The 144179-nt window shown below is 35.2% G+C and overlaps 6 protein-coding genes and 2 long non-coding RNA genes across 9 annotated transcripts; 3 read left to right on the top strand and 5 right to left on the bottom strand.

The window, feature by feature from the left end:
• Window positions 1-1008: 1008 nt before the first annotated feature.
• LOC141700703 (lysine-specific demethylase JMJ27-like) lies at window positions 1009-16572 on the bottom strand. 2 transcript variants are annotated; one of them, XM_074504405.1, is made up of 15 exons: window positions 15715-16572; window positions 15462-15574; window positions 15172-15271; window positions 14944-15091; window positions 12863-12926; window positions 11998-12775; window positions 9467-9796; window positions 8808-9167; window positions 7919-7991; window positions 7403-7488; window positions 5193-5312; window positions 5048-5109; window positions 4434-4574; window positions 3268-3496; window positions 1009-2023 (listed from the first exon to the last, which is right to left on the bottom strand). In XM_074504405.1, exons 1-15 carry the CDS (start codon window positions 16471-16473, stop codon window positions 1265-1267), a joined length of 4122 nt encoding a protein of 1373 aa, XP_074360506.1. In that variant the 5' UTR covers window positions 16474-16572; the 3' UTR covers window positions 1009-1264. The 2 variants fall into 2 exon arrangements, with proteins under 2 accessions (XP_074360506.1, XP_074360507.1); XM_074504406.1 differs by lacking the exon at window positions 5193-5312.
• A 30312-nt stretch (window positions 16573-46884) lies between these two features.
• On the top strand, window positions 46885-47567 carry LOC141700704 (uncharacterized). The gene is made up of 3 exons (XR_012566465.1): window positions 46885-47021; window positions 47267-47326; window positions 47409-47567. It is a non-coding gene; the product is annotated as an uncharacterized LOC141700704 (long non-coding RNA).
• A 7176-nt stretch (window positions 47568-54743) lies between these two features.
• LOC141700708 (uncharacterized) lies at window positions 54744-57125 on the bottom strand. The gene is made up of 3 exons (XM_074504409.1): window positions 56322-57125; window positions 55820-56186; window positions 54744-55444 (listed from the first exon to the last, which is right to left on the bottom strand). Exons 1-3 carry the CDS (start codon window positions 57123-57125, stop codon window positions 54744-54746), a joined length of 1872 nt encoding a protein of 623 aa, XP_074360510.1.
• Window positions 57126-62246: 5121 nt separating this feature from the next.
• Window positions 62247-63288, bottom strand: LOC141700705 (uncharacterized). The gene is made up of 3 exons (XR_012566466.1): window positions 63180-63288; window positions 63000-63099; window positions 62247-62434 (listed from the first exon to the last, which is right to left on the bottom strand). It is a non-coding gene; the product is annotated as an uncharacterized LOC141700705 (long non-coding RNA).
• A 2041-nt stretch (window positions 63289-65329) lies between these two features.
• LOC141700706 (26S proteasome regulatory subunit 6B homolog) lies at window positions 65330-69764 on the top strand. Its single transcript, XM_074504407.1, has 6 exons — window positions 65330-65904; window positions 67043-67273; window positions 68103-68261; window positions 68412-68564; window positions 69088-69171; window positions 69385-69764. Exons 1-6 carry the CDS (start codon window positions 65446-65448, stop codon window positions 69517-69519), a joined length of 1221 nt encoding a protein of 406 aa, XP_074360508.1. The 5' UTR covers window positions 65330-65445; the 3' UTR covers window positions 69520-69764.
• A 478-nt stretch (window positions 69765-70242) lies between these two features.
• Window positions 70243-73844, top strand: LOC141700709 (putative serine/threonine-protein kinase PIX13). The gene is made up of 6 exons (XM_074504410.1): window positions 70243-70576; window positions 70857-71188; window positions 72365-72500; window positions 72605-72747; window positions 73074-73197; window positions 73282-73844. The coding sequence occupies exons 1-6, from the start codon at window positions 70498-70500 to the stop codon at window positions 73707-73709; spliced, it is 1242 nt and encodes a 413-aa protein (XP_074360511.1). The 5' UTR covers window positions 70243-70497; the 3' UTR covers window positions 73710-73844.
• A 12264-nt stretch (window positions 73845-86108) lies between these two features.
• On the bottom strand, window positions 86109-86558 carry LOC141700707 (uncharacterized). Its single transcript, XM_074504408.1, has one exon. The coding sequence runs from the start codon at window positions 86556-86558 to the stop codon at window positions 86109-86111; it is 450 nt and encodes a 149-aa protein (XP_074360509.1).
• Window positions 86559-91108: 4550 nt separating this feature from the next.
• Window positions 91109-101875, bottom strand: LOC141700712 (putative aspartyl aminopeptidase). Its single transcript, XM_074504412.1, has 10 exons — window positions 101635-101875; window positions 101456-101531; window positions 100168-100303; window positions 99530-99802; window positions 99158-99305; window positions 98308-98547; window positions 95924-96056; window positions 94375-94556; window positions 93328-93440; window positions 91109-91328 (listed from the first exon to the last, which is right to left on the bottom strand). The coding sequence occupies exons 1-10, from the start codon at window positions 101779-101781 to the stop codon at window positions 91220-91222; spliced, it is 1557 nt and encodes a 518-aa protein (XP_074360513.1). The 5' UTR covers window positions 101782-101875; the 3' UTR covers window positions 91109-91219.
• Between the last annotated feature and the right edge of the window lie 42304 nt (window positions 101876-144179).

Here is a 144179-nt window from a genome sequence, read left to right as displayed (position 1 = left end):
CGGGGATTCTTTTTGGCCACTATAATCACTATATATATCACTTTGATAAATTTTGGAAACAAAATGACCTAAAATTTAATGAACCGTTGATGGATTTGTTAGAATAATTAATAAAAAGAAGCATAATGTTACTTTTTGTAGTTCATGTGGGTCACACATCATTTACCTATTACGATTTCGTTAATTTTCATATAATTTTTTTTCAAGATTTAACCGCGTGATATATATTTTGATTTTAGTGGTCAAAACGAGTCTCCGTAAAGATTGGGTAGCCAATTGATAGTTTTTGACAAGTACAGTGGGCACTTTGAAATAAAACCCCCGAGAGTTGAGAGTAAAGAGGTTTCACCAAGGATTCATGTGCAGTTTCAATTTTTCACTTGTCTATGTGCAACATTCTCAGTACCATCCGCTCCTATGTCCCCATGTTTGTAGGGCCTGGAGCCCTACGTACTTTTCAACAGAAATTATATTGTTTTTGGGCACGTTTTCCACCCCCTCCTAAAAAAGTCACAAAATTAACTTAACTTGCAAAATTAAGGTAATTTAACTCACCCCTCAACATCATTCTTGGCAGTATCATTCTGCATGTGGTAAATTTATATCTGCTACTCCTATCATGGTCTTTGTACAATCTATGTACTCCCTAAGATGGTTTATCATGGTTGTAGTTGGTACTATCTCCTAACTCTGTAGGAAGAACCCAGCCAACATGATACTACATAAATTAGACTGGCTATTTCTACTGCACTATCACATGAATGTAGTCGCTTTGTATTTTTGTTATTGTTAATTCAATTAATTATGTTGTTCATACAGACCCCTGGGTCCTGACAATCATAACCTTCCCTGTAAGATTTTGGGGCAAATTATGTTTGGACCATACTACTTTCCCTGTTTGCACACATGCCAAGTTACTCCCTTCCCTTGAATTAACTACTCCAGTGTCATTAAATTAATCATACCAAATTACACCTGTGAATATAGTCGGAACCGATAAAAGACCCATAGCTAGAAATGTGTTTCACTTGTTTCAAAGTTTCATAATAACAAATTTTTCTATTTTACCAAGGCCAGATGGTGGATGTGTGCTTGTGACAAAGTTGGGAGCTGAGGATGTACTTGCAGCTGCTACTACATAGAATGCTAAGAATGATAAGTTACAGACTTACACTGAGAACTTCAGCAACACATGAGGAACTTCAGCAGATACTAGATTCCTATCAGATCAAAAGTTTAACATTCAGCAGATACTAGATTCCTATCAGAAGTTCAACATATCAACACGTTTTCTCCACTCATTCTCCATATTAATCAGCTCGTCGAGTGAACGCTCGAGAGTGGACTCATCTAGTGCTCCTGCAACATCAAGGTTGGCTATTTTTAGGCTTTGAGTGGCAGAAGCCTTTTGCAAGGCATCAGCCTCCGCAGTGTATGTGGCAATTTCGGAGTCGATGACTTGATTCCTGGCCTTTAGCCTACCTATCTCTGACACATTGTGTTCTTTTTCTTGCTCCAACTTTAGCAACTGTTCCTCACATTTACGATATTTATGGAGGCAGCTTTCCAGTTCCTTCATTGTGGACCTATTATTCCTCTGCAACATGCCTTGGGTTATTTCACTGTTAAGCTTCAAGACTCTACTAGCTAAGCTTGGCAAGTCTCGGCGTAGAGATAAAAAACCATGATGTAAATTTGAAGGAATCCTTCGACAAGCCAATAAACCAGTCAAGGCTTCACTAAACTCCTGATATGTTGAATCTTTGAAAAGACCTTTAAGGTTTCCAGACAATCCCGTCTTCAGCAACCGCTCGTAGTCACAGATGGTCTGTTCATCTAGCTGAATTTGAGGAGGAAGAGCCCAATCAGATGTATTGCCTTGAAGCAAGTCCTCCAACTGTTTAAAGAACCCAACCGTCTTAATAGGGATTGATAAACGAGTTTGGTGAGAGATGATTGGAGAATCATGCAAGGTGGAAGGAGGATAGACCGGCTGACCCGAGCTCCTAGTATTAGGAACGACCTGCAGCTCATTAAAATACTTGTAAAGATCAGTGAAAAACAAAAAGGGTAAAGAATGATGCTTAATTATAACTTGACCCTTAAGATATGACACATACACATGAACCCTTAAAGAAAAAAATCGTACATTTTAACCGTTCAACTATGAGATTTGTTCACTTAACCCTTTTGTTAAAAATTTCTTTCATTTTTTGCCTAAAGGGTTATTATATCCGCAATTATATACTTCAAGGGCAACATTGTTCGTTAATAATTTTCTTTTCATTTTTTATTTATCAAATAATATGAATATAAGAAATATGTATAATATAATAGTTAACTACGTATAATTATATTATTTTACTTTCGGTGAATCTTATTTGAATTATTAAATTTACTTACGATAAAATCTTGCAAAAATTATAAAATACTATTAATATCTCAAGATATGAGAAAAGTTCTATGGAGACCGCATTTTTAATGGAGACCTCGGAGACCACCTATGTTCTGCAATCAAAACACTATGAAATATATTATTTTGTGAAGTATGTTTTACGAATATCACTATTTTATTAAAATTGTTCAAGATCATTTAAGTTTAATAAATATAATGTGTATGTTATGCAATTTGAACAAATATTCTGCAAACTAAACATGTTTCGTAGAATAAAACATTTTGTAATGTTCTACATGCCGTACATGTATGATATTCAAGATTTTGAATAAAATAATGATCTTTGTAGAACATAATTCACAAAATAATACATTTTGCAATATTTTTATACAAGATTTTAGCTGCAGAACATAAATGGTCTCCGACTCTCCGTGGTCTCCAACACTCCGTGGTCTCCAACAAATACGTGGTCTCCATAGAACTTGACTCGATATGAGCAATTATAACCGATATAATTTATGTAAACTTACTTAAATTGTACAAACTACTTAATAAATGAAAATAATATTATTAAAAAAGTTAGATATTAAGTAAATTTTAATAATTTATTATAAGAATCAAAACAAGCATTTCAAAAAAATGATTAAAGGGTTAAAATGTACAAAAATCAAAGTTAAGGGGTAAAAGTATACAACCCTTAAGGGCAATATTGGAAAAAAATGAGTAGAAGGGTTGAAGTGTACAAAACTTATAGTTAAGGGGCAAAAATTTACAACTTTTTTGTTTAAGGGTTCATCATGTGTACATCACATCAGACTATACTTTTTAGGGGATAAATTGTAATTAAGCCAAGAATGATACATCTACATTACCTCGACAAGTTGTTTTACAGAGTCAATTTTGGATGTAGTAGGATCATCATCGCTAGTAGGAACCTCTTTCGCACCCTTTTCACGAGGCACATTTTCAACTGCTAAAGATCCCTGCCCACAATCCTTCACCACCTTGTCACTTGTGGAAGGCACAGATTTTGTATCAGATTCCAATGATTTACCAGCCAACTTTGACGAAGAATAATATGATGACTGAAAGCTGTCTTTGCTGCAAAGCGAAGGCACACAATTACAAGATCTCAGTCTTGAAAATATGAAGTGCTCACACAAAAGCTTTAATTTTCTTTACTAATTGGAGTTGGGCTTGCGCAAATACTAATGAGCTATATAACAAACTATGTTACAGATGAGTCATTGTGCATAAACTCGAACCTGAAAATGTTATGTTTTCGTGCTACCTATTTTGAAGTCAGAAGATGAGTAGATTTAAAGTAAGAGCATCCTCTACTTCTAAATAATCAAAAAAGGACCCACAACTTGTTCATTAAAGAAAAGGCCACCTTTTGGGCAATAATGACCTAACCACCAACATAACTTTTGATAAGGTCAGCATTTTAACCAACATGCATAAACTCGCTCCAAAGTTTCTAACTGTTTCCCTATCCTCTTAAACGAATCCCAAGGATTGCTACGTCACACACATACGACCTACTTCTGCAATGTGTCAATCGTATAATGAAGCAATACCTAACATAGGGGGTTAAATATCGAGGTAAACACTTATTTTGTCAAAATATATCACTTAGTAAACATCCAAGTGAGCTCACTATATATCATGCCGTCAAATCCCAAAAATAATTTTTTTATAGTAAAATGTAATTGAAGGTCAGTCAGCAACTGACGGATCACTATCACCCCATGGATAGGAAATACTGATTTGTTTAATCCATGTAAATTGAGGAAAACTCCAAATAAACATTGTCAATTCAGAATAACAACAAAAAATGGAACCTTGATAGTTGATAGGAATAGTGTCACCATGAAAAAGGTAAAGCTGAAAGTACATATGTATATAAATGAACAAGCGAAAAACCCTCTTTTCTTCTCAGTAAATATCTTCCCAAAACCATAAAGCAGGTATGTCACTTTAATAAATGCAGTAGCTATAAAAACTAGAAATGTTAAGGAAACGGCTGAATGCATACAGGTGTTTAGGATGAAGTGCAACCACTGCATTGTCATCTTTGATGGCCACTGCATTGTCATCATTGACAGTCTCGTCGACAACTAAGCCATCCGCTGCCTTCTTCCTTGTGTAAATTGCAGTGAGGTCCCTCATACTTTTGCTGCATATACCGTAGTATAAAAAATCATGATTAAGGGAAAACTTGCAATCAACTATAGATTAATTCCATTACTTCACATCCAAGAGGACATAATACAATTCATCAAAATTCCATATCCCAAAAACGTAAATTACATATCTTGTAAAAAAACTAAAACTAAAAACAAATGAAATTGACTTTATAAGCAAGTAGGAAAATTAGTGCAGAACCAAACTTACAAAACCCTCACGGAGAACCCCCAATTCTCTTTGAAATATCGGAGTGTGTGTATAACTGTATGTATACATACATATGTATATGATATATCGACGCACAAGACATAAATTGACAGAAAAAATTTGTCCCCGCAAATTTTACTTGCAGCGAGAAAAGAATAATGTAAGAAAACAGTATAGTACCCAACAAAGACATAAAAATTCAGCAGTGCAGACAATTAAATTAGGTAAATAGAACCAGCAATATTTCTCTCTTACGCAGGTAACTTCTCCAAATCCCGAACGGCTTGTGCAATTGCATAGAGAATCAATTTTTTAATCTGTTGTAAGATAAGAAAAAGAAATTTAAACAAGAGATGACAATGTAAAATTATGCAAGTTGTATATTTAGGCAATTTTAGACCTCTAAATTGTCAACTTTGGCACTGTGATTTTGCGGAAGGACGCGAATTTCTTCTGCAAGACGAATGCTCTCAGAAACATTTTCAGGCGAGACAAATCCCATTGAGACCTTTATACATGACTGTCAGAATACAAATATCAGTGCGAGCTATCAGGGGCTGGGCACTGACTGAGCACAAAATGTGCCAAAACAGAATGCTGACTGTACTATTATTTACTCTAAATTATATATTGAATCAAACCCCAATGAAGAAAGTAGAAAGGTGGACTGGATAAGAGTTTTAAAAGAAACAAAATCCATTGGCCCGCTCACAAACTACTAACTTAAATACTTTTACTTGTAGTAAACAATTGGTGATGGAATCATAGAACAAATACGGGAAAAATCATATGTTAATCTCAAGAGAGACGTGCATGCCATGAAAAAAACGATATGCTAAATCATATGTGAACCAGGACCTCTGTAATTAAACTAGCTGTTTTGGAGATTTTGGTTTCCATTTATATTACGTATGTTGCTTTCTAATCTAATAAATTCTGAAATTCGCCCATTTATCTTTTAAGGGGTCCATAGGATCTGTATTCATGAACACAAAAAGAAGGCCAATACCAAAAAGGTGCCTCAGTCACGCTATAATGGAGCTGCTTGAAAAATGCAAAAAGGAATTGTACCTTTCTTTGCACATCTCATTACCAAGAAAAAGCCCAAGTAATGCAGTAACAAATCCGCGTGTGTATGTATCTTTCTTTGATTATCCTCAATCATATTAGGACCGATTCATTATTTGCAAGTTACTTTCTTTATTAAATATCACAGTTCTATTTCGCTTGCTACATCATCTAAATCGTGTAACTTTTACATAATTGTCAATAATTCGTGAAAATATTTACAAGTAAATAGGTCATGTTTTAGAGAGAACGTTATTTTTACAAGACGTGTAACAACAAATCTCGTTTATTCAAATAGGGTACCCCTATAGATCTCGTGACTACAATCAAAGACTATTTATAAAAAAACAAAAAACAATTGTAGGTTGTGTAAAGAACTTACAAGATCCATCACAAACTGAAATTATCACTTAAGAATGTTATGTAATAAAGTAACTAAGATCTGACAGAATTCACAAACCAACATTCATCTGATCAAGCTTCGGTTAAGTTAAACATAACTCAATATGTAAGACTAAGTATTTAGTTTCACCAATCTCACAATAAGGTGGGGGTGATTCTCAATCATACCTTACGACAACAACTCTAAGAGATAAAATAATATGCTTATACTGAAAGAAATTACTGATACGTCAATTATTTCAAGCCTATCAATTATATATAAGAGGGAAATTATTGTAAAGGTTCTACATATGTCAAAATCACTGAATTGTTACTCTGAAATTGTGAAGATCAATTAAGCAAGTGTATGCTAAAATAAATACCTAAATAATACTACCAAATTACAAAACTCGTTACTTTCAAAATTTTAGGATTACATAATACCATTTAAAATTTTATAACTCAAACTAGTACAATAATTAAGATAAATAAATGAGATTGTGGTCAAAAAATGACATTAAACTAGTTAACACTTAGACATTACTACCCATCACTTGTTCATACTAGCTGCTTAAGATGAAACTATTGAACTCAACCCCTCACTATCAACGCTACTGTTTTTAAATAACACTATCAACTCTATTTAATAATACCAAAACAACAAAAATACATTAAGTAATTATGATATACTAGAATATATGTATGTTAGAATACTTAATATTAGAACCTGGATCTGATACCATGTTAAGGAACTCTAAAACCTTAAGGTGTTACAGGAAAGCCCTTTCCAGGAGAGAAAAAAAACCTCAACGTGTTAGAGGAAAGGCACTTTCCAGGATCTAATATTAATATTTTAACACTGTAGTTAGAATTAGGGCACTCTTGAAATTATATCTAAATATACTTCATTTATTACTGTGTATATTATGTCCATTTCCTAAATCTATGTTACTCTGTAATTTAATGATGTGTATATAATTCTTCATACATATAAGTTTTACATAGATGGTAAAAAGATTAAATTAGGGCGATATGGTTAAACCAAGTTCATAATCACAGGGCTTAAGTCTGCGGAGTAGTCATTTATTGAACAGCTCATATGAGAAGGTAGCACTTGTATTCTGTCAAACAAAAAAGAGACAACATCATTAATTAAATTACCTTTATATTTCTAACTTGATTGGGACATCCAGCTGGTATATATACTGCATCTCCGCGTTTTTGCACAAATGTCCATGGTTCTATTCCTAAATAAAATAAACATAATTTGTAATCAAAATATGTGATACAATAGGGAAAAGGGACCATGCAAGAAGCCTTAGCTAAGCTCTGCTCAAGACAAGATCACCTTCATTCATAACTTCACCAAGATTTTTTGTGACAAATGGCAATATATACAGTTTCAAGTTTAATGTGAAATGATGTAGCTTTCATCATCTAGATTATCGGTAAAATTTAGAGGGTGAGAGCATCTAATTTGCTTGACTTGCTACTTTAAGAGATATTCATAATATATTTTTTACAGAAATCTGAAGTGCACAATATCTATGTAGAAGGTTGGATCGCCAAGGGATCTGCAAAAAGAATACTTTGAGTGATATATACACCAAGCTCGGCTAAGGCTAGCCACCCCCCCCCCCACCAAACACACACGCTTCAAATTTATGTCAATCTTACCATATTCCTCCTTGAGCCTTCTTTTATGGTCCAAAGTCAAGTAAAATGTCCGGTCATGAATCGGGTGAACAGCCTATACGATCAAAAACATTAAGCACAAAACTTTGGAAATATACAAATAAACAGGCTACATGAAATCAGTTCTTCTCATCACAAAATACAACAATTTTTTAAAAACATGTCGACTGTGATTCGTGACCAAAAGTACACTGACTTAATAAGACCGTGTTAATGATATTGAATAAGAGCAACTAATAGTCATAAAATCAAAATAAGGTTTTCAATTAATCAGGATAACAAATGACGGGCAAGAAGATGCTTTTACAACAATAAACTTTGTATTTCCTCCCTGTGATCCACAATCAGCACTATATGGCTCCCCTATGTACCAGCTCTAAAGCAATTAAGAAACTAGAGTAAACTACTTGGCATGATTATATTTCCTATTAAAATCTGTGGAAGCAAATATGATTATCTAATTTCTTAACCTTTTCTTTTCGACAATCTTAACCATTGTCTGTGACATAAACACAGTCCATACTTTCACTTCCTTATGAAATGGTCTATACAGAAAGATGCAAATCCAGTGATACCCTGGAAAATTTAAAAATCAGTTTCAAAAACTAATTCCAATTACCACTGGAGAGAGGCCTCAAAAAACCATATCACGTGTATTCTTTACATGAAAAGAAACAGACAATATCACTTTAGTCCTTAATGTATAGACTCTCTAATTTAATATAATCAGAAATTACGTCAAGTGTTAGAAAATTGCAGCACCTAGAAATTTAATAATGTACAACTGATCAACAGTCCTGGTCTCCTAGATTGCGATAACATATTGCGAATTTGCAATACATGAAAAGGAATATCAATAAAATGCTTTTACCTGGTCTAAAGGACGACAATTTATGTGCCTAAATTCTCTGAAATTTTTCTTTAAATATTCTTCCAATTTAGGAGAATCTTGCCTTCTAAAAATATCCCATAAAGCACCTCCCCCTGGGTGCTCAATACCCTCTACATTGTTATCCCACGTTCCAACATCAATATTTCCTGCATGTTCATCCAATTCTGTTCTCTTTTTCTCATTCACATCTTGCTGTTTCTCGACCTTATTGTTCACTATCTGTTCACTTCCAAAAATTTCCCTTTTATCCTGGGCAATGTGCCTTTGTTTCAACTTATCTATCTTAGCCTGCTGAGCAGATGTAAAAGTTACTTCTTGAATATGTGTAAGCACATTTACCTGTACCATCAACATCACATGTTACGTTCCAGTTAGATTAAAAACTACTAATAAATATTATATTCAGTTAGATGAAAAACTACTAATAAAAGTCTAAGAGCAGTTTTGCCAGATAATGACAGAAAAAAAAGAGGATATTTAGCAACAAAAAAATAAAAAGAATATTTTTGAACTCTTCAGCATAGTAAAGCTTCATTGTCCAAACATGTTAGTTCATGCAACCTTAAACAATGACATTGATAATTATACAATAAGTTCATAGCTAACTATAATTAAATATCCTAAAAACACAAGCATACCACATCCGTCATGTCAGAGTGGAGCTTCGTGACAGAATCACCACGGCCAAGCTCCTGAGCGTTTCCATAAGCTATACACATCTTGGGCCCTGTATCTGGATGATTTGATTTTTCTGGCAACTTGACAACAAGATTTAAATAGCCACCACGTGGATTTGTATATTCCTTAAACGACAAACTACTAAGAAACTCAGCATTATGACGTGGCAACAGCTCCTCAAATGTAATGGATGGAGGCCAGTCTTCTAACTTCAATATTTGAGGCCATCCGTAATTATCAAATTTCCCTTCCAGATAACCATTGAAAAACTGGCGTGAATTAACATCCACCTGCAGTCCATAAAAAAGATGACCACATTATTCAACAAATTTCAGACAATTGTGCCTTACAATTAGTAATAATAGACCCAAAAGTTACAAAATAGCTATAGAAAGATAACAGAAAAAGTATTAAGAGGAACCAACAGCAAGACCTTAATATCATAAGAAATTCACGGTGTAATGGCTGATATAGCTCACCCTATCTACATCCTTCATAGCAATAAAATGGGGCATAGTCTAATGACGGGAACCATAGGTATCGGACAAGGAAATAAATTGCATGTATGCTTGGAGTAAAATTTACTTTGCATAATCGGTTTGTGGTTTACTTTCAGTAACCCCAATTTAACTTAAGTTATAAAGTGTATTTATATAATAAGTAAAAAGTTTTTTAAAGTTTAGAAAACAGCTCAAGTCAAAAGTTGATAGGAATCTGGAGGTACTTTTATGAATAATTTACAATCGTTTTGTAATTTGTTTGATAAATCTTAATAACATTATCCACATTTACAACCTTATACAATCTGTTTTTGTTTTTAAACTTTTGATAACTCACATGTTACAAATAAACAAAAAAAATTATCCGAAAATATAAACAGTTTTTAAGTTAAACATCTCCTTTTAAGCATATTCAAGTCGCAAGTAACTTTTATTATGGTTACCTGATCGACAATACTTATCTTACATTCTAACTGACTATAAGTTTATTCAGAGATTGCGAAAAAAATGTTGCTCATTACAATTTGAGTAGATGGGAAAGTGGTATAAAGTTAATTCAGTTTCCTCTTTTGATAAGTTACTACTTACTACAAACATAAATTCATTATAAGAACCAAAGAGACTGAAGGCTTAATGCATAACTTATAGAAGGTAAATCGTGTGGCCTGATGTCAAATAACGCAAGCTGCAATAACTCAGTATTTATCTCCAAACATTTATAGAAGGCTATACGCCTTATTCTAAAATTGTGGAACTCAAGTCAACATCACCTCAAAGCTTATAAATATGTTACCTTTTATAAATAAAAGAAGGCAAGAAACAGAGTTTCATAGGGAATGTCAATAACAATTACTTATACACAAACTCAACAAAAAAGTCAATTTATTTATTAAAAAAATTACATAGGGGCACATAAACCAAAGCCATAACCAAGAATTAGATATGTACAGAAGTGAGCATAAAAGGATATAACAAATCACTACAAAGGACATCAAGACAAAACGTTTGCAACTTTCTTTTTCTAAAGAAAAAGTTTGCAATTTGCTATACAAGACATCAGATCCGGCTCTCTCTTTCCATCCTTGTGTCCCTACAATAGTCAATTCCATCATTCCAAAAAAAAAGACGCAATCTATAAACATTTTTAATAGAACACATATTGGTGTTTATTATATGCTTTGTAATTTTAAACTGTGAAAATATCTCCAGCTATAGTTCGAACAAATGAAGAAAATCAGTACTAACATTGTGGTTGTTTAGCCTTCCGTAAATTTCACTTAAAGTGGTCAAATGCTCGTTTTGAAATCATGCTGCCTGTTTGGGTGATCTGGCTAACGCTCTTATTTGTCATCTGATATTAGATAAGCAGAAAGCGGAGGAGGGGTACTTTCTCATTTAGTTTCTCATTCGCTCTTGCTTCTTTTTGTTGTTTGAAAAAGGCCAACAGTGCCGACTATATGCCTCTTCTTTTCTTTATTGTATTTTGATCAGGGTGTAGATCTATTCACATTTGTTTGAAATCTCAATTAGTTTTCACAATCTTAAATTCTTTGCTCTATTTTGAAACAATACTTTTATATTTTACATAGTTTGAAATATAGATTTTCATGTATTCGTTTGTCTTAATATTTGTCTTATTAAATTTTAAAATTTAATTTACAGTTTAAGTGTTACAATTTTTCTGTATTGAATGAAAATTTTAAATCTACTAAGTTTATAATAATATTATAAGATATATTAATAATCTCTAAAAACATTGTGGAATATAATTTTTTTTGAACTTATAAGTTACAATTTACCAAACATATCAACGACGTTATAAGTTATAACACTTATACACTTTTCTACTTTAACTCTTTAAGTCAGAAGTTACTTTTTCTAAGAAACCCCAAACGGGCCCATTATACTAACATAAGCAACTTTCAACCAGCAAATCAGTAATTCTAGATGACGATGGATGAAACTAGTAAACTACAGAAGGAAAAACTGACCTCACGCCAGTTTAAACAATCAACAGCAACAACATCCAACAGCTGGGAACGGTTGAAGTGTTTAATCTGACGGACAGCACGGCACATGACCATTGGTTCCCAACTCAAACCACGTGTTGACTCAAGCACATTACTGACAATAACAGGTTCGCCTTTGAGCCAATGGTACTGAAAATGACTCGAGTCCTTGGCTTGGAGTTCTCCAGCAGCTGGACAGTACAGATAGTTGTCACTGAAATCTTCCCGAGATGCGGCTTTCAATGACTTCAACTTGTTGGTACCAATTTCACCAACTGAATCAAAACAAGAACACCGTTGTCCAGGAGTTTCGGTGATGAGTTTGTACTTATATGATAATTCCTCTGCACCGGCCAGCAATTTTAAGACAAAATCCTTACCACGTAAACACAACAGTTTTAGAATGCCTTTACTGCAACCTCCGGAAGTATTTGGGGGACAGGGAATGTTACCATCTTTGAGAGGTTTCCACTGAGATGTTGATCTTGAATGATCCTCATTACTAGCTTTAACTTGTATGTATAAAGTTGACGCTGGATGACGATCTTCACCAGTAGTTTCATTTGATATGCCTGAAGATGACTTAAGATTACCCCCATGCATGTAAGCCGACCCTGGATCTAAAATTTTAATATTCATTTCCTCTTGGGATCCTTGAAGGCAACCATCACGCAACTCTTGACAACAAACTAGGCAAAGATTATAAGCACAATTTGTGCAGCTTCTGTGGAAGTCAGCAATAGAAGCTTTACAATTGTCGCTGGAAGAAACAATACCAACATTAAATCTACAAAAATGCAGGGGAATACTGCTCCATAGTAACAAGATATGGTTTTCGTAAACCTACCAATGCATGCGCTCTCCCAACCCACGTTTTGCCTTTTCTACTTCTAACTCTGACAAAGATAACCCTGTGCAATATATTGAAGATGATACTATTGAAATTTTCACTTAGATATAAAACATAAATCCTCTTTTCTGATATATGTAAGAAGTAATGCAAAACACCCTTTATACAATTCATAAAAGAGATAGCCACAAACCACAAAACTGTATCAAAATTACAATCATCAATAGTGCATCAAGCTTTCACAAAATCATAAAAAGGTTAAAGCCAAAGCATCTAGGATGTCCAAAAGAAACGTAATAGAAGTCAATAAACAATTGAACATGTCAACTGTTGTTCCTCAGAAACAATTCCAATCATACACACCTTTCCTCACACATTCCCCATATCCCCTGTATACCCGGCAGAAAAAGAATACCGTTAGACAATTTTTTTCCCTGTACTCTGGATTCCTTATAAAATTTGTAACTCCTTAGTTTTGATGATCACAACACAGCAAGCCATCATGTTGTTATTTGAGAATGTCTGCAGGATATAACAGCTTAATGCCATTGCTGTTTAAGTATCATGACAGCAAGCTATCATAAGACAGTAATCTATTTCAGCAAGCTATGATCACGATTGTCAGAATAACAGCAAGCCAAGATGCACAGTCCAGATTTTTCTTGGAGATTTTATAGGATCTTCATATATATCAGTTGTAAGGACTTCTCTAATATAATAAACGTGCATGATATATAGAGAGAGCTCATTTATAAAACGTTTTTACTTATTCAAATTGATTTCCTAAAGAATAGGAGTTTGTTTCTCTTTCAAACTCTTTCTTCTATCTTCTGATTAAAACGTTTTATCCTCTACAAAATAGAAGAGATATTTTCTGTACGTTGGACATCTTTCTTTCTCTTCTATCTAACGTACACATGAACGTTGGAATCCATCCCAACGATCTTACACGGTAGAATTGGATTCTAGCCGTTGTAAGTTGTTGAGAATGTTTCAAACGTTAATGTGTGGTTATATAAGTGGTTTTCTTGCAGTTTTATGACTGAGGAATTTGCAAGCAAGAACACATACAACTCCTGATCTTTATTGTTTCTAAAATACTCTCGAGCTCTAAATATATACGCGTATTTTATTGAAGAGAGTTTATAGTTTGAGTTGTAAACTTTATCATTGATTTGTATTGTTCAAATTGTATTGATTAGTTGCTGGATAAGTTGGCTAGGGAAACAAGGGTTTAGTGGTACTTGCTAGAGGAGTTTGTACTACGGGTAGTATAGTACTTAGAGAGCAGGTTCTTAAACAGGGTTTCAGCAAGCCATTATCAGCAGCTGGGATAAAGGGAGATATATTGTTGTATCTTGTAGTTGTAACCTTCATTGATCAATAATATATTCTCTTACCAAGTTGGTAAGGGACCAGGACGTAGACCATAGGGGCTTAGGGGTCGAACCTGGCTAAAATTCTTGTGTGTTCTATTTACTTTCCTGCACATTATTTTCTGCATTGCATTTAGTCATATCAGCTTACTATCATTGTCAGATTATAGTTCTGTTGGTAAAATCTCAGTAAGCTATTTTCGGGTAAAATTTAAAAGTAATCCTAGTTGGCCATAATCACCTATTCACCCCCCCCCCTCTAGACCCCCCTCTAGGTGTAATTTCAAAATTGACCGACCTTTTTCTTTAATCACAAAAATTAATAGAATTTTGAGTACTTTGGTCATTTTAACCCTTACCAGATAGAGACTAGTATTGCTAAAAGGATATGTTTTATTATACATTAATTATAATTCTTACTTACTATAATTTATACATATGAATACCTAAAGCATGCAGAAAAAGAGAACGAAGAATTAAAACTAAAGGACACGGCTGATATTTTATCTACACAAGATGAAAATACTAGTACACTAAAGTGTCCAGCTATAAGCCCCAAAACCCCAATCTCTATGAACATCTGTAGTGGTTAAGGACCTAATTTCTCTTTACACTCGTGCAAGAAAACAATGTAACTCCAGACTAGTAGGACATGGCTATATAGAAAATAACTGCACTGACAGATGGAGCAAAGAAATATACCTTGAACTTGAGCTTCTATATGCTTCTCCCTCATCTGTTCCTCATTAAATTGTTTCAGGAAGGGTAGAAGTGTTGAAACAATATACTTGGAAGATTGAATTTTTTCTTCATTGGTGAAACTCATGCTCAAATTAAGCTTTTTCTTGTCCTGCAAATAACTTATGGGAGCTTGATCACCAAGAAAAACATCATTAACTATTTGGAGTGTTGGGAATCAAAGATACCGACCCCTTGAGGTACTTTCATCCGTAAGCAACGTATGCAGTTACAGTTAATTTGACAAACAGGGCAGGACCTGGCAAAATCATCTTCAGTCATTGTAGGATACCTACATATAGATACATATGTACGACAGTGAGCTTAACCTGTCAAATCTGAACAGATCGAAACGGACGTGAAATTTTCTTAGACAGTAGAACATAAGCAACAATTAGAATACACAATCTCAATGCTCTTATGAAATAGAAACTTAAAATCAGATAAAACTACTGTAACAAAAAGTCAAGAGAGATAAATACCATGTGGTCATGCAGTGCACACAATATCCCTTCAATTTACAATTGCCACAAATCACAACCCGGTCTCTGTCATTCCTCCGGCATTGATGACACATAACTTGTAATGGCTCTCCCTGATAACATAAACACCCACATCAAACATCCATTTATTTATTAAAAGTTTAAAGCAAAACCCATAAAAGTATAATCGCAGATATAGTCAATAAATCATTGTAACACAGATTTAAATTACAGAAAGGGAAAGCAGAAATACATTCTCATCTGTAAGACTTTTATTTGTATCAGTTTCCTTCCTCTTCTGACCCCGCGTTTGAGTCCTGCAATTTCCCCCACCATCCTTATTGGTTAAACTCTTCTTACGTCTCTTTGGAAAAAGATCATCTTCCGGGGAAAATTCATCAAGTTCTTCATTATCAACATTCTTGATAATCTTAACATTTTTCTTCTGACACCTCCTTAACTCAGTAGTTTCTTGATAATTCACTTTCTTTTGCTTGCCATTCCTTTCACTTACCTCCATTTCATCTCGAAAACCCTGATAACCACTACCACCCAATTTCTCGAAATCTTGACCCTCCAAAACAACAAAATCACTACTTTTCTTCTTTAATTCCTTGTCTTGACCCTCTCCATCAAATCCCCCACCCAAATTATCATTTTCTTGAACAAAACCCTCATCTTTCGCACCCGAATCACCGCATTCATCACCACCACTCCTGTTTTGTTTTTGAAATCCCCCTTTCTTTCCCCTACCCTTTTTACCCTTTACATTAGCTCTTCTGATTCTCTTTCTTGACCCACTAGAAGATTCAATCTTTTCACTATTCTCATCATTATCATCACTACTAGAATTAACAATACAAATTTGTTGACCCAAGTCGGTGCTTTTCTTGACAGTCTTTTCACTTTGTTTTGAACCCAAATCATCAGTTTCTTGTGAATGCTTCTGGTTGGGTAATTTTGACATCAAAGCTTTGATTTTTTGTTGTTTCGTTTCAACAAAACCTCTCATTTTACAGTAGTGAGTGGTGAATTGTTTTCCAGAAACAAGAGGACTGAAAAATTGGGTTTTCAAGTTCTTTAGCTGTTCGGAAATCTCACCCCTTCCCAATCACCTTAATATCAAACTTAAAATGAATAACTACAAGTATATAAATAATTAGAAGATATTTAAGTTTTTAGATAATTTTAATTATAAATTAAAAAAAATAATTAAATAAATTATTTTTTAAAATATAATCATAGTATTTCATGAATTTTAGATTAAATTAATATTTACAAAAATGTTTTTAAGAACTAAAGTTAATAAAAAGCCAAAAAATCAAAACAAGATGACAAAAAGTACGTCGTCACTAACATTCAACTTATCGGCTTATAAGTTAAAAATTCGACTTATAAGTTAGGTAGACAAACAATACTCGATAAGTAATTACGCGCTTATAAGTCAATAATTGGCCAAACAGACCCTTAAAGAGAGTATTTCTGTTTTTTTAAGCAGGAGACGGATGCCAGGAAGGAAATATTACGAGTGCGAGCATTGTCTAAAAATCGGCCGATTAACCGATTAATCCAAGTTGGGACGAGTCTTGTCTCGATTAATCAGAAATCGGGTTAAAGTACGTTTTTTAAAAAAATCGGTCAAAAGTTGGATGATTCGGTCAAAAACCGGTCAGTTCGGTAAAAGGGTAAAAATTAATAAAATAAAATAAAATAATTTAGAAAAATTAAATCAAACCAAACATACCCAGTATATCCCGCTTAACGCAGGGTCTGGGGAGGGTAAGATGTACGCAACCTTCCCCTCATTCTGAATAATGAAGAGGTTGTTTCGCGAAAGACCCCCGACCTGTTAAAAATACGTAAAAAGTGAAAAGAATAATATAACATATATGCAACAATCAATACTCACTTCAAACAAACAAAAAATTTGATCACTTAAACTGAAAAAAGTCGAAACAAACCTTAGTTCATGGTATAATTCACATGGGACTTACTTAATTATTTATTGCTTGTTACTTGGTTGCCAGCAAGTTGAAACCAATCGAGCAAGAAGTTTGAAAATCCTTTTTGAAATGGGTAATGATGAACAAGTACGTATATGTGTGTGATCGATACATACAAAAAGTAACCGCTCGAAAGAAAGTTGGTTCATCTACATGAATAAGATGCATTTTTCTATTGTCAAAGTTGCTTCAAAATAAAACTGTATAAGGGAGAAGATAACCGCTTTTGTTCCAAACTTGATCTGTATCCCTATAAGACGTAAAATAAAGAATTTTCTGTGCCCTTGATCTTAATCTTGTAATAAATAGTGCACGAAAAGTTAAAGATGATGATGGCGGTTACGTGAATCGCGCGCACGAGAGAGAGAGTTTCCCCGTATCTTCAATTTGCGGTAGAATCACAGAGATCAAAAGCCCTCAAGACCAATCGAGTAAATCTCTAGACGTATTATTATGCTAATGACATGGTAATCGTAAAAGTGATTACCTGCGCCGTTGACGTATTATTATGCTAATGACATGATAATCGTAAAAGTGATTACCTACGTCGTTGTTTTATCTTTTCAAACGGGATGGGAAATTTTAGAAAATTTGAAATTTGAAATAATATTTAATATTTAATAATAAAATATTGACTTATATTGATTATCATATGCCCCTAGATCCTAAATTTTAATAATTGAATAAGTTTCTTCAAATAAATTACTCTTATTCATCCTTCACAATCTCCTATATTTGATTTTCTATGTAACTAATTTTAGCAGATTACTAAATTATATCTAATTTATATATGATAGTTAGTAACTTTCGAACTACTAAATAGTTAGTATTAATTATTATGCATAAATCAACTATCAAAAAAATATACAAAACACTTAAATAGCAAATATGAACTAATGACACATGATATTATTTTTCTAAAATTTATAAAAGGTTAATGAAATTTAGTATAAATTATATTATCATTTAATTAGTTTAATTATTTTCGATTAGTACTCCGATTAATCGATCCGATTAATCACCAATTATCCGATTAATCACTAAATTGTACCTCCACCGAACAATGTCGATTTTCGACTTTTAGAACATCGGGTGACAGTTATATAAGATTTTTGATAAATTTATTTATAGTAAAAAAAAATTAAATTTAAATAAATAAATTTTAAATTTAATTATCTTAATTTGGGATTTATAAATTAAATTAACATTTAAAATATTTATTTTAAACTAAAGTTAATAAAAGACGAAAAATAAAATAAGTTAAGAAAAAACATGTCATTATTAACCTTCAACTGGTTGCTTATAAGTTATAAATTTAACTTATAACTTGAGTCAACAACTACTAAATAATTACAGGTCTAAATGTGATAAAACATTTGTAAGTAGGGAGAAAGAGGCTTATTTACTTTTAAGTCTGTTATAACTTATTGATGAGTGTCTGTGTGCTTAACTTATAAGTCGAAATTATAACTTATAAGCCGAGAAGTTGAATGTTAGCAACGACGTACTTTTTCTCAACTTATTTTGATTTTTTACTTTTTTACTAACTTTGGATTTAATACAAATATTTTTTAATGTCAATCTAACTTCAAATTTACGAATGAAGATAATTATATGTAAAAAATATTTATTTTAGTTAATACAAGTGAAAAAAAAATCTAACTTATAAGTAAAATTATCAAAATACTTTGATAACTTACCAACATTCATTTATTTATCACTTATAAGCTACTTATTCATTTTAAGTCATAAGTTACGTATTTTAAGATTTCTCAAACGAGCTTATCTTTTTTGTGACTAATCTTTTATCGTTAGATGTAAATTACTTATTTTTCGAAAAAAATGTATTTATGTATTATTCCGAAAATATATAGGTTATTTTCTGTCTTGGAAATAAGATTTAGGGCTTTTTGGAAATTACCTGAGTCGTTTTCTTTTTTTGCAAACACGCTGTCATTTTTGAATTTTTTTGCAACAAAACTTTGTTATTTGCAAAAATGCGATTTTCTGCAACTCGATTCAATCAGATGCAATCTCAACAAGTTTCTGCTACTCCTTGCAACATTGTGGGAGCACCCACTTATATAAAATGTCATAAATTTTAGATAAGGACCGACGTTAAACAAAGTTATTACCGCATATTAGGTGTTAGGCATGATCGCGGTGCAAGTAGTGCGGATTTTACTCAAACCGCAAACCAAATCGCATATGCGGATTGATCAAATTTTCAAAGCGCACTCACACCGTGTACCCTTAAAAACCGCATAAAGCACACCTCGAGAATATGGTGCAGTTTGTGCGATATATATATTCAAATTAAATTACGATTACATACAAATATAATCAAAATTTAGCTAAGACGGGGGCGAAAACTATTATGTCATTGATTGAAAATAAAAATATGCCGGTAATTTATAATGTTTAAATAACATTTATAATAGAAAATTAGATTAAACAAGAAATGAATATATATATATATACATGAGTAGTGCTAGGTTCCCCAAAACAACTTTCCAAATGATATAGTAAATATATGGCGGTATTTAATTTATGGGCGCATATGTATGCATGCGAGATCCCATATTACTATTAGAAAAGTTGGTATGTAAACGTGACACATAAGTATTTGGGGAACTTTTTGAAATTTTTTTTGGGAAACCTAGCATACATATATATATATATTAAAAATAATATATATATATATGCATATTTATATATGAAATTGCGATGCAGTACAGTGTGAACCGCAATGTAAAAATATCAAACCGCAAATCGCGCCGCATCGCGCGATTTGTCAAAAGTTCAAAGGACAATTGCACCAAAAAAAATTAAAATCGCATTTTGTGATGCAATGGGAAACGGTGTGGGAGATTTTTGCAATTTGTGCGATTTGATGATCACGAGCATGATGTTTTCGTCTCAAATCAAACATACATTCTGGGCTCTCATTCTTCACATGGGCCATCACATAATCAACCCATTAATTTTCTATTGCATGTGATTCACTGAACAGCCTGTTCAAAATCTAATCACACATCCCGTTCAAATACTTTCGTCTGACAGTCTGGCGTTGAAGAAGAAGTGTTGGGTTCCACTGCCGATCTCTGCTTGTTCTCCACCCTTCACACTAGAAAAACAACCTCCCATATCTTGATATCATTCCCAACAATGTTATAGTGTTACTCTTTTTGTCCCTCCCAATTGTTATCAAATGGGATGGGCACAGAGAGCAATGCACGGAATAATAAATAATATAAATAATATAAAGCAATTAAAAGAACAAAATACAGTAATTAACATATTGGGGGGAATCCACTACTAAAATCCCGCCATTCTAAAAGTTTGATTACATAAAATTGCCTCCACTTTATATAAAGCAATATCGAGCTAACTACATAACCCCTTGTACAAAAATGGCTAGTCTATAGAAACACTTTATAAAAGTTTACTTTAGAAGAACTATATCAGTGGTGTTCTTCAGTTTTATAGAAAGTAGATATGACATCTGATTTTGCACTTCCAGATTTAAATGTCCCTGCAAAGCAAATGAGAATGAAAAATTCATTGAAGAAATAAATTGTTCATTTATTATCAGTAAACTACTGCAACAACAAACTCAAACGTGGAGCACTCAACAAACTTAATTTGATCATGGTGTGAGTAGAACAACAATATCTAAAATTTGGAAAGTTGTTCATAAAGCGAATAAAGAAGGTAAACTTCCCAATGTGGACATAAATTATAAGGGTTGACATAAAAGATATGCTTTGGACTTGGAAAAGGTAAGACATATTCCTCTTCATCTCAGATGCAATATAAGAACATTAGCTGCTAAAGGAACTCAAAAATGCTCAGATAGCTGCTTTTCCTGAAGCGTATCTTTTTCTAGACAGGGGGATTACCTACATCTGTTTATAATCCAGAAAATATAGATTCTTCACAGTTCCAAATTATTGTGTAAGAATTAATGTGAGATTGATAATGACCCTTGAATCTGATCTCAAGACCAAGATAAACAAGAAACCTGGAGATGAGGAAATGATTAGAATCTTGGGGAGATATCTTCAAAATGCAGAGACCATGTTGCCAACTTCAGATTTCAACTTAAAGGATGACAAGGATGATGATGAGCAGAAACAAGATGATCAACCACCTTCTGGCTCAAATCCAAGTCAAACTTCTAGAGTAACTGGTAGCAAAGAGAAGAAAGAAGATGGGAATAAGGGAGATGATAAGAAGAAGGGTGGAGAGAGAAGAAAGAAGAAGAATGAAGATAGTTCAGGATCACAAAAGAAAACCCTACAAATCCAAATCAATCAAGCTCAATCCTCTAAGACAACAAACTCAAACACTATACCACCTCAAACCTCTAAGCCCAAATTTATGTACAAACAAACTGTTAACACCTTACTGAAAATACCAATCACCTCAAGTCAAACATCTCTAAAGAAAATCTCAAACCGACCTTCTTTTAAGCCACCAACCAAAACTCATTACAAATATGTTGGAAGAAAATCAAAGAAAATGCAAGTTACTGAGAAGACCATCTGGAATTGCTTTAATCAAAAAGATTTTCTACCTCTGAACCGGTGCATCATAGATGAAGACTACTTTTAACAATTAGCTGAAGAAATGGTCAAAGTTTGGGTTGTATCTTTGAGGGAAGTAAGAATATACTATCAAGATGGATCCTACACATTACTTGGCAGAGATTTAATGGATATATTTTCAACCACGGAGATAAAGAGGGTGATAAGCTTACTGAAGCATAAGGATACTGGTACACAGGCATGGAGGTCGGTATTGGCTGTATGGTTGGTAGTAAGGGAAGAAAGAAGAGCAAGAGAAAAGGCTGAAAATGAGGAGAGGAAAAGAAAGTATATTGAGGAGATAGAAATGCTTATACAAAAATCTGAAGAACTCAAGGCAAAGGGGATGAGAAGAATTACCAAGGATGGACAATTTCTAAACATCAAGGTTGGCATATTCTCAAGATTTAGGGTTGGTTTATTGAATGGTTATCCATTAGATGGTAAGCTCAAACTTTTAGAAGCTCTAAGAGAGATACCAATCATAGAGGAACTGGAAGTACTTGTAAAGTTAAAGGACCTCATTAGAGAAGAAACGGGAGATGATAAATTTGTCTAATGAATGTATCTATCTAACTCTTGTAATCATTCAATGTATAAAATATGTACTTCTGTCAATTTTTTAGGTAATGTTCTATTGTTCATTATAACTCAGGGTTAGTCTTCTTAACAGACATGAATTTGTGATAAGCAATCTTCTCACAAATTGGGGGAGATTATTGTGCAAGACATTCCTGTACTATAACAAGACTAAGTCAAATTGACAGCCCTAAGAATTAGTTGTATGGTAATCTTAATTTGTATTCTCTATTATATTTCTTGAGTCTGTAAAAGTGTCAAAGATTAGAGTGGAGTATTTTTCTGTAAACACTCTCAAGCCTAAGAATAAACTCTAGAAGAAGATCAAGAAGATCATGCCTCAGAGAAATTGTGAAGAAACTTGGAGTTGAATAAATCTGTTTTGGGAAAAATATTCTAAGTTAAAATATCTACAAATCATAGATCAAGTCATATAGAGAAATTATTCGAAAACTCCAGAATGACTTATCGAGAAGTCAAGAATAACTTATCAAGAAGTCTCAGATATATCGACAAGCCAAATGGAGATATAAAGATTGGAGATATCGACAAGTCATTCCTGCATTCGAGAACTCAGAGATATCGACAAGCCAAAATGAAGATATGAATATTGGAGATATCGACAAGTCAATTTTCTCATTAGAGATCTCAGAGATATCGATAAGTCAATTTAAACGTACACTGACTAGCCTGTTTATATTCATTCATTAAATAAAATTATACAAAACAAACAAGAATACATATATTTTTCTTAATAAGTTATATTGGAAACGTTGTGTAATTTAGTAATGTCTTGTATGAAAATGATACACAGATAAATACGTTAGACATTATACAACATTTACAAATAAGAATATAACTAAAAATATTATGGTTTCAAAAAAAAACTAAAAACATTATAATTACATACATAAAAAAACTCTAGAAAAGGTTATTATGCTAGTTTAATATGGCGGGAGAAAGTAGTGGCTGTAGTTGATTTTTATATTATAAATTTTTTATTATTTTTGGTAAGTTTGAGATGTATAGAATTGAATGGGACATCCAAAAAAGGAAAATATATAGAAATAAACAGAACAGAGGGAGTAGCAAGTAGCAACTCGAGCTAAAAGTTGGAGGGATACCGAACATCATCCGAGAATACACAACTAAAACAAAAGTACAGGAACTGTTTAGTTCAGTGTCAATTTTTAAGTTGCTGCTTCAACCTTTATTTCATTTTGCATAATACTGTATAATTACAAATTAGTAATATGACTTTGCACCCGGTTTATGTCAATTTGTTAATTTTAACTTTAAAAATATTGATTTTCATATTTCTGTTTTTTTTTTAAATTCCTCGCAATACCTATATAATTTATGTTTTATCTTGGACATATGCAAATTTGCATGTTTAAAGTTATTGATTCCGATTTCTTTATGATAAAAGTAAGACTTTAAGTTTATACTTAAATAAATTATTTGGAAAAAATTTCATTGACTTTTGTTTAGACTTCACTCGAAATATAAAATTACAAGTAAGATATAAGTTATAGATAAAGTGCTAAATAAATAATTAAAATATAAGTAAGTGTTATCAGTAATAAAAATGTATATTTAAGAGTACGTAGTACTTTTATGGTTGTTTAGAAACAGAGCTCCTGAATATAGTAAAACTCCAATTCCACTTTGCATGTCAACAACGGTAAAGTAAAATTCTAAAACTAATGAGGTGAAGATAATAAGTTGCAACAAATTTAACGTTTGCTTTTTTGGTTGTCGGAGGATGAGGATGTCATAGTATTTGACATTGTGATCATTTCGTACCTCGATTTTAGTTACTTGTATTCATCTCTGCACTAATTTTTTCCCCTGAGAAATAGATACATGTGGGATATGAACAAATTGTTTAGGCATCAGTTATGTTTTTAACAGAGTATGATCTACCGTGACTTTATCATCTATTATTATACTTGCTAATATTATTATATTAAGTTAAATTATGAGTCTAATAACTTAGCATAGCAGTATAAGTTATCTAGATTCTTCAGATTCTTAACATGTTATGCCTATGTCATTATTAATACTAAGAAATATGGGGGTGGTGGCCCTAAATGTCATTAGGAGGTTAAAAATGGCCCTAAATATCACTTCAAAACGGTACATCGCGTATTGTTTATGCAAAACACCTAAAACGGAATTCCGTGTAACGTTTTGACATTTTGAATATTTTTTTATGCGCAAAACGGTAGATAAAGTAACGTTTTGGCACAAAACGCTATATGATGTACCGTTTTGAGCCAAAACGTTACTTCAACTAACGTTTTGCACATTATAAAAAAATTAAAAAATAATAAAGTACCAAAATGGAACACCATGTACCGTTTTGCATTAAAAAATAAAACGTAAGACGAAGTGCCGTTATGAAGTGACATTTTGGGCCATTATTTTTAAAAATGACATTTTGGTCCATCTCTCGAAATATGGAGAACTTTGAGAAATCTTAAAGATGGAGAAGTACGATTATAATTAGAGTTATCATAACACGAATTGTCATAATACAAATTAGTAGGATAAAAATGAAAATGAAAAACATATCTGATTGGCATATATAGTCCACTTCATAGTAGAAACGAATGTGGAGTGAAGAAGTATAGTACTCCCATGACGTATTAGAAACCAAACCAATATCATTGAAACAAAATGCAGGGTTGCTGATGTAATTTAAAACCAAACCAAAGTACTGATGTAAATTAGAAATAACATAAATGAATTCAAACATGATTGTCTTATCATATTATTTAAAGCAAAATGAAATCATTCGAAACATCCATAAATCTAGAAGAGAGCAGGCCTGCAACGAATTTATGCATACTGCTCATTTCTCCTGCAATATCAAAGAAAAAACAACTAATTATTATATATAATTGATTAATGTTGTAGTAAAAGTATCACAGAACTTAAGTCATTCCAAGATATGTGAGTAGAATGTTAAACAGTAGTGCAACATACAGTTTTAATCTTCTTCGAGGTTGACAGGGAGGTTCCAGGAGTATCTCCACCGCTGGACAAATCAATTATGTTCAGGTGCACATAAATAAGTTTTGAGTGGTGCTAAACTTTCTATATAAGTAATCTAAAATCTGATATGTAATAATATAAAAAACAGTCGTCCAAAATAAGTATGAAGAATGTCAGTGAAAATAAATACGGATATGGTTAATTTATAGAGTATTTGTAGCGTGAATGTCTTAATTCTGAGAAATTAGAAACAGTAGTTTCTCCGTATGATGCAAAAAATGGGGCTGGGCTATTAGGATCTGATTTGTACGCATCAGTGACATCGAAAAATTTTCTCCTTAATTGAAAATTATTATCATTTATGATAACATTGAACTTAAGTTCTTTTCCAGCGATATCCTTAAGCTTTTGAGGATATACATTGTTACTTTTGCTCTGAAAAATTATAGTGGAAATTAAGATAAATCATCAAAACAACAACAGTATCATATGTGTCAGTTTGATACCATTAGATTATAAGCAATCAACTTGGTAGTGGTTTGACCAATAACTCTCTTAACAGGACGATCCATTATAACAAAGTTGTAAGCCTCTGTTTCATCACCAGCAAGAAGAACGATTTTGAACCTAGAGTACGCGTGTAACAAATTAATATATTTACATGATATCTTCAAGTAAAATATATACATGTGGACTATATAAATTGACAAAGTTAACGTGATACCTCTTTTATGGAACAGGCATGACTGATGTGCAGCTCGAACATTTGTAGTTGTCATCGTTTCTCAGTGCTTCACCATCTTTGCATTTTATGCAGCTAAGGTACCCGCATCTATCACCTTCTTCAACTGCATACACTTTAACAGAACACAAAAAACTTTTCTACAACATATTGAGAGAAAGATAACGATATTATCTGACATATCTATAATTACTTTTTAAGCTCACGTTTATATCTTCTCTAGCATTTTTCTTGCCAAGCTCTTTAAGTGTTACTGTCTCAATGATGATTGGTGTATTTGGAGTTTGTGTTGGAGAAACTGTAGAATTTTCAGTAACTTTGTATCCCTCTTCTTCAAGTCTAGAAGAAAATCATAATATGGTGCAGATAATCAGAATCAAAGCTATCATGTCGCAAAATATTATAATTTCAGACATTAATTACTTAGTATAAAGATCTATGGATAATTTACCTAATTCTCATTTCATGGACAATATCGTTATCAATATTTAGATAAATCTTAGACGATGAAAGAGTGTTAATCTGAACTGAACTTGTAAAATTGATAAATGTAACATGGTAAATAATCATCTATTTTGAAAATTTCACAGCTACTAACTTATGTCAAAATAAAACTTCTATTTACTCTTAAAGATTCTCAGCTTAGTACTTGCAAGAATCACAATAATAGGGCGCTCCTTGATCTTTTACAGGTACATCTTATCAGCAGCCTCAGCAAGTTATCCCCAAACAGTAATTTTATGCGAATACATTTTTCCAACATTTTGTGGTTGTTAAATAGTATAAAACACGAATAATAATGATACAATTTTTGTAAATAATAACTGGAGTGTCTTCTCCGGAAAATTTTAAGCATTTAGGTCAGACATAAACATTATATATAATATACCTCCCATCTATAATCCTAAACTTCACGATCTTCCTCTCACCATACTGTGTTTGAATGAGCTTCACATTTTTAAAATCTTCCAGTAAATCGATTACATCTAAGAGTTTAAAAGGATTAATATTAAAATGCATATACAATTTTATTAAAATGAATGCAATTTACTTGTACAATTTAAAAAATATACTTGTTGCTAGTGGTAGCGCTTTCGGGTTTTCATAGCTTGATGTGGGATTGAATAGTTCACTAAGATCAACAAACTCGAATTTATGACTTGGAATCATGAAGTCATCCTCATCTAACCTCTGGACAATTGTTGAGTTGGAAAAGTTAATAATGTACTTTGAACTCGTAGGCCTTAAAGTCCCTGATGTCTCTCTTGTGTAAAAACTGGAGATTATATAAAGACCTCCCTCAACCATATCGTGAGATTTGGATTTCCAATTTTCAGCATAAACAAAAGCGTGGATATGGTTGTTCTGTGCAATGGAGAAAAAAATTTGAACACATCAATTTGAAAGAATAAGAACACATCTGCATAGATTTTAAAATATATTTTTGCAGGCTATTTACATTATCTTTAAAAATAATAAGACATCGACATGTATATGAAAATATGGTTCTATCTCATTTTACATTAAGCGGATAAGAAGATATATAAAATTTCTTGCAATCCACTTTTAAATCAATACACTCACATCATCGTCTAGTAAAATGAGATTGAAACCTTTCAACGGTTCCCCGACATCAGATGCATTGGACAGTGGTGGCTACATTCTTGTAAGACAGACCTTCATCCTCCATGCCGTGCGTGCGGAATCAAGTGAAGCTATTGGATCAAACATCGCAAAGTATAATCTAGAACAAAATAATAGTCATCATTTAGTATAGCATGTAAGTCAAAATCATACCAAAACACATATACAAAAATAATGTTGCACAGAGTGTATTCTCTTGAATAAAGCTTACTTTAGTTTAAGGAATTGAGGAATGTGAAATACAGTTCGAGGAGATGGTCTTGAATTTATAAACTTGATAACACAATAAGATGCCTGAAATTAAGGATGTGATAGAGGTACCGCGATTCTAAATGACATATCATATATTAGCAGTTGGAGATAATGGGTTTGTGCATATCCAATTATGAACTTGGTATATCAATCAAAAAATTTAATGCACTATAGAGCATTAATAGGCTATCAGAAAAGGGTTATATGAGATTTTTTTGGTTATAAGATTTTTATAATTGAGGAGCAATTTAGCAATCAATCAGCTTGAAAATAGCTGGAGTATATTACTTGTAAACTTGAAAATATAAATTGCAAAATTTTTACGTAAATATAATATAATTGGTTATTGCAAATTTTTTAAGGAAACAAATATTATTAAATAAAATAATATCACAATTAACCTGGTGATTGAAATGTACTGATTCAGTGGTATCTTCAGTATCGCGTGATGGCACAATTTTCAGCAAATTAGCAATCAGAATCGTAATAATTCATACACATTACATGTAAATTTTATATATATATATAAAATTTTAATGCAATTGTTACTTAGAGATTATGTTAGCGAAGTTCTTAATAACATTATTATTACATAAGATCATAAAATATAATTTTTTTTTAATTTATGTGCTGATTTGATATTCAATAAGGCGTGAGTCAAAGAAAATTTGTTAGCGTATTGCTAAACTGGATGTATACTCACAATTATGTGCGAGAAATATTTATTAGTGTGTTAAATGGATGTTACACACTTTGATTACACACTTTGATGCAATAAGTCATTCCTTACAAATAAATTGTAATTAAAATATATGATTCTTATATATGTTCCTAAAGTATAATACAATTTACGTTCCTATTATTTTCTTCTTTGATTTACTAATAAACAATGCATTGCCGATAATTAAAAAATAAATTCTCTCAAAACAGTTTTATAAAATTTTTAAAAATAGTAACATATATGTTTGACCAATATTTGAGGTCAAATTATTAATATTTTTTTTATTATATGATTTAAATGATACTAAACATTCTTAAACATAAAAAAAGTTTATGGATATTAGAAAAGCCAACATTCTCAAACCAAATTCAACCGGAGCAGAAGATCATATATTATTCTAAAAAATAATTCGATAAAACTTTTTGCAATAAATCACTAATAAACAAATGTGAGAAAAATGAATAAGAAAATATAACAACGTTTCCATCGTTGCAATGTAGAGGCATGAATATCCTAGGCACAGAACCAATACTTAAGAAATAATTAAGAAATGTTTTCATCCCAGATCCAACATTATGTAAGCATCAGAGTTATCTGAGGTTTATTGCTGTTGTATATTCATCCTGGAGGAACCTAAAATTTTTATCAAGAAATAGTCATTTAACAAATTAAATAAGTGGCTAAATATTGCATTTGTATGTGTTATTACTTTTTTACAATACTTATAATTGGCCAAAAAATGTATATGTGCCACAAACCTGTTAACAGCCTCATGTTCTAGATTAATATAAATTCTTGAAGATTGAATGTAGTTCAAACATATTGTACCTACGGGATGAATCAAATTATATGATTATATCTATTAAAACATTTTTAAATCTTGTTCATATACTATCATGTTAATATTCCACAATATATGATTGGCCTGGTGCTTGCAAAGATAATAATGGGTGGACTCTCAACATTGCCATGAATGATTGGATCTAAATTCACTATGTGCTCGTTCCAAAGATTAACTCTGGCTACATGCCTAAATAATTTTAAAAAAATAAATTGTTAACATAATACCGATACAATAAATAAAGGCAACATCATTATATAAAAAATATTTTCCAATATACTTGATGTAAGAGACATCAAGAAGTAATGACTACCTTCCAGTCGAAAGATTGAACTGAACTACGGATTTGTTCCCATATATTGTTTGTAAATTGCGAACTGGTCCAACATTGGAAACTACTCTGATAACATCTATACATACAAATTACATTTTAGATAAGGGTGCATTAGTGGGAATGGAAGATTTAAACATTGACATGATAATTACCTGAAGCATAAGTTGGAACAAAATCCGAAGGGGTTGAACTTATAACTTTATAAAGTTCTTCAACATCAATCAGCTCAAACTTAAGAAGTGGTATAAATGTTTGAGGATTGTTCAGTACTTGCACAGTCGTCATTTGATTAAATATTATTTTCATGGTACTGGACACAGGTCGTAAATTTTCTGCAGCTTTCTTGGTTATAAAATTAACCACGTCATACATATTTCCTTCTACAATCATATGTTGAACAACATTCCAGTATACAGGGTTTGCAAACGCATGATGTTGTGCAAGACATGCCTATACTTTAACAAGACTAAGTCAAATTGACAACCCTAAGTAAGTTTTATTGTAATTTTAGTTTGCGTTTTGAATTGTAACATTTAAAGTCTATAAAAATGTCAAAAGAGCAGGCTGGAGTCTTTTTCTTTAAATAGTATCAAGCCTAAAAATTCTATCTGGAAGAAGATCATGCCTCAGAAGAATTATGAAGAAGCTTGGAGTTGAATAAATCTGTTTTGGGAAACATATTCTAAGTCAAGATCTCTACAAGTCACAGATTTAGTGTTATAGAGAAGTCATTCGAGAACTCCAGAATGACTTATAGAGAACTCAGGAAAGCTACTAGAGAACTCAGAAATATTGACAAGCCAAATTGAAAACATGAAGATTGGAGATATCGACAAGTCGGTTCTTCACTAGAGAACTCAGAGTTATCGACAAGTCAAAATTTATTAGAGAACTCTGAGTTATCGATAAGTCAAATTTCACTAGAGAACTCGGAGATATCGACAAGCCAAAATTCATTAGAGAACTCTGAGTTATCGACAAGTCAAATTTGACTAGAGAACTCTGTGTTATCGACAAGTCAATAAGTCACTAGAGAACTCAGAGATATCGATAAGTCAAAGTGAAAAATATGAAGATTAGAGATCTCGATAAGCCAAGTTCTCTTATAGAGAACTCAGACACCTCTACAAGTCAAATCAACTATGGAGTATTAGAGATCTCAATAAGTCAATATACTTATCGAGATGTCAAGATCTCTATATGCCTAACTGGAAGATCTCGAGGTAAAATCTCAAAGTACAAATTACAGACCAGTTCAATATCCAAGATTAACAATCAACAAACAATCCAGCCAGTTGGATTGACAAGGCTACAAAAAGCAGCTTGAAGAGTATGCAAGATCAAGGGTGAAGATTAACTGATAAAGGAAGATCAAAATTGACACAGTATGCAAAGATATGCTAAGCCAGAAATGGAAGATATACTTTTCCTAAAATGGAAATGATAAGCGACAATTTACTAAAGTGAATAACATCTCTTATTGTACACTGTTTAAACCAAAAGTTAACTATCATATAATGTTAACACTGGTCCTTTGTTAGGAGTAACAATTTAGATAAGAAATCTTGTATTCTCTAAAGAAAGAAGCTAAGCTCTTTATCAACAAAGAGCCTAGAAATTTTGTAGCAAAACAATCTTAATTTTAATATAAAATTAAGTGAGTTTTGAAAGATCCGTGTTAACTGTTATTGCTTGTTTAATTTCAGTATTAACACACATCACTGCAAGATTTACATTTACTTTGTTCAAACCATAAATAGTTCAAGAAAAGCATAAAAACACAAAAACGCATTCACCCCCCCCCCCTCTGTGTGTAATTCATTACCTAACAAGTGGTATTAGAGCAAAATCTAAAAGTAAACAGATTCAAGATCTTGGAACAATGAATACACAAAAAATCAGCAACATCAAAATTCCTACTTTTGACAAAGCTAACTACACTCTTTGGAAAAAGAAAATGTTGTTTATCAGGATGGCCAATTCACTTTACATCCAGATTCTCAAAAATGGACCCTTCACTCCTATGGTTAGAGTTGAGGAATCTACAGATGGTGATATGGTCATTCCAGCTCATTATACTCCAAAAGACCCTTTTGAGTACTCTGAGCCTGAGAAAGAAAAAGTTTCCCTGGATAGTGGCTTGTAGCTGATTTTGATAGAGTCACTTGACAATGTAATGTACAACATCATTGTCAACTGTGATACTGCCAAGCAGATCTGAGAAAAGATAAAAATACTCTATGAAGGAACTGAGGAAGTTAGATCTAATCAAAGAAGGATACTGATTTCACAGTATGAGGGTTTCATAGCTAAGCCAAAAGAAAGTATCACTGATGTGTTTGAAAGGTTTAATAAGCTGAAAAATGATTTGCAGCTTCATGATAAATACTATGAAGCTGAAGAAATGAACTTGAAATTTTTTCTTACACTCCCTGATCATTTGGAACAGAAAATTTCAGCAATCAAAGAAGGGAGAGACTTGAGCAGAATAATTCTGGAAGTTCTGTATGGAATCTTAAAAACATATGAATTAGAAATGATTTAAAGAAAATCATTGAGAGCTGGTCAAGGGCTTATTGTAGATGGTTCAAGTGCTCTAATTGTCAATGAAAACCAGACCTCTAATGATGAGCCAAAATCCCAGACTCCAGTTGCCTGAACAGATGAGCAAAAAACCAATGATTCTTAAGAACAAGTCATTCTGGAATTGGAAGAAGATGAGTTCTACACCCTGGATGAACTTGATGAACTCGATCAGTCAATGGCCTATCCGGCAAGAAAGTTCTCTAACATTAGAGTAAAGAAGCGAAGATTCTTCAAGGGTAAAGGACAATCATTCAAAAAAGACATCTGTTGGAAAGGAAAAGGGAAGTACACATTTGATAGCAAAAATGGTTACAAAACTGAATCTGTTGACAGATCAAAGATAAGGTGCTTCAACTGTGATGAACTAGACCATTTTGCTACAGAATGCAGGAAACCCAAGAAAGCAAAGAAAGACAAAGCTTATCTTGAATTGGAAGCAAAGTATGAAGCTTTACTGAAGAAACAGCAAAACAAAGCTTATTTGCAGAGGAAAAAAGTTGGGATGATTCTGATAATGATGAAGATGAGGAAGTTAGAAATTATGCACTAATGGCCTTGGATCAAGGAGAGCCATCCTCATCAAAATCATAGGTACCAACTCTCACTACCATTGATTTAAATGTGAGTCAATATAAGGAAACTATAGAGAAGATGAGCACAGAAATATTTCACATACATACAAGTATGGTTGCTGCTAATGAAGAAGTTAGCAGACTGACAAAGTTAAATGGGAAGCTTGAAAATGAGAAACAAGAAACTGAATTGTTGTTGGTAGAGCTTGAAGCTGTAAGACAATAAAATGCATATCTTAAGAACAAGCTCAAGTATGCAAGTGAAATTAAAGCAGTGCTAAGGGAAAAGCTGGAAAAGAATGAAGTGAAGTTGAAGTCCTTCAAGAATGCATCCATATTAGTTGGGCAATACCATGAGAAAAACAAGCCATGTGAAAATATTGCTATTGGTCTTGATTATGATGTCTTGAACAACAAGAAGAAAAATATAGGTGACAAAGGAAAAGCAACAGAAAATAAAAATGTTCCAACAATCCTGAAAAAGGTTGACTCGCCTATGTTCAAGGCATGTGAAGTTAACTTCAGTGAAGAAGAGTTGATTATCAAGCAAGAAATTGTTGATGAAGACAATGAGTAGAAAGATGCAGAAGTAACTCAATCTTTCAAAGCTTAAGAGAAGCTCATGGATAACCAAGGTTCCAAGACTCCTATCAAAGAAACCAAAACTGAAGATGCAAGAAAGAAGAAGAAAAATAAAAATGGGAAAATTGGGATAAACAAAAGCAATAATTTTGCTTATGTTGCAGATGCTTCAAGAAAGAAATGTGAAAAATTTGTTTCTGTGAATCACCTAACTCATCTTTGCAAAAAGATTGTTAGCAAGCCAACTGAAGGAGCCTGCAAATACAATGAAGCAGATGCAAATGATCCCTACTCATTTTGTGACAAGTTTGATTGCATTCCTTGCAACTTGAAAGTGATGAAAAATTATCACAAACTGAGAGTAGACCTTAAAGAAACAAAAATTGGGTCTACAGCAGATAGGGAAAATGCACAACAGCTCGTTCTACTTCTGCTAAATCAGTTAACAAGAAGAAAGTGCCTAACACTGCTTGGGTTGCTAAACACACTTAAAACTCATTGTGTGCAGGGAAAAATGAAGAAGGTCATATGGATCATAGATAGTGGGTGTTCCAAACATATGACAGGTGATAAGGTCCTGTAATCACAGTTTGAGGAGAAGGTTGGCCCTTTGGTGACCTTTGGAGACAACAACAAAGGATTCACAATGGGATATGGCAAGATTATTTCTGGAAATGTTGTCATTGATGGTGTAGCACTAGTAACTAGTCTTGAAGTGAATCTTCTCAGTGTTAGCCAATTTGCAGACAAAGGTTTTGAAGTTTTATTCAACAAAGAAGAATGCACTTTTATCAGCAAGAAAACTGGTGAAGTTTCTCTGAAAGAAGAAAGAAAAGGAAGCTTGTTTGTTGCAAACTTGTACTCGATAAATAAGGATGGAATTTGTTGCTTCTACACCAAGGCATCAGAAGAACAAAGCAAGCTATGACATAAAAATTTATCTCACTTAAATTTCAAGGCAATTAACACCTTGATCAAAAAGGAGTTAGTCAGAGACATGCCTAATCTGGAGTTTGCTCAAGTTGAATGTAACACCCCCAGATCCGGGGTCAGTGATCCGGGTCGTCACGGTCTTTCTTTCCATAATATCACTTCACTTAATTAACAATAAATAACCTAATGATGTGACCCCACACTAACACACACCACAACCCGTTATAGTCTCAGAGATGAAATTGAAATAAGTACAAGTCTTTGAATCCACAATTTAAAAGTTATTACAACCCAAAAAAAATGATTACTTGATAAGTTTACAATTAATTGCCATTATCTGGCACAAGTTATAATTATACATAATTGATTCCCAAAAGTAGAAGGTCTGATCTACAAATAGATCTACCTCTGCAGCTATAACAGCTATGATCTCAACGGGAAGGCGCGGGGCGCTTCCCACGCTCTTGCGCTGGGTCTGCTTGAGTCTGGCCATCTTTCCTAACTTTTGTTGTGTGATGAAGAAATAAAGCAAGAGTGATCATTACAGCTCGCAAGATAATATATAGTGTAAACAATAATGCAAGTATCTAAATGGATAACTTACTAAAATCCTTTATCAAGTGTAAAATAATTACTTACTGGATATAAGCAAAAATAAGGGATGAAGTTACCAACTACTTCACTATACTTATATCATTTATAAGGCTACTTGAACTACCACTGTTCAAAGTATTATAGGTTTCAAAAGGGTCATCCCATAGATGAGACCACAAGTTAAGACTTGAATAGATTCAATCTTTAAAATATTATTGAATGAAATAAAGTTACGAGATACTTTATTTAGTCCCGATATATATATCCACATATATATCTCTTAAACATTTCATGGAACCTCTGTTATGTAAAGTATGAACAGAGCTTGAAACATCCAATGAATTTTGGAAAGGAAAAGAATTTTGGCATAAACCCGATATTTTGCTGATCAGGAAAAGATACCAATAAGTAACCTTTTCTACTAGTAGATGCATGAATCCCCCACCGGTCATCACCCTGGCCACATAAGGACCTTGTGCTGGACCGCCAACCGGCCTCTTATGCGTTGATGGACTGCCACCCAGCCACTTACACTTTGATAGACCGTACCCCGGCCTGTCGCTTATGCCGACTCAATTAGAGGGACTTACTTCCCGAACGTTGGGCAAGTAATCAAATTGTTTTCTCAAAACAGTAACCACGTTGCGAATGTAAAATACACCACAGAGCTGGATCCCCCAGGTTTTGAGCGAGTATTTAAATCCCCTTTGAAAGGAAGATCTTAAATATAAAAATGAGTTTTGGGGTCCACTCTAACTTTAAAAATCATTTTGAAGACTCGAAAACATTTTTAAGAATGTTTGGAGTACTGCTGATTTATTAAAATAAATCAGTCCCGATATATTAGAAATATCTGAATATTATTATTTAAATAATATTCTCATAAAGATAATCCTTATAAAAATATTCGAAGTAGAAGTTTTAAAACTCATACTTGAAATGGATATTAAATAACCAAAGATATACTTATACGAAAGTACTATCTTTATTTGAATAATCGAAAATAAGTTTGATTATCGAAATATTATTCTTTAATAAAATAAAAAATATTATTAAATATAAGCGGAGTCATAATACCTCGAATGAATATTGCAAATAATATTCATTAAATAAAATAACGGAGTCATACATCCTCAAATGAATATCCAATTAATAATCATTAAATATAATAAACAGAGTCATAAGTCCTCGAATGAATATTCAAATAATATTCATTAAATAAAATAAAGTTAAAGTTATCGAATAAACCTTATTCAATTAATAGTTTTGAAAACTATAACCATATATATATAAAAATATATATATTATACTCGGGAACATCGACTCCCGGTTTAGAAATATGTTCACCTTTGGGTCCCCTATACTAAGGGTATACGCAACTACTGCTTATTTCTAGCATAGGTATTATGCAACTATAAGCATTTGAACCAACAGATATATAAATCAAGAATATGAAACAAGCATGCTTATATACCATATCACATGCTACAATATATCGCAAGAATTTGCTAATAACAAATATGCATTTATCGCAAGATCATGCATATACACATATACATCACACAACAGTATAGCGGGTAGAAAACTTGCCTGAGCGACTGGGGGTTATAAATGGCTTAGGACGAGTCTGGTAACCTATAAACAACATATAAGTTGGAATTAAACCAAAGTCACTTGTAAATCTATACTTTAACCAATTTAGACTCTAACGCTCGCTTTGCGCTTAATGATTCTCTTAAGTCGCTCGAGTACCCTCGGCTCTACCATTTTTAATAAATTAATCATTACGAGTTTTAAGGCGATTCTTTCGCGAGTGTCTTACCAACTGCCTAATACACTTAACATAATTGTTTCATACACTAATTAACGCTTTTAGGTCTTTAACATAGGTTTCAAAGTAAGGCGAGGGGTAACGATTCGTTCGCGAAATGTCGTTACTTAAAACGGCCGTTTCTCCTAAACCGTACATCGGAATCAAACAAACCACATATCAAAACGAAGCTCGTAACATGAACTATCTAAAAATGGCAATGGTCAAAACCTAGCAGGGAGTTCTCGGGTCCTAATGTTATGAACAAAAGCAGTTTAAAGTAAATCGGACATTACGACGGCTATGTTTACGCGATTTCCCAATTTTATACCATTCCAATTCAACCACCAATCAATCCCAATTCATTCATAAAACTAACATCCATCCACACTACATCATAACAGCCCCAATCAACTCAACATTAACAATTTATACTTATTCTTAAACTTGAATTTAAACTATACTTAAGTCCTTTAACCAATCAATAAGATTTCAACATTCAATTCACTGCCACTCCAACCCAAACTCTAAACCAACAAGCATCAAGCTACTCTTTTACCATAACCATCAAAATCATCCTAATATACAAAGTAAAGCTAGGGTTTGGAGATGTTATACCTTCCTTGAAGTGATTGGAGTAGCTAGGAAGCCTTAAGAAGCCTTGAGATGTCTTAGGGATGCTTAAATCTTAAAGGAAAAACAAGAAAAATCAAGTTAAAAATCTTGAAATCACTATTCATTATCTTCTTCATTGATTTTTTGGAAGAGATTGAGAATGAATTGGAGGCCTAAACTTATAGGATAGCCATATCTATGCATAAGGAGTACTAGATAATTATCTTACTAATTAAGGAAGCTTGGAACTTGAATTTTGAAATTTCTTCTTCTTGAAATGAAGAAAAACCGAGAGCAATGTTGAAGAATGAAATGATTCTGTGTTTTTTTATTTGTTTTGCCTAGCTTGGTTGTTTTTGTTTTGTTTTTGGTTAATTACCTTTCTAACCTTGAACTTTGTGTGGTTTTAAATCAACCACACCTCCTTCCCCTTATGTCATGCTTATGTCACTTTGTGATGTCATCATCCCTTACTTGCCCTCTTCTTATTGGTTGGATGACCTCATCATCCCTAACCTCCTTGATTAACTTCCTAATTGTTTGCCTAATGACCGCTGATCTGTTATACGGTTCGCTTAACTTTCGTTCTCGTTTCTCGTTTGAGGGATCATACCCGGGATCTTATTACTTGGGTTTCCTTAACCTTTCTCAATACATTATATTCCTTTTATGATCCTCTCTTATAATCCTTTTATTTAAATCTTTTTTATCCTGTTACCTTATACTCAATTCTTTCCGTATCTAGTGGATTTCCGGGAAAAATCAAAGTGTTCGGAATTGGATTCTGACGATCTTTACATACACTTATATACCATATAGAGTACTAATAAAATCTCAGAATATCCATAACAGAACCCCTACATAGTGTGGCATGAAAAGTTTTCTCATTCAGCAAAAACACTATTCATAAGGGTTACAAAAAGTTCAAAATTTTGGGGGTTATTACATTGAAGTATGTGAAGCTCCTCAGAAAGGAAAAATGAAAAGATCAAGTCACAAGTCAAAAACTGTGACTTCTATAAGTACACTATTGCAGCTTATTCACATGGACTTGTTTGGGCCAGTAAATGTCTTATCAATTTTAAGGAACAAATATGCACCTGTGATGGTGGATGATTTCTCAAGATACACTTGGGTAGAGTTCATGCACTCCAAAGATGAGACTCCATACATCATAATTGAACACATCAAGAAGATAGAAAAATAGGATGAAGATCATAATTGTGTAAAAAGATTGAGAAGAGATAATGGAACAGAATTCAGGAATGCAATATTGAGTGAATTCTGCAAAAGCAAAGGCAGTGTTCAAGAATTCTCAGCTGCTAGAACACCTCAACAAAATGGAGTAGTTGAAAGAAAGAACAGATTATTAGTTGAAGCTGCTAGAACAATGCTGCAAGATGCCAAGTTGCCAACAAGTTTCTGGGAAGAGGTTGTTTACACTGCATGCCATACTCAAAACAGATATCTCATTAACAAGACTCATGGAAAATCATCTTACTCAATCATGTCTAAGAGAAAGCCTACTGTAAAGCATATTCATGTGTTTAGAAGCAAGTGTTACATTTTAAAAGACAACTCTGAATATGTGGAAAATTTTGACTCCAAGGTTTTTGAAGCAATTTTTCTGGGATATTCATTGGAGAGGACTGCCTACAAGGTCTATGTGATTGATCAAAATAAGATTATGGAAAGCACAGATGTGACTTTTGATGATGACAAGTGTCTTGGCTTGGAATGCCTTGATGAAAATGAAGTTGAAGCCCTTGCATTTGAAAACCTCAATATTGATAGTGATTCTGATGGTGAAGATGAAGTCAATGCACAACAGATGTTGAATGAAGAGACTACTGAACAGGAAAATCATGGAAATGGAAGCTCATCTTAAACACCTGAATTTGATAGCACAAACTCAGGGGGGGAATGAGAAAAAAGATCTACAAGTCATGCCAATGATGAAGACACAAGTCAACAAACTCACACAAGGAAGTGGGATAGAAGTCACACTAGAGAAGCAATTATTAGTGTCCACTGCTGGTGTGAGAACTAAGTGCAACTGCTAATGAGTGCCTACATGCATGCTTTCTGTCTCAAGTAGAGCCTAATAAAACTGAAGAAGCTCTAATGGATCATGATTGGATATCTGCAATACAAAAGGAGCTTAATCAGTTTGAAAGAAATAAAGTTTGGGAGCTAGTTCCTGCATCAAAGAATAGAAGTATAATTGGAACATAATGGGTGTTCATGAACATGATGGATGAAAATGGTATAGTTACCAGAAACAAGGCAAGGTTGCTTGTAAAAGGTTACTCACAAGAAGAACGAATTGATTATGATAAAACTTTTGCTCCGGTTGCAAGACTTGTAGCAATAAGGATTTTTCTAGCATTTGCTGCACATTTAAATTTCAAAGTGTATCAAATGGATGTCAAGAGTGCCTTCCTAAATGGTGAGCTAGAAGAAGAGGTTTATGTTCAACAACCACCTGGCTTTGAAGATCCATAATTTCCAGATTTTGTGTACAAGCTACTCAAAGCTCTATATGGACCAAAGCAGGCACCTAGGGCTTGGTATGATACACTGTCGGAATTCCTACTTAAACATGGTTTTACTAGAGGTACTATAGATAAGACTCTCTTCTACAAGAAACATGGTGAAGATATGATCCTAGTTCAGATCTATGTGGATGATATCATCTTTGGTTCTACAAATGAAAAGCTTTGCCAAAGATTCTCCAAGCTTATACAGAGTGAATATGAAATGAGTATGATGGGAGAATTAAGTTACTTTCTTGGACTACAAGTCAGTCAAAGAAGTGATAGAATCTTCATCAGCCAAACTAAGTATGTTAAAGATTTATTGAAAAAGTTTGGCATGATTGATTGTTCACATGCATCTACACCTATGTCAACTGCAACAAAGTTTGATAAACATGTAGCAAACTTGAAATCTGGTCTACTTGCAGTTAAATAAAGCAATGATGGTTGTGAAGAGAATTTTCATATACTTGAAGGGGACTCCAAACTTGGGATTGTGGTATCCTAAAGGAACTGGTTTTAAAGTTGTTGGCTACACAGATGCAGATTTTGTTGGATGCAGGGTTGACAGGAAGAGTACTAGTGGAAGTTGTCAATTTCTTGGACAAAGACTTGTATCCTAGTATAGCAAGAAACAATAATTTGTATCAACTTCTACAGCAGAGGCTGAATACATAGCTGCAGGAAGTTATTGTGCTCAAGTGCTTTGGATTAGAAATCAGCTAATGGATTATGACCTCGTGTTACACAAAATTCCTATCATGTGTGACAATACTAGTGCTATATCTATAGTAGCTAATCCAGTTAATCATTCTAGAACAAAGCACATTGATGTAAGGTACCATTTTATTAGAAAACATGCTACAAATGGTACCATTGAGATCATTTTTGTTCCAACAGAGAAACAATTAGCTGACATTTTTACTAAACCTTTGGATGAAGCAACTTTCACTAGACTTGTAGGTGAAATTGGAATGCTTAATTCTTCATCCTAAGGCAAGAACTCAGCTAATGTGTTGCAGCAGATTAATTTCTAGTAAATCAAAATTACTTTAATTTAATTAGAAATTAACTGAAATATGAATTATAAATATTTTAGAAATCTCTGCATATTTATTTTTCAAAAATAAATTGAACTTGATTTTTTTTAAAATTCTAAGTAAACTGCTTAGTTGTTAATTTACATCATTAATATGTAAAATTAACACAAGGCAGACTTGAACTGATCAAAAGTATATAGACAACTGAGTTCTCGATAAGTCTATCTGACTTATCGACAAGTCATTTTACTGACTTCTCGAGTGATTTCTCGATAAGCATTATTATGACTTATCGATAAGTCATTGTAGAGTTCTCTAGTAATATAAATTTACAGAGTTCTCTACAAGTATCTTTTTAGACTTATAAATAACACAGAACTAAAATAATTTAATTCAATAAATTATTTTGGTAAAATACTTTTGACAAAATCATTCTGATTTTACTTTGAATTTATTCAAATAAAAATTGGAATCAAATTCAATCCACTCAGGATAAACTGGGTATTTATTTAACATCTCGACAAGGTTATTTTTAGTTCTCTATAAGATTAAATAAAATGACTAATCGATATGTCTTTCATATCTTAAAATGACTTCTCGATAGACTAATTCCAAACATCTATTTTTGAGTTCTCGACAATTCATTTGCTTTTACTATAATACCCAGAAATCTCGGTACATATACATACTTACAACTTTTGAGATCTCAAGTGACCTAGCTTTTCAATCCAAAATTAATTTCTCTCTCGTTTTCACTCATTTCTCACTAATTTCTTTTACCCACTAAACTTCATACTCATATCAATGGCAACCAACAATATTATACCCTTCATCCCCAAGGAGAATAACTTCCTTGTATTTCTGGATGCAAACCAAGCACCTGAGATTTCCAATACTTTGTCAAGTTCATGTCTAAGACCTACTTTGTAGGTGCTCTCACTGCTAATCCTGTGTTGTATTTGGATTTGTTAGGGGACTTTTGGAACACAGCTACAACAAGGACAATTGTGCATGAGAACCAAGCTGCAACAATTGTGATAAAGTGCACAATCAAGGGACAACAAATGGAGATCTATGAAAATGATGTCAATATGGCTTTGGGCATTCCTACTGATAAGCTGGTGGAGGCTTTAACTCAGGATGAGTTGTATGAATTCATGGACTTCATCAATTATTCTGAGAAGATCAACCTGGCCAGCATGAACAAGAAGCATATAAGTAGGGAATGGTCCTTTCTTTTTGACTCAGTAATAAGGGCCTTCACCTGCAGGAAGTCAGGATTTGACAACATATCAAGTGTTGTCCAGAAGATGGTCTACTCAATGACCACCAACAAACATATCAATGTAGGACACTACATACTAGAGGAATTGAGCACCAGGCTAACAATGCCATTGGAATCAAGAGGTAAGGAAACTTTTCTACCTAGATTTATTATGTCAGCTATAAACTATAAAGTTAATGACATACATATGCTAGAAGGTGTAAACAGGTCACTAATTGGCAACTGTAAGCAAGTATCAAAATTCTATTTGGATCACTTCTTACCAAGAATAAGGTTCCAGTAAGTTTTAAGTTAACACCTTTCATGATTGAAAGATTTAAGACTTACCCTTATTCTATGCCAGAAATAAGAACTAGTGCAAGTCAACTTAGTGGAACAATGGTTCCTGAGCCTGTGGAAGCACAAACACAGGCACACCCACAGGAACCTACCCATGTTGAGCCTGTTCCTTCAAAACTATTAGTAGCTAGGAAACCAATCACCTCATCTTCTCAAAAGGATGAGGTGAGTAAAAGGAAGAGAAAGGAGGTAACCTTAACATTTATGAATGAGAGTGGTGAGGACCAAACAGAAGCTGAGTCACCCTTGGTCAAGAGAACATAGAAAAATAAGAAATATGAGCTGACCACTCAAACCACCTATGTGTCCTCCAAAAATGATGCAGTTGTAAATATAGGGATTAAACAGACTTTAGATACATCCTCTCCACAGGGTGTGTCTATTGAAAAAAGTATTCACCCCAATGCATCCTGTACAGAGTCTACACAGCCTGCACTTGATCAAATCGAAGTGTATGGTAGAAGAAATAAGAATGGCACACACAGTGAGGGAACATCTTTTGAAGCTCCCTCATCCATTCAGGGGGAGCTGCCAACACTCACTTCTGAACAATAACTTCTAATCTCACAAATTTCTTCTCTACCTACAGCACTTGAATCCAATTCTCAGGTGCAAGCTAAATCAAGTGACTTGGTTCAAGAAATCTTTTTCACCACCCAGACACTACAATCAGATGGTAAGAGGCTACTAGATGGGGTATACCTTGATGACAACATCAAAGCCATGGGGGATTCATCAGTTTTTACTGAAGACCCCATAGATGTTACAAATGCACCTTCATGTGCAAATCAGTCTTCACAGACTGTACGGTTTGAGGTTCAAGAAACCTTTTTCACCACCCAGACACTACAATCAGATGGTGAGAGGCTACTAGCTGGGGTACACCTTGATGACACCATTAAAACCTTGGGGGATTCATCAGTTTTTACTGAAAACCCCCATGGATGTTACAAATACACCTTTATGTGCAAATCAGTCTTCACAGACTGTAAGGTTTGAGGGTAGTACTCCTGAGGGGAAGCTATCTAAATCCTCTCCTATTCAATTGGAGGTTCCTCATGTAGGAACTACTCCCCTCAAAACCCTAGCAGAAATTGTATTAGCAGTTGATGCTAGGAGTACAATTGTCATTGACCCTGCTATGGGAGAGGCAAGTTTATCACTTTCATGTGACGGTGCTTTGTAAGAAGCACAAGGGTTTGAGGCTGGTGTATATGATAGTAACCCAGTCAAATCCCCTCCAACTCAATTGAAGGTTCCCATTACAAGTGGGGGACGACACACTATCATAAACACAGAGCAATCTGTGAGTAAAACTGTGATTTCAGTCACAGGTAGTTCTGATCCCTTAACAGCTCAACCCTCAACCTCACAACCTCCACAACAACATATTCTCACACAATGGCTACAAGAATCTGACTCTCAACCTACATCTGTAGATGATCTTCTAGTTGAGCAAATTTCAGGCTTGGCAAATATCTCACAGCATCTACTCACTTCTGATATGAGCAATCAAGACTATCAAGCCATCATGCTCACATACAATGAAGATGTTGAAAAATAGAAGGAGAAGATTGTGAATGATGAAGAACAAGATGGAAATGTAGATGCATGACTATCTCAGGATTTTGTGTTGGAGATGGATCAAGTCTTGGCTAGATTCAGGGATGAGTATGTTACAATTCTTGGGAGCAATGCCAAGGTCTTGACTCCACAGGATGTCTATGATGCAGTCACCGAGGTCTACAAAGCTCAACTCAAGGCTTTTCACCTGTTTGTTAAAGCCCTAGAACTCAAGTTGACTGGTCATAAAAATAAAATAAGGAAGCTGGTGAAGGACAAAATGGATGAGATCATCCCATCTCAGGTACAGATCACCTCAAAGTTCAAGCATTTTGTTGATCAAATGTCAAGGATGGATCTTACTACCATTGAAAAGGAAGTCAAAAATCTCAAATAATCTTCATCTCTCTTGATACAATGCTCCAACAACAAATCACTCATTCAAATGACACAAAGGTCAAGCTGGTACAACTTCACCAAAGCAGATATGAGCCTTCAGCTTTGCTCATGGATGGCATCAAACAAGCTGTGGAAGAAACCTTTGGCTCCACAAGCTCTTATCAGCCTGGCTCCACTTCTACAAATCTTCAAATCCAATATCTTCAACAACAAGCACTACTAGAAATAGTGCCTACGACATCACCTCTTTAACATCGGCTAGAAATGTCACCGATGTTAAAAGCCGTTTTAACATCGGTCGCTTCAAAACTGATGTTAAAAGTGTTGTAAGACATCGATATCTTAACCAACCGATGTCTATAATCATTTAAAAAAAAGGCCTGCTTCTTTCTTTCCCCCGTTAATATACCAAAAAATTCCCCCCCAACCAAAAATTTTATTCTCAGTTTTCCCCCCTTAACCAAAACCGTTTCCCCCATCTCTCTCTCATTCTCCCTTCTCTCTCTCTCTCTCATTCTCCCTTCTCTCTCTCTCTCATTCTCTGTTCTCTCTTATCTCTTCTCTCTCATTATCTCGTCTCTCTTCTGTTCTCTCAGTCTCTCTTCTCTCTCATCTCTCACCATCTCTCTTCTCAATCACTCTCTCTAAACCTAATTATACCCCTATTTGTACAAACCTTTAATTAAACTCAATTAATTCTTAAATTGAGCTCGACTGGTGCTAAATAATCTTGAAAGAAGTTGGGTTTACTCGATTTGTGTGAGAAAAGTAAGTTTATTTCGAATTTATTTTCAAATTTTATGTTTTTATTTTAATAGAGTTTTGTTTACAGGTCTCTGGAGCTTTGTTAGTGTTGAAAGAAGTTGGGTTTGCTTGATTAGGTAAGATTAAATTTTAATCTACTCGATTAAAAGTTGGTGTATGTATTGTTAATCTTGAAAGAATTGGGTTTACAGATCTATATAAGTGTACTGGTGGCCTTGTTATTGTTACTGCTAGTGTTTCTTATTACTCTGTTTGTTGTTTGTTCTATTTCTTATTTCATTGTTTCTTATGTGGCCTATTAAGGGTTTTTACTGGGAAGGTAGTTATATTGATGTCCATGGGATTGGTGAGATGGTTTGAGAACGGTCTTCTTGTAATTGATTAGTTAGATAGAAGTTGTAATTGATAAGCTAATTAGAGTAGTTTTTGTTAAGAGATAAGAGGATGTGTCTATCTGTTAAGGAAAAGGCAAAACAAACTTTTCTCAATATTTTTCTATATAATCCTCTAACCATGTGCGCCGGGGTTCCTCATACTGATTTTCTACTAACTTTTGTTTTGTGATGGTGTTTATTTTTACTTGTAGAAGAGCTTTATAGGAAAGGTGAAGTCTAAAAGAATCTAATTACTTCACTTCAACTTATCTTAGTAGTATCATGTAGTAATCGATCTACTAGAATAATAATAGCTAGCTAGGAACTTTCTGATACTTCATAGTCATATACGAAAGGCATCCATAATCTTAGAGCAGAAAAAAAACTAAAGCATTTGTTAGGGATGGTGGAGGCCTGATGCTGATATATGTCTAACACTATAACCCGTGCACATTCTGTTGAATTTCTCTTATGTATTGGTGATGCCAAATGATAACTTTTTATAGCATTATTCACCATATTTTTATTGATTGACTTGGTTGGAAGAGTAGATTTAAATTTTTTATATTATCAGACTATTTTTCTTCCCTTTCATGTTCTTTCTATCACTAATCCTATCAGTCAAACAAAGCTGACTAGTCCCTGGCTTGCTAAATGACCAATTATTAATATCTTACTAGTGAAAAATACATTATGCATCCACATGCTGACACGTTATTTCTGTTCTATTACTGATAAAGGATTGGTAAATATGAAGAAGCACTGGAGAAATTTGAGTCTGTTTTAGGATCAAAACCAGAATATAACGAAGCTTCAGTAGCAAGCTATAATGTTGCATGTTGTTACTCCAAACTTAATCAGGTATTGCTCGACTTTCATGTGAAGGGAACATACAGAAATAGGAAGATAGTAGGTTTTGTTGAATATAATCATAAAATATATTGATTTGTAATACAAAATCTCAACTATTTTCTTTTTGTTAAATCCTTAAGCACCTGGGGTCGGTGTGGGGTATTTCTTTTTAATAGAGAAATTAAGTTAGCCTATTAATTAATTTCATCTTCATAGTATATATGAGTTATACACCTTTTGATGTGAAATTGAAGATACAAGCTGGACTATCTGCACTTGAAGATGCCCTGAAATCAGGATTTGAAGACTTCAAGGCAAGTCAATCTCCTCATAATTTGGTATCAATTATTTAACTGGTTTAGAATCATCTTAACACTATCTAAACTGACATGGCAGAGGATCCGAACTGACCCTGATCTAGAGAATGTGAGGAAATCAGAAAAATTCAATCCTCTTCTAAAAAGGTTTAATGAATCATTTATCAATGAAAATGCCATCAATGCTATTAAATCGCTGTTTGGATTTGGTAAGAAATAGTCATGAAGTATTTTGATATTTTATTCTATGTTTGGGCTTACAAATTGTATCTTGAAATCAAAGCTTCTATCATCCGGTTTTGTTAATACTTGAGTTCATGATGTGCTTTCACAAAGCTCAAAATTTTCTTCTATGGTTTCTTAGTTCATTTTTTCCCAGTTAAATTTTTTGTATTTGTAATTATACAATATATATATACTGGGAATAAAGTTACACTCCATACTTGTAATAATATCATGGTTCCGGGTATCTCTCAATCATGGATAGCCTGTAAAAGCATGTCTCCTAGTCCCTGATATTTTAGCATCTGGAATTCTGGATAACAGATATACTGGTTTAATATAATGATTTTGACGAACGACCTAGTCACATTTGGAGTAAAAGGAAGGCACCTACTTATTAATAGTACTCTGTTGGCAAAACTATGCACTGAAAGTGAATTACATATGGTGTACTTGATCAGAAATTTACTTGAGATAGATAAATATAAGATCATGCAAGTCTACATAATTCTTTATATAAATCTGTAGAGAAACTTTACCATTATAATCAATCTAAAGGAGCTTTCAAAGTCTTTATCTACGTATGAACATCCAGTTATGATCATTTACAGTAATTAAATTACACACACACACCCCTCCATAGAGGGGACATAGTTTATTCTTATCTCAACTCTAGTTGTTGGAGGTCTCAATTATATTAACTTTGCAGTTGCTAATTTAACTTTATCAGGCAACCGCATCTGCTAGTTGTAACGATCTGCTAGGAGGTTCTTCTGCTTTTATAGAAAATGTGAAGTCTAAAAGAATCTAATTACTTCACTTCAACAAGTGTGGTTTCTTTTTATTTATTTACTTGAATCTGAATTAGCATATCGAAGATCAGGGGAGGAACATGATTGAAATATTTTTATAACATAGTCTGCATTTTTTGAGTGGATGAACAAAAAAAATATAATGATGTATTAGCTAAAAATGGAAAAAATGTGTTGTTTCCATGTACACTTGAAAAACAAAACTTTTCTTGTCGTACTTGTATTGAAATTTATAAGAAGCTTTGATGGTTGATGACGCTACAGAGTCAATTACACAAATTTTCTCAAGCATGAACTTGTGAAATATGTTTTTAAAAGATTCATTATATGTACCAAAATGTACAGGTGATTAACCGATTGACTTGATTACGCTATATTTGAACTTATTTTTCCTGCTCAGTCCTTTCAATGTCTATGTATAAGTTTCATAGCATTTTCTTCGATGTATAAATTTCTCGTCCTTCGACTTAAGTGCATCAATCATATTAAAAGCTTTGATTAATGTATCTTAGGTTGGGGGGATGAAATTGGATACATGTTGGCTGATATCTTGAAAGAGAACAAGGTTGATAATTCTGGCATGCGATTTGACCTACTTGCTAGGACATTGCTGGCATTTGTTACACTCAGGTCGGATGGCGAGCAAGAATTTATGTTTTTCCGCAATCCTAGTGCAGATATAAATTAGCCTACTAGCATGCATGATTGTATATAACTTTTTTGTAAATATTTTGTTCAGAAATTCAAGGGTAGAGTTTCTGGTTTGAAAGTAAAGGCTGTGGACACAACTGGTGCATGTGATGTTTTTGTTGATGCGATACTGAACAACTTAGCTTCTGACTTGAATTTGTACATGGTAAACATGTTGATTAATACACAAGTAGCTTTTGTGATTAATACACAGGTGATGTTTGGTTATAGATATATGAATGTTGGTTGTTTGTTGGACGTCAGAATGGTTAGATGTTGGTTGTCGGAGAATGTCGTTGGATTTTGGTTGTAGATATGGAAGTTAATTTAATATATTTCTGGTTGTTTGTTGGATGTTGATTTAGTATTTTTTTCTTTTATCTGGGTTTATGCACAAATGTACAGGCTTTTTTTCTAAAAAAAGAAATACATCGGTGCTTGTTATAAAACTGAGGTGAAGCAACTAAAAACACATCACCTGCTTAAACTAAAAATGATGTCTAAATTAACAAAACAAATCGAATTATAGGAATGAAAACGATGTCTAAAATATTAAAACACATCGCTTTGTGTAAGTATATAAAAGTAAATAAAAAAAATTAATGTCTTCCAGAATAATGTACATCAGTTTAACTTACCCAGCAGATGTTAAAGCAGACGTTTCACATCGCTTCCTCAAGTAAAACTAATGTTATAAGTTATGTTTAACGTCGTTTGAGTAAATAAACCAATGTAAAATACAGATGAAGACATCAGTTTTTTTAAGAATCTGATGTCGATCAGTTAAAAAATAATTCCCTGTTATATGTTTATAGTGCTTTTTAACCTCCTAAATACCATTTTTTACAATCTAGTTTTAACATTTTATTAAAAAAGGGCTAATTACACATCAGTTTGCTAAGAAAACCGATGTCTGTGTACATCTTTAACATTTACTAAAAACCGATGTTAAAGACCCCTACCTTTCTCTATACATGCGAAGACATTGGTTTGAAAAAAAAAAGACATCGGTTTATAACCGATGTCTAAGGGCATATTTCTAGTAGTGAAGTCTCAGACTTGCAGACCTCCAATGTTTCTCTCAATACACAAGTCCAAGCCTTGACTTCTCTATTCAAGAGTCAACATACAGATATCCAGACCTTGGTGGACTCTCATACGCACCTTCAAATGTAGAATTCTGTTGCTTTGGGGGCCATCATAGGGAAGTTCAACATTTCACTGCCTGCTTTACCTGAACAAATAAGGCCAGAGTTACCAATTCCCCTCCTCATGCCTGTCACCAAGACTAAGGGGGAGATTGAGACTAGGATTCAACAATCCAGGGATGCTACATCTAAAGCTAAAGAGCCTATTCAAACTGGTCAAAGATCAAGTGCTCAAATTGATGTTGGAAAGGACAGGCTTCTAAGTGCTGCAGAAGGACCCAATCAAGATCAGGAATTCAATGATCTTCTTGCAGCACTAAGAGTGTCTCTTCAAAATAACTATATGGCCTGCAAGATAGCTTTGTGCAAGAATATTAATTTCATAAGGGCAGTGGTGGTGGAAGTTGATAATTTTCTACAGAAAAGGATTGTCATGAACATCAATGATGGTGGTGTGGACAGGTGTCTCCAGGTGTCTCTTTCATATCTTCAAACTTTAAGAGCATCTGAATTAGATGTAATGATTAACAGAGTGAATCCAGTCATTCAATAAGACACTCAACTTCTCCAAGAGCTCAAAAAGGCACATATAGCAGCTTTTCCAGAAGCCTATATATATCCACACAAAGGAGTAGTTTATGTTTGTCCAGCAACCAGTCAAGCAAGGCATCTCATTGTTCCTAAACATTGTGTCTGATCAAACATGAGGCTGATCATGACATTACAGTCTAACTTGAAGCACAAAAAGAACAAGAAGCATGAGGATGTTGAAATGATAAAAATCTTGGACACATATCTCTTGAATCCTGACACCATGTTGCCAAACTCTCAATATAATTTAAGGAAAGATGAGGATGATGATGAGCAGAAGGATGACAAACAAAAGCCTTCTGGTTCAAATCCAAGTCAAGCCTCTAAAGCAACTGACAACAAGGACAATAGTCAAGGAAAGAAGAAGGAGGATGAAAAGAAGGATGATGAGAAGAAGAGAAGAAGTGAGAGGAGAATAAAAAAGAATCATGATGGCTCAGAACCACAACAAACCCTAAAAATCCAAAAAAAAATAGCTCAACCTTCAAAATCAACTATCTCAAACATCAAACCACCTCAAGCCTCTAAGCCCAAATTTCTATAAAGACAAACTGCTAATTCTTTTCTAAAAATTCCAATCACCACAAGCCAAACATCTCTTAAGAAAATCTCAATCTTACCTTCTTTTAAACCATCACACAAAACTCATTTCAAGTCTGTTGGGAGAAAACCTAAGAATGCTAAGCCTAGAAAAAGTTGAAGTTACTAAAAGGGCCATCTGGAATTGTTTCAGGCAGAATGATTTTCTACCCTTAAACTGGTACTGCTCAGATGCAGACTATTTTTAACAACTAGCTGAGGAAATCGTTAGAGTCTGGGTTGTCACTCTAAAGGAATTAAGAATCTACTTTCAAGATCGGACCTTCACTTTTCTTGGCAGCAATCTGATGGACACTCTCTCTCCAACAGAAATCAAAAGAGTGATAAGTTTGTTGAAGGACAAGGATACTGCTACAAAAGCATGAAGATCAGTTCTAGCTGAATGGTTGATTGCAAGGGAGGAAAGAAGCGCAAGGGGTATAGCAGAATATGAGGAGAAAAATAGGAAATATGATTAAGAAATTGAAATGTACATCAAAAGATCTGAAGAACTCAAAGCAAAAGGGATTAGCAGAATTTCCAAAGATGGAAGATTTCTGAATGTAAAAGCTGGCTCATTTTCAAAATTCAGAATTGAAATATTTTATGGTTATCCAAAGCAAGAAGAATCAAGATGATAGAAGCTCTAACAGGGACTCCAATTATAGAGGAACTTGAAATTCTTGTATATTTTAAGGACCTCATTAAAGAAGAATCAAAATTTCCAGTCTTTATCTGATGCTTGTAAATACTCAAACTCAAAATCATCTAATGTACAATTGCTGTAAATGTGTCAATTTTTATATTAGTCTTATTTTCCATTATAACTTGGGGTTAGTCTTGTTAACAGACATGAATTTGTGTTAAGAAATCTTCTCACAAATTTGGGGAGATTGTTGTGCAAGACATGCATGTACTTTAACAAGACTAAGTCAAATTGACAACCCTAAGTAAGTTGTATTGTAAATTTATTTTGTATTTTGTATTATAACATTAAAATCTGTAAAATGTCAAAAGAGCATACTGGAGTCTTTTTTCTTTAAACAATATCAAGCCTAAGAATTCTATCTGGAAGAAGATCAAGAAGATCATGCCTCAGAAGAATTATGAAGAAGCTTGGAGTTGAATAAATCTATTTTGGGAAAAATGTTCTAAGTCAAGATCTCTACAAGTCACATATTTATTGTTATAGAGAAGTCATTTGAGAACTCCAGAATGACTTATAGAGAACTCAGGAAAGCTACTAGAGAACTCAGAGATATCGACAAGCCAAATTAAAGACATGAAGATTGGAGATATCGACAAGTCATTTCTTCACTAGAGAACTCAGAGTTATCGACAAGTCAAAATTCATTAGAGAACTCTGAGTTATCGATAAGTCAAATTTCACTAGAGATTCAGATATATCAACAAGCCAAAATTCACTAGAGAACTCTGAGTTATCAACAAGTCAAATTTGACTAGAGAACTCTGAGTTATAGACAAGTCAATAAGTCACTAGAGAACTCAGAGATATCGATAAGTCAAAGTGAAGATATGAAGATTAGAGATCTCGATAAGCCAAGTTCTCTTATAGAGAACTCAGAGACCTCTACAAGTCAAATTAACTATGGAGTATTAGAGATCTTGATAAGTCAATATACTTATCGAGATGTTAAGATCTCTATATGCCTAAATGGAAGATCTCGATGTAAAATCTCAAAGTACAAATTGCAGACCAGTTTAATATCCAAGATTAACAATCAATAAACAATCCAACTAGTTGGATTGACAAGTCTACAAAAAGCAGCTTGAAGAGTGTGTAAGATCAATGGTGAAGATTAAATGAAAAAGGAAGATCAAGATTAACACAGTATGCAAAGATATGCTAAGCCAGAAATGGAAGATATACTTTTCCTAAAATGGAAATGATAAGTGATGGTTTACTAAAGTGAATAACATCTCTTATTGTACACTGTGTAAACCAGAAGTTAACTATCATATAAAGTTAACACTAGTCCTTTGTTAGGAGCAACAAGTTAGATAAGAAATCTTGTATGCTCTCAAGGAAGAAGCTAAGTTCTTTATCAACAAAGAGCCTAGAAATTTTGTAGCAAAACATTTTTAATTTTAATATAAAATTAAGCGAGTTTTAAAAGATCTGTGTTCACTGTTATTGCTTGTTTAATTTCAGTATTAACACACATCACTGCAAGATTAACATTTACTTTGTTCAAACCATAGATAGTTCAAGAAAAGTATAAAAACACAAAAACACATTCACCCCCCCCCCCTCTGTGTGTAATTTATTATCTAACACATGAACATGGTTATTCTGTATGGCAGATATTAAAAACATTTGGAAATGTATACGAATCATGTGAAGTACTTAAATTTATTAGGATTATTATAAAAAGGACAAAACTTACCTGAGCATCAAGAAATATCATATTCATCCCTATAAAGAGGTTTTGATCCTTGGATATCGATGGCCAAATGTGTGTTACACGAACCCTTATCCTCAAATTAGTATTAGAAGTATCAAGTGCTTGAAGAGAAGAATACATATATAATATTGGAGGCTTAAAAAATAAAAGAAATTAGAGATTTATGACTTGGTAAATTATATATTTGACTACATATATAAAAAAGAGAACATGCATATAGGGAAATGAGAAGAAATCACGTAGCTATGTTTTTATCGAATAGTTTTCTTTCTACTGTGTTCATAATTTATGTCAATGTAAATATATAAACATTTAGTACTGTCAAGGAACTTATCAAGTTGTTACTTAGAGATATGCATGATCTTTTTTATTTGATAACTATGCATGATTTTTGGTGTTAGAGTCAAATAAGGCAAAATATATGGTCGTTTTATGATTTGCATAAAATATATGGAGATCAGGCACATCAATTATTTGGACATGTTGCTATACATAATCACCTAAATTTCAAGATTAAAATAAATCAATTTAAATAATTATATTTCTATTTAATTCAAATATATTTTGGGGGTAAGGAGTATTGGTTTTCGTTATTCATAATTTTCCATACTGACTGATGTAAACATAAAGGATGATTAAAGTAAAAGGATTTAAAAACGTTAGTCATTAAACAATTTCACATTATTGAGTACAATATATTATTGGTTAAAAAAATTCATCAAAAACAACATTAACCGTGATATTAAGGGTTATTTACATCAGGAAGGTTGTAGAAAATCTCATCAAAAACAATATTAGCTGTGAAATTACGCGCTTTGCTATCTTCTCCCTTGATCAAAATGTGCAGTCCATTCGGACTTGTGTCTCGAGAAATGGCAACATACATCTAGCCGTGAGAGAATGGAGGTCGTGGCAGAAACAATCCAACTTTTTCTAGGGATTGTCCCTAACTTTTATCTATTGTCATTGCGAAACAAATCTGCAAAGGAAACTGTATCCTTTTGAAAACAAACATAAAGTTCGTATCAGTAGGCTCCATTTCTATTCTCGGGATTAGATGTTTGGTACAGGCATGTGATCCAGTTAAAATTTTACATTCAACACTGTTCTTCAGGCATCGAGTAAGGACCATTCTAGTACCATTACACAAACCCACGATTTGATTAAGGTTTCTCATTAACATCACCATAACACCTACTTTTAGTTTTGACTCGTGCTTAGGTATTGATGGCATGTTAATTGAATTCAGGTATTCGATAGGGAAGGATGATTTGTAGTCAGACTTGGTGTCAAGCGATTCGTCATCGATAGAATCCTGACTGAGATAAGTGTGTGTAGTTCTTAGAGTCAAAGTTAATACCTGAGAGTTTACTTGATCAATAATTGCATTAGTTGGTGTCATAATTGTTCTTTCTTCCAAATAAGAATCTGATGTAAACCTATTCACAAAGTCCGGGTAAGTGACGTCAATAATGCTCTTCACCGAATTGGTAAATTTTTCAATCAGAATTTTTTTGGGAATGACGATCTCTGGATCCAAATATGTATTATCTGGATGAATGTTTGCAACCTTTCCATCTCCTACATTAAGCACCCAGCTGGAAAATTCAGCAATCTTGTGATTTTCACCCTCATTTTTCCCTCGGCCTAAACGAATATTTGTTCACAGCAAAAAGACTTGGAAATTATCCCATAGCTTTGACTGATTGAGAGAAGCATTTATGACTTCACCTCTTGTAGCTTTAGGTATAACATGTAAAGTTTTTCGAAAGTCACCTTCGAATATAACTGTTATACCAAAAAAAGGAATATTTTTTCTGGCCGGAATAACTGATGACATTATATCACAGAAAGCCTTATCAACGGATTTAAAAGTGAATCGGTACTGCATGGGAGCCTCATCCCAGATGACCAAACTGGTATTCTTAATCAATTCAGCAATATCAGATCCATGTTTGATTCCGGAAACAGAGTTACGATCCAACTTTAGAGGAATATGAAATCACGAATGTGAAGTCCTACCTCCAGGTAATAAAATAGCAGCAATACCGGACGAAACTACATGAAATACTATTTTTCCTTCACTTCTCAGGCGACAATACAGTGTGTTCCACAAAAAAGTCTTGCCACACCCACCGCTGCCATAAACAAAAAATAGTTGACCTTCGCCATTATTTATTGAATCCATGACAGAGTTGTACACATGTGATTGTTCTTCATTTAAGCTGTTGAAATATTTTTCATGTTGTTCTTTCATAACAGATTTATCGTAAGAGGTCTCCTCTTCAATTAAATGATTACTCGTAGAATGCATGTACACTACTTCCGGAAAAGGCATATTTGGATAGTCTCTCAGCGACTTGCTAACTCCGTTAAGCAATTTTTCGACCTCTGTATAAATTTGAGAAAAAAGTTAACTATATCAGTACTCTACCTTTAAATAAGAACCAATATAAAAAATACTTTAACAAAATATGATATGTTGTGTGTCATAAGTAATAGAAACTGCACAATATTTTATTACATTAATAAAAAATAAACATGCGAGTGTATAATTTTCCAGATCATGATCAGAAAGGGTAAGTTCCTGGTTTTCAGAATTTTTCTTCTTCATATACAAAATATCTTCAGAAAGGGGCCTCCAATTATTAGCCCACAGATTTTGAGGATCTGCAACATGATAGTTTGTCAGGATAAAGACAAACATGGCTCGAAGTTGTTGTGGCATAACATTATCTGAATTCTCTCGGAGGGCAGAATGCCATTTATTGTCATCCTTAAGCAAGCCAAGTGCCTTACACGCCTCCTTATATGTAGGATAGACTTGACGATCAATTGTTCTTACATCTTTGAAAGAAGTGGCACCTTTATTTCTTAACATGAGCATTCTCAAGTAAAATGTATCACCCTGCAAAGTATGACCCTCAATTAACCTGCCAATGTTGATCCCCCTTTCTCTCTGCTTCCACTTACATGGTCCAGGCTGCCAAGTAAAACCTCTTGGAAACTCTTGGTATGTATACTCGCGAGCAGTTGGCATGTTTTTGTTTGCAATGAACCATGCTTCCAACTTGCTTATTCTATTACCTTCCTTGGCTGCTACTTCTTCCATGTTATCGTTTATGTTGAAAGTCACATTTTTACCTCCCTCAACATGGATTGGCAAGCGTTTCACAGTAGGAAATTGATAGTGAATATCGAATCCTAGAATTCTCCACATAGCTTCTGATGCACATACATATCTTCCGTCTAGATAGTGTTTTATCTCATCAATAGATTTTCTTTTATTAATTTGAGAAGAGGTTCCTTTTTTCCGACGAATCAACATTGTGGCATTGTCATGACCTTTCAAGCAATACTTGAAGAGATATTTTAAAGCTCGTGAATTATTGCAGATTTCAAGGTTTATGTGACACTGAAACCGGATTAATAAATCCCTGTTATAGGGAACTACAAATTCATTGTCCAGTGTTTCTTTTACCTTTGGTGATAGTTCTATTCATCTTCCTTCTACGATAAACAGGAAATCCACAATCATCAAAAAAGTGTGGTCATTGTACTTGTTAATTTTTTTACATAAATATCCAATAAGCTTAATATAATAAAAATTAAATTGTCCAAATTTATGTACCTAGAAAATACCGGGTATCGCGATAAATAAACATCTTTTTATATATCCAAAATTTGCAATGACTTACTTTTTAGGAAAATGACGACCACATTTTCCATTCGACATACATGGTGAATACGTAAAAGCTTTTCCACATGGCCCATGAATCATGTAGTCCTTGACGACATTATACCCGACTGGATCTGTTTCTTTATGTGATATTTCTGCCGAGACTATGAATCAATTTGCTCAATTGTACTTGGGCGATCATCAGGATGCATCCAAGTCAACATGTGTGCGTGGGGTAATCCACGCTTCTGGAATTCAATAACATACATCACTGAAATATAAATTTAAAATGTGAGTATTTTACATTAATTTAAAAAAACTACAATAGATAAATTGATTTATATGGTAAGTATATACCTCCAATACAACGACCAAAATAGTTTTTATTTTCAATGAGATCAACCAATTGATCCAGCTCCATCTTAAAAACCCTAGAAACAACATATGGTGCATCAGATACACTTACACCCGACAAGTGGTCAAGCATACTTTGAATTTCAGGCCATTTAGTGTTGCATGTCACTGTCAGAAAAAATGATGGATGGCCTATAGTTCTACAAATTGCAAGAGAGTCCTTAAAATACTATGACATATACCTCCGAGAACCTGTAAATGTAGCCGGAAAAATAACTTTTTTCCCTATAACTTTTTTCCCTATACATGTTGGATTAGAATCACCTTTTCGAATAGAATCTCGTATAGAATTATACAAATCAGCACGTATTATTTTTTGGTTCTTCTTAACCCATTCAAGCCTGTACTGTTCAACTGCAGTGAAGGCATCTACAATATATTGCTTCCATAAACGACCACTTAAATGTGGTGTAAGACCTTAAAAAAAATTAGCGAAAACAAAAATTAAAATAAATAGATGAAAAGGCTATAGAAGTTTTTAAAAGAGATTATCTGAATGTGTAGAATGTAAGAGAAACATAAAATATAAGAGAAATAGTTCCAGGCGTCATTAGATATGTAAATATTTACCTTCATTAAGCCTGACCATGAGCTTGTAAGCATGATACTCTCTCATCAATATATAACACCGCTGCTTAGAATCCTCCTCGTCATCATCATTTTCTGGTATTTTTGATGGTGAAGCACCATGTTTACCCATCAATGGAATTTTAGTGTGAAATCCTTCATCTTCGTGTGGAAAGAGCAATGGGTGTTGTAGCGGCATGAAGTTTGCATTGGTCTCAAAAATCCCATGCAACTTTTTTTTAATTTCTGAACAACAATGTCTCTTATGACGCAGGAATCTTCAAGGTCCCCAATAATTAAAGCGCCAACCTCATCCGATAGCCCAGTTGTATTTGGACGGCCAGAGGCTAATGTACACGAAACAAATTCTGACTCAACTTCACTAGGTTCGTTATTTTTAAAATGGTCCCTTGCCATTCAAAAACTATTGACCAAACAATTATTCTCATCCAACATTAGCAATAAACCCTGTACAATATCATTATCAATGGAATCACCGCCTTAAACAACATTCTTCAGAAGTATCGTAGACATAGAGTTGACAATACTTTGGAGTTTCTCCATCAGGAGCGCAAATACTCCCAATCAGATGATAATTCATACCACCTAACTTGAATGTGTGAGGAGCACGTCCGATATTGATATTGTTGTCAATTCTACCACCAATTGATGTAAAAGCAAAAAGGCAATTGTAGATTCTGATTTTATTTTTATAATGGACAGTTCTTTTTCTACCATCAGTCAACAATTTTGCAAAAAATGGAGGAGGTGCTTTTTCAGGAGGAAGATGAACTTGTCCATTATGACAACATATAGAAAACGTTGGCCTTGCGCATTTGGTGGACTTTTTGTTCCTCTCATGGTCCCACATAACGGATTTACAGTAAGGACAAATCTTGTTAGGTCTTCCAAGATTCATGTAACCTTCCCAAATGTCTGTAAGAGTTTATTAAGAAGTATCAAATATCATATAGTATGTAATCAATAGACTTTATGACCTACTTGAAAAATCTTAACAATTCAGTGTATGACTGTGTTTTATTGCGGTAAATCCATAAAATTTTAACTTCATACCATGGAATGGTATCTCAAAATACTATGCTTCTTCTCCTTCATATCCATATTGTTCATGTATTGCTGTTATTATACAGATGAAATTAATAAATTATTGGAAAATCTGGTAAATTACTCACAGACTAAAAAATTACAAAAATATTCCCAAATGTTTCATTAACTCATGATATGGAACTTACAGTCAGGATCATCTTCATTGTAAGAAACATTATCAAAGAACTTTATAGGATTGTGAATACTTGAATTTGCTTCTGATCTATATTTACGGGCAGATGTAGATGTGGAACTCACATTGGTACATGTACCGTAATGAATTCAGGTGAACAACATGTAAATTAATTAATGAGGAGATACTATATGACCAATATAATATACGTGGTCTGTTTTGAGGATTAATTGTGTATGGAGGCATTTCAATGTTAAGTTTATATGCACCAAAATTCATCTTACATGTAGTTGGATCCATCCTTGTCCAAGTTTTTGGTAAACCTATTATGACATAAAAGTCCATTTTTTAAAAAATGGACTAAAAATGCTAAACTGGTATATAGCGATATGGAACAAAGTGACTTGAAAAACAATCACCTGATAAGTTTACACCGCTTAATCTCTTATGAGATTGAGAGATAAATATATTATTCCCTTTTTTTCAAGACATTGAGCTGTTACAAAAAATGAAAATAAATCATCCATGTGATTACAAATCCAATAGTATATACAATAGACAATATATATAAATTTAAATTTCGAATCTTGGGTTTTTCAGTCCTATTTGGTCCATTTTGATTACGTCTTTTCATTAACTCTAAAAAAGGGGTTGAAGAAGAATGTGTTAAGTACCCTAACCAAGCTGCTATTAAGTCAATGATTAGATTAATATATATATATATATATATATATATATATATATATTGTTCGGGGTAAACCTGGATTGTTGATGGATGGTAAACTCCTTTGAGATGAGATATTCTCCGAAGAGTCATGTTTGCAAGACTGTATTGTGCTGATAGACGGATCAGAAAAAAGTATGTGCATTATGAGAAAGTTAAGGTATTGCAAATAGTTAGTAATGAGGTATTTAATAATAATAATATACTAACCGGAGATACATGAACTTTGTCCATAATGAGGAGACATGTAGCTTGATCGAGAGTTATCTAAGGAATGTTCCAAAGTAGCTATTAAACACTGATAAATACATGTTAAGCAGTACTATAAAAGGAACATAATTAAGTAAATATGACTAAATAATTCTGCTATAAATCTGATTAGCTTGAGCACCTTGCTGTGGTTCTCACATTTTCAGAGAATTTACTTCATTTGATATGCATGATATATATCAATGCATTGGATAATGTCTAATTTAATATTCGTGTGCAGACTGTTTGTGTGGTATAACATTAATCCAAAATGATTTACCTGCATGCATTGATCTGTTTTGTAGGGGTGATACACTATGTTCCTTACTTTTTTAGTAGACTTCTCCATAAGTATTGTGAGCATAAAGTAATTAGTATATGGTTTCAACACGGTAGGCTATAATTATTGTATTACGTTAAGAAAAAAGAAACCTCATACTGCTATGAAATCCTAAATTATTTGTGAGCTGCGATTTCTGTGTTTCCAAAGCATTATTGTTAATGGTATGACATTATTTTTTTTCTTTTTCCGTGTTTGAAAAACTTGTGTGTGTTGTAGCTGGAACATTTGCAATATTCCTATTTTGAGCTGACCTCGCCATAATTACAGTGAAAAATAATTTGGCGTAATTAGATTCCAACACATCAACTCCCATTTTATGTACTACATTCATTTAAAAGAAATATCATACTGCTATGAAGTCGTGAATTACTTGTGAGCTGTGAGTTATGTGAATCCAAAGCATCCATGTTAAAGAGATCAACTTTTATATTTTCTTTTCCAGTATTTCGAACATTTCGGTGTGTCATAGTCGACTCACTTTCAATATAGCTATTTTGAGTACACCTTGCTAATAATATTGAATAAATGTAAAATATTAAGTAATGAACACCAAAGAAATAGCTTTGCCAAGTTCGCAGGTATTGCAGACATTAAGCAGAACGCACATCTATAAAGCCGTGAGGGATTTGTAATATTCAAGCGAGACTCTTCCTGCCCTTCGTCTATTTTATAAATACATTAATTGCGTTATGAGATGGATTATTTTAACATAAAAATTTGCAAGTTCAATATATTGTAAAAATATAAATATAGTTAATATGATATGAAATTACTATATTTTGAACTTGCATCCTACAATGGTATGTTCTGATCTTTTTCAAACAGTGGAGCTGCACAAAATGAAATTAAAAAATTATAATAATTGCATAAAAAGTGTTTAATGAAATACCGTATATAGGACTGATAATGTGAGTTACATCTCTGGTTGAATAAGTTCTTATTGATAGTTCCACTAATGGCTGTAGTAGACGAAGAACTAGGGCTGTGCATTCGGTTACAACCGAACCGAACCGAATTTTTATTCGGTTAACCGAAACCGAATTACCAGAAAAAACTCTGCCGAAAACCGAACCGAAATTTATTCGGTTTGAAACCGAAACCGAAAAAAAATAAATCGGTTATTACCGAAACCGAAATATAAAACCGAATTTCAAAAAAAAGGCTAAATTTAACCAAAAACAATAAGAGAATTTAAGTTTACAGGAAACAATTTAAAACAAACAGAATTACAAGTTTTTGATGCTTCATAACATTAGTTTGCATTCAAAACTTAACAACTTGGCTAATATAAAATGAGTCTTGAAATATAAGGAAATTGCAATGTTATTGCTTGGCACTTGGCAGGTGATGAAACTGGAATCTGCTACTCCAGTCCAGTCCAAATTCCAGACTCCAGAGATCAGATCTCCATTTCTGCATTTCTGCATTTCTATTATGTCAAACCTCTCGGAAGTAACAACAACAAGCAGTAAGTAGCACACACAAAAAATGAAATACAAAGACCAGTAGACCACAGTAGCTTTATGTTCCTAGTTACTGTAATTTACCAATATAAAAATGTATGGAACTTACATTAAAAGAATCAGTCCACCGACTAAAAAAATCTATACATTTATGATTTATAAATTATAACAAACGAATATACTTATACATACAATTTATAAAAACATATGGCAAACAAAATAAACAAAATCAGCTCTAAAAATCAAAACTTTACGGGAGGATATGTCAAGCTACCCGACCAGAAGGCCTCAATCTGTAAGAAGCATAAGTTGAGCATCTCGTCTAACCAATACCAATATTTCAACCATGATTTCATACTATTATGCAGGTGGGACCTGGGAGAATGTTTGGGAAAAAAAGACTAGCTATCTGGACTATTCATGAAATCGTTTTAATCCAACAACTAATTCAAAAAGTTGACCCAGATTGTAAAGATAAAAAAAAGAGTAAAGAGAGGATAAAAAAGAAAGCAGAAAGACAAACCTTGAGAAGATGATAAAAAGCTGAGGAATAATAAACCCCAAATCGATAATCGAGCAAAACAAAGCAATTGAATTGAAACCCCAAATCGGTAAAATAACACCTGAACAGTAAAGCAAAGCAATTGAATTTAAACCCCAAATCGAACAGTAAATTGAATAAATTGATAAATTGTATACTTACTTCAGAGAGTCAGCAAATTGAACAGCAAATTGAATACTTGAAGAACAACACAGATTGAAGGTCGACGCCGGCACGACGACAAATTGATTGGGGAGGAGGTCGACGCCGCTGTAAAGAAAGTATAGTACTGGTACTAGAGTAATAATATTAATAATCAATATTTCATACCATATAAATAAGTTCGGTTAATTATAACGGTTTTCGGTTAATCGCGGTTAAAAACCGAAATACCGAAAAACCGATATTTTAAAAAATCATTACCGAAAACCGAACCGAAATTAATAATTTGGTTAACCAAACCGAAAAAATATCGGTTATTCGGTTCGGTTTTCGGTTAACCGAACCGGATGCACAACCCTACGAAGAACTGGTAAATCTTTCAATAAGAGTCCATCGACGCTTTGAAGCTAAAGGAGAGTACAAAAACAAAAAAATAGTTTTAACAATGAACCCGTAAGGGTTTATAAATATTTTAATGCCTATATAAAATCAAAGTAATAAGCAAAGTATTTAACATGGTATGTACCCGGTTTCATGGAAGGGGGGCTCAACTACAGATTTTCCGACAAACGCTTGAAACCTGTTCACAGAGTAGCCTAAGTCACGAATGACATAGAAATAATGCCAAACGATTGAGTAACTTCTTCATACTTGTTTGCGGCCTTGACGTTGGATTTGGACTTGTATTGGCATTCATTGTATTGCAGCAAAATTTACACGATTAACCTAAAAGATGAACATCAATGATAAAATTGTTGAATGAGTGTTGAGAAGATGAGCTATGAGAATGAGAAGATACCGTGATTTCAAAATTCAAATCTCTGATTTCCTGCCATGATATTGATAACATAACTTAATCTAACTACCTCACGTAATATTTAGATCTGGGATGAGCTGATTGGCCTGTTTTTAGAAGGTGTTTTTACCGAATAGCCTTTAAAATAAATAAATCTATTCCCTCCGTCCCTCTCAATTGTTATCGTTTCTAAAAGAGTGTCCGGTACGCATTTTAAGATGAATAAAAAGTATGGTTCTATAATTTTTTTAATTTTTTTTTTCTGAATAAAAGTTTAAACATTCTATTTTTATCCAGAAAAATAAAAATTTTAAAAAAAGTTATAGAAATATACTTTATATTCATCTTAAAATGTGTGACGAACATTTTCTCAGAAACGATAACAAATGGCTGAGACTGAGGGAGTATATTGCAGTGGACGGGTAAGCTGGTAAAATTCTGATTTGCTTCACTAGCAGGAATTAAGATATATAGATAAATATTTGTTAATATTTTTTTGATAATAAATAAGCTATGCATAATAAAATAGATTCAAAATAGTTGAAGATTTTGGTTCTTAGTTCCGCAACTGGACTCATCTTAAAAAACACTATTTTTTATAGAATATATCAAATATATTTTAGCTTTTTCTTAAAAATATTATTTCAAATAAAATACTTTTGAAAAGTACTGTATCTTAGCTTCAATTTTTAAAATACAAATTACAAAATTTGTGATCTAGTACAATTTTTTTTTTCATTTTATGTTATGAGTTGCAATAAAAAATATATTTGATAACACTTAAATCATATAAAGAATATGTAAAAGACACTATTTTTTTTCGGTTTCGAGTGCTCAAAATGATCACTAGCGGGAACAACCGTCCAAAATGTCCACAAATTACGCATCTCGGAAATGCGTATTCAAATTTTTAAAAACCATAAAAAAAACATGTATTATATATATGCATACTCCTTTTTTATTTTTACTAAATACATGGCACAAATGCATATTCATAAAAAATAAAAATTGTGTACGCATGCAAATAATGCGTAATCTTTGATAAAATTTTAAAACATGAATACACATTCGCAGTTCGTGAATATTTTGGACGGACACTCGTCAATCATCCTTTTAGACATATATTTTAACTTTTTACCCTAAATCATATCTGTACAATTATATTTTTGATTTTAAAATATATAAATCATTATTTAAATAAAATTTAATTAATTTTTTAAAATCTGGTAAAAAAATCATTCTATTTAAACGTAAATTCGAAAACAATAATATTTTGGAAATATATCAGTCAAATGCCGTTTAGGACTCGAAAACGGAAAAAAAATATATATAAAAAAACCCACATCACCACTATTCGCATCATCATCTAAACTTGGAGTATTCCCCAAACAAACTCTCCCCTAATATCTCTCTTTCTCTCTCAGCCCTAACTCTCTCCCATCTCTCTCTCTTTCAATCTCTCCCATCTCGATGGCCGCAACCATGGTTCTCGACCCAAAGCCCCACCTCCCCGACCTCTCCCACACCTCTCTCTCCACCGACGACGACGATCTCTACAGCCGCCTCAAATCTCTCCAACGCCAACTCGAATTTATCGAAATCCAGGAAGAATACGTCAAGGACGAGCAAAAGAATCTCAAGCGTGAGCTCCTTAGGGCACAAGAAGAGGTCAAGCGAATCCAATCGGTGCCTCTCGTAATCGGTCAATTCATGGAGATGATTGATACTAATAACGGTATTGTTGGATCTACTACTGGATCTAATTACTATGTCAGGATTTTGAGTACGATTAATCGCGAGTTGTTGAAGCCGAGCGCTTCGGTTGCGTTGCACAGGCATAGTAATGCGCTTGTTGATGTTTTGCCTCCGGAAGCTGATTCGAGTATTTCGTTGCTTAGTCAGTCCGAGAAGCCCGATGTTTCGTATACTGTATGTCGATTTTTTACTCAGTTTTTTTAATAGATTGTTTAATTTGCTTGTTTGTCTGTATATTTAATTGCGGTTGTGTGTTATAGTCAGGTATCGGAATTTTGGGGTAGAATGCTGTGTTTGTATGTCTAATTTGTTAATTATGTTTTGTGGTAAGTGTTGGAAATTTTAGGTGTATAATGTCGTGTTACTTGTTTGTACAAATACTTTGTTGAGTATTGTTTGTAATTTTGCTTTGTCGAAGATAGATATGAGGGTTTTATGAATTAATAATATGTGGTTTTGATATGAATTTAGAAGGTTTACCTATTATTGATAGGTATCGGAGATTGTTGGTTTATGGTGTGTTATTTGTTATATTTATCTCTGTGCAGAATAACAAGTTTTTTATACTCTGACTTGTCAAGAATAGATGGCAGTTTGAACTTCTAACCGATGTATCAGTCTGTACACTGGACATCAAGACCTTTTACTGAGCAATGGGCATTAGTAATCTATGTTTTTTTTAAGTTTGTAGATGTTTTTAATTGAATGCTGATTTGGGTAGAGTTAAGAAGATTTATGCACAAGCCTGACAGAATTAGGCAAAGTTGGACAATGATTTTGTTAGAATCTCTTTGGTTTATTATGTGATTTGATAAGTAGAAAAAACCTTTTAAAAACTGTGTAAGTTAATTACTACACTAGAGTTTGTTATAAATTTTTGTGTTTATATCTGCATGTATAAATAAAGCTACTTAAACATTGAAACTAAAATTGGGGTTTTGCATCAGAGTCGGGTTATGTTTCATTAGTGTTTGTTATAAATTTTAATGAATATATCTATATAAGTAAAGGTACTTAAATATTGAAACTGAAATTGGGGTTTTGCATCAGAACAGGTTATGCTTGCCTCACTAGAGTTTTGGGTTTAATATTGATAACTTATATTTACAAGTACAAGTAAAGCTACTGAAGCATCAAATAATCTCATGACAATATGTGCATGAATAAATCGGATACGTACATGGATAGAATAAACTGAATTGCAGAAGTATAAGCAGAAAATAATGTTTCGTAATGCTGAGATTAACGTTTCAAAATTTTGGTCCTTGTTAGAAGAAAGTTACCTTACCCTTCTTTTCCTTCATTATGTCAGGATATTGGAGGCTGTGACATTCAGAAGCAGGAAATTCGTGAGGCTGTTGAATTGCCTTTGACTCATCATGAATTGTACAAGCAGATTGGTATTGACCCTCCTCGTGGAGTGTTGCTATATGGCCCTCCAGGCACTGGTAAAACTATGCTTGCCAAAGCTGTTGCCAACCATACTACGGCAGCCTTTATCAGAGTGGTAGGATCTGAATTTGTTCAGAAGTACTTGGGTGAGGTAGGTCAAGGTTTAAATGATACCTTCAACTTATGTTATCATGTGTATGTGATGTGATTGTTATGCGTTGTTTGGTATCCTTGGTCTGATCCGAAGAGGCAGTGTCACTCTATTGTTTTCGAAACCATCAGACAAACATAGAGACTAGTCAGTTAATTGCTGAGTAGTATCCTTTTCCTCCCCATTAGAGCAAGTCCAATACTAGATGCAAAATGGCTATAGTCATTGCTATAATTTGGCATCAACAAGTGTTTTTTGGTGTTAAAATAGAACTTCAACTCCATTGCTAGTTGCATTTTTAAACCTAATAATTCCAAATTTAACTCTTTTTTGTCTTTCCCTCCTAAATCTTATTTAAAGTTTACCAATATGCATATCATTTATGGTTACTTGGTGATGTGACATGGATGCATAAATGCATCCTTGGTTTCAAATTTAGAACCAAGAATAGAACCCCTTTGGAGTTGAAACTTTTAGCATTTGGTTTTAAATTATGGAAATGACACAACTTATAGCATTGCATTGGACTTGCTCTTAGTATCGAATTTGCCACCATTTTTTCATGTTAGACCTTAAATTTATTAGAGCCAAGACAATATTGCTGTAGTACGGAAGCCATTTATTAGTCTACAATCAAGTTTCAAAATAAGTCGCATCTAGCATATTACCAATTTTAATATATTATTCTACATCATTATATGAGAAACTTCTTTGATCTTCATATATGAGTGTGAGTGTCAGTTCCTGGTTACTTCCACACAAGGAAGTGGTGATGAGTGATGACAAGATTTTTTTTTGTTATCTTGATATATGTGCATATTCTCTGCAGGGTCCGCGAATGGTCCGTGATGTTTTCCGTCTTGCCAAAGAAAATGCTCCTGCAATTATTTTTATTGACGAGGTAGATGCCATTGCGACAGCTAGGTTTGATGCTCAGACTGGAGCTGATAGAGAAGTTCAGAGAATTCTCATGGAACTTTTGAACCAGGTATAGTTTGAGAAGTTTTAATTGGGTTAGCTTTGAGAAAGTCAGCTGACTAACTTCCCTTTTTTCTGATGTCTGAAGCTTAGATATGGTAACTTGCATTTTAGCTATCTTTTGTCTAGACTTTCTCAATAAGTGGGTTATATTTTGCAGATGGATGGTTTTGATCAAACAGTGAATGTGAAAGTCATCATGGCTACTAACAGAGCTGATACTTTGGATCCTGCGCTTCTTCGTCCTGGACGACTTGACCGAAAGATAGAGTTTCCTTTGCCAGATAGAAGACAGAAGAGACTTGTTTTCCAGGTATGTCTTTTATTCCCTTATTTACACAAACAAAAGGAATAGATTACTGCAAGCATTTTTTTTGTTCATCGACGGACACTCGTTATCTCTGAAATTGCTATATATGTATGGCACTTAATTTTTTGGCTTTTGACATTCTGTAACCCCTATACTCTATAGTCACTTTAACTGAGGAAGTTAATCGTGTGTATCACTCCATTCTCTGTTCTCTATTTATAATAAACAGACTTTGTTAGAAAGGTCACATCGATATTGATAAATCACCACTACAAATATATATAGTGGTCAATACTCTCTTTGTTATGTATAGTGGTCATTACTCTCTTTGATCTCTCTCTCTCTCTCTCTATATATATATATATATATATATATATATATATCTCTCTCTCTCTATATATATTTATATATAGAAAGAGAGAGAGAGAGAGACATATATTGATTTGACCTTTATATATATATATTGATTCGACCTTTATAACGAAATTTCTTATGTATATGTATTTTAACTTGGGTCTTACTGCAGGTTTGCACTGCCAAAATGAACTTGGGTGATGAAGTTGATTTGGAGGATTACGTATCTCGGCCAGATAAAATCAGTGCTGCCGAGGTTAGTTGATATTTAATAGCCTTGCAATAGATGGGTTGTGGGTCCTTGCGAAATAGGATTTGTATAAAAAAAGGCGTATAAAAGTCTGAAGAAAATTGTATTTTACACCAGACTTTTGGTCCTGGGAAAAATATTATATTTTTTGTCAATATGACTATTCCCTAAACTTGTAAAAGTGTTTGCTGACCATTGAATGGTAACTGGTGTTTACAGATTGCAGCTATTTGTCAAGAAGCTGGAATGCATGCAGTCCGCAAGAACCGATATGTTATACTCCCAAAGGATTTCGAGAAGGGTTACAGAACTAATGTGAAGAAACCTGACACGGACTTTGATTTTTACAAGTGATCGAAGTCTCATAGAAACTAAGTGTCTTAGTACTGCTCACTTTCAAACGTCAGCTACTTCTTCATGCTAATGCTGTAAACCCAGAAAACTTGTTGAACAGTTTATTTGTAGGGAATTATGTATATCTTTGGTTCTGAAGTATGTCACCTCTTGAATGCTCTTTCATAAGTTGTATGTTGGAGAGTGTATGTCTGTTACTTCTTATGTTCTAGTAGTTATCATTTTGTCAAACTGTTGATTCTTCGCATCTTTTAAATGTTTAGTGTGATGAAAGAAGTTTCAAGGGAGTAGCTTTGATGAAGCTCTTCAAATCTTTAGTATATGTGTACTTTCGTAGTCAAATAGAGGGTGCTTGAGATGCTATTGTTCCAAAATACAAATAGTTTTATACTTTGTAGACCGAGTTCAATTACCGCTTTTCAAAGTTTTTAATTATACTATAGTTAAACATAAATTTGCATCTCCACAAAGTGAATGGGAGCAAAAGGTCGACAAGATAATAGAGTTTGCGTGTGATAGATATTGACACATTGTCCTCATGCTGATTTACTTACAATAAAGTCAAAATATAACTTTGGTTTAAAGTTCAGCTTGGAAGCAGTGCATTTTCTTTTAACCTTTCTGTTTCGAATGTGAAGAGGAGCCACTAGCCAGGGGGGGGGGGGGGGGGTTGAGTAAGGGGAAAATGAGGTTGACTAAAAACTTGGTATCGCAAACATGACACTTTGACCTGACTTTAGTTATACGTGTATAGTATACGTTCACATTATGTACACATCATGACATACTATAAACAACCAACCGCAGGAATTTGCATAACAAAATGAATCTCACAAGTCAATGGTAAACAAAGTTCACCAAGCACCATCCTATAGCTTCTGCAGGCCCTTCACCAAAATCAAGTGAAAAATTAGAACTTGATCACATCTGGTTCTACATATAATTTTAATTAGCTAACATCAAGAATCAAGATTAAATATGGGTAATTGCTGGGGTTCTTCTTCTGCTTCTTCTTCTGTCAATCAGACTCCATATTCCACAGGCCCCATCAGTTCAGGTACCACACAATTATTACTTTCTGACTTCCTTTTGGCTAATTCATACATGTCTAATGATTCTTATAACAGTCTCATAATTATGTAACTCTTGTTTAGCTGTAAAGTCTCTGTCTTTTTTACTTTGATTTTGATCTTGATCATAATTTGGAAGTGTTATAACAATTTAAGATTTTGAATTACAACATGTTAATATGTAATCAACTTTGTTCATTAGATTCTAGTTGATGATGATAAGATTCCTTGGATTTTTCTTGATTTGCTGTAAATTTTATGTTTTAGGAGGTATATCACAGACAATCAGCAACACAACATCTTCAGGAGGCAGCAATGTTTCTGGGAACAGCCAGTTCTCGGCATCAAGCGGAGGGTCAGAGGTGTGTCCTAGTGGTCAGATATTGCCAACTCCTAATTTGAGGGTGTTCACTTATGCAGAACTAAAGATTGCAACCAAGAATTTCAGAAATGACACTGTCTTGGGAGAAGGCGGCTTTGGGAAAGTCCACAAGGGATGGCTGGATGATAAGGGAGGTTCGTCGAGGAGTGGAATTGGTTCTGTCATTGCTGTTAAGAAATTAAATTCTGAGAGTATGCAAGGCTATGAGGAGTGGCAGGTAATACACACTGTTCTATCTATACTAATTTGAAATGAAAACTCGTGTTTTCACAAATATGTCATAGATATCTGTCTACGTGCACTCATGCTTTTAGCTCATTTAGTACTAGAATCAGGTTTTCATATCATTATTATGGGTTCAGATGTTGCAATCTATGTATATACTTAAAGTTTTATTGTCGTAAGCATTATCAAAATAGAGGCTTTTTTCAAAAAGTTGATAATGCTCTTGTAATAATTTTAATATTTGCTGAACACGCTTATGATGATTTTATCGGTATATTATGAGCACTCTTTTAGATATAAAGAACCCTCTCCAATGATTATTGTATGAGTTGAGTAATTTTAAGTGGTTGGGTTTTTGTGCATGCAGGGGAGTCCATCATTTTTATTAGAAAGCAACCAATCAAAATTTGACACCTAACTCCTTATTGTGTGCTCATGGGCACACCACAGAAAAACCGTAAAAAAGAAGAAAATCCTCTAGTTGGGAATTATAATCAGGGCTGAAACAAATTTTCTTTCCATGACATACTCAACTACTGAATCTTATCTCTCAGAATACAAACTTTGGTGTAGAAGTTCTTCTTGATCACTTGTAAAAGTCATTTCAGCAATTTTCAGGGTTTAACTTCTTAGGATGGTTCTTATCCTTTGCTATATAACAATGAACGATAACCAAATATTGCTCTATTTACCTATCTTCACCTTTAGACTTTACATTTGAACATTGAGATCATACTGAATTATTTTGAAGTGAAATTCATGTTCAAAAGGTGCTTTTAGTACATTCTCTAGTTTGTGTATTAGTTCAGATGATATAGGGTCGAAAAATGGAAACAATTCAAAATCTACCTTTTTAGCTATTGGTACTTTTTTTGTCCATCCTCTTGTTTTGTTTGTTGTATACCATCTGACGTCAGCTACAGACAGAAGTAAGTAGAGAAATTCAGTTCCTTGAATCACTTTAAATACTCGTTACTTTTTTGTGAAAGCTGTACAAAATTAACGTAAAAGCTGCAGTTTATCTTACAAACGTTACAGTTATAAATTTGTCTTTATTAGTTAGTCATGACGATGATTCTCACTTTAATTCCCCGTCCAGTTTGGTGATAGAGTTTTAGATCTTTAAATCATTACTTCTGCTGCAACTAAATTTTTGCTATTTTTTCAGTCTGAGGTGAACTTCTTAGGACGCCTTTCTCATCCAAATCTTGTTAAACTGGTGGGATACTGCTGGGAGGACAAAGAGCTACTTCTTGTCTATGAATTTATGCAAAAAGGGAGCTTGGAGAACCACCTTTTTGGAAGTAAGTGTTAAGTTTTTGCAGATGTGCAAGAATAGGCAGTAGTAAGTCGGCCTCTGTGTCTTTAACCAGAGTATGACAATCTCATTGTCTTCTACACTGAGCAGGAGGATCCTCTGTGCAGCCACTTCCATGGGAAATACGCTTAAAGATTCTGATTGGAGCTGCTCGAGGTCTGGCATTCTTACACGCAGCAGAAAAAAAGATAATATATAGAGACTTCAAAGCCTCAAATATTTTACTGGATGGGGTAAGTATAACTAGTACAGTAGGTTGGTTTGTAGGTGCCAACAGGGGCATAACCATTAAAACCAATTACTCGGGTCAAAAAGTCAGAAAATTAATTTAAGTACATCCAAATAATAAATATATAGATATAATTGCAAGACAAATTGTAATATTGATATTACTATCGAGTTAACATCATAGCTGTACCAAATTCTTGTTTCTTCTGCTCTAGCTGGGCAGATTACATTTTATATATTTGTTCTTTGCCTGCACTGACTGTAATTTACTTATTAATTAAATAGAAAGTCTTCTGTATCTAATCAACAATTTTTCTGCTGTTTTTTCCAGTCCTATAATGCCAAATTATCAGACTTTGGCTTGGCAAAGATCGGTCCTTCAGCTAGTAAATCACATGTAACGACACGGGTTATGGGAACGTATGGCTATGCTGCTCCTGAGTATATGGCTACAGGTAGTCTAGCCCTTTTGAGTTTTAATACCTCGCCTGTTAGTTTTAATTGGAGTTAACAACCTAACATTTTAGATATTTTGACAGGGCATTTGTATGTGAAGAGTGATGTCTATGGTTTTGGTGTTGTGTTGGTGGAGATGCTAACAGGCTTGCGAGCACTAGACACAAATCGTCCTAGTGCCCAACATAACCTAGTTGACTGGATAAAACCTTACTTGTCAGATAAACGTAAAATGAAGAACATAATGGACTCGAGGTTGGAAGGGAAGTACCCTTCTAGAGGTGTTGTGTTAATTGCTCAGCTAGCTCTGACATGCCTTGCAACTGAACAAAAAACTAGGCCAGGGATGAAACAAGTGGTGGAGATGCTGGAACGAGTTGAAGCTGTTAATGAAAAACCAAGGCCACCTAGAGTTCGTTCTTCGCAGCATATAGTTTCAAGAAATGGACAAAATTCTGTGACTTATCAGTCTCCACATCACACAAGACAAAACAGAAATCGAGTGGTTTAGCTTCCAACGAGGTAGTTTACGTATGCCATTAGACTTTGGCATGATGAGCAAAGGAATTGTTAAGAGTAATGTGTATAGCGTGAAGATTATATGTAGAATATTTAATTATCTATAGAAGTTACTTGTACGTGTTATTGTCTTGATTGGTTAACGACACAGATTAGGATGCTAAGATAATGCGTATATATAGAGAATAAGGAACACGAGATAACATCTCAGGTAACATGCCTGAGATAGTCGGGTTCTACAGCAGAACCTTCATTGTTCAACATGGACAGTGAACAAGTAAGGGTTTAGCAGTGGATCTCTTTTTGTTATCGGTGATTCATGACTGCAAAATTTTTTGTTAAGAATTATTGAGTGATTATCCAAAGCTAATTGATTCAAATGTCCCATATAGCAATTAGAAAAAGTAGCAACTACTGAGCTACTATCTAAATCAATCAAAGGCAAGATCATTTGAAAAAAATGGTCGGTAATTAGTATAGCTCTTTAGCACATCCTTATGAATTTGTGATTCTGCAATTTGATTGCAGAATGTTCCAAGTAAATGTGAATCCCGATGCTCAGAGACTTCCTATTCAAAAAGATGCAATCAAATATGCACGGAATGTTGTTTAACATGTCTGGAAGTTCAACCAGGCACTTCAGGAAATAAAGATCCGACTCCATGTTATAACAGTCTTAAAACTAAAAAAGCACAAATTTAGGATACTATACACTGTATCCGAATCAAGCAAGCCTATAGTTGGGAATTTGGGCGTTTTTGGTTTTTCGGAAATACTTCATATTTTTGTCATTTTGACGGGAATGGAAAGGAGGCGGTGTTTGATGTATATAATCAGGTGTGGGGAAGACACTATTGCAGTGTGTATGAAGACAAATTTTTGTTCCCCAAAATAAAATCTAATACGTGTTATTGGCAAGTAACAGCTGATGGTTTCTACTAGAGCAAAACAAGTGATCCTGTTGACTCCAAATCATGCATGCAAATGCACCACTGGGGAGATAAATGAAATGTAGTATCGTTTGAATTCGTGTGTTGATCTAAGTAGAGGTTTACAGGTACACGTGTGTTCTCGGAGTAAGAACATTTACACTCCTGTAATCGCCACCATTGTGCTTTGACATATATTATTAATAGAGAAATTGCAGTACTCACTCACTACATTAACTGTTACCTGTTGAATCTCCATTTCTAATGATAAAAGAAAAAAAAAACTCAAGAGTAAATTTATAAACTTTTCAGTTCCAGAATATGTAAATGTAGAATTGTTTTCATAAAGTTTGTCTATTGTTTGGTTGATAATTTGATTGGTTTCGAATGTCTGAATTTGTTAACATTTATTAGATTCAAGAGTGATAATTGCAGACTGCAGCATAAGGTCATTCTAAAATAGAATATTTACATTTATTTTATATTTTTTGGTTGACGGAGAAATTTGGGAGTAATAAAGTCTGAGGTTCGTGGCCGGAAATAAGATCTGTGACGGTGTTTCTTCGTCGGAAACGTGAACAATAATCGGTGGATTCGATGAACAGTGTTTAGTGGTGGTGGTTATTGGTGGCTGAGATTGCTTAGGGTGAGTGGTGCCTCCTTTGCGCTCTCGCTTCTGACCCCTTACAATTTGCCTACGTATCCCTATTTATAGGGAATCAAACCAATGTAGTTCCTGGGGAACAAAAAACCTAATGGGCTTAGATCTCTTGTCCCGAGTCCCAGTGGAAAACTCATTGGAAACCGTCTTCTACTAGCTTTAGGAATGTCCGCCGATGAGGCCCAACCACAAAGGCCCGAGGCTCGTCCATGGCTTCGAGACTTCACATATAAGGCATCTCCCTGGCCAAGGATAACCCTCCGCTACCAGCTGTTTCTCTAATCTGTGGACGCATGTATAGCCGTGGTTCACCCCAAATGTTGGACGCATCCTTGCCCCCCGATAAGGAGCCCCTACCAGATTACAGGACAACTTATCCCAAGTTTTTGGGTGCAAAGTGCAGGATACTCCGAAGTATCCCAACGAGGACAACCGGTTGACTACAGAGACAAAACTCCCAAAGCACACACCATAATTTACCCCACATCCCCAATGAGGACACTCATTGACTACAGGAGGAGGCCTTCCGTTCAGGCATACCCCTGGAGGTCTCTGACCACGGACACCGTCTTCCTGTAGATGTGCTACAGAAAGGAATTCTTCAATAAAGTACCTTTATTAGCAACTCCAGCAACAGGAACGGGAACAGCTGCACCAAATAGGTTAGTAATAATAATCTCTCTCTTCCTCGAATCATCAAAGGAATCCATCCAAGCATCCATGTTAAAGCCCTTTTCAAGACATCTTACTCACTTAGGGCGCGTCCTAAGATTCATCATTAGTGAACATCTGCCAGAGATTTCCTCACCCTCTTACCAAGTAATTGGGCGCGCCTCCTCTCTATGATGAGGGCGCGCCTCCTCATACATGGGGTGTATTTATAGCAACTTTTTCATCAGCCATCCACAATGTAGGGAGCGTCCTACCTACACATAGGGCACGCTTATTTTGCTTCCACAAGGAAAGCAATCTTATCCGATCCTTAATTTTAGGCGTTTGTTACTCAATTTCGACTATTTTAATAATCTCAATCTGAAAATTGTTTATGTCAATTTTTGGGCATAACAACTACCCCCAAATTCCATATGTCATTGAAAATGGGATTGGAATTTCTTACCCATCTTTATCAAAATTTGTATAAACAATTTATCAATACTATTTTTCAGGGCGCGCCATGAACAGGGCGTGCTTTTAAAGTTCCAATTATTCAAATCACTGTAATAGTCAAATAAGGCGCGCCTTCTAGAGGGCGCGTCATGAAATTTTAAACGATTTGAAACGGTTCCCCTAATTATTCATAAATCGTGCCCGACATGATTGATGTGATTTGTTTTAAAAGATGTCACTTTCTCAGCTATAAATACCAGTCACATCCTCTCTTTTACTTTTTACTTTTACTCTCTCTCTCTTACTTTACTCTCTTCCAAACACCACCATACCGGCGAGAGATACATTTGCTCAAAATCGGTATTAACTTCACCATTTCTTCGATTTTTTCGGTTAATCTTCTTCTCCAATTGAAAAGGTATGTAAAGCTTTTTTCATTTCAGGTTTTCATCAAGTAAATCATACTGCATGTCATATTATCTTTTTAACTTTTCATTCATAGTTCATCCTCTATTTATATGTATCTGTGTGTATATATGTGTGTATATTTGAATTTCTGCGATTTAGATCCAAAATCGTTTGGTAAAATTTTTAAATTCTTGTTTATGAGAATTCCAACCGTTTGCCCTTTAATTTTAATTAAATTTAAGAGCATATATATTGTGAGACCTGCTTAAGGTGTGCTCTTACATTCGTACGAGGCGCGTCTTCCCTCTTTATTACCAGTAGTGTCATTGTAATATAATCTCTCAACATCTTAATCTTTAACCTTTATAATAGACTTAATGGGTCTTATACTTGATAAAACGCGCATTCTTAACATAGGACGCGCCCTGGAAGGAGGTCGACATAGGTCACCTCTAACACAGGAAATACCATTTTCTCAAGCCCTTCATTACTTGTTTGTTTCCTTTATATTTTCCTCTTCCATTCTTTCGACTTGGGCGCGCCCTCAATATTTTTTGGTTTTCTTGACAGCTGGAAGACGAGGGTGCGTCCTCACATTTTCATCCTTTTAAGGATTTTCTTACTAAGCTAGAAATCTACTCTCCTCCGCCTATTTCTTTGAGCCAGACTTCCCAGACACGCACAGGACTCCCCACTTTCTAGAGTAAGAGGCGCGCCTTATCGAAGAATTCAAGGTTAGTGATATAATGGCCGAATCATCAAACGACTCCCAAGACCATATTCCTATTAGCCAAATGAGAGGTAAGCAGAAGCTGATCCAAAAAGAAAGATCCCCACCTCTTGTCAGCACAAAGTTGGATGATGATGATTGGCTAGAGAGCTTGAATGCGGACAGGTATAGGGGTGTTGAAATCGGTATCAATGTTGGGGCAGGGCCATCTAAGGTCTCTTACAGAGCTGTTTCTCCAAGCCCTTCTCCTCAATAATCTCAGGGTGCGCCCTCCTCCCAACAATCAGGGGGCACATCTGAAGAAAACTCCTCGCCTCTCCATGATGAGAGCAACTTTTTTGATGAGGACACCCTCTAGTTCTCTACTTCCCCTGAGCCTTCTCCTATCCCTTTCCAACACTGGGAAGTTTCTGATAGTGAATTGGACTTTGACTGGAATGAATTTGAACCATGCACTGAAGTCGTGAAGAAATGTTTTAGGAAGGAGCATGGGAAGCTATTCTGTGTTGGACTCCCTTCAGCCTGCTCAGATGAACAGTTAGGGTGGCTCATGGATTACTATGATATGGAGGGTATATGAGCGCGTCCTCTTAGCATGATGCGACCCCATATTTTTAACTATGGAAAGAATTTTAGGATTCCCAGAATGGTAACAGTCCTAAGCTGGTTTCACTTGGAGTGGGCGCGCCCCTACACCCTTTTCTTAGAGAGGTGATTGAGTTATACGACGTAGCCCCACTACAACTTTATCCCAACAGCTAAAAATTTGTCCTCGCCTTATTCGTCCTCTACACAGATTTGGGCTTCCCCCAACCTTCAATGGCCGAAGTGAGCTACTTCTTCAGCCTAAGAAAGTCTGACCATGGATACTATTATTTGGTTGCGGACAAACAACATAACAAAAAGGGTTTCTCTTCTGGAAAGCTTAGCCATGAGAAAGGCTGGAAGGAAAATTTCTTCTATCTGTATGACGTTCCTAGGATGAGAATTAGATTTAACACATCTCCAAGTAAGGGCGCGCCTCCTTAGTTTTCTTTTCCTTAGCTTACACTTATTTTCTACCTCTCATAACATTTCATTTACTCAGTCAAGCCAGTGATGAGAACTCTTGAAGGAGCGCCCAAAAGGCGAGCAAAAGCCCTTCTGTTAGGTCTCAATGTGTTTGTGGAAGGGGGGTTGAATACAAACTATACCGTTTAATCGAATTTAGTGCGGAATAAAAATTGAAACAAAATTCAAGTTAAATAAAAATATTATTAAACTTGAAAGGTGTTACAACAACGGTATCGATTATAAGGGATTAATCTCAAATTAATTATCACAAATCTAGAATAAATTCGACATGCACTTTTTCTATTTTTGCAATAAAAAGAATCAAATGCTAAACGCAATTTGAGATTAAGTTCTAGGGATTTTGATCCGCTAGATAGTTACACAAGAACAAGAGAATGATTTCTAGTGGTTTGAATTTAACTATAAAACTAGAAAATTTTGATCTTGAATTTGCAGCACTGAGAGATGAAATGTTTAGTCGGCTGCTGTTGTTTTTGTTCTTGAGTTGTTGACTTGTAATATATCTCTTTTGTCTTCTGCTGCTTCTGTCTTTTAAATAAATCAATCAACAGAATCCACTTGAACTAGCAAGACAATCGGTGAGACAATCTGTTGAACTAGCAAGACAATCGGTATGATAATCTGCTGTACTAGCATGACAATCAGTATGACTATCTGTTGAATTAGCAAGACTATCAAACTGAACTGGCAAGACTATCTCCTCCCAATAGAACTTTCGGTGAGACAATCAGGAATGGCCTGGCATGACAATCGGTATGACAATCCAGATTGTCGTTCCAGTTCAATTTCAATTGTCTTACTGAATTAAAACTGATTTTAATTCAATTATAATTCAGAAAATTCTTAATATTAATTCAAAATTAATTAATCAATTAATTCAATTAATCAATAAATTAATCTTTGCAGATTTAATTTATTTTCTTAATTAAATTATATGACTTAATTAATTTAATAGGGAAATAATACTACTCTTGAATAACAACCATTCTTCTGAAAATCTTCTGAAAATCACTGTCAATTATGAATCAGTTCCACCATTTCAATGTTGACACTCGATGTACTGTCTGGTTCATGAGTGACTAACTTTCGTGACGTTTCTTCATGTCTTGACTTTGATAATCTTGATTTTCTTCAGATTAAATCCCTGTAACTATTTGATACCCTGACAAGATCTCTGTCACTTGATTAAATCCACAATCTTGATTTATATCACTGAGGCTTGATCAATTTCTTGAACTTCTTCCAGTGAAGTAATTCCTCAAGTCTGTAGATGAACCTTGTTTCTGAATCTTTTGACAGATGTTACTTTGAGAGATCTCTTTGACGGTAGATCCACTATTTACTTGTTACATTCTTATTTAAGTTGAGTTAAATCCTCGAATAAACAAATAGGCTATGACATATGCCTTTCACCTTCTTAGAGTGGCCGCTGAAAGATGGAACCTGAAGACCTTGGTCACCAGGACCAACCTGATGCGAGTTGGAATCCTTTCTGACCAAGTGGGGGTAAAGCGTAAGTTTGTAAGATTTAGAAAAGGTGCCCCAGTTTCTCGTGCTATGGACCTAGATAGTGATGAGGAAGGTGATGAAGAGGATGAGGAAGTGGAAGATAGTTCTTTTCAAGACAAAATTCCCTCAGTTTGGTTATCTTAGGTCTTTATGGCGCGTCCTCCACTATGGGCGCGCCCCTCGTTTATAACAGCAAATGCTAGTTGCAACATTGCATATCATATTTGTCCATTTATTAATTTGATATCCCTTGTTTAGGACGTGCCTTAGCTCCTTTTCTATTGTCCTTGTTTTTATTCTAAGGTTTTTATACCATGCATTTAGTCCTTGCTTTATTTTTGTATCTCTTTCATTGCATATTTTCGAGCCTCCTATTAGCAGTTTTATTAAGGCGCGCCCTGTCGCCATTTTTTTTACTAATATTGTCATTTTTCTTGTGCAGAAATGGCTCCTCCCAAGATTCCTAAATCATTCAGGACGCGTCCAAGCGACAAGCCTAAGCCAAAGCCAAAGAGAGATGCTCCCAAGGCTCAAGTTTCCATTCCTTCTCCTACTCATGTCCTCCAAACTACTCCTATTCCAAAAAAGTCGGTGATTGATCTGACTGAAAGGCAAGCCGCGCCAAAAGGCCAAGGACTGACGGCGCGCCCTCCGGATCCTCTACAGCCTTGAATTACCTTGGCCCCATTGGCTCTCTTCGTGTTTCAGATGAAGAAGTGGAGCAATGGCAAGCCATGACTTTGGAGGACGCCACTAGAGCTTCTATCAAGGCGTCTTGCCAATTATTCATTCATTCTAACCAAATGGTGGACAAGCTTTTGGAGGAGAGGGCGCTTCTGGAGAGGCTTCAGGGAGACAATAATATTCTGAAGAATACTCTCAAAGACAAGGATTTCCTTCATTCCAAGGACATCAAAGCCAAGGATTCTGAGATAACTTTCCTCAAGGGTGAAGTTGCAAACTCAACCTCTTTGCTTGAGATTGCCAACAAGAAGGCAGAATATCTTCATGTAGAACTGGATGAAGCAAAAGCGAGGATAGAGTATCTTGAGGATCAGGAAAGGAATGGCTGTCTGGAGGAGAGGAGGATCATCACAGATGAAGCCTTCGCTAATGGTTTTCACTTCTACAGGATAGGGTTTGTGACAAACGATCCTGAGTATGTGTTTGAGAAGTTTGGCGAAGAAACTGATACGGAGATGGCAGAGTTCAAGAAAGAGTTTGCCAAAGAGATCTAGGCAAAAAGGATCGAGCTCGGGTTGGAGGAGGCTGAGGGCGCGCCCACTGACGAGCCTGAGAAGGACGCACCTGAAGTTGACCCCTCGACTCCTCTCCGATCCATTCCTCATACTGGTAAAAATCAGGGCGCGCCCTGATTTACTATCATCTTTGTCTGAACCAAGTCTTTTAATACTTTGAGGAGCCAGCCCTCTTTTGATGTTGTGCACAGTTGTATGACTATATTTTGTTTTGCTACTCTCTGTTTAATGTTTCATTTATCTTTACCTTTCTTATCAAGTAGTTTTGCTGCAAAGTTCATCTAAGTATCAATACTGAGGGCACGTCCCTATAAATAAGACAATGAAAAACATTCTTTTCAAGAGTAAAATTGTTAAGGCGCCTCTTACCTATAGGGCGCGTCTTGTTTTTTTGTAGGTTTTTGCCTTAATTTTTTCAACCACACACCTTTATCCTTTTGACGAGATTTGCTAAGTGTAGAATTTTTGGGGCGCGTCCTTTTGTGTTTTAGCATCCATTAACAATTTTTTAACTGGGCAGGCCTTACCATAGGGCGCGCCTCTGGTTTCATGTATTTTCCCAGATAGAAGATTTTACAACTTCTGGCTTAAAGGTCATATCTCCTAGTACAATAATGGAGTTTTGTTATCATACCATACTATGGATATCTTCTGTTAATGCATCATAAATAACTTTTTCCATATTATGGACTTTATTATCAGGGCGCGCCCTGAGTTTTTTTTACAGTTTGTATGCCAAGCAACCACAACAATTTGAATCAACTATTCTTTTTATTGATAATGCGCTCTAGTGCGAAAATTACACCAGTCCCATGGCTACTATGCTCTATGGGAAAATTATTTGAAAATTTTATCTGTCTGCTAGTTCCAAGGTTCGTAGTCATGTATACTACCCCCCTAGGCTAGGAGGAATTTATTTGCTACTAGTCTATTATATAGTAATTAATCATAAAAATGAAGGGGCCAAAGCCACACCCTATTGATAATACTTTCGTAAATGCTCCGCATTCCAAGCCCGGGGAACAAGCTTGCCATCCAAATCTTCCAAGTGATAGGTTCCCTTCCAGAGTATGGCCTTGATTTTGTATGGTCCCTCCCAGTTAGCTCCAAGCACTCCATGCTGAGCTATTTTGGTATTTGGCATGACCTTCCGTAACACAAGATATCCCAACTTGAATGGCACGGACTTTACCTTCTTATTAAAATACCTCGCAATTCTCTGCTGATATGCCGCAAGCTTTAATTGAGAGTTCATTCGGGCTTCATCTAGTTCAATAAACAAGTCTTTTCGTAGGGATCCGACATCTACCTCCACGAGAATCATAGCCTCGTACCCATAAGTCAGCAAAAATGGGGTATCTCCTGTGGTTGATCTAGGAGTTGTGTTGTAAGACCAAAGGACTATGGGCATCTCATCCGGCCAATCCCCTTTCTTTTCCTCCAGCTTAGCCTTCAAAGTATGCTTAATGATTTTGCTTATGGCTTCTGTCTGACCATTGCTTTGTGGGTGATAGACCGCGGAAAAATCTTTCTTGATGTTCAAATCTTCACAAAGCTTCCTTAATTCTTTGCTGTCAAACTGCTTTCCATTGTCCGAGATGAGTTTGTATGGAATACTGATCCTGCAGACTATGGAGTTGAAAACAAAGTCCTTTACTTTCTTTTCCGTGATCGTGGTCAGTGGCATGGCTTCCGCCCACTTAGTAAAATAATCAACAGCTACCACAACATATTTCACACCCCCCTTGGCCTTAGGCAACTCTCCAATCAGATCGATCCCTCACATGACAAAAGGACTTACCAATGAAGTAATAAATATTGCCGGGGCATTAGAATAATTAGCGAATCGTTGACAGCGGTCACAAGCCCGAACAAACTTGAAGGCATCTTCTTTCATAGTTGGCCAATAATATCCTTGCCTGAAGACCTTTAATGCCAATGAACCACCCCCCGAGTGATTGCCACAAATCCCTTCGTACACCTCCCCGGGGATATAATTTCCTTCTTCTAAGTCCACGCAGTGTAACAATGGTTGGTTAAATCCTCTCTTGTATAATACCCCATCATATTCAACATACTTAGCAGCCTGGTAGCGGAGGCGTCGAGCCTGTAGCTTGTCTTCTGGCAAAGCTCCCGTTCAAATATAGTTATGAATGGGGGTCATCCAATTTTCTCGCGGGATCTCCTGTGTCTGGAACACCCCCACCTCCGGAACACTTGGGTACTCTTGGATTCCCAAAGGAATTTGCCCAAGTTGGATGTTGTCCATTTGCGACCCCATCTTTGCCAAGGCATCAACATTACTATTTTCCTCCCTTGGAACACCTTCTAGCCTGGCACTTCCAAAATTTTCCAATAGAGGCTGCACACATCTCATATATAACTCTGTTCGAAGTCCCCGGGCTTGGAAACCTCTAATAACTTGATTTACAACTAACTCAGAGTCACTCCGAGCAATCAAATTCAAAACCCCCACTTCCCGAGCTATTTTCAGGCCATTGATCAATTCTTCATACTCAGCATCATTGTTGGTGACATAAAATTTGAAGTGGATGACACTCATCAAATGATGCCCTTCCGGGGTGACTAAGAAAATCCCGACTCCTGCTCCATTATTATTTACAGCCCCGTCAACATGAAATATCCACCAAGGGTGTGGGAACTCTTCCCTTTTATCAATATGAGGATTTTCTTGTGAGGAAGGTTCCGCCAATACTACAACCTTATTGTCTACTTCAGAGTCGAACTCAAGTATGAAATCAGCCAATGCCTGTCCCTTAATTGCCGTACGAGGACAATATTCCAGATCGATTTGTCCCAGCTCTATCGCCCACTTCAACATTCTTCCCGATGATTCAGGTTTGTGCAGAATATGCCGGAGTGGATAAGCTGTGCAAACCTCTATTCGGTGAGCTTGGAAATATGATCTTAGTTTTCGTGCCGCAAGGATACGGGCGTATACCAATTTCTCCATGCTGTTATATCTAGTCTCTGCATCTAGCAACCTTTTACTTACATAATACACAGGCGATTGGTGGCTTGCTTCCTCCTTCACCAACACCGCGCTGACGGAATATTCTGAAACCGCTAAATAAAGAATCAATGTTTCTCCCTCTTCGGGCTTGGCCAAAATAGGAGAATTTCCCAACTGCTCCTTGATTTTCAGAAAAAGCCTTTTCACAATCTGAGGTCCACACGAAATCCTTCCCCATCCCTTTGATTGTCTTAAAGAATTATTTGCACCTATCCGATGACTTTGAGACAAATCGATTTAAAGCCGCAATCCTTCCCGTCATGCTTTGTACTTGCTTGACGTTGGTGGGAGATTTCATGTCCAATAGAGCCTTGATTTTTTCCGGGTTCGCCTCAATTCCTCGGTGGTTAACTATGAATCCCAAGAACTTTTCCGATTCCACGCCGAACATACACTTTTGTGGATTCAGCTTCATTCTATACTTTCTCAAAATATGGAACATCTCAGCCAAGTCTGTTATGTGATCTTCTGCTCTCTTGGATTTTACTAGCATATCATCCACGTATACCTCCATTGTCTTCCCAATCTGCTTCTTAAACATTTTGTTTACCAATATTTGATAAGTGGCCCCATCGTTGATCAGACCAAACGGCATCCCAATGTAACAATAGAGTCGTCTATCAGTGATAAAAGAGGTATGCTCTTGGTCAGGTTCATACATGGGAATCTGATTATACACAGGGTATGCATCCATGAAACTTAGCAAAATATGTCCTGCCGTGGCATCGACCAACTGGTCAATTCTTGGTAAAGGGAAGTTATCCTTCGGGCATGCTTTGTTTAGATCAGTGAAATCAACACATGTTCTCCATTTTCCGTTGGGTTTTCTTACTAACACTGGGTTTGCCAGCCAATCTGGGTAGAAAGATTCCCTGATTAGTCCGACATTCAAGAGTCTGTCCACTTCTTTCGCCAAGGATACTGCCCTTTCTTTATTTACAACCCTCCGCTTTTGCCTGACTCCCTTATGCTTGGGATCAATGTTCAAACGGTGTCACATAACTTCCGGGTCAATTCCCATCATATCAGGAATGGTTCCACGCAAATACATCAAGGTTTGCCAAGAGAAATATTAAAAGCCCCTCTTTCAATCTTGGCGCCAACTGAGATCTAATTCTCAGAACCTTACTTGGATCTTTTTCGTCGATAGGGATTTCAATTGTGTCTTCCGCTAACCCCATCTTTTCCATTGGTATTCGTGGATCTAGGTCGAGCTGATCGCGATTATCATTATTTTGCAGAGAAGGTGCATCCCCTCGGAGAGGAACATCAACTTCTTTAGAAGGCGCCCCCTGTATCACAGGGGCATCAACTTCCTTTAAATTTTCTGAAGATAAGGGCGCGCCCTCAGGGAGAGGGGCATCTACCTTATGCACATCATGCCCAAGACTCTGTAAGACATCGAATCTTCCTTCGAGCCGTTCCCCATTGGAGTCTGCTTGGACTATGACATTTGGGGTTTCCTCATCTTCCAGCATTTCAATTTTGATCGTGTCTTCTAAAAACAACATTGCTGGAGGTAGCTCAGAGGGGCGCTCATCTTCTTTCTCGACATAGTAATGGACTCGAATTTCCTCGATCGGCTGTTTGATGCTCTTTTCTCGGTCATCATCTGATGCGTCTTCGCTGTGGGTGCCCTTCCTAAAGCCCCTCATAGCTTGCCTGTAACATTCCCGAGAGTCATACTGAGAGCCTTTTATGCTTCCCACACCATTTGGGGTTGGAAACTTGATGGTAAGGTGGTGGATCGAAGTAATGACCCTCATCTCCCCGAAGAAAAGGCCGCCCCAACAGCACGTTGTGGGATGACTCTTGATTTAGAACCTTGAACTCGAGCATCTTTGTCACGGACAACAGACTTTCCCCCAAGGTACATGGCAACCGAATTGATCCCATAACTCTAAATCCTGCGCCAGAGAAACCATAGACCCACGAATCTTCTCCCGACATATCCCGATCAGGTAGCCCCATCTTTTTAAAGGTGCTGTAGTAGAGGATGTTTGTCGAGCTTCCATTGTCTACGAAGGCCCTATGGATATTTTTGGTCCCGGTCTGGGTGGAAATGACCAGTGCGTCATTGTGGGGGTGATGTACCCACCGGGCATCTGCTTCTCTGAAGGTGATGTTCATGGACTCGCCATTGAATACTTTGGGTGGTCGAGTCTCCACCCTATAAATGTCTGTGAGAGGTCTGAACCGTGCTTCCCATGCATATCTTTCCAAGGCTCTGTTGCTGCATTCTATCCTAAGATCTCCTCTATAGATTGTTCGGATGCTGTCGTCTCTGACGAACTTATTTTCTTCCAGAGCTTCATTGTTCGACCCCGTGAGGATCGCCCTCCTTCTTCCTTTACTCTGTTGGTGCTATCCTTGTGTCTCCTTACTTCCTTAACCACCCATTCGTCAAGATATCCTTCCTTGATAAGTGCTTTGATCTCATCCTTTAGTTGCCGACACTCATGTGTGTTGTGTCTGGATGACTCGTGGTATTCACAATACTTCTTCTTGTCTTTACTTTGCCAAGATGATAGAGCCTCGGGTTTTCTAAACAGCCATCTATTCTTGTTTACCTCAAAGATATGCTCAATAGATGCGGCCAAAGGCATATACCTGCTTGCCCCTGTAGTCATATCTTGAGGGAGGGCTCCATTCCCTCCTTGTGGTCGTGGCATTCACCCGATTTGGGCTTCGACTACTCCTTCTATACCTTGGTCTTGGAGATCTGTCTCTCTTCCTTGCTTTGTTTCTTTGACTTGCTTGTGCCATCGGTTGTACCTCTGCCAGAGACTGCTCTATAATTTTAAATGATTCTGCCAAAGCAAAGACATCCGCCAGAGTGGCCGGGTCTTTTCCCTGTAAGTGCTTCCAGAAATTCGAATCGACCCTTAGCCCCGCTATCAAAAAGCTTTTCAAAGCTTCGTCCGAAGCCCGTCTTACGCTGGTAGATTCAGCGTTGAACCTTTTAAAGTACGACGTCAAGATTTCATTCTCCCTTTGCCTAACATTGGCAAGAGTTGTAACAGAGGGAGCATATCTCACGACAGCTTGGAACTTGGTCAAGAACAGGGTCTTCATTTGGTCCTAGGAAGTGATTACTCCCGGCCCGAGCTTCTGAAACCATTGTTGGGCACTTTCTCTAAAAGTCGCCGCCAAGAGCCGACATCGAGCCAAGTATGGCTCTTGATATACATCCATCTCTATATTAAATTGGCCCAGGAATTCCACAGGGTTTGAGCTTCAGTAGAAACGGAGATCGCTAGTAGTGTTGCGATATCCGGCCGGCAACTGTGCCTCTCTTACTGCCACCGAGAATGGAGAAGGGATTTCGGCCATGGCCGTTACTCTGCCTTCCAAGTGGTTAAGAAGCCTTTTTCAGATCGTCAACATTGAAAGTTCCCACACCTGGGATAGTTTGCATGTGAGGCTACGGACCTTGGGGCTGAGGTGGAGGTACTTCTGCCTGGTTCCCACCTAGAGGAGCTTGTTGTTGGTTGGTGTTCTGGGCATCTTCTGGTATCACGATCACTTCTAGGTTTTGACCTTGATCCCCCACCAGATTTTCTCCTTGACCTCGACCGTGGCCTCGAGCCATCTCGCGATCATAATTTGCCACATCCATATAATCATCGTACTCAGCATAGTTATCGTTGTCTGCTCGATTATACCAGCATGTATCAATGCGGCCACGATGGTTGTCGCGGCGATATCCATCTAAGTACCTACTTCGACCTCCGCCTCTTCCCCTCCATTGGGGTCTCCTCCAACAGTCGCTTCCATATCCTCGATCATACCGGTCCAGCGATCTGGCGGGGAGGAGCTCTCTCATGATCACGGTGCCGCTCCTGATTCCCATGGGAATTCAGGGGCACACGCGTTGTACCATGGGGCATCACATCTTCACGATCAGCTTCTTTTTGCCATTCAAGTAACAACATCCTTAGATCATCGTTACCTAAGCGGATCCCTAAGCGATCCTTTAAATCCGCGAAACCTCGTTTCTCATTCTCTGGTATGGACTCCGCCTGTCGGCGCTCCTCAAGACTATGCCCGGACCGGTGCGGATGGGCAACCCCCCGGTTATCCGTCCGCAGTATTTCTCGACCATCAGCATCTTCTTCCATAAGCTCGACGATTTGGAGATGCATCGTTGGAATAGTTCAGACATCGCGGGGTTATCGGTACACGTCCTCCTCTAGTTTGACCGTGGCCGGCCGAGGCATCTCTATCAGTCATAGGTGCTTTCCCAGGTGCATGAGTAGCACGGTTGTGGCGAAGGCCCCTTTTGGTCTTGCGTCGCTCCACGGTGCTCAGCCTTGAGTCGAAACCGTTCATAGCATCTCTCATGCGATACAGTGTTCCAACAAGTCAGCGTTGCTGATAAGCACAGGCGGCTGTCCCCCAACATCTGGAGTGGGGCGATCAGTCATAGGTGGAACGTAAGGTTCATGGCGGTCATAGCCATGATCAGATTCTTCTTCAGAGCTTCAATCATAAAAACTTCCATCATAATATTGAGACATCCTTCCTCCTAGATGCAGATCTTGATTAGCCCCTCATTCTAGCGCCAATTTGTTGACGGGGGAATTTGGGAGCAACAAAGTCTGAGGTTCGTGGCCAAAAATGAGATCTGTGACAGTGGTTCTTCGTCGGAAACGTGAACAGTAATCAGTGGATTCGATGAACAGTGTTTAGTGGTGGTGGTTATTGGTGACCGAGATTGCTTAGGGTTAGTGGTGGCTCCTTTGCGCTCTCGCTTCTGACCCCTTGCAATTTGCCTACGTATCCCTATTTATAGGGAATCAAGCCAACGTAGTTCTTGGGGAACAAGAAACCTAATGGGCTTAGATCTCTTGTCCCGAGGCCCAGTGAAAAACCCACTGAAAACCGTCTTCTACTAGCTTTAGGAATGTCCGCCGATGAGGCCCAACCACAAAGGCCCAAGGCTCGTCCGCGGCTTCGAGACTTCGCAGATAAGGCATCTACCTGGCCAAGGATAACCCTCCGCTACCAGTTGTTTCTCTAATCCGTGGACGCAAGTATAGCCGTGGTTCACCCCAAATATTGGACGCATCTTTGCCCCCCGATAAGGAGCCCCTACAGATTACAGGACAAGTGATCCCAAGTTTTTGGGTACAAAGTGCAGGATACTCCGAAGTCTCCCAACGAGGACACTCGTTGACTACAGAGACAGAGCTCCCAAAGCACACACCATAATTTACCCCGCATCCCCAATGAGGACACTCATTGATTACAGGAGGAGGTCTTCCGTCCAGGCATATCCCTGGAGGTCTCTGACCACGTACACCGCCTTCCTGTAGATGTGCTACATAAATGAGTTTTTCAATAGAGTACCTGCACCAAATAGGTTAGTAATAATAATCTCTCTCTTCCTCGAATCATCCAAGGAATCCATCCAAGCATCCATGTTAAAGCTCTTTCAAGACATCTTACTCATTTAGGGCGCGCCCTAAGATTCATCATTAGTGAACATCTGTCAGAGATTTCCTCACCCTCCTACCAAGTAATTGGGCACGCAAACTCTCTATAATGAGGGCGCGCCTCCTCATACATGAGGTGTATTTATAGCAACTTTTTCATCAGCCATCCACAATGTAGGGCGCGTCCTGCCGTATTTATAGCAACTTTTTCATCAGCCATCCACAATGTAGGGCGCGTCCTGCCTACACATAGGGCGCGCCTATTTTGCTTCCACAAGCAAAGCAATCTTATCTGATCCTTAATTTTAGACGCTTGTTACTCAATTTCGACTATTTAATTAATCTCAATTTGAAAATTATTTATGCCAATTTTTGGGTATAACATTTTTCTAGAAATATTTATATATGTGTTTCAACATTTTAAACATATAAAAAAATAATAATAAATGAATATGATCAGATACTTACTCTGTAAAATAATATATATTATGTAATAATGAATTGTCTATTGAACATTTATCTTCTATTTTTTTATAATTAAACACAATTATAAACTCACTTTATTTTGACAAGATTCGAAATTTTGAAATCCCATAAACAGGACTAGGGAGATTTCACTAGAGACCTGTTAGGAAAACATATATTGCAGGTAGGGAGATTTCACTAGACCTGTTAGGAAAACATATATTGCAGGTACTATTGTAGTCTATATAAGGAACTAACAGAGCTAGTAAACAATACAAGCACAAGTGCCAAAGCAAAAGCATGCCAACAAGTTTCCATTCATCAAAACATTTTTTGATTAACATCTTAACAATCTTTCTTTTTTGTTCTACATGTCTTTCCAAAGTTCATGTTGATATCTCCAACCATCTTCCCGATGGATCACCTCCATTAACGGTTCGTTGCCAATCAAAAGACGATGACTTCGGATACCACGAATTGTATCCGAATCAACCAAGCTATAATTGGGCATTTGACCTTCTATGGATCGTAGGAGATGATGCTTTGTTCTTTTGTCACTTTTGGTGGAACGGGAAGGAGTCCGCATTTGATGTAGTATATTATAATTAGGAATGGGGACACGATTACTGTAGGAGGTACAAAAAGAAATTTATTTTTTGGGAGACAATATCTAATACGTGTTATTGGCAAGTTACGGTTGTTGGCATCTATATGAGCCGAAAAAGTAATCTAGTTGACTCCGAATCATGTGTGCAAATGCACGATTGGGGAAAAATATGAAATGCAATGCTGTTTAAATTCATTATTACATAATAATGAACGAACATATACTGTTTTTCAAGGGTAAAAGTTTATCCCATAATTAATGATTCATTCTTCTTAAACCAATTATCCGTCTACACGGAGCTTCTTATCAATGTCTGAGAAATTCCGATAAAATGCTTTAAAATGCTTATAAGCAATGTCAACATCATCCTTCCCGCATATCTCTCTTACACTGCAACAGAGCAAGAAATAAAGTATTTCAATCACCAATTAAGATGAGTAGATATATTAAAGTAGAAATAAGAAAGAGATAATAGAAAAGCATACAGGAAAACCCTACTTCTAAATTCAAATGAGGTGCAACCCTTTTTGTTAGGGAAGAAGATATGGTCAATCTTTTTCACAAGAGTAATGGATTCCAAAGAATATATATACACGTTCTAAAATGTTGCTTAAATTTGTTGGCAACTTTAGGTAGGAAAACATCCCAGTAAAGTAGTATTTTAAACAAAATCACAAAGGCCCGACTAGACTTATCTTGGGTAAAGTTACTTTTCTTTTGCTGTTATCTTTTTTTTTTCTGATGGTACTTGCATTAAGCAGCTACTGCCAAAATCTATTAAAAGAATTGATTAATAGTAGTGATAATATTCCAAAATGCTCTCCCCGAGCTTTCAACCGGTTCCATTCCAAATCCAGATCCATTATGCACCACCAGTTCAGCTAGCCGCCACTGCAACCCCAAGTCTACCAGATGGGACACTGGAGAGCTATGGTGCTGGCGTTATTTTGGCTAGTTTATAAACAGATAAATATGTAATATGTCGCTTCATCTATATATACCAATGGTTCCATTATCTTTCATCCTCTGATTCTACAAGAATTTCCATGAAAATCTTTGAAGGAAAACACCTCATCCCCAGCCCGCATGGCACTTGTGTTGTGCAACAGACGGCAATACAATTAATACAACTGCTACCCAATTGAACAACAGAAGCACATATTTGCATTGGTAGACGGCTGATGTGGCACTTTCAGATTATTCTAAATTATTTTTCTCAATATACAAGGTTCTCTGTTTTGTTCTTTTCCCTGACGTTTTAATTGTCGGCACAATTTTTGTTATATCTTTTAACATGCCTTAAATGCTACTGATAATATCATCAATAAAAAACTTAAAACAATTCACATGCTTCCGATAATTAAGTGTAACCTAAGATTTCAGTTTAATAACAAAACAATTCTTTTTATGTCCATATACTTATTCAATTTTTTTTGTATACAACTATATAATTAAAAAAATTCATTTCTTTTAAATTAGCAATGAAAATATCAACATGCATAATGCTCTTAGATTCTATCCCACAAAAACCTCTATATCATAGTTAACAACACTTTTGTTAAGATTGTTAAGAGAGGCGTACTACACATACAAAATTACTACATACTGACATGATAATAAAAAATCTAACATTATATAGAACATATTAGTTCAAATTTTTAAAATTTAATATTAGAAACACAACTACTAGTGGGTTCTGTTCATTATTTTTAAGATCGTGAAAAAACGTAAAATCTTCATCATAATGTACTTTATATTTGGATGGCAACAAATTCAATCTCTCCTAATAACCTTCCTAAACTCATCCAGTTCTTCAACAAGTAGACACCTAGTACATTTTGCATTTGCTACTCTTGAAGTTGATTGTGACCTTATGGAGTAACGAGGTTCTTTGAAGCACTAGCGACTTCTTTCCATGTTAGAAGTATCTTTTTCAGTCATTTCCTCAATAAAATGCTTATGTTTCACAAGGTGAAGAGCGTATTAAAAAAAATAACATAGCATCAGACAAAAAAATGTCAAAATTCTAATTCACACTTCACCAGCTTTTCATGGACAGACAAAGTAGATTATATTTGAAAAGTATAGTGTTATAGACAAAACAAAAATAAAATGGGAAGTAAATGTTATGTTCATGCATATATAGTGAGAGCATAAATATTTAACTTAAATTAGACATTTAATATATAAATTGGACGTGAACTATAAACATTTTGATTTTTCGAACTGACATGTACTTGTAATAATTTTTAATTAGAACAATCGGACCCCTTTAACAAACATCCTAGTTCCTCCATTTCATACGATGAAAAAGGGATATCTTCAATTTATAAGGGTTTAAAATAAGTATTGATGAATCAAGAAACTTGATTTAAGTACTGATAGATACCTATGCATTGAAAGCTGAGAAATTCCACAATCAACGGTACGTATTCCGATCCCTGAAGCAAGTATGGGACCTATAGTAGAGCCACATCCCATATCATTTCTCACCACAAACTCCTGCACAACAAGCAAAAAAATATCAATACAGAAAACTATTGCAACTAGGAAAACGGACATTGTGTTTTATATTGTTGCAGCAAAGTCCAAATATTAACATATTAGGCCTATTTAACTCCATACACACAGTTCCTTCTGAGATACAACACACGACTGCCTTTAATATAAAATCGAAAAGAACACATAGATACAGATATATCTGCCTTAGGTAGTACTAAATGAGTAGAGCAATAATCAGTTGATAACTTGTAGATGGTCATAGGGCTGTAATTCGAGTCGGGCGGCTCGCGAGCTCGCCGGCTCGAACTCATTTAAGTGGGCTCGACTCGGCTCGTTTAGTTAAATGAGCCGAGTTCGGGCAGAGGTTCCGGCTCGTTTAATTACTCGAGCCGGCTCGGCTCGACTCGTGAAATTAAACGAGCCGAGTTCGGGTAGAGGTTTAGGCTCGATTAAGTGTAAAATTAAACGAGCCGGCTCGACTCGACTTGTGAAATTAAATGAGTCGAGTTCGGGCAGAGGTTTAGGCTCGTTTAACTAAATGAGCTGGATCGGCTCGACTCGATTAATCTCGGCTCGACTCGATTAATCTCGGCTCGAATTACATCCGGCTCGAAACTCGGCTCGCTCGGCCCGAATTACAGCCTTAGATGGTCAGATGTCCAGTAATAAAAATTGGAGATTAATATTTAATATATCATCAATCTGAGCATGCAGGGTCAACTCATATCTATACTTGCTTGGAGTTTAAAAAGTGCCCTACACAAAACTAGAATAGTTGCAGGAATAAGATAGATATTTCTTAAAATATTGGAGTGAAGCATATTAACACAACATAAATCAGACCATCAAATTGTTTAGACTTTAGTACAAGTAGAATTTATTTATGGTCATTTTTTTTCTACACTTATAAGGAAGTACCTAATGATGCACTTACCTGTGTGGGAATGTTATCAATTTTTCCAACTTCTTTGAAGAGAAAAGCTGTAACGCCACTTGTAGCATACCGCTGATTAGCATTGTGCTTTATAACAAGCCCCTTTCCCAGTTCTGGTCGATGATGTTCTTCATGCTTGTCCACAAAATTTGGGTGGACGCCATGTGCCATGTCAGCAGATACTACATAAAAAAAGCACCAAGTTGAGTTCAGGTTTTACTTGCACGATAGTTTCTATATTAAAAAAGACCAAATTTGGCATAAAAAAAAAATTGAATAATGCTAGATGTCCTAAAACTTTTTCCATAGAAGGTCCCAAAGGAGCAACTGAGTAGCAAGTTAACAACAAGCTATATACTATCGATCCCTAATTCTGCATGTAAAGTGCCATCCAAGTAAACAACACCTTACTAGGCCACATAACATTGCATTTTCAGGATACCATTCTCAAACAAATTCATGAACACGCCAAAACTCTATCAACCTATCTTTTTTCACTGCATAAACAGTCATCGAACGCAGCATTGAGTATCATATGTTTATCCACAAAGTGTAGGATGGTGTTTAAGGAGCTGTTAAACCAAAAAGTTATTACAAAAATTATCATGTGCGCATGTTTTCAAGTAACATAGGGGTGACAAGAAATATCGGAGTATACTTATAAATCAGTGTAAAATGCTTCGTGGGTCATGCCATGAAACCTTAAATTTGTTTGCGGTTCAAACTCGTTTAATTATTTTTTCCTCTCAAGTCCTAGCTTTCACATCATACGGTTCCTTCACAAGCTCCGTTGTCGGGCTTTGCATTAGACCACTATCTTCCACGATCCAATACAGCGTTGTCCTAAATCTGGGTTCCTCTAAACAAACTCTTTTCGAAAGAAAGAAAAATGAAACCATCACGATCCACGATAGGAAAAAAGTAAAAAAGTCAAGGATATGCAACAAACAGCTGAGATTGTAGATAACTCTCTCAACAAATATTTTAAATGCAGGATAAAGGAGAAGAGATCAATTGTTGTCATAGCAACCTAGAATGTTTAATAATACAAAATTATCATTAACAGAGTCCTCGTACCACCTAGTATCTGCTTCACGTATTCTCATATTTGGTTCAGGGAATATGACATTCCATGTGCCCATACCCAGGCCATGTGCTCCTACTACGTACAGGAAAAACTCGTGGACCGCACAACACTAGTATAGCGTCCAATAGGACTTGAAATATGGTATGCTACATGTGTAACAATGTCTTGCCTAGATAAAAACTTGATACTTGTGTTATCTCCAATATTCATCCATAAACGTTTGGCTTTACCGAACAGGTTTCTTGTTTGCTAATTTCCGCAAAAAAAAAAATTACCCGAGTAAAGCCGAAGCAAATAAGCTTTATCTACATCACTAGTTTATTCCAGATCATCTATTACAGTTCAAGATTGAGATATCATGTAACAGGATAGTTATTTTTGGAAAGGCAACTAGACAACATGGAAACAGATAGACAGACAGCCATCTACCAATTACTACACGTAGAATTGTCATCGACATACCAAGAAATGACTGGCGAATAGAACGCTCAAAAACACTTTCTCCAACATAATTATGAACCAAACAATCAACTATCCTTCTCATGGCCTGAAACATGGTTGGTGCACCTGCTCCTTGGGCGGAGTCCGAACCTACCTGAGAGAAGCATTGTGGTTATTAACGAAATAAAAAGCACGGCAGTGAATGTAGTCGAAGGGATCAAGAGTTAGTCAGTATAGAGTATTATCAAGTGCACTCCACATTTATGGAGAAGACCTTCTTTCAAGTTAAACATCAATATTGATAGTCCAATATTAGTAACCTAACAAGGGAGTGCGGCACAGGGCCGGATATGATGTGTATGCCTGATGTGCGGAGAGGTTTGTCAAGGTGTAATGAATATGAAAGGCTAAGATCTAGATTCATATCACATAACTTAAGATATATTCTCTCTTCATTAACACGTCCTACGGCCCACTTTTTTTCACTACTTGCGCCTCATTGATTATTACATATTTTCAACAACAAAATTTAATTATTACTTCTTTTTGTATCTTTAATAACAATTTAGTTGATCCATGTTTAAAAATTCTATACATAGATATTTCCCTTGTCTTGGATAGGGCTGTCAATTTTGGGTTAAGGCTCGTGTTCGTGTTGGGTCATATGTTCTCAAGTGTTAAATTAGAGGTCTGACACTAACCCGACCCGAGAAAATTATTGACCAGCGCAGAAGTTTGACGCTATCCCGACCCACTTATTGAACGGATTACACGACCCAATCTGCTAACTCTTTATACAACAAGTAATTTATCTACCAGGTATTTTATTTAGTAAATTTAATAGCATATTATCATTATAAAATCGCTATACTTGATTTGTTTCAAATTATGTAGTAGGATGCATAAAATACGTATTTAAAACTTAAAATACTAATTTTATGTGACAAAATTTACCATTGCTTACTAATTAATTGAAATACACATATAAATTTATGCGGAATATAAGTAAACAAGCAAAAAGAACATCGAATGATTATTTTTTCATGATTAAATGATCTATTATACTAGTATATTATATATATATATAAAAATTATTTTATGAGAAAAAACAGTTATATAATTTATGCAGATCGGGTTCGAAATAAACGGGTTGACCTGAACCCCGTCTTATTTGGTTACATTATTTATGCGGGTCAATTTCTAGTCCGACCCATTTTCGACCTGTATAACTTTATGTGTATATATATTTGTAACTATGTGAGTGTTTGTAGTGTTTATTTATTGACTGAAAAAGAGAATTAGAGAGATGAGAGGTGAGAGGTGAGAGGTGAGATAGAGAGATTTAAGAGAGAGCTCCTGTTCTTTCAGAAAATAGAGATTGACCGTATCACATGAAAATGAAAAAGACCGGGGACTATAGGCATTGTCGTGATGCATGTATTGTGTCTTACACATCCATAGAATATGTATGTAGCAACATAATAAAGGAAAATATATATTAACTTTAGCATATACATGCTTGTGTTGGGATTACAAGGTCAGCACAGTCATAAAATGCCTATGCATTTCGGTGCTGGGGACTTATGTTATTTTGGTCAAAGCTTGGCGCAAAAAATGATAGACAGGGATTTGACCCGCTTATTAACATTAGAAATGTCTTCCAAAAATTTAATGTACATTACTATGATCTATTAAATTCAAATTTATCTCATATATTAAAATATATACGGACAGTGAAATAAAAAGTATTTTGTTTTCTTGTAAAGTATTAAGTACCAATATTGAAATTACATGATATCTTTATCTTAAAAACAGAAATATAAAATTACACTTTAAAAATAAATTCCTATCTTTTATTTTCTTAGTTATTTTTTGGAGAGGCGTATTTATGGATTTCAACACAAAGTTACTAACAGTGGAATTTATAAGTATCAATCCTCTTACCTAGCAAAGTTAAAACCTTTTATATTCGTTGACGAAATTAAGAAAATATTATGATGGTTTCAATTTTTACTAAAGGCTGAACGATATTTAAAGAGAAGAAAAATAAGTTTAGGCATACAAGGGTAAGAGGAGAGATTTTTAATGATCAAGGAGAGTGTGAGGCTGTAAGCGAGTTTAGTTTTTGTTATCTATATGTCCAGATCATGGCCATAGATACCAGTAAAACCTAATGGGTCATAACTTTATGGCCAGATCATGGCCATAGATACCAGTAAAACCTAATGGGTCATAACTTGTTTAAGAATTTGTTTTAAAAAAAAAAAAATTGCTACCGGACAGCCCCCTACAAATACATTTATGTTACTGTGAGGGATTTTTATCTGTATAACTACCAATTTCATAAAACGAAAATGAATTAGTGATCACGTAACTGTTCTAAAAAAAGGACCTTCGCCACTTACCTCTTCATTATCAAAAAGAGCGATCATTCGAATCGCGTGTTCGTTTGATAAGTCTCCCGGTGATTGACAGGAATCTATAAGAGCTCTTAAAGCACAATAGCTAGATGCCAAATTATCCAATCTTCCAGAAAATATGAACTCATCATTGCCACCTCCAAGGCAGCTAGGCTGGGTATCACACACATTCAGTTCAATACTCGCAATCTCATCAATTTTACAGCCAACTTCATCTGACAAAATCTACAAATAAAAGAAATTTTAAGCTTCTATCATAAAATAGGTATGAAAGATACCAAACTCCCACAAACAAAACAAAGATTATTAGATTATAAATTATAAATCCAGTGAAAGAATCATAGTATCTTCAGCTGCCTGAACAATTTAAGTTCAGTAGCATGAATGTTTCAATTACATGTTAATCAAGAATCAAGATTGAAACAATTTTTTACTAACTATAATGTTCACTTTAAAGATGGGTAAAAGATGAGTCTAACTGCCTTTCAGAAGTTTCTCCCAAGTACTTATAGATGTTTTTACAAGTAGTTCATATCTTATAAATGTGTATTTCATAAGGGACCACAAGAACCTATGTTCAGACGTAAACACGACAAATTTAACATCGCAAACAGAGAACATATATAACAATTTCTTTTTTTTAATAAATTCATATATAATAATTTCTACTCTTCTGTTATTCTACTCTTCTGTTATTCTACTCTTTTGTTTTCTACATTTTTAAAGGCTTGGGAAAAATTATGTTCAGACCCATTCTTCCCCACCAAGAACCTCTGCCCACTATCCCTTCAAATAGTACATACAAGTCAAGGACAACCGAGATTTAAAAACTTACCTGCATAAGCAGTGGATGATGACCGTCTTTTAAAGACAAATCGGCATTTTTTCCTTTGTGTTCAGAAGATACATCCTCGTGTCTTGTTGCCAGTAGAGGGATAAGCTGAGTCTCTAGATTCAGTTTGAAGCCATCTTTATTTACTGTGCTAGACAAGTAAACAACAGGAGGATAGCCAATTTAGCCAAAAAATGATGAGACTAATAATACTTAATCAAGAGACAAAGCAAATGTATCGAAAAAATTGCCAACAAATCACCCAGATTTTAAAGATCAAATAATTCATTAAAGCTTAAAACACTTCATTAAAGCAAAAAATAAAAACAAACATGGGATACAATGCTAAGTGTTCTTGAAGGAAGGACAACAAACCGGTCAAGATGAATGGCCAAAGTAGGTACTCGTAAAAGAGGCCTCTTTACTTTGACAAGCCTGTGCGAAAAGGTCCCATCATCACGTCTTACTATAACCCTTCCAGCTAAACTTAAGTCCCTGTCAAACCAAGTGTGCCACAAACCTCCCCCATACGTTTGCACATTGAGCATTAAATATCCAGATTTGGATGATGCTGACTTTGGCTTCAATTTCAGACATGGGCTATCGGTGTGGGCAGCAATCACATGAAAACCATTACCGATAGAATACCTGAAAAACTTATGACTAAGTGTCAAAACAGTATTTAAAGATTACAAAAAAAAATATATGAAGGTTAGGCATTGCAGATTTTCCTAAACAAGCAGTAACCTGTACAGTACGAGAACTGACTAATTAGAATCATACAAGCATACAAAATATGGTCAACGAATAGATCTACTGAAATTTCGCAAGAAAAATGGGTATAATAGAATTGCAGACAGAATATAGAGAAGACTCCAACCTATTTTGATGGTAAATCTAGTCTCAAATCTATAACCAGAATCTTACCAAAATACATACTATACTACTTCATCTTTATCTATTTTAGTATCTTCAACTGCAAACAGTAGTGAGCATGTAATATGTTGACTTACTTTTCCCCAATAGCGAAAGCAACCAAACTAGACATGTTCCTTGTGAAGAAATAGCGCCCACCAGGCTGCAGGTCCCATTCATCATTCTCACTTAGCAAATGAAATCCAGCATCGATTAACTGTTCTTTAGCTTCAGCTTAATTGGAGGAAAGAGGTTTATGAGTTGAAAACACTATACTGTCACAACACTGGTATTATTCTGAAGTATATACATATTCTTGGCAGAAAAAACTAATCAAAAACTTAAATCATGCAGCATGAAATCCAACAGCAACTAATTGTTGTCATTCCAGCTATGCAAGTGGAGGGGACAGAGAAGAAGGCATTGTTTAAAAGAAATGATATCTATAATGTAAACAATTTTCTTCTTATTTTCTGAATTGCAGAAGACATACTGATGCAACATGTAAGCGCACGAATAAAAACATATTGCACAATCCTTTGCCCTTTACAGGGATGGTTCAGCTTCAACCAAATTAAAAATGGTGTTCCTCAAGTATTCTTATTTAAATAGCCCCTCACTTTTATGTCATATAATATTCAACATGGTCAAACTCATATACAAGAACAACTCTCATTCTGTCATCCATTACGAACAAAATGACTAAGGAGACGGATTCCACGTAGTTGTACTCGTATTATATTACATTCAACAACGGCTTGCATTCCGTCATCTGTGAGGAACAGAACGACCAAGTATATGGACAAAGGGAAGGAATTCATATGATAGTCGTGGGTGCCAAGTAGACATGGAAAACCAGAAAAGAGAGTCATATTAGTGACCCGTGTATCAATTAACATGATTACAAGTGTGCCAAGTTTATACACTACAATAAATTAAGTCAAAACTCGGTACCTACTGCGGCAAGCAGAGACTAGTCAGTAATGGCATAGTTCTTAAACTTAAGAAACAAGGTACCGCAGATAAGAGAAAAAATTTATACATTTTAATAATTTGGTTTATTGATATACATAAAGTGCACCACAACGTTAATATATTTAATAGCTGTATGCAGGCTCTAGTTATTAAGCTTTTAAGTAACAAGCACGATTAGTCAGATTTTTGGGCTTAGCTAAGTAAGAACTTAAGTCCTTTCCCCGTCCTATTGCATTGTGTTCATAATAAGTGCATTCTGTTTGGACCTCTAATAATTCGTGAAATTGCAACTGGTTATTCCATATGGTTATAGTTTGTGTGCAACAATTGTTTTAGTATACCAATTTTTTTATCGTAATCAACCATATCTCGAAAATCGGTTAAATATAAAAACTGATTAGCAAATGATACCTGTGGCATGAAATTGAGTCCATGACTCGTTGAGATAATCGAGTAAACCACCAACTATAGACCGACTCGAATTAGCCTGGTTCATTTAGAATATAAATCACAAACAATGAGTTTAGCACCGAAAAATGTAATTATAAATTATGAGAATTAGAGAATTAAAAATTAAAAAAGAAACCTGCCTGGTTTGAGTTAGAGCACAAAGGGCGTAGAGAAGAAAGCTGGTGGTTTGGATTGTGAGAGAATAAATTGAAGCGTAGGGGACGACTGAAGAATCGAAAATCTGGTTTTATGAGTGGAAATGAGTGGAACCTAGTCGCATTGGACATCTCCGTCTCCTCTCCGCCGCGCAGGGCTGTGTTATGTGTGTTTTACGGAGTCTCTCTGGATACAAAATATTTATTTTTCCAAAATGCTTGACTTGACATATCTTTTAGCCACTTGTTCATGAAATATATGGAATTTAGAGCAAATGCGACAATGTTCTAATGGGTTCCTTATAAATATTATAAAATATTAACTCTTAGTGATTTAAGACATAATTTTGAAATTGAACTCCAACAATGATCCTTATCTTCATTCCTTATTAATATTATATTAATAAATTTGAAAATATATGTGGAAGAAAGAAAGAGAGAAAAGTAAAAAGAAGAAAGAGAGATGAATTTTTTATTGCTAAAAGTGTTATAAGGGAGTAAAGAAGGAAGGTCATGTCTTAGTGATTTAAGGAAGCGCTAAGAACCATTTTTTGTCAAAATCCTTATAATTGAATTTAAGAGTTCATATAAGGGAGTGGTTGGACTTGCTCTTATAGGCTTATGCACTAGTGATGGTGAATTTTTTTGGGTAAATCTTACCATTTAAACATCAATATTAAATTAATGATATATGATTTTATTTTGTAAATCTTATGAAATGTTAGTGATATTTAAATATAATTATTTATTATTATTTATTAAATAAATTACTTCTGATTAATCAATCCGATTAATCATCGATTATCCGATTAATCACTGAAAGCTCCCTACATCGAACAATCCCGATTCCCGCTTTTTAGAACACTGCTTATGGTTAAAAAAAACCATTTTTGGATGAAATTGCGGGTGTTCGCCCAAATATCACTATTTAGGGCAAAATTGTCCTGAATGTCAATTTAATGAAGATTGACCTCAAATGTCACTTCAAAGACTAGTGCTAGACTACTAGGTTCCCCAAATATCTTCCCCAAAAATTTTACCAAATTACGTGGTTGACACATGACTTATTTTAATTCGTAGGCGCATATTAATGCACGCGGGGTCCCATTTTATTATTAGGAAAGTTACCAACTATTCATGTGATACATCACATTTGGGTAAATTTTTGGGCTAAAAATTTGGGGTCTCTAGCATTTCCCACTTCAAAACGGCGAATTGGGAGCAGTTTTCAATATTAAAAAAACGCAGTTTCGGTTTACGTTGTTTGTTTTGAAAAAATAAAAACGCATTTTTGTGTTCAGTTTTGCAAAAATATTATTTTGTTTTTTAAAATAATACAAAAACAGGATTTCGTTTACTGTTTTTATCAAAAACACAAGTAGAGACCATGTTTTTGGATAGTTTGTATATTTTTTAATTAAAATAAAAAGCGTTGTATCGGTTTTCATTTTTGTTTATAATAACGCATTATCGAATTATGTTTTTATATATAAAAAGGTACTTCCAAATTTCATTTTAGCAAAAACGGCAATTTTTCTTCTGTTTATCAAAAGGCAAACTAGAAAATAAAATTTTGTTTTTAACAAAAACGCAGTTTCAATTTTAGTTTTAACAAAAACTCGTGTTATGTTTTGCATTGTATTATTCTTTATTTTTAAACAAAAACGTAATTTCAGTTAATGTTTTTAATACTAAAAACGCCATCTCGTGTTGTGTTTTGGCTTTTGTTTTAAAATCAATATCAGTTTTAGATGAAAACGACACACGAAAAGCTGTGTTTTAATATTAAAACGCACAATCGTGTTCTGTTAAGATTTTTATTATTTTATTATTACCAAAAACGACAAATGAGACGAAGTTTTTGACAGAAAACTTCAAATAACGCAATATCGAAGCCTGTCTTTAAATATAAAAAGGTATTTTCATATTTCGTTTTTACCAAAAACGACATTTCGTCTTCTGTTTATAAAAAAACAAACAGAAAATAAAAACTAGTTTTAACAAAAACGCAGTTTCAATTTAAGTTTGTACTGAAAAACGTGGTTTCACACCATGTTTTACTCAGGATGCATAAATTTCATGCTTGTCAACAGAAGCTACTGTGAATTTAAAAAAAAACTATAAAATAAAAATTGAAACAATAATATACTGCCGATTAAGAATAAAATTAGAAATAAAACACAAATTTTAATAAAAACAACCATTATAATCCCCACAATGAACTTTCAAACAAAGTATCTGAATTACTAATGAATTTAAAATCTTTGTTATCTAATAAACTATCTCCAAATAAATAACATCTAATTACTTCAATTCTTCCCAAGGGATGCTTGAAAATCCATTTCATTCTTAAACCGTGTAGACTTTCTTCTTCCCTTCTTCTTCTCAAGTTCTTTGTCATGCATCACCTTTGGAAGCTCGACACCCGATGGCCAACGAGGATCACCTTTGGTCGGTATTGGTTCAAAGACGCCATCATAAACCTTTGAAACATTGTCCAGCCTATAAAAATCGCCTACAAAGCTTTCGTGACTCATATTCAAATAAGCACAACACGCAACCAAATGAGAACATGGAATGCAATAGTTTTGCCACTTTTCACAAGAACACATACCCTCTTGCAATCGGACGGTATGCCTATTTCCTCCTTTTTGGTCAACCCTCCTAGTAACTACTTGAAATAACATAAAGTCTCGATCAAATACCGTCACATTATGTCCGGTAGCACGTTTATTCGACTGAATCAATATTTTGTGTGCATATTTTGTGAACACTTGACCTCTAGATAATTGGTTTGCAATCTCAAGACACCTATGGAGTTAATTGGTTGTCCTGTAGATAATGTGTCAACCCCTATGGAGTTATTGGATCCAATATTGGATTGGTAAATCCAATATCGACTCATCAAAAGAAGCGATATTAAGTGCGGATTTACCAATCATCATTCCAATATCAACAACGTCATTAGAATCCACACCTCGACTACTACTCGTTTGCCCCCCCAAATATTTAGTGCTACTACTTGTATAATTCTCGAAACATCCACTAGTACTTTTCTCGGCATTCTTGGAGTTACTTTCAATAAATTGGCAATTGGGAACTTTTTTCATATAAATTTCCACAAAGAAAGGGGGGCCTATTGAAAGAACAACTCCAAATATTAAATCAACATCATCATCATCATCAAAAGGCACAATATTGAATTTCATATCATTCGGATTTTAACTTTTACAATAAAACTTTAAATCATAATTATCTCTATCAATTTTCATTTTTAAAAATAACAAATCACATAAATTACGGTAATTCATGTTACTATCAAGTTTAACATGGTTGGAAACAAATCTATCATATACGCAACCCTCTAATTGAGAATGTTGAATATTACCGTCGATATAGATCAACGCAATTATGGATGTCGATTTCGATCCCGAACCCGAACCCAAAGCCATTTCGAAATCAAAATAAAATTGATTGTATTATTACAGACGAAAGTTGAATATATAATTTAGTTTTCGGTTTTGTCTCTATATATACCAAAGCTGACAAAAGCAGAAGCGTAACAAGAAACACACGCTCGAAACATTTATATTACCTAAAAACGCAATATGGATTCATGACATTGCAATTAAAAAACTTATATTTGTATTACGTTTTGCTATTTGTTAAGTTTATATAATCAAAACGGTAGACGAGGTTCTGTTTCACAAGTTAAAACGTGAACTCGTGTTATGTTTTGCATTTTTCGTTCTTTATATTTTAACTAAAAACATGATTCCAGTTTCTATTTTTAATACTAAAAACGTCATCTCGTATTATGTTTTCGCTTTTTTAAAAAAAATAAATTTTAGATGAAAACAACACATGAAATGCTATTTTTAATGTTAAAAATGTCAATCAATGTTCTGTATTAAGTTGGTGTTTGAAAATCAATATTAATTTTAGATGAAAAAGACACACGAAATGTTGTTTTCTAATATTAAAACGCACATTCGTGTTCTTGTAAGGTTTTTATTGTTTTATTATTACTAAAAAGGCAAATGACCTGAAGTTTTAGACAGAAAAGAGTATAAAACTAAAAACATAAAAACTATGCAGCAAAAAATCAACTTCTGTAATACAAATCTGTAATAAAAAAACAACTTCTGTTTTACAATCCAAAAAAATTAAGCGGCCATAGGTTCACAAGCACCGTTAAAAACATAATTTAAATATACAACGATTCCAAAATATCAAGTTCTGCTGCTGCGTTGTTGCTGTGCTAAACCATTGTTGCTGCGATGGTCCATCTGCAGAAAATAGATCGAATCAGTTTCTGTGTACTTGATCAGCTATGCCAGGTTAGGAGGTAAAGTTCATGTTACATATACGATTATAAGATACAAAACTAAGGTGTACTTTTCACAATCAGTGTGTGTTTGTGTGTTCATTCAGTATATTTGCAAAAGGAAGCTAAGGGAAATCAAGATGTATCACCTGCTACTGCTTATATATGAAAGCTCTGATTACAAGAAAAATGTACATCCCAAATTTCAGTTTTGTTGACTGGTTAGACGATCAACAAATGTCACGGAGGATGTTTTAACAACTAAAAGTTTGCTAAAAAATATCAAACCTAATACAAGACATCCACTTGTCTCAGTTGATACAACTAAGGTATAGAGGCCGACATAGGCATACACATAACTATAACTATTGACCCCAAAATATGAATAACTTATTACAATGGCCATTGCAGACGTATAGAATTTTAACTCAACTAGGTTGTACCAAAACCATATAATCTGATGAGCTAATATAGTAACTCGGGTGTATGAGATGATATACATGTTTTAAAAGGTGAGAGTATTGTAGCTTACGATTTAGAGTTTAAACTTGAAAAGTAATCATAAGCGCAAAAGCAAGTAAATACGACATCCTAATTATTCAAGGTACTATAACATCATCTTAATTTTAGGAGAACACATTGCACATATATAGGGATGCAATACTACAAAGAAACCACTAAGAACTCTGATCCAGTTATAATTTCATTTTATCCATATAATTTTCAGCTGATCTTGATGTTTGAAATGTCTAATTAAATAATCTCATAAAACCTGTAAAAATTAAAAATATGTAAAATGAAATAATACTTACAAGTCAATTCTTTGCACCTTTCTCCCCGTTAGTCCCACACTTTGGACACCTACGAGCTCTCTTCTCACGTTTTTGGAACACATAGCAAATCCCAAACTTTCATCTTCCAACACTACCATCGGAACTCTGAGAAAACCCAACAATAGTAGAAGCATCATCAAGATCAAAAAAAGTAATAGAATGATCTATAGTTGGACACTCAATAGGCCTCTCAGGACAATGTACAGGGGGAGGCTGATCACTAATAGTATCCTCGGGATGAGGGTGTGGAGTAGGCGCCAGATGGAGATCAAATGAAGGATAAGGATCCCTTGGCCTCTCCTAAATGGCATCAGTACAAGTGCACTGAATACTATATTGCTCAGGTGGAAAGTGTGGAATAGCCTACTCAATAAGGTGTGGAGTAGGCGTCAGATGGAGATCAAATGAAGGAAAAGGATATCTTGGTCTCTCCTGAATGACGTCAGTATCAACCCGATCAGAATGAACTGGTCCGCTAGCATGAACAAAACAATCATGATCATCTCCAAGATGCGTCATCACAGGATCATCTCTAACAACATCATCTCCAACTACATCTACTGTAACAATCTGATCACCTATATCAGCTCATCGACCTCGTCCACCACCACCACTAACACCACCATGTCTACGACGGCCGGAATCTTGCCTCGCATCCCTCTCTCTAACTCTACGCTCATCCAATGTCAATACATTAAAACAATATAATCTAAAATCCCTAACAATATTACAACCATCAACAGCTAAACGATGAACATCTGGAAGAACTGATATTGTTTGATCAGCTATACTCCTCAACAAATCTCCCTAAAAAAAACAAATAAAGGAAATATATGTTTCCAAAATGAACAAGGAAATAAGCAAGTTAAACAATACAACCAAAAAATTGCAACATTAAAACTTACAATGTAACTATGAAATGCACCAGTACGAGAAATAAATGTCACTGTCCTCAGCAAGTACCAGTCATGATAGTCAGGAACTGTACTATCACCACCATCAATCAAATCTGAATGGAAGATATAATCCAAACGATGGTCCCAAAAAGTGATAAATGACTCATGTTTCTGACTAAACTTAATCAACCGATTGCCCTTTAGAGTCATTTTATGAAGCTCAGTAGTATCCTCTAAAACAGGTGGAATAGACTGAACCATGCCAAACCGATGAGCAACTCTGTCAGGCACATGAGTCTCTACAATAAAAATACAGAGAAGAGTCCCATGATAACGCCAGATATGACGACCAGTCAAACATTAAATAGGCAAATCATCAATGATATCAAAATAAGGCTCCTATTTGAAATGGGATGATGCAAGCCCATCTAGAATAGTACGATAAACAGAAACTATATGTTAGTCCTTTAACAATGTAACAAGAATTACAGAAGGGGGGTTGAATGGAATTCTTGAAACTTTTTCTTGAATAAAAATGCTCTAACTCAAATATATATATATAAGTGTGAATTAATTAGCAGAATGCGAAATAGTTACTTGAAATGAATCAAAACACAAGTAATTAAAAACAAGAGTCTTTAAAAACTTTCTGGTGGATTTGAATGGTTCCACCAGAGATATATAATATATATCGAGAGAACTCTGTGTGCAAAAAGCTCACAGCTGCTTACAAAATGACAACAAATAAGAATGAGAGAAATGCTAAGAATACAGCTTACAAATTGTTAGATATATTTGATAATGTTATGGCTAATATAATTTATGTTTAGATTTCAGATCTTACTTAACAGGACAAATCAGTACTTAACCGTTGATCAGTACTTATACTGGAAGTCAGGACTTAAGGATATCAGTACTTATATTATCAGGAGATAATCATCAGAAGTTAGATTTCAGAACTTAAGTGCTGAAGAACGATCAGATAAGGACAGTAGCTGATTAAAGGAAAGAAGATCAAGATAAACATAAGAAGAGATATGCATGAAGAAGGAGTTCCGTGAAGAATGGAATACTTGGAAGAAAAGATATTTGATTGATATATTTTAGGAAGCAGAATTATATTCCATATCAATTAGCGATTATCTTGTAACTGTGTAGTATATAAACACAGACATAGGGTTTACACTAAAAGTATTATTATATTCGAGAAGATTATTCATTGTAACCCTAGCAGCTCTCGTGATATTTGTTCATCACTGAGAGGTAACAATTCCATACTGTAACAGAGTTTATTGTTTCAATAAAGTTTGTTTTCTGTTACTTAAGATATTAAAGTTCGATTTGATTGTATTATACACTGTATTCACCACCTCTACAGTGTGTGTGACCTAACACAAATGTTTATCTCTTTCTATCTGAGTTTCTTAGTTACTATTCTATTATTGCTTCTTGGTTTATATATCACCAAGATTACAAAGTAATAAGACAGGATAATAAAACAAAAACTATCAAGTCTAATACAATGCTACTTCATTACTCTATTCCAGCATCTTTGAATATCTTCATAATTGCATGAAAATGGCAATGCTTCTTTGTTCTCGAAAATCCAGTTGAATAGGCTACCACATTCCATTTGCATACACTCGACACATGTGACTGTGTTATCACTGTCAACAGATATTTGAATTCTTTATCCGTCGGGTTTATGATCATCCGTCGAGTTATTGATCATCCGTCGGGATCATCCGTCGAATTCATTATTGTTTATCCGTCGGGTAGCAATCAGGCACTTGACTTCATTTCATTTATGCAGAATTACAAGACATCGTCTATGTACAATTAATCAACCTATTCTGCATATCTAGTTAAAGTCAACATGACTTAAGTACTACTACAGATTCTAAACAATGTGTATGGAGAAATGTGCTATAGACTTATTGTTACATAAGTTACTCACTCGATGGATAATAAGTCATCATCCGTCGGAACTAAAATGAGTTATCCGTCGGGACTATAATCCTTATCCATCGAGTGCTACATTTTCACTAAGTAAAATCTACCAAGGTGTTTTGTTCATGAAATCATCAAGTGCACAACATATACACAACAATCTCCCCCAATTTATGTCTACTGGAATTGTAGCCATAAATTAAGAGATACTTGATGATAATAAAACACCCTAAAAATACAACTTTAAAAGACAGTAGATAATACTAAGAAGTGCTTCAATTAACAAAATGTACAAAGTTTAGCTCACAGTCATTTTCAAGATGCTCCTCTAGCCTGAGTAGATTTATCTAGTTTCTTGAAGGTCTGGATCTCTTTCCAAGCTTTCTGTTGTTTTCTTCAATCTGATTTTGGAGCTGCCTGTGGAATTTCAGTTCATCAGATTCTGAGAGATTTAGCTTTTCTTGCATTTCCAAGAGAGTCTAATTGTTAGAGATGCTCAATTGGTCTTCTAATCTGAAAAATCTTCTCACTCCTTTGTCATCCATAAACTCCATCAGCCAGTATGGCCTTAGATTCACTCTTCTCCCTGTGTAAGGGATAATTAGAGTCTTTGGGAGTGCATCTTTAGCTCTAACACTCCTTAGTTCTTCAATCTTCTTTAGTACCAATCTTCTTGTAGTAACATTGAACCCAAAGTTCTTCTTGAAAGATGAGTAAACCTTAATCAGTACATCTTGGCTTTCTTGAAGGATCCTGTGAAGTGTCCACTGAATCTCCTTTCCTCCCTTGTACTTGAACACTAACCTTTCAGGTAGGTTTCTGTATGCATCAATTCCTCTCACTTCTTATAGTTCATCTAGATAGAGATTTAGATCAGAAAAATCTTTGATGTCACACAAGTACATATGATCTCCTTTGTTGACTTTAGATTGAGCTTTAACTAGAAATTTGGATTTGAGAGGTGACAACTTCACTTTCTTGACTGCTCTTGACTTTATTCTTTTTGGCTTGCTGAGGATTGGTAAATTGAAGTCAGGAATTGGTATGTTCTCCCATTCTTTTGGCTCATCCTTAGGCACAATAGGTTCACCATGAATGTTCCTGTAAGGATCCAACACCTTGATATCTTCAAATACCACAGAGGGTTTTGATGTTTGAGTTGTAGTTAGAGTGGATTCCTTGGGAAACTGATTCTCCAATTCCTTATCAACAATGTCCAGTTTCCTTTTGGTTCTTTTAGCCAATTCCTTAATTCTTGGAGACTTCTTCTGTTATTCAACTTGCTTCTTTGGATCTTGAGATTCAATGATTTCAGATGGCTGAGCAGAATTTTGTTGTGATGAATTTACAGCATGTAGCTTGGCCAAGATAGCAATTTGCTCTTTCTTTTATTTAGCCTTTTTAGCATCTAGAGCAGCTTGCTTCTTTTCCTGCTTCAATCTAGCCTTTTCTTCTCTCTTTGCTTGAGCAAATTGAGGATGTCCAGCCACCACACAAATTTCTTTCCCATTCCTGAAAATTTTAGCAATTCTCTTTTTGGAAGCTGAATCAGCTAGATCTTTATTGAAAGCAATTGACCTTGACAGAAGCTTCTTTTCATCAGGCTTAGGTGTCTCATACACAGTGTCCAAAGGGTTCTTCAATGATAATTTTGAATAATTCACCCTTGGTTTCAGAATCATTTCAGCCTTTGGAGATTTGATGCAGGATGACTATCCCCTTTCCAGATAGTTCATGCTCATCTCATTCACAGAAATTTGCTTGACTTGAGAGTGATGGATGGCGGACTTTACTAGCTCCTTGACTAGTTCAAACTTTTTTGTATATCCTCATCAATCTTCTCCCAGTTGATTGGCTTCAACTGCTTCATTTCAGCTGCTCTAATGTTGGCTGCTGCTTCATTTATCAGATCTATACTGTTTATAACTGGTGGCTTTGAGATAGTAATTGAAGGCACAATTAATTTACTAATTTGAGTTTGAAGCTTCTCCCCCTCACTTGGTCCTTTATCCCCCTTTTTGTTATCATCAAGTTGAGTAGAGGAGGGGGTTTGAGCAGCCACAAGTTTTTGAAGAAAATCTTTCTGTTGGGCTTGATGAAGATGAATGGCTGTTAAAGATGCTTCAATGGCTGACATTCTTGTATCCAATGCATCTATCTTGGTTGCAAGATCAGAAGTTTTCCTTAATTGCCTCTTGATGTCAAGCATTGTAGCTTCTGGAAGCTTAGAGTCCATTTTGTCTAAAATGACCTTCTTCATCTCCTCAATATCACCCTTGATGGTGTTTACATCCCTATCATGTTGGAAGCCTTGAATTTGTTGAAGTTGCAGAGAGGCTAGATGTGCCTGAAGGAGCTTCTTGGTGTTGGCATTTGAAGTGGTTTGAAGAGCAGTATTTGTCTGATTGATTAGTTGGATCAGGATTGTCTTGAAGTAGTGCTCATCACAGTGCTTTGAAAATTCCCATGATGGCATACTTGATCTTGAACTGGAACCTACTTCTCCCCCTATGTCCATTACTTCATCTTCACTATCCCCACTTTCATCACCAAAGAAATCAGCTGAGCCACCAGTCTCATAATCCACATCACCAGCTGTAGAGGGCAAAGTTGTGATGGCATCCTTAGCTCTTATCATAGACTGTGTGGTATGCACCAGATTGAGCATCCTTTCTGCATTGTCATTACCCTGTTCAGCTAGAAGTTGATAAGCTGGAACAGGGTGAGTAAATGCCTCAACATCAAGGGAGGTGGAATCTATAACAGCTTTAGGTTGCTGAGATAGTCCCTCCCTGTCTGCATCCTGGACATTTATTAACTCACTAGCAATGACATCCATCCTTATAGCTCCAGTACCTGCATTTCTCTCATTTTCTCTCTTTTGTTGCATCAGGGTCTCACCCTGGCTCCCCACCCTCACACCCTCACCTTCACCTTCTAAGGTGGGACTCCTCTCACTTTCTTTTGCCAATCCTGAAGAAATGGATTGCATAATTTCACTCATTTCCTCTCCTTTTTCCTGGGAGCAACCCAGGAAAACACTCTTCTCTCTCAATCCTAATAGTGACTATACAACCACTAATTCTTCTGTACTTGAAATAAATGAAGTTTGAAGCTGTACAGAGATACTCGACGGATGAGTGATATCCATCAGGTGAGTGGTTTTGCTATCCGACGGATAACTGCTGTTAAGCTTATCCGTCGGGATACAATAATTACTCGACGAATGAACAATATCCATCGAGAGAATAGAAATGAATGAACTAGGAATGGAAACTATTGTGGACTCTGTGCTGATTGAAGATATTTTGGGCACAGATGATTCAACAGTTCCTGAAAGAATGGGCAAGTGAGCCAATAAATCATCTAAAAGATGATGCTCACTTGCACTAGATTTTGGCTTCCCCAACAAATTTAAAGAAGGGGAATCAGGAATTGATGTGTTTATCATATCCACATCCAGTGAGTTTGTGGGTGAGTTTGGTGTTTGAGGTGCTTCTATTACTAGAGATTTTGGCTGTGACTCCACATTTATTGGAGTCACATCAAACTGAATTTGTGAAGGTGCAGTGACTATGTCTTTAGCACCAGTTTGCAAAGTGTGTGTACCCTGTGCATCCCCAAGGGTTTTAGATTTCTTCTTTCTGGGATAAGTTTGGGGTGAGCTTGTGTCCCTAACCCTCTTGGCCTGTGCTCTTGGTTGAGAGCTTTGTTCAATAACTACATCCTTTTGGGAGGATGCAGCTAGAAGTGAGCTTTTATCCCTTTTAAGCACTGCAGTTTGTTGGGAAACTGTAGTGTGGCTAGGCTGGGAACCACTCAACTCTCCATCCTTATTCTTGGGGTTTCTTTTATGTTCACCCATTCCCTCACCTGACTTACCCACCTGCACACTCCCCTCTTTGGTTTTGGTAGATTTTGCAACTGGCATCTTTTGAGAGATACCGGAGGGGGCTTTCTTTGATTTCGATTTTGAAATTTTTGCAGGTTTGGTAGCTTGGGTAGGCAACTGTTGGGTCATTGACACGGTTGCCATAGACACACTAGAACTCAAAGAAATTAGTGAGGTTGGAATAGTGGTAGGAATAAATGAACTTACCTCACTTACCTGAGGTGCTTCCATTACAGGGAAGTAGAACAGTGGCACCTCCATGTGATGATTGGCCTTGTTCAAATCTGTGATGAGCCTTCTCTCTTGAACCCAACAATCTAATTTGTTGTTAGGGTTCTCAAGCACAATACCCTCAGAGAGATGGTTAGCTAACATCATAAAGATTCTAGCGTAATACACATTTTTACCTCTCTTATTTAACTCTCCTAGTTTAAAACCTAACTCAAACAACACAAGGTCATTGAAATTATAGAATTTATCTGTAACTAGCATGTAGAGCATGTTAAGCATGGAGATATTGACTGAATCAAAATTACTGACTTTACCTAAAAACCTTTGTCATTACATCACACATAAAACTCCATTCTTTCCTAAGGCCCAGTCTCCTAATGTCACTTAACTTAGAAGTAGAAAAAGCATAGTTCATGGAATTAAGCATATTGATTATATCAGTGTCAGTGTGTGGTGAGGTCACAGTGTTATCAGGAATCTTGAAACATGCTTTTATAACATCAATATTGATACAGAATTCTTTACCTTTAATGGTGAGTGTGATTGTCTTATCTGTTGAGTTGTATATAGCAGTGGTCCACATTTCTTCAACAACTTCACAAAAGATTGTGGGTGATTCCAACATGGCATAGCTAAGCTTGCAATTCTTTACAAAGTCCATCATCTTGTGATAGTCACCAGATTGCTGAATACCTTTACTAATGCAGTGAAATTGTTCTTCTCATAAATAAACCCAGTTTGAGACATAATCTTGACAACGGGCGCCATTGTTAGGGAATGAGAGCTTGAAGAGAAAGAGTAAGTGCTTTGAAAGAGAAAAAAATTTGAGCAGTTGATTTGAGAATGATAAAAGAAAAGCAATTGAAATGAAATAAGCTTTTATACTATCTCAAAAATAACTGCTAAAAATAATAAAGTAAAATAAAGTAACCAATGAAAATTGCCTAAAATAGCCGTTTAAAAAATAAACTGTAAAAATTCCACCCATTATCCGTCATGTTATGCTTACAAACTGTAAGTATACTCGATGGATAATGTTCAGGGAATTAACGGCTGAGATTAAGACAATTCGACGGATGAGGATAGACTGTTATCCGTCGAGTCATAAAATATTCCAGAAAAATAATTGATTTTTATTAGCAAATAGTATACCGACGGATGATTAAACTCGATGGATAAGGATCATCCGTCGAGATGTAAATTTTGACTTAGCCAAAATTCCATCCAAGACTGAAAAATCAATTAAATTTTCGGCTGCATATCAACTTGCAAATTATCTCATATAGATTTAAGAATAATTAAGCATACCTAACTCACTTACCAACCTTGAAAAGGTGGATTCATCCAGTGGCTTGGTAAAGATATCTGCAAACTGCTTCTCACTTAGAACAAAATGCAATTCCACAGTATCATTCATTACATGTTCCCTTATGAAGTGGTACTTGATATCTATGTGCTTTGTCCTTGAATGTTGTACTGGATTTTCAGTGATGGCAATTGCACTTGTGTTATCACAGAAAATAGGAATCCTCTCAACTTGCAAACCATAGTCTAGCAATTAATTTTTCATCCATAATATATGTGCACAGCAACTACCAGCAGAAATATATTCAGCTTCAGCTGTAGAAGTAGAAACTGAATTTTGCTTTTTACTGAACCAGGACACAAGCTTGTTTCCTAGAAATTGACAGGTTCCTGTTGTACTTTTTCTATCAATTCTACAACCTGCATAATCTGCATCTGAATAACCAGTTAGATCAAAACCAGAATCTCTAGGGTACCAAATGCCAAGTTTTGGTGTTCCCTTGAGATATCTGAAAATTCTCTTAATAGCTATTAAGTGAGATTCTCTAGGATCATCCTGAAATCTAGCACATAAACATGTAGCAAACATTATATCTGGCCTACTAGCTGTTAAGTACAGAAGTGAGCCAACCATGCCCCTATAACTTGAAATATCCACAGACTTTTCAGTAGTGTTTAATTCAAGCTTAGTTGCAGTAGCCATGTGTATTAACCCCAATTTTTGGAATTTTTGAAACACGGATGAATAATAACTTTTGCTGATGATGCTGATTAAGGAAAATTATCAGACCACGCTATATAGAAGTACTGTTATGGAAATTTTAAGATCGTATTAGTATTCCATAAAGTAAATGAGTGTATGTAAAGATCGTCAGAATCCAAATTCGAACACTTTAATTTTCCCGTCCCGAGAACCCACCGGATACAGAAAGAATTGAGTAAAGGTAACATGATGAAAATGATATAAATTCAAGGATTTTAAGAAAGGATCATAAAAAGGAATATAAAATATTGAGAAAGGTTTAGGGGAACCCAAGTAATAAGATCCTAGGGATGATCCCTCAAACGATAAACGAGAACGAAAGTTAAGCGAAGAGTATAACAGATAAGCGGTCATTAGCCAAGTAATTAGGGGTTAATCAAAGAGGTTAGTGGATGATGATGTCATCACACCATAAGGAGAAGACATGTGGCAAATGGATGACATAAGTAGGGTGATGTAAGCATGACAAAGTGGGAAGGATTGGTTGGTTGATTGTGAGCCACACATTTTTCACCATGGTAAAAAGTAATTAACAATAAAAGTATATCAACCAATCCAAGGGAAATCATAACACATTTTGAAGGTTGACCTTTCTAAATAACCAAGAAGCTCTCGGCTTCTTCATTCCAAGCAAGAACAAGAAATCAATTTCCAAGATCCAAGCTTTGATAATTTGCAAGGTAATTATCTAAGGTCCCTTATACTTAGATATAACTATCCTAGGAATCTAAGCTTCCATTTCCTTCACAATCTCTTTCAATAAATCATTGAAGAAGAGAGTGAATAGTGTTTTCAAGAACTTAAAACTTTTGATCTTGTGTTTTTGTTTAGATATAGCTTTTGTAAGGATTTTCAAAGGTTGTTTCAAGCTCCTTAGTTACTTCTACTCACCAAGGAAGGTATAATCTCTTACCCTAGCCTTATTATTGAATATTTAGAGCTTTTTATGATTGGTATAGTTCATGGAAAGCATGATTCTTGTATATTTAGAGTTTGGTTGGATTTATAATGAGTTTGAGTTGTAAATCTTGGATTATTGGTTAATGAACTTAAGTATAGCTTTTAGTTCATGTTTGGGGGTAATATAAATTGGAAAATCTTGAGATGTTGGGACTGATGTAGTGAAGTTTGGATGTAGTTTGGTTGTAATGTTGATTGTGGGTTAATTTGTGGATTGATTGGAGTAGTTTAAAATTTGGTAATCGCGTAAACATAGCCGTCGTAATGCCCGATTTACCTTATACTATTTTTGTTCTTAACTTCAGGACCCGTGAACTCACTGTTAGATTCTGACCACTGCCATGTTTAGATAGTTCATGTTACGAGCTTCGTTTTGATATGTGGTTCTCTTGAATCCGATGTACGGTTTAGGAGAAATGACCGTTTTAAGTAACGGCATTTCGCGAACGAACCATTACCCCTCGCCTTACTTTGAAACCTTGGTTAAGGCCCTTAAATGACTAATTGGAGTATGAAACAATTATGTAAAGTGGATTAGGCAGTTGGTAGAGTACTCGTGAAAGAATCGCCTTAAAATTCTTAATGGTTAATTTATTAAAAATGGTGGAGCCGAGGGTACTCGAACGACTTATGTGATTCGTTAAGCGTAGGAGTGACCATAAGCGAACGTTAGGGTTCAATTGGTTAAAGTCTAGTTTCTTAAGAGACCGTGTTTTAATTCTGACTTACGTTGTTCATAGGTTATCGGACCCACTCTAAGCTTAAGTCTATCCGGAAACACTCAGGCATGTTTTCTACCCGTTATACTGTTGTTGTGATGTAAATATACGTATATGCATTATCTTGTGATAAGTGCATGATTGTTATTAGCAAATTTTGCGATATATTGGAGCATGCTGATACGGTATATATGCATGTCTGTTTCGTAATCTTGATATCTAATTGTTGATTGAAATGCTTATAAGTTGCATAATACCTATGCTAGAGATAAGCAGTAGTTGCGTATACCCTTAGTATAGGGGACCCAAAGGTGAATATTTTCTAAATTGGAAGTCGATTTTCCCGAGTATAATATATATATATATATATATTTATATATATATATATTGATATAGTTTTCAAAACTAGTAATCGAATAAGGTTTATTCGATAACTTTATTTTATTTAATGAATATTATTTTGAATATTCATTTGAGGACTTATGACTCCACTTACTTTATTTAATGAATATTATTTTGAATATTCATTCGAGGACGTATGACTCCGCTTCTTTTATTAAATAATATTCTTTATTTTATTATAGAATAATGTTATGATAATCAAACTTATTTTCGATTATTCAAATAAAGATCGTACTTTCGTATAAGTATATATTTGGTTATTTATTATTCATTTCAAGTATGAGTTTTAAAACTTCTACTTCAATTATTTTTATAAAGATTATCCTTTATGGGAATATTATTTAAGTAATAATATTCAGATATTTTCTCCAACATATCAGGACTGATTTATTTTATTAAATCAGCGTTACTCTAAACATTCTTTAAAATGTTTTCGAGTCTTCAAAATGATTTTTAAAAGTTAGAGCGGATCCCAAAACTCATTTTTAGATTTAAGATCTTCCTTGCGAAGGGGATTTAAATACTCGCTCAAAACCTGAGGGATCCGGCTCTGTGGTGTATTTTATATTCGCAACGAGGTTGCTGTTTTGAGAAAACATTTTGATTACTTGCCCAACGTTCGGGAAGTAAGTCCATCTATTTGAGTCGGCATAAGCAACATGGGCTCAGTGGGCGTCCATGAAAGTGTAAGTGGCTCAGTGGGAGTCCATCAATGCGTAAGTGGCTGAGTGGCAGTCCAACATAGGTCCTAATACGGCCAGGGTGATGACCAGTGGGGAATTCGTCCATCTACTAGTAGAAAAGGTTACTTATTGGTATCTTTGCCTGATCAGCAAGATATCAGGTTTATGCCAAGGTTTTCTTCTTTCAAAATTCATTGGATATTATAAATCTGTTTATACTTTTCATAACAGAGGTTTCCAAGGAAAGTATGAGATATATATATATATAGGTATATATATATATATCGGGACTTAATGAAGTATCTCGTAACTTCATTTCTTTTGAATGATATTTCAAAGATTAAATCTTTCAAATCTTATCTTGTAGTCTCATCTATGTGATGAACTTTTGAAACTGATTATACCTTGAACGGTGGTAGTTCAAGTAGTATTCAGAAAAGATATAAGTATATTGAAGTATCTTGTAACTTCACCTTTTCAACTTATATCTGGTTAATGATTATCTAATGCATGACAAAGATTTTCAGAAAAATGTTGAGACAAGTTTAGTGATAAGTGGCATTTTATACCACTTAGAACGTCTTATAATAGCTTAAATTGAAGTCTTGAAATCAAGTATTTTGTGTATTTGATGCGTTTTTCTAGTGTTTGTGCATTTCAGGGTATTACTTGCATTTGTGGAGAGATTTCATCAAAAAATAAGCCTTGGCATGTGTTTGGCATTGCAAGTGGGAAGATAGGAGAAGAATGCAGCAAAGAACGGGAGCAAAAATATAGCATTTTCCAGAAGGGGTCTGAGCGCCCGCTCAGCTCTGCTGAGCGATCACTCAGGAAGCTGAGCGCCCGCTTAGGAATGCTGAGCGGCCGCTCAGGGACGGAAATTTAAAATAATTATTTTAGACTCCCGATTCTGTTAAGCTTTCAACTTCTGAGATAGTTGGGTTTTGTGGGACTCCTATATAAGTAGTTTTCAGAGACGTTTCATATAGTGTTGAATCGTAGTATCAAGCGAGGAGCGAGGAGATAAGGAAGAAGACCGTTTTAGCACATCGCAACAAAGCGGAAGCATATTTTCTTGTGATTCTTTATTTTGTTGTAACATTGGATGCTAGTTTTCTTTACTTTAAACCTATTTACTCTTGTGACGTACTCTGATTTAATATAAGTAGTTTTAATTATTATTCTCGTGTGTTATTATCATGTTTTCATATGAACCCATGGTGACGATGAGTTCAATCATGGGCTAATCGTGATCATGGGGTCGTAACAGATTTGCTATGGAATTCTTTAGTTAGTTGTTTAATACCTTAGTGTATGATGATTGTATGATATCTAGTATTGGTTGTGCTTATTCGTCTTATGTGCATCGCGAACATATAAGATAGGGTGTTAATCTCTTGTGAAGCGACGGTGGATCTTGAGGTTTAGAACTTGCCATGCTAGCATAGGTTCATGTATGTGTATGCATGATTAGTGGGTAACTCTAACCGTTTTACTTGCCCTGTGTAATCTTAAGGAACAACTTGTGCTTAAATCGTTATGTTGTCAAATTCTATGGACATATAGGGTCTCAACATAATTGATGCCTATTCAACTTCTATCTTAATTGTGGATGCTTTGTAGAATGGTATTAGTACAATGAAAGTTGGCTTTTATCAGTTTTGTGTTGTTCGATTAATATTATCACTGTTACATGCTAAGGGTAATAACAATAACTATTGAAGGAAGTAGTAATGAAGTTGTGATCTCATGTGTGTTTAATATTGTTAATTCAAGTGTCAATTAAGTGTCTAATTCTCGTAGTTAATTATAGTTAATAATTAGTTAATCAAATCTAGGTGTTATTGTCTTGACATTGAGAAGTAATTATACATTGGTGAGTGAGTATTAATTGAACATAATTAGTCTGAGTCTATGTGGGAACGAACTAGAAAGTAATATATATTACTTGCGAACGCGTATACTTGCGTGTATTATTAGCGCGTGTTTTCTCCCTAACAGTTAGATATATGAGATCACCTTGCAATGATATTTTTTTTATACAGTTATAAACTGGAACTCTGTGTATATTATACATGGCATAGGATTTCAAGATTTTGAAAAGTATATATACATATATACTAAATATTTTGCGACTTGGTCGCATTAAGAGATCAAACTTGGTTCATTTCTTTTTGACCAAGACTTTCATGAGTACTGTGAGAATGCTCATATTTTGTAAATTAGTATGCATATTATTTCGGTGGGCTTGTTGCTCACCCTTGCTTTCTTCCTTCATCACACAACAACAGATAAAAAAGATGAACAGGACCAAGCTTCCAATTCGCAAGCGGTTAGGAAACATTCCGCAGTTTTCTGAAAGCGTTGATGCCGTGTAGCTGAGGTAGGATCAACCAATAGGCTAGGCTTTCGACTTTTGATGTACCAGACTTATGTATATTTATGAATTGTAATAATGGTAAAGAATATGTAAATTTATTCAGAATCTCTTTTAAGGTGTAATGGTTTATAATTGTGGAATAAAATGACCTGTGTTATTGTTGGATATTCATCTTCGAGACTATAACTTGTGGTGTGTGTGTATATTGTGGGGTCACAGTATGCAGTAGTTGGTTGATTATTAAGATTAAGTATTATTAAGGGAAATAAAACTTGTGACAACCCGGATCCCCGACCCTGGATTTGGGGGTGTTACACCATGGGAGTTTTTGCAGATGTGCATTCCATTAGATCAAACTTCTTTAAAAGATCAACAATATATTTAGTTTGACTAATGAATATTCCATCACTAACTTGCTTAACTTGCAAACCAAGAAAGTAAGTTAGTTCTCCCATCATACTCATTTCATACTTACTTTGCATCAATTTGGCAAACTTTTTGCAAAGTTTCTCATCTGTAGAGCCAAAGATAATATCATCTACATAAATTTGAACAAGTATACTAGAGCCATTAACATTTCTAAAGAATAAAGTTTTATCTACAGTACCTCTTGTGAAATGATTTTCCAAAAGGAACTTTGATAAAGTGTCATACCAGGCTCTAGGTGCTTGCTTCAATCCATAAAGTGCTTTCATAAGATAATTGACATGTTCTGGAAAGTTTGGATCTTCAAAACCATGTTGTTGACTGACATAGACTTCCTCCTCCAAATCTCCATTCAGAAAGGCACTTTTGACATCCATTTGATAGAACTTGGAATTGGCATGGGCGGCATAGGCTAAGAAGATTCTGATGGCTTCAAGTATTGCAACATGAGCAAATGTTTCATCAAAATCTATTCCTTTTTGTTGACAATAGCCTTTAGCAACCAATCTGGCTTTATTCCTGACTACTATGCCATTTTCATCCATCTTGTTTCTGAATACCCATTTGGTGTCTATTGGATTCTTTCCTTTAGGCTTGGGCACCAGCTTCCATACATTATTCCTTTCAAATTGGTTTAGCTCCTCCTGCATAGCTAAAATCCAATCAGGATCCAACAAAGCTTCTTCTACCTACTTTGGTTCTTCCTTGGAAAGAAAGCTGTTGTATAGACAATCTTCTTGAGTTGCTCTCCTGGTTTGAACTCTAGAAGAAACATCACCAATTATGAGCTCAAAGGGGTGATCTTTTGTCCATTTTCTTTGTTGAGGTAGATTAGCTCTAGATGAAGATGCCTCATTGTTGTCTTGATGTGTGATTGAGTTTTAATTGTTAGAAACTCCCCCTGAGTTTTGGATCTTTGATTTGAGAAAGGGGAATTTTTTATAGGTGATCTATCCTGACTTCCTGATCCTTTTGATAACCCAACAGATGGTGAATTTTGAGTACCGATGGATGAAGCTGGTTATCTCCGACGGATAACGCAGATTGCCTCCCGACGGATGAAGCATTATGCAACTCGACAGATGTTGAGTTTTGTGCTTCATTGGTAGTAGATTTTTCTGCATTATCCTTTGATATTGTTTCTTGATCACTTTGATCATCACTAACCATCTCCACATTGTCGAATTTGAGGCACTCATGGTAATCTCCATCTTGAAGTCCTTCAATCTTTTTATCATCAAACACAACATGTATTGATTCCACATCAATGTTGGTTCTTAGATTGTAGACTCTATATGCTTTACCAACAACATATCCAACAAAAAATCCTTCATCTGTTTTAGCATCAAACTTCCCATTTTGATCAGTTTGATTTCTCAGAATATAAAATTTGCAGCCAAAGACATGAAGAAAATTTAGAGTTGGCTTCTTGTTCTTGAACAATTGATAGAGAGTCATGCATCTTGCTTGATTAACTAGGGAAATATTCTGAGTGTAGCATGCAATATTTATAGCTTCAGCCCAGAAATATGTTGGCAGTTTAGATTCTTCAAGCATTGTCCTTGCAGCTTCAATAAGTGATCTGTTCTTCCTTTCCACTACTCCATTCTGTTGTGGAGTTCTTGCTGCTGAAAACTCATGCAGAATCCCATTTTCCTCACAGAATGCTCTTATGACTGAATTTTTGAACTCAGTTCCATTGTCACTCCTGATTCTTCTAACCTTGAAATCATGATGATTATTGACTTGCCTTATGTGATTGATGATGATTTCACTAGCCTCATCTTTAGACTTTAGGAAATGTGTCCAAGAAAACTTTGAGAAATCATCTACAATTACTAGGCAAAATCTTTTCCTTGAGATGGACAACACATTTACTGTTCCAAACAAATCCATGTGTAGAAGTTGCAAAGGTTCTTCAATTGTTGAATCAAGTTTCTTCCTGAATGATGCTTTAATCTGCTTCCCTTTTTGACAGGCATCACACAGTCCATCCTTAGAAAACTCCACTAGAGGAATGCCTCTAATCAGTTCTTTCTTTATTAGCTCATTCATGGTCTTGAAGTTTAAATGGGATAACTTCTTGTGCCATAGCCAACTTTCATCCTGACTTGCTTTACTGAGAAGACAAGTAACAGATTTTGTATTAGGTGAGTTGAAATCAGCTAGGTACACATTTCGTTTTCTCACACCAGTGAGAACCACTTTGTTGCTTCTTTTGTTAGTCACAACACAGGCTTCTGAGTTAAAGGTTACTGAGTTGCCTTTATCACAAAGCTGGCTGACACTCAACAAGTTGTGTTTGAGACCATCCACTAAGGCAACTTCCTCAATGATGACATTGTCCTTTGAAATCAAGCCATATCCCACAGTATAACCCTTGCTGTCATCTCCAAAAGTAATACTTGGTCCAGCTCTCTCCTTGAACTCTGTGAGCAGGGTAGAATCACCAGTCATGTGTCTTGAACAACCACTATCCAAGTACCAAAAATTCTTTCTGTTTCCCTGCACACATCAAAATCAAATCAAGTTGATTTTGGTACCCAAGTTTCCTTGGGTCCTGCCTTGTTAGCTTTCTTTTTCTGTTTCTTAGGCTTTATCTCATTTGACTTAGGGATATCAGATTCATCCTTGGTCATTTGAGTTGGGCCTTTGACACCATTCATTGCAACATAATTATCATACATATTATAATCAACAGTTGAAGGCATGCTAAATGGCATTTGTGGCATACTAAATGCAACATAATAGGGATTAGGTGCAAATGGCATATTAGAAAACTGTGCATTCAAATTCTGTGTAGACATAGCAATTATAGGCATGGGAGGTATTGCATTCATGTTAGGAAAGTGAGGTGGCACAGACATGGAAGCAGACATGGCAGATTTGCAATTAACAGATAAATAATTTACACTACCACACTTGACACAAATTTTTCTAGGAGCATATTTATCAGGTGTGTAGTTATTGTGTTTGGTAATCCCTACTTTACCATTTCTATTATTTTTCTTTTTAACCTCTGTTTTCACCTCAATCTTTTCAAGTCTGTCACTTAACTGTTTGACAGTCATGTGACCAACATTAGCCTTTTCCCCTTTCTTAACTTGACTCGATTCTCCTGAAACAAAGTTCTTGGAAACAGATCCATACTTTTCATTCAGCTTAACAAGTTTGGATTTACTGATAGGCTTGCTTATAGCCGACGGATGAGGATTTTCATCAGTCGACGGATAACCCTTTTTGTTATCCGATGGATGATCCTCATCATCTGTCGAGTCTACATCTGTTAGCACTCCATCCACCAAATTTGGTTCTAGTTTCTCCTTGTTCTTTTTCCATGCTGCATCACAGAAGGACTCGATTCCTTGAACTTTGGTAAGTTGAGCATGAACATCTCTAGATGTTTTCCATGCCTTAATCACCTCCTGTTCACGCTCGAGCTGCTTCTTCAAAATTTCTTCTTTCTTCAAGGACTCAGTTAATTCCTCCTTGGCAATTTTACACTCAATTCTTAATTTTTCAAAATCAATGAACTGAGACTCTAGCATATTATTTCTCTCACTCAAAAACAAATTATTTTCTTTGATTTTAGCATTTTCTTTAGTAAGAGACTTAAGTGTAACACGAAAATGATATAACTCTATAGACATGTCATTTATAGCATCATTACACTCAGCTTTAGATAAATATGCTAGGTTTGTAGTAATTACCTGATTACTTGAAGAACTTATTTCTGTTTCATCAGACTTGGCCATTAGGGCTAGATTGACATAGCTGACATCTTCATCTTCATCCAGACCATCTATTGCCCAGTCATTTTCTTATGTAATGAAAGCCCTTTCCTTTTGTTTGAGCAGCTCAAAGTATTTTTGCTTATAATCCACAGGCTCAAACTTTTTCTTACTGGAATCTGACTTCCTACACTCACTGGCAAAGTGCCCTGCCAAGCCACATTTGAAACATTTGAATTTTGATTTATCCACCAAGTTTCTATTTGGCTTGCTTGCTCCAAAGTTCTTTTTGAACTTGAGCTTGGCAAATCTTCTCGAAAGAAATGATAAATGTTCATCAATGTATTCCATGTCATCTTGGCTCAAAGAATCTTCACTTTTTACTGCAAGCCCCTTGCCCTTGTTTTCACAGACCCTTGAAGTTGACTCAACAGCTTCCATCTTCATCTCCTTCTCTTTCTCTAACTCGGCAACTAGTGCAATGGACCCTCATTTCTTCTTTCCTATCTCCATCCTCTCATCTTACTCTATTTCAAGCTCATAAGTTTTTAGGATGCCATACAGTCTCTCCAAAGTAAACTCCTTATAATCTTGTGAGTTTCTTAATGAGACTGTCATTGTTTCCATTCCTTTGAAAGAGATCTAAGGAATTTCAGATTGAAGTCTTTTGTCTGATAGACCCTTCCATGCAACTTTAGAGCATTTTGAAAACCTACTAAAAATGTCAGTGACAGACTCACTTTCTTCATTATGAAAATGCTCATATTGCTTAATCAGTAGCTTCATCTTATTTTCTCTAACTTGCTCAGTGCCATCACAGATGATCTGTATTGTATCCCAAACATCCTTGGAAGTTTTGCAGTTGATAATGTTGTCAAACATATCACCATCAACTCCATTAAACAGGATATTCATGGCCTTTTTATCCTTCCTGACTTGTTCAATATCAGGATCAGACCATTCATGCCTTGGCTTGGGGACAGATGGCTCATTTCCAGTTGCAGCTCTCATTGGAACATGAGGGCCTCTTTCTATGCAGTCCATATAGGCCTCATCTTGAGAAAGCAAATGAAGATGCATCTTTACCTTCAAATGATGGTAATTATCTTTATCCAGAAAAGGAATCTTGACTCCAACATCCTTCTTGTTCATCTTGCTGTATTGTTTTGATCTTTAAACTCTTTGTTCTTCAAGAGCTTGCTCTGATACCAATTGTTAGTCCCTTAACAATGTAACAAGAATTATAGAAGGGGGATTATGGAATTCTTGAAACTTTTTCTTGAATAAAAATGCTCTAACTCAAATATATATATAAGTGTGAATTGATTAGCAGAATACGGAATAGTTACTTGAAATGAATCAAAACACAAGTAATTAAAAACAAGAGTCTTTAAAAACTTTCTGGTGGATTTGAATGATTCCACCAGAGATATATAATATATATCGAGAGAACTCTGTGTGCAAAAAGCTCACAACAGCTTACAAAATGATAACAACTAAGAATGAGAGAAATGCTAAGAATACAACTTACAAATGTTTCTCTCTTTCTATCTGAGTTTCTTAGTTACTATTCTATTGCTGCTTCTTGGTTTATATATCACAAAGATTACAAAGTAATAAGACATGATAATAAAACAAAAACTATCAAGTCTAATACAATGCTACTTCATTACTCTATTCCAGCATCTTTGAATATCTTCATAATAGCATGGAAATGGCAATGCTTCTTTGTTCTCGAAAACCCAGTTGAATAGGCTACCACATTCCATTTGCATACACTCGACGCATGTGACTGTGTTGTCACTGTCAATAGATATTTGAATTCTTTATCCGTCAGGTTTATGATCATCCGTCGAGTTATTGATCATCCGTCGGGTTGTTGATCATCCGTCGAATTCATTGTTGTTTATCCGTCGAGTAGCAATCAAGCACTTGACTTCATTTCATTTATGTAGAATTACAAGACATCATCTATGTACAATTAATCAACCTATTCTGCATATCTAGTTAAAGTCAACATGACTTAAGTACTACTACAGATTCTAAACAATGTGTATGCAGAAATGTGCTACAGACTTATTGTTACATAAGCTACTCACTCGATGGATAATAAGTCATCATCCGTCGGGACTAAAATGAGTTATTCATCGGGACTATAATCCTTATCCGTCGAGTGCTACATTTTCACTAAGTAAAATCTACCAAGGTATTTTGTTCATGAAATCATCAAGTACACAACATATACACAACACTATACGCCCAACCATCTCCTTAAAAGAAAGATAGAAAAGCCACCTAAATAACAATTAAATATATTAATATAAACACCGATTAAAGTATTGCTAAAATCAAAAATGTTAAAAGTTGTTTCTTCATGTTAAGTAAATACAAATATTTCTAAAACCCAATTAAGGGATTGGTGAACCCTAAATCTTTAAAACAATTAAAGTAGTTTCATCATTTCAAATTATAAAGTTCGGTTCCTAGGGTTTAGGGCCTTACGGTCCTAAACCCTGGGATTAGTTAGTGTTTAAGATCTACTGTTTAGGGCCTAAATGCCCTAAACACTAAATCTTAAACCCTAAATCGGTAAACATAACTTGCAACTATCTTCATGTTAAGTAGATACAATTATTTCTAAAACCCAATTAAGGGATTAGTGAACCCTAAAGCTTTAAAACAATTAAAGTAGTTTTATCATTTCAAATTAAAGATAGAAAAGCCACCTATATAATAATTGAATATATTAATGTTAACACCGATTAAAGTATTGGTAAAATAAAAAATGTTAAAAGTTATTTCTTCATGTTAAGTAAATACAAATATTTCTAAAACCCAATTAAGGGATTGGTGAACCCTAAAGCTTTAAAATAATTAAAGTAGTTTTATCATTTAAAATTATAAAGTTCGGTTCCTAGGGTTTAGGGTCGTAGGGCCTTACTGTTAGTGTTTGTGCCCTAGAGACAACACTATGATGTTTTAGTTAAAGATATTTGGATTATTAATGTTTATGTTCTATCGATTATTCCCTTTATAATTTATTAATTCTTAATTTAATGTGATATAATTGTTAGATTAATAAATGTCCTTGAAATATGATATGCAATTCTATATCTCTAAGTACGTGACTTATAAATAAGATTATGAGAATAGTATCAATATTTTTAAAGGTCCCTTGTCGAGTATTTATTATTAAGGGACAATAATAATGCATTAAGACTAGTGTGTTTGTTGACTGATGATCACATCTCATTGATCATACGTATATTGATACTAAATTCAAACACACAGGCAGATGTATATGTACATGGTGTTGGACATACCCGATGTGAGATTCTACATATCTGTTGTGTCATAAGTAATTCTCACAGTGATAATGATGTAATGGTCCTTAGACCTGAAGTCATTATATTTTTATACGAGAATTAATATACATTAATTCCATTAAAAGTTATCATTGACCATGTAATGATAAAAGTGGACATTGGGTATCTTATGAATCGTATGAGAAATATGAATGATCTAGATGGGATTTAACCCTCCTATTTTAGGAGTGATATTATTGGCCTCTTGTGTGTGAGCTAGACTGCGAAATGCGTGGCCACACTCAAATGTTGATTTGATATGATAGTCTACTCATTGATCAAGGAAACCTGGATTAAACATTGATGAGGATGACACATTACATGCCTCTAGTTTAATCTATAATATGTGGTTAAAGGGATTATATTACATTGTACGTTATTCACGAAAGGTTTAATCGATCACCGATTCAATTATTATTATTTGGGTAGCAATGATGTATTACTAGATGCCGCTCATTGTTTACGATTTTAAATTAGATTTAAAATTCGTTGCCAATGTAATAATAACGTATAGGGTCACATACAAAGAATGTTTGAAGGATTATTTAATTTAAATTAAATTAAAGTAATTTGAATTATTTATAATATTAATTAAGTTTGACTTAATTAATTAGATAAATAATGATATTCAAATTTACTAATATTAATTATGAAATTTATTTGTTAAATAATTAAGTGAGACTTAATTATAATACAAATAAGAATTTTGAATTAATAATAACTCCTAATTAGTTAAGAGTTATAATTCATTTTTCTACTCTCTATATAATATCTCTTGTGTGGCTGATTTTTAGTGTGCAAGACTTTTACTAAAACCCTAGCCACCAAAAGAGAAGATGGAGAGAGTAAGAAGAAATGAGTTTGTGTTAGTACACATCCAATCCTTGAGTTCAAGCATTCGTGTGGATACCGATAGAGCGTAGATCGCGAGAGCGGGATGCGTGGTGATTGAACAAGCTTTGGATCTCCATTAGTCAATCAATTTGTAAAGCTTCTTAAGGTAAACAATCTGATCTATGAATTAAATATCTATTTTTCGCATGGATCATGCGGTGGGTTTCGATTTTTTGGTTTTTTCACTTTTAAATTACTGTTTCCATTACGTTTATGTGCTAAAAACCCTTCACTTACGGCCCTAAACCTAGAATTAGTTAGGGTTTAAGATCTACTGTTTAGGGCCTAAAGGCCCTAAACACTAAATCTTAAACCCTAAATCAGTAAACATAACTTGCAACTATCTTCATGTTAAATAAATACAAATATTTCTAAAACCCAATTAAGGGATTGGTGAACCCTAAACCTTTAAAACAACTAATGGATTTGTCAACCCTAAAAGCAAAAATAAAATACAAAAGTAGTTATACATGTCTCCGTATGGCGGCGCAAGCTGACCATCCCAAACAGGAGAATAATGTAAACGCATAGTTGTAGGAATCGGAGCAAGAGTAGGCAACCTCTCCCATGCCCATAACTGAAGCAACAAAAGACAACCAAAAACCTCTTTTTTCCTGTCTTGCATCCCTTGTATAGCTCCCTATACAAAAATATAAGGACAGCAGCTCCCCACGCATACTCTCCACATGTGTTCAAGTCTCGAAGAAAAGGTAGATACATCGGATGAATACAACCTCCATAAGTATCAGTAAAAAGCACACCAGCAATAATGTGAACCAGATGACACCTGGTCTGGTTCCTAACCTCATCTAATGATGCATCCTCTGAAAGATAATGGGGAGTAAGAGATATGAAAAAAGACAATGGAATTCTGGCTCCATTAAGGCGACTCAACTCAGGCACATGACCAAAAATAGAAGCAACTAACTCAAGCAAAGCATCACCAGGCCCGGGGATGTCATCAACAATAAGAGCACGCCCATCAACAGGAAGGCCCAGAAGGACAACAACATCCTAAAGAGTAACATTCACCTCTCCCATAGGTAGATGAAATGTATGGGTCTCCGGCCTCCATCTCTCCACCAAAGCAGATAATAAACTCCAATCAAGCTATAATGTAGAAAGCCTAGCGACACCATAAAACCCTGAAGAATGTAAAAATGGTATCATACGACGATCCAACCTAATAGTTTCCTTGTTGGGATTTAAGTGTCTACATCTCATAGCATCACCACCACCTCCTCTCCAAATCTCTGCAAACCTATGCTTCGGCTGTAGATGAAGAAGGCTACCATCAATGGATCCTGGATTAATAGACTGCAAATAGACATTTGTCCCGGATTAAACATTAACAAATAAATAAAACACAAATACAGTAGATACATTTCAAAAACAATCTACACATGATGGCCATATATACAAAATGGAGTGAAAGTATATATAAAAATGTAGTGCCTTGTTTTTCTATGAGATCATACAAGTGTTGTTGATACCTTTTTTTCTCCAGATCTTTATACACATAGCTCCAATATGATATTGAATTTTATGTCATTAGATAGAGTCTATACAGAGAGTTGAGGGAGAACGTACATGAGTGAAATTATTATCTTGTTTGCTCCACAATAGATGCCCCATTAGGAAGCCTACTCATAGCTTGTCAGTATATGAAATCCTATGTGAGGGTGTAATAGTAATTAAAGCTAAGCCCCGTGCATATGCATATGTTAACAAAATGACCTACACATATAATATGTGAACACCCATCAGGGGAGCTGTTTGGAATTTTCAGAGGTAATCGTTCCTATCGAAGTCTTAGAAGATGGATGTTTGACGTTTATGTCCAGGTTATCTATACCGCTCTAGAAAGCCATTTACATTTATTTTAGTGAAGTAGCCATGGGTGGACTTTTTATCACTGGTGGGTAAATAACATATGTAGTTCAATTGTTTCACTAGTTTGCACTTCAGATTCTATCATGTAGTATACACCAGGTGCATTATAATACAATACACCAGGTGCATTCTAATACACCAGAAAAGACTTCCAAATACACCAGACAAATAAACCAAGAACATCTTAATACAATAAAATACTATGCATTTTGACAAACACATGGTGGGAAATATATAGAATTTACATAAAATTAACCTAAATGTAAACACATAACCACAACAACAACTACAAAACACATAATCATATCAACTACAACATGAAAAAAATAATGAATGAAAGATATAGGAGGGAAAACATACATTAAAATCCATGAAAGTTATAGAAAAGAACTTTGATAAACACTAATTTGATAACGAAGAAGACACCAAAACCGACGAACTGAGATGGGAGAATTGGATGAACAGAGAAGATTATTGGAAGGTGTATTCCGGTGAATCGTGCAGGGAAGCAGGTTCGGTGTTTCTTAGTCTGACAGTTATGGGCCGGTGTTAGCAATATTCTGATTTTGATATAGTATAATAATTATTCTGATTTTGATAGAGAAGAGGAATGGGCCAGGTTTGTATAAAAATGTTAAACGAAAATACGTTTTTTCTTATTTGAACGCACGCGAGGGTCTATTATAGAGTGACATTTGGGGCCAAATATTAGAAAAGTGACATTGAGGGCCATTTGACCCCAAATAGTGAAATTTGGGGTCTTTTTTCTGAAATTGCTCAAAATACCCATTTTAAAACACATAAAATATCATTTTGGTTGCCCATTTCATAATTGGGTAAGTGTAATATGCATTTGGGAATTGGTTATTTAAGAAAATTACTAAAAATACGGATTTCTAGTTTTAGTATTACCATTGAAATACGTATTTGTCAAATGTGTATCTTAAAAAAAATTGGATACCCATCTAACAAATGTGTATCTAGTACAAAATAGGATACCCAAATGGCAAATGTGTATCTCAAACAGTATTTTCAGTCATTCACTTCCAGAATGGGTATTTTCAACATTTACACCAAAAGATTGTTGTTTTTAACATTCTTTCAAATTTATATGGGCTTAATTATACTTTTACGATCAAGATTTATATAAATATATACATTGACCATCAACCTATAAAAATGCACGGTCCAGCCATCCATGTTTGTTTCGTATGGTTCAACATTAACCATTGGATCAGAAAAAAAATCACGATTCAACCTCTCTTTCGCCTTTATACCCTTACTTCATCGTCTGTCTCCCCTTCATCTCTCTCGCAAATTAATAGAATCAAATCAATATTAGGAACTCTTCGTCTTGAAATTAATTCTCTTTACAACTTGTCTACATCTTCCATTTAAAAGAGCGTCGACGCGTAACCTTCACTCTTATTTTCTTTTTTTATAAAATATTATTAGCATATACTTAGCATAATTGAAATTGTGCTTTGATTCAATGTTGTGGAAGCAATCCGAGTTAGAAGAAAAATATTTTTTGAAGTTATTAGGTCAAATTGGGAAAAAGAGAATTGATTTAGACGACTAGGTGTATCAAGTATTATTCTGTAATTAAGTAATTTTACAGTCGATTTTTCTTATGCTTGATTAAATAATTATTTGAATTATTTAATTATTTTCAAAGTTTTAATTGTATTTGAATGTTGTAATTAGGGAATGCTTGATTAAGTGAAATATTGTGATGGGTCACGCTTAACTTAAAATAAATTCTTAAAATAGTTACTTAGTGTTGGAAAATGTGGGTAATAGTCCCACATTGCTAATTCAATTTGAGCCATAATTTGAGTGGACAAATACTGCATGCGCGCAACGAGCGACACTTGGAATGCGTTCTCCTCCGAAAGAGCTTTGCGAGACACTTTAAATTACTCAAAATGAGTAGGAGATGGATGAGATATGATCATCCAAAGTTAGTCTCTTAGTAGTGGAAATTTATGGAAGAAATGAAAGGCTCACATTGATTTTGCAAAGGAGCATACATAGCTTTATATAGAAAAACACTTATGTAGTGCAAATGTGTTACTTGTGTATTGCTCCAACACCTACATGCACGCATGGGGTGCAAATCTTGGTCTTTCGAGGGACAAACTGAGGTTTGCGAAGCCTTCGAGTTTGCCCGTGTGTGCGACGTGTAGACACGAATGTAGCAGAAAATTGGCCCGAATAATCAGGACTAGTTTTGCTAAATTTAATTTTCACCGGGCTTGGGCTTTTAAAATTTTAATTCATTTTGACTACAAATTATTATAATTGATTTGACATAATAATCTGATTCAATTATGGATTTAGTTTATTAATCGACTGATTAATTAACGTGTTTTATTAATTACGCATGGGGTAGCGCACACGTTTCCTCGAACCTATATAATATCGTATCAGGCTTAGGGTTATTTATTAATTCGATATATAACACACAACCGCCTCCTAAACACAGACCCTACCCTCTCTCTATTTTGGTGATAGTTTCTTACTCCGTTCTAGTTCACCGAATGTGTTATTCGTGTAACATCGCTGTCTTCTCATTTTTTCATGGGAGGCTAACGACTCGTACATACGGTGAGGGCCGTAATAACTTTAAGGAGACAGTTATATGACTGCACTCGAGAACTTCTTCTTCATATCCTTTTTACTGGTTATGTTATTCGCACACACTTACATTATATGTATTAATCACAAAATTGTGGTTACTCTCTTAAAGCTATTATTATTTATTATCTGTGATTAATTGTGACGGCCTCAACCCCGGGGTCAGGAGTTGACGTCACTAAACACAATTACCAAAAATATAAACAACAGAATTATTATTAAAATATACTAACTTGACCCCAAACCAAGATCCGATCCAGGTTCAAGTATAATTCAGGTTCTCATTATTACAAACTTTTTATTCAACATCTAAGACACACTAACTTTATTTAGCAACTCCTCAGACCTCATGGCCTGATACAAACTACCTCAGAGGAGCCGGGTCCGGTAGGGGCGGGAACATAGGTCGGTCTGACTGACCTTCTAGGCATCTGCGAAATATACATAACAGTTTGCAAGGGTGAGCATAATCGCTCAGCAATACCAAAGTATGAATAACAGAATAAAGCAGTAATGTAACAATAATAGGAACATAACTGTAATCATGATAGCAACATTATGCAACAAAATCAGAGAAAACTGGATACCACTAACTAGCATGCTTCATCAAAACAACATAATAGAGTGCTGTAAAAACACCAGAGTCCAATTTTTTAGCATGCTAGTCACACTTGTAAAATTACTGTATCAACTATTCGTACCCTTACGGGAATCGTAAAACCAAATCAGATACGTAATGGATATGTGTAGACAGCTGATCAGGCTATCAATACCAGACGGCTCCAACTGCCATCTCATTTATGGCTCAAACTGCCATCTCATTTATGGCTCCAACTGCCATCTCATTTATCTGTTCCGGAACTCAGAGACTAGCTAGGTCTCTGACCTGCTGGACTAATCGGTTATACAGTGCGCGCAACCGAATTAGCCTCTTACGCCACCTCAATAGGCCTACTCTGGCCCCAATGTATCCCATATCTGATCGTTTTAATCCAGTTTTCAAAATCATCACTTTTACCTATCTCTTTTTCAAAACCAATTCTGTCACATCACACTATTCAAATCCTCTTTTCATTTAAATCACGTTTAGAGATAGGTGTTTTCAGAAGTTACTTTTCCCCAAAACATAATTTAAAATAACATTTTCAAACACAGGGGATACGTAACTTAAAACGTTTCTGTTCCATTACGAAAGTAAAATATTTAGTTATTCATATACACTGAACCATAAAAGAATGGTCAGGGGTACTTGCCTTGCAACGCTTTACAAAACCCTAAGTAGCTTTCATGCTGACTTTAATCCTGGGAAAACTCGATCGGAATCTACAAATACAGAATACCCTAATCAGTTACACCGACATGCTTGATATCCTCAAATTCTAACAACTCAATCCGATAACCCGACTGGTATCATTATTATACACATAAACCCGTAATCACATTGTCACGTAGTCGGAAATATTGTTAGGGGTAACACGTATAAATACATATACTTTCGAACATATTTTTAGGAAATTTTGGCAGCATCTTATTTATTTATAATACTACCCGTCGATTACGATCGACGTCCATAATAAAAACAATCCACAATATTACGCCACCATTTATACAACGTACATTCCAACACCAGTCACAATCAATTATTCAAGTCCGAAAATATTTTACGATCCTTTTTATTTATTTATAAAATTTAGGACTCAGAACATCGTCATCACCGTCCACCGTCCGCTCGTAACAAGTCATCACGGTACGGCGGCAAAATTTATTGGTGCCCAAAATATTCGGGTATCCAAATAAATTCCACCGATTTATTAATAATGATTTTCCCACACGAATTAATAATATCACGAATTTTACTCAATAATTCCTGCAGAAAAAAAATGATAATAATCAAATCCAACTGCATAGTCTCAGCCCAACTGAAAAAGGCCCAAATGTATCGGCCCAAACTGCAGGCCCAAAAGCCAAAACAACAGAACAGGAACCCGAGGAAACACACGCGCAAACGCGCCGCAGAACCACAACAGGGCGGCAACACAAGCGGCGGTGCCGCTTTCTACAACCACTAGACACACACAACACAATCACACACACAACACAATCACACTCACAACACACACATACATATATGTATATACTATATGAACGAATCAGAATCAGGCAACCGGAATAAAGAGGGCGGTTGGAAAGTAATTACCGAACACAGGGAGCCGGAGAAGAACACCGGAAAAGCGAGGAAGAAACAGAGGTGAAGAAACGAAGGTAGAGCAGTAAAAGAGAGAAGGAAGAATCGATGGAGAGAGACAGGGACAAAGAGATGATGTTTGGGGAAATAAGCTACTGCCTGCACGTGTCCTTCAAATGGGACGCGTGTTAATATTCTTTTACGAAATGTTAACACGTGTCCCTGAGTATTATGGGTCGAATAATTAACCGAATTTTGAAATCAACGAGTCAGGGCACCTCGAAAACAATCTCGTTAAATCACGATAATACTTTTAAAGTATTGTAAATATTCCGAGATTTATAAAAATATATATTTTGAAATTTTTAAACAGTTTCTAAAATGCAACTGGTACCCGTTTTTAACAAATAAACGAAATAACGGGCGGGTGAAATCAATCCCAAAAATTTCCAAAATAATTTTAAAATTCTCGGAATATTCCAAACTTAAATAAATATGAGTTTCATAAGTTTTGAAGATTTCGATAATTAAATATGGATTTTACCATTAAACACACTCAGAAAATTATTTAAAAGTGAATAATTAACGAAATATTGATTTCTCAATTTTATAAATTCCTAAAAATAATTATTGAAATTATAAAATTAGAAAACAAATTTTAAAGACAGTTCAAATATTTAAGAAATTAAAACTACAATAAAATCACTTTTACAAGCAAAAATAAAATCATATAACTCACCAATAAATCACACAATTCCAATCTCACATATCAACAAATCATAAATAATTAAATAAAAATCCATAACTGCTGCCAAAACCAATACACACATTTTATTTATTTACGTAAACCTCTATTACACTTCCAAATATTAGAAATAAAATAAAAATATACGAGTCGTTATATTAATACATCTGTCTCTACCTGTTTGTTGACTAAAAGATTTATGAAGAATAACACTATGAACAATACGATGAACACGACGGCTGATCCCAATGCACAGATCGTTGGATCTGATGGCTTTCACCAGCAGGCGCCTAACCCTAACGCACAGATCGCAGTATCTGATGGGGGTCAAAAACCTGTTCGACATGTGCCTTCGGGATATATGCCCGTGGGACACACTATTATTGGACAGTTTAGTGTGCCTTTTGGATAGACGTCAGCAGGATTCGTTCCTCCGATTGTACATGCAGTGCCTACTGGTATACATACACCTGTAGTACAGACGCACGTACCGACTGTCACACATGCGGTGCCTGTTATACATGTTATGCCAATTTTGCTTACTGCACACGCCGATAAACCCGAGAAGTTCAACGGAACGAACTTCAAATGTTGGCAGCAAAATATGCACTTTTATCAGACCACGTTGTATCTGGATAGCTTTCTGAAGGAAGAGGTACCATTGCTCACTGGTGAGAGCAACACGCAGACTCTATATGTTGTAGATGCTTGGAAGCACTCTGACTACATATGTTGGAATTATATTCTGAACTGATTGGCTGACTCGTTGTATAACGTGTATAGCTCGAAGCCAACATCTAAGGTCTTATGGGGATCATTTGACCTTAAGTATAAAATCGGGACGCTGGGGCAAAGAAGTGGATTGTTGGCCGCTTTCTTGACTATAAGATGGCAGATTCTAAGACCGTGGTTAGTCAGATGCAAGAAATGCAGGTGATCATTCATGAAATTCATGCTGAGGGAATGTTCATTAGTGAATCTTTCCAAGTTGCTGTTGTGATTGAAAAGTTGTCACCTAAATGGAAAATATTCAAGAACTACCTTAAGCACAAACGAAAGGAGATGACCGTGGATGTTCTAATTCTCAGACTTCGTATTGAAGAAGACAATAGAGGATTGAGAAGAAAATGAATGTTGTCACTGAGAGGGCAAACATAGTGGAGCATGTTGAAAGCTCCAAGCCTGAGAAGACCACTTATGGTAAAGGGGTAAAACTGGCACCCAAGGGAGGGATTTCAAAGTCAAAGTATCAAGAAAAGTGCTACAACTGTGATAAAGTGGGTCATAGGTCTTTTGATTACAAGAAGCCCAAAAAGGCCAATAAGAATAAAAAGGAAACATAGTTGATCACATCTCCAAGGAGATGGGTGATGGGTGACATAGACTTCAATGCTACAGTCTCTGAAGTGAACCTGGTCGGCTCTAATCCATGTGAGTTGTGGATTGATACTGGTGTTACTAGGCATATTTGTTTAGATAAGGTTATTTTCTTTAGTCTCAAAGCTTCTGATGCTGGTGAGAAGCTTTACACGAGGAATTCAGCAACTTCTAACATTGAATGATACATATTGGGGATCTCAATTCACACAATATACATGAATGGTCTTAGTGATCAAATTGCTCTAAAACTTTAAGAAAGTTCTTGAAAATCATAGTATTGTCTTTAAATTATTTATGAAGTTCTTGAAAATCAATATTGTTCTGTTCACGATTGAATAATTTTATAATTGTATTAACATTCTTAAGTTTGTTTTTCATTTTTCATAGCTATATCGAAAAATAATCATTTCGCATCATTTAAGTATTCAAGTGATAACTGGATATATTTTTGTGAAACAGTATTACTCATTCAGTATGGTATGAATCCTTCAGATATTCAGAATAACTGTTCATTCAGATTGTCCAGAAATTTTACTAATTCAGAAAATATGATTCAGATTTAACAAATGGGGCCTAAATAACAAAAACACATCATACGCCCATAAGGTACATGAAAGTCTACAACATCCAAATAACTAAACCTCGTATTATCTTCTTCATAAAAAAATTCAAAAAAATCTATGGTAACTACGTGTAATCTTAGTCCCGTCTGGAATCTTGTAGTGAATCATAATAAAAATTGTATACAAAATTAATTGATAAATTAGAAACAGTCATGTTAAATGTTTCATATTTATCCCTGCATTGTATATGTAACATAAAGTTGAATTTGAAAATTCTTAGGAATTTAGCTGGGTGAAGGTTAGTGTTAGTCCTTTAACAATATAGCAAGAATTACAGAAGGGGGGTTGAATGGAATTCTTGAACCTTTTTCTCGAAATAAAAATGTTCAACTCGAATATAGATATAATGTTTTGATTAGCACAATGCGGAATAGAAACTTAATTGAATCAAAATATAAGTAATTAAAAACAAGAGTCTTTAAAAAATTTCTGGTGGATTTAAACAATTCCACCAGAGATATATATAATATATCGAGAGGACTCTGTGTGCAAGAATGCTCACAACTGCTTACAAAAGGAACTACTGAGAATACAGGAAATGCTAATGATTCTGCTTACAAAGATTTCTCTGTTTTTTTATGCTTCTCAGCTATCTCAGTTATTTTTCTATTTGCTACTCTCTTGGTTTATATAATACCAAGATTACAAAGTCAAAAAGACTGAACAAATATAAAAACTATCAGTCTTAAACTTTGCTGCTTTTCGTCCTCTATTACCCAGTTAATGGGCTTCCACAGTGTGTTTGTATACATCTCGACGGTTGTGTGTCAGCTTTCACTGTTCAACTGCTGTTTGAATTCTTCATATGATCATCCGTCAACTTTCAGAACATCCGTTGATGGTTTAATTAATCATCCGTCGACTGCTATATTAAACATCCATTGATAGTCATTTGATCATCCGTCGATGGCTTTGTTAATCATCCGTCGGTAGCTATTTTGGCACTTGACTCTATTTCACTTATGCAGAATTACAAGACATCATTTATGTACAATTAATCAACCTATTCTGCATATCTAGTTAAAGTCAACATGACTTATATGCTACTACAGATTCTATACAAATGTGCATACATAACTGTGCTACAAACTTATTATTACATAAGCTACTCACTTGATGGATAATAAGTTAATCATCCGTCGGGACTATAATTCTTATCCGTCGAGTGCTACATAATTTCACTAAGTAAATTCTACTTAGATGTTTTGTTTATGTAATCATCAAGTACACAATATATGCACAACAATCTCCCCCAATTTATGTCTACTGGAATTGTAGCCATAAATTAAGAGATACTTGATGATAACAAAACATCCTGAACATACATCTTTAAAGATAAGTAGATAAACTGAAAGTGCTTCAATTAAACAAAATGTACAAGGTTTGGCTCACAGTCAATTCAAGATGCTCCTCTAGCCTGAGCAGATTTTTCTAGTTCCTTGAAGGTGTGGATCTTCTTCCAAGCTTACTGTTATTTTCCTCAATTTGATTCTGGAGCTGCCTGTGGAATTCCAGTTCATCAGATTCTGAGAGATCTAGCTTTTCTTGCATTTCCAAGAGAGTCTCATTGCTAGAGATACTCAGTTGGTCTTCTAATTTGAAGAATCTTCTCACACCCTTATCATCCATGAACTCCATCAGCCAGTAGGGCCTTAGATGCACTCTTCTCCCTGTATATGGGATGATTAGTGTCTTTGGGAGTGCATCCTTAGCTCTAACACTCCTTAGCTCTTCATTCTTCTTCAATACTAGTCTTCTTGCAGTTACATTAAACCCGAAGTTTTTATTGAAGGATGAATAGACTTTAATCAGCACAACTTGGCTTTCTTGAAGAATCCTGTGAAGTGGCCACTGAATCTCCCTTCCTCCTTTGTACTTGAACACCAACCTTTCAGGTAGGTTTCTGTATGCATCAATTGCCCTTACTTCATCCAGTTCATCCAGATAAAGATTTAGATCTGAAAATTCTTTGATGTCACACAAGTATAAGTAGTCTCCCCTGTTGACCTTGGGTTGAGCTTTAACTACTGACTTGGATTTGAGAGGTGACAGCTTCACTTTCTTGACTGCCCTTGACTTTGCCCTTTTTGGCTTGCTAAGGATTGGAAAGTTGAAGTCAGGAATTGGTATGTTATCCCACTCTATTGGCTCATCCTTTGGCACAATAGGTTCACCATATATGTTCCTGTAGGGATCCACCACCCATGTCTTCAAATACCACAGAGGGCTTTGATGCTTGAGTTGTAGCTGGTGTGGATTCCTTAGGAAATTGATCTTCCAATTCCTTGTTAACAACATCCAGTTTCCTTTTTGTTCTTCTAGCCAATTCTTTCTTCCTTGGGGATTTCTTCTGTTCTTCAATTTTCTTCTTTGATTCGGCAGCTTCAGATGGTTGAGAGGGAATTTGTTGAGAAGAGTTTACAGCCTGTAGCTTGGCCAAGATAGCAATATGTTCTTTCTTTTATTTAGACTTCTTTGCATCTAGAGCAGCTTGCCTCTTTTCCTGCTTTAATCTGGCTTTTTCTTCTTTCTTTGCTTGAGCAAATTGTGGATGTCCAGCTACCACACAAATTTCCTTTCCATTTCTGAATATCTTAGCAATTCTCCTTTTTGAAGCTGAATCAGCTGGATCTTTATAGAAGACAATAGATCTTGACAGAAGCTTCTTTTTATCAGGCTTGGGTGTCTCATACACAGTGTCCATAGGGTTCTTCCAAGATGATTTTGGATAATTTGCCCTTGGTTTAAGAATTATTTCAGCCTCTGGAGACTTGATGCAGGAAGATTGTCCTTTTTCCAGATAGTTCATGCTTATCTCATTCACACTGATTGGCTTGACATGAGAGTGATGGATGGCTGACTTAACTGGCTCCTTGACTAGTTCAAATTTTTTCTGTATCTCCTCATCAATCTTATTCCAGTTGATCAAACTCAACTTTCCTTTTTCAGCAACTTTCAAATTTGTTGCTGCTGCTTTAATTAGATCTATACCATCTGCAACTGTTGACTTGGAGACAGTAATTGAAAGTACAATTACTTTGCTGATTTGTACTTGAAGTTTCTCCCCCTTACTTGATTCTCTCTCCCCCTTTTTGTTATCATCAAGTTGAGGAGTTAGGCCTTGTGCTTTAGCCAGTTGTATGAGAAGATTTGTTTGAGTCTGCTGATTTTGAAGAAGGATAGCCACTGAATTCTCAATAACTTGAACTCTGTCTTCCAGCTTGGCCAGCTTCTTTTCAGAATCTGATTCTCTCCTCAATCTTAGTAATAGATCTTGCATGGTACCATATGGCATTACTGAATCCAGCTTCTCAGAATTGTAAGTTTTCAAGTCAGCTATATCTCTTTTTAGTTCATCCACACTCAGATTCTGTCTTAAGTGCTGGATCTTCATGAGATGTAGAGAGTCTAGGTGAGCTTGAAGAATAGCCTTGGTACCAGCATCTGAAGTTTCCTGAAGGGCCTTTTGAATAGCCATCACTTGCTTGACCAAAGATACACCAAATTGTCCTGGTGTAGATTCTTTTGTCCATGCCCATCCAGGTAAATTTAAAACAGAACTTTGGCCTTCATCTCCCCCTAAGTTCATGCTTCCATCCAGGGAAACAGAGTCATCATCATTAGAATTTACTCCAAATTCTTCAGATGGCTCACCAGCTTGAGAAGGCATCCTATTGACAGCAGCTTTATTTCTTTGAAGAGATTCTGAGGTGTGTACTAAATTCAAAGTCTGTTCTGCCTCCACATTGCCCTGAGCAGCCAACAATTGATAGGCTGACACAGGATGAGTAAAAGTGTCAGCATCCAAGGAAATATTATCAATTTCAGCTTTGTAATGTTGCTGAAATTGTCTTCCCTTTTCAGCATCATCCACAATCATTGACTCACTAGTAATGGCTGGATCCACCCTTATTTCTCCTGTACCTGCCTTTCTCTCATAATCTCTCTTTTGTTGCATCAGGGTCTCACCCTGGCTCCCCACCCTCACCTTCACCTACTAAGGTGGGACTCCTCTCACTCACTTTTGCCAATCCTGAATAAATGGATTGCTGAGATTCACTCTTTTCCTCTCCTTTTGCCTGGGAGTAACCCAGCCTCTCACTCAATACACTCTCCTCTCTCAGTCCTAAGAGTGACTGTATTACCACTAAATCTTCTGCACTAGAAATAATTGAAGTTTGAAGTTATACAGAGACACTCGACGGATAAGTGATATCCATCGGGTGAGTGGTAAAGCTATCCGACAGATAACTGCTGTTAAGCTTATTCGTCGGGATACAATCATTACTCAACGGATGAGCAATATCCATCGAGAGAGTAGAAATGAATGAGGTGGGAAGAGAAACTATTGTTGACTCTGTGTTGATTGAAGTTATTTGAGGCACATATGTCACAATAGTATCCGAAAGAATTGGCAAGTGAGCCAATAAATCATCTAAAAGATGATGCTCACTTGCACTAGATTTTGGCTTCCCCAACAGAGTTAAAGAAGGGGAATCAGGAATTGAAGTGTTTATCATATCCACTTCCAGAGAGTTTGTTGGTGACTATGGTGTTTCAGAGGCTTCTATTATAAGAGATTTTGGTTGTGACTCCACATTTATTGGAGCCACATCAAACTGAATTTGAGAAAGTGCAGGGACTGTGTCTTTAGCACCAGTTTGCACTGTGTGTGTGCCCTGTGCATCCCCAATGGTTTTGGATTTCTTCTTTCTTGTGTAAGTTTGGGGTGAGTTTGTGTCCCTAACCCTTTTGGCATGTGCTCTTGGCTGAGAGCTTTGTTCAATAGCCACATCCTTTTGGGAGGATGCAGCTAGGAGTGAGCTTTTGTCCTTTTTAAGCACTGCAGTTTGTTGGGAAACTGCAGTGTGGCTAGGTTGGGATTCACTCAACTCTCCAACCTTATCCTTGGGGTTTCTTTGAAGATCACCCTGTCCCTCACCTAACTGACCCTCCTTCACACTCCCCTCTTTGGCTTTGGTAGATTTTTCAACTGGTACCTTTTGAGAGATACCAGAGGGGGTTTTTTTTGACTTGGATTTAGAAATTACAGTTGTTTTGGCAGCTTTGGTAGGCAACTGTTTGGTCATTGTCACAGTTGCCATAGCTACTCCTGAACTCAAAGAAATTGAGGAGATGGGAATAGTTGAGGGTATGGATGAACTTACCTCACTTACCTGAGGTGTCTGTATTACAAGAAAGTAGAACATTGGCACATCCCTATGATGGTTGGCTCTGTTCAAATCTGCAATGATTCTTCTCTCTTGAACCCAACAAACTAATTTGTTGTTTGGGTTCTCAAGTACA

Source organism: Apium graveolens, unplaced genomic scaffold (assembly GCF_009905375.1).
Source record: "Apium graveolens cultivar Ventura unplaced genomic scaffold, ASM990537v1 ctg2796, whole genome shotgun sequence".
Lineage (NCBI taxonomy): Eukaryota > Viridiplantae > Streptophyta > Magnoliopsida > Apiales > Apiaceae > Apium > Apium graveolens.
The sequence above is the reverse complement of the archived record's forward strand: the minus strand, read 5'-3'. Positions and strand labels throughout refer to the sequence as shown.

What these genes read in the sequence shown, in the direction of transcription:
- LOC141700712 (XM_074504412.1), bottom strand. Translation starts at nt 101,781, where the DNA reads ATGTCCAATGCGACTAGGTTCCACTCATTTCCACTCATAAAACCAGAT. An exon ending in TTGGCCATTCATCTTGACCG is followed by an intron (nt 99,306 to 99,529) that starts GTTTGTTGTCCT and finishes TTACTTGTCTAG; the next exon opens with CACAGTAAATAAAGATGGCT. An exon ending in ATCATCCACTGCTTATGCAG is followed by an intron (nt 98,548 to 99,157) that starts GTAAGTTTTTAA and finishes TTTTATTTGTAG; the next exon opens with ATTTTGTCAGATGAAGTTGG.
- LOC141700707 (XM_074504408.1), bottom strand. Translation starts at nt 86,558, where the DNA reads ATGAACATCACCTTCAGAGAAGCAGATGCCCGGTGGGTACATCACCCC.
- LOC141700706 (XM_074504407.1), top strand. Translation starts at nt 65,446, where the DNA reads ATGGCCGCAACCATGGTTCTCGACCCAAAGCCCCACCTCCCCGACCTC. An exon ending in TCATGGAACTTTTGAACCAG is followed by an intron (nt 68,262 to 68,411) that starts GTATAGTTTGAG and finishes TATATTTTGCAG; the next exon opens with ATGGATGGTTTTGATCAAAC. An exon ending in AGAAGAGACTTGTTTTCCAG is followed by an intron (nt 68,565 to 69,087) that starts GTATGTCTTTTA and finishes GTCTTACTGCAG; the next exon opens with GTTTGCACTGCCAAAATGAA.
- LOC141700708 (XM_074504409.1), bottom strand. Translation starts at nt 57,125, where the DNA reads ATGTTGATTCGTCGGAAAAAAGGAACCTCTTCTCAAATTAATAAAAGA. An exon ending in CATGTTTATTTTTTATTAAT is followed by an intron (nt 56,187 to 56,321) that starts GTAATAAAATAT and finishes ATTTATACAGAG; the next exon opens with GTCGAAAAATTGCTTAACGG. An exon ending in TGCTATTTTATTACCTGGAG is followed by an intron (nt 55,445 to 55,819) that starts GTAGGACTTCAC and finishes ATATTCGTTTAG; the next exon opens with GCCGAGGGAAAAATGAGGGT.
- LOC141700709 (XM_074504410.1), top strand. Translation starts at nt 70,498, where the DNA reads ATGGGTAATTGCTGGGGTTCTTCTTCTGCTTCTTCTTCTGTCAATCAG. An exon ending in CACAGGCCCCATCAGTTCAG is followed by an intron (nt 70,577 to 70,856) that starts GTACCACACAAT and finishes TTTATGTTTTAG; the next exon opens with GAGGTATATCACAGACAATC. An exon ending in TCCTGAGTATATGGCTACAG is followed by an intron (nt 73,198 to 73,281) that starts GTAGTCTAGCCC and finishes ATATTTTGACAG; the next exon opens with GGCATTTGTATGTGAAGAGT.
- LOC141700703 (XM_074504405.1), bottom strand. Translation starts at nt 16,473, where the DNA reads ATGAGAGGTTTTGTTGAAACGAAACAACAAAAAATCAAAGCTTTGATG. An exon ending in TATAGAAGCTCAAGTTCAAG is followed by an intron (nt 12,927 to 14,943) that starts GTATATTTCTTT and finishes TATATTGCACAG; the next exon opens with GGTTATCTTTGTCAGAGTTA. An exon ending in ACTCTGACATGACGGATGTG is followed by an intron (nt 9,168 to 9,466) that starts GTATGCTTGTGT and finishes TTGATGGTACAG; the next exon opens with GTAAATGTGCTTACACATAT.